At 42.6% G+C, this 102,717-nt stretch overlaps 4 protein-coding genes across 7 annotated transcripts; all 4 read left to right on the forward strand.

Moving 5' to 3' along the window:
- Positions 1 to 4,676: 4,676 nt before the first annotated feature.
- On the forward strand, positions 4,677 to 41,340 carry rbm20 (RNA binding motif protein 20). 2 transcript variants are annotated; one of them, XM_078080481.1, is made up of 14 exons: positions 4,677 to 5,170; positions 26,168 to 27,188; positions 27,524 to 27,588; positions 27,896 to 28,005; positions 30,266 to 30,366; positions 34,965 to 35,111; positions 35,614 to 35,745; positions 35,826 to 35,899; positions 36,086 to 36,809; positions 36,895 to 36,963; positions 37,100 to 37,685; positions 37,936 to 37,995; positions 38,970 to 39,091; positions 40,390 to 41,340. In XM_078080481.1, exons 1-14 carry the CDS (start codon positions 5,049 to 5,051, stop codon positions 40,453 to 40,455), a joined length of 3,399 nt encoding a protein of 1,132 aa, XP_077936607.1. In that variant the 5' UTR covers positions 4,677 to 5,048; the 3' UTR covers positions 40,456 to 41,340. The 2 variants fall into 2 exon arrangements, with proteins under 2 accessions (XP_077936607.1, XP_077936608.1); XM_078080482.1 differs by lacking the exon at positions 4,677 to 5,170 and adding an exon at positions 22,017 to 22,264.
- Positions 41,341 to 41,795: 455 nt separating this feature from the next.
- Positions 41,796 to 49,338, forward strand: pdcd4b (programmed cell death 4b). Its single transcript, XM_040187417.2, has 12 exons — positions 41,796 to 41,997; positions 42,412 to 42,517; positions 42,828 to 43,142; positions 44,467 to 44,561; positions 44,787 to 44,900; positions 44,989 to 45,210; positions 46,401 to 46,498; positions 46,934 to 47,048; positions 47,182 to 47,289; positions 47,470 to 47,580; positions 48,442 to 48,581; positions 48,663 to 49,338. Exons 2-12 carry the CDS (start codon positions 42,475 to 42,477, stop codon positions 48,721 to 48,723), a joined length of 1,422 nt encoding a protein of 473 aa, XP_040043351.1. The 5' UTR covers positions 41,796 to 41,997; positions 42,412 to 42,474; the 3' UTR covers positions 48,724 to 49,338.
- A 2,741-nt stretch (positions 49,339 to 52,079) lies between these two features.
- On the forward strand, positions 52,080 to 66,278 carry shoc2 (SHOC2 leucine rich repeat scaffold protein). 3 transcript variants are annotated; one of them, XM_040187413.2, is made up of 9 exons: positions 52,080 to 52,200; positions 56,453 to 57,507; positions 58,658 to 58,795; positions 58,887 to 59,017; positions 59,500 to 59,688; positions 60,284 to 60,406; positions 60,986 to 61,123; positions 61,412 to 61,529; positions 62,681 to 66,278. In XM_040187413.2, the coding sequence occupies exons 2-9, from the start codon at positions 56,805 to 56,807 to the stop codon at positions 62,887 to 62,889; spliced, it is 1,749 nt and encodes a 582-aa protein (XP_040043347.1). In that variant the 5' UTR covers positions 52,080 to 52,200; positions 56,453 to 56,804; the 3' UTR covers positions 62,890 to 66,278. The 3 variants fall into 3 exon arrangements, with proteins under 3 accessions (XP_040043347.1, XP_040043348.1, XP_040043350.1); XM_040187414.2 differs by lacking the exon at positions 52,080 to 52,200 and adding an exon at positions 52,266 to 52,695 and having other exon boundaries at positions 62,681 to 64,822; XM_040187416.2 differs by lacking the exon at positions 52,080 to 52,200 and adding an exon at positions 52,554 to 52,781 and having other exon boundaries at positions 62,681 to 64,822.
- Positions 66,279 to 70,341: 4,063 nt separating this feature from the next.
- Positions 70,342 to 73,300, forward strand: adra2a (adrenoceptor alpha 2A). Its single transcript, XM_040187418.2, has 2 exons — positions 70,342 to 71,218; positions 71,383 to 73,300. The coding sequence occupies exon 2, from the start codon at positions 71,586 to 71,588 to the stop codon at positions 72,843 to 72,845; it is 1,260 nt and encodes a 419-aa protein (XP_040043352.2). The 5' UTR covers positions 70,342 to 71,218; positions 71,383 to 71,585; the 3' UTR covers positions 72,846 to 73,300.
- The last annotated feature ends 29,417 nt before the right edge of the window (positions 73,301 to 102,717 follow it).

Consider the following 102,717-nt stretch of genomic DNA (forward strand, 5'->3'; position numbering starts at 1 on the left):
TCCTTTTTTATTTGTTATCTTCATATAATTTATTCAACACCACAACGCAATTAGTAGGAGTTCAATAAGCTGAAATGGAGATGATCGTTTCATGCATTTATACCCAGTAGTGAGCTAGTATATTATGGTCGCTAGTCATGTTGACTTAGCATTGAAATTAAAGAACGATATCTGGGTTTCTGTCTTTTCAGAGTGATGTTTCCTCAGCTGACTACGAGAGGCGGACATTAACCCCTGCAGGAGGCCCCGGCTCAGACTGTGTGGAACCAACGTTTACCAGCCGATGTGGCCCCTGATCTCACAACGTGACCCGAGCGTCTGGTCTCAAGTGCGATGTGATCGTGATAGATTAGCGCTGGTTCGGTAGCTTGTTATGTGATCTACAAGGGTTTTCAGCCTGCCTAGTTCAACCCGTGTTGCTTTAAAGTGATTTTCAACCAACAGAAACGCAATGTTTGCTCTTCAAGACACAGTAATTCCTTCATATTGTTTTACAACAATACATTACACACAAACAGCGACCACATGCCACATTGTTGTGGTGTTTTTGCACTTGAATTGAAGGAGTAGTCCGAGGTTCATGATCGACGTGAGACTTTTGACAGACTAGGAATACATTGAAAAATTTAGCAAACTCAAATAGTTTCTTAATGAGTACATTGGACTAATATTAAAGATATTTATATTATAGATAAATATATATTTTTTAGTGTCAATTATGAATTTGTTTTGTTACTCGTTGTGTGTATTTTGAAAACTAAATTTCTACCTTTCTTTGCCTCCAAGATTTATAGCTGTATTTTACTCAGTCAATCGTATTAACGATTGGTACCATAGTCCAGCTGCTCCAGTTTGATAATCTTTTGCAATTTTGGTTGCGCTATTATTTTAAGGATTAAAAGTTGTCAGAAAGTTATTTTCTCTGAATTAGCGAGGTGGTTGACTCGCTGTATATAGAAATGCTCACAGTCAGATTCCACTTTGATGGTTTCATTTATTAAATCCCTTGTAACTAAAACTGTAACCGGAAACCGCCAAATACAAATCAAGTAATAGTACTTTGTTACGATCCTATAATCTTTTATTCCTGACAGAAACGTCAATTTAGTAAGATAAATGCACACGCTTATGCCTTGAAAGGATAATTATGGCAATCGAAGTTGTAAATTCCCAGTTTGATTCCTATAAACGTCGGACGTTTAGTTAGTTTGTGTACCAGAATCTGTTTTACAAGTCTGACCCCTCAGCTTTATCCAAGTTCAAGTCTGTAAACCGTGAGCATGTTAACAAACTCTTTCATAACGTCAGCTGTTAGAAGCCTCTCAGGTCTGCTACTGAATCCATCCACACGCATCGGTGTCGGGTTCGTTCAGGTCTGTAAAAACATTAACTGTTCATAAACGTTCTTCTAATTTTGGCTGTTTGAAACTGGCTTTCTTCCTGCTCCGTAGGGCCAGAGAGGCGATTGGACGAACGCTGCGGCACGCCGTTGCGCCACCGTGTAAATTTAGTTCCACAATAAAAAAAATAAAAAAATGCAACTGTTGTCAAAGGAATTTACAGGCTGTTGTCAGTGATTGCTGGTGCCTCATTCCTTTTTTAAGCTGGTTTTATGAGGTCATATGTTCTCCGCATCCTTGGCCAAATGCTGTTAGCTGGTCATAACTTCTCTCCAGTTCTTACACTGCCAATAACCAGCAGAGCACAAAGAGGAGAAGCTTTGACTGTTAGTCTTGCTGGCTGCACGTTCTGCAATTTGAGTGTTCTGCGTGTTATTGTTGAATTAAGAATTTAGATGTACTTTATTGTCCTGCAATGGGAAATTAGTGTAAAAAAACGCTTTCTCAGCTCCCTGCAAAGTACAAACATGTGCCTTTTAAAAACACTGCGCACTGCAGTGGCCGTTCACGACCAGCGTCGCTGCTTTCAGCTTTCTCAAGAAGCCCCCGCACAAACAACGTCACCCTCAACGCTGCGCTTCCTCGGGTCTGGAGCGGCACACCTGGAGCAATGAGCTCTTGTTCAGCGGTTACATGAGCTCCAAGGGGAGAGTTTACCGTTAACCCGTCTGAAAGCTGTATACTTCTTCAGATGATTGCATTGCAGTGCTCCTTTTACCTGATAACGGGAACTACAGTCGATGGAATTCCAATAAGCTCCAGATGTGCGGCGGTCAGACAGATACTCCTCGCTCCTCCTTTAGATAAGAGTTTTCTTAAAGAGCTTAAACCCAAACTCAGATAAACACTAAAGCATGTTCGAGGTGATAGCTTGTGCGCTTGTAAAAGAGGCCTGCTGAAATAGACACCTTCTCCTCGTGCAACGGCCATAAGCACATTGACCTTCAGTGTGTGTGTGTGTGTGTGTGTGTGTGTGCGCGTGAACGCGTGTCCCACGTGTTGGTGAATGGATTTGTGAGCTTTGGTTTGTCACATACGAGCATCGCCCGCTCACTTCTCAACACGCAGGTGTCCCTCTACCGGGCCTGAAGGTTTGAGTATTCCAATGGCTCTAATTAACAGAACAAAGCCCGCGTAGCGGCTTCACACATGTCGGCTTAAACCCGCTGCAAAACCAACGCTCCCCCCCTTTCACGGGAATGCGGCGCTCCGCAGCGGCATACTCAGCTGCAGCGGGCCAATGGTGTGAAAGTTCATGGTTGTCTTTGTTACGCTGAATTATTGTCTCAAATTATAATGGAGATGCTATTTTTTTTTTTTTTTGCAATTTTCATCCGCCAGCCCGATGGACAAACCATCGTTCCCTTCATCCCCCGTAAAACGACAGACTCCGTGAACACCGTCCTGATTTACTGGTAATGGCTGCGGCCCTGGAACGATAAAAGTTAAAACCAACCAAACCAGCTCAACTCTTCTACCAATACTTGCTCCCATCCATGAACAACTGAGACAAATCAAAGCACTGAATGCTGAACAAACGAGGAGCGTAAAGGAAAAGCCTTTGTGCGCCTGTAGCTCGTCTCCGTGAGGCGCGGCAAGACGTGACACGGGCCTCCGCACGTTGTCCCCGGTCGGTTCTCTGCGAGGCCTCTCGCTGCCACTCTCGATCATCGAAAAGTACTTTTCATCACTCTGCTTTTCAATCACAGCCGGCTTTGCTGAAATGACGGATCACTTCTCGGCAGGTTCTCAGTTCGCCCAAATGCGCTAATGTCAGCTGGTGATTTATGGGAAATGGTGGTTTGGTGGTTGATTGACTACAAAGAAAACACAATGGTTCAGAGCTGGACGGCGCTCAGAGGGACACACTCGCCCACACACACAAATGTTCTTTCACATTCGTGTCACTGTGATCATTTTTAAATGTTGGGTTAGTGCAACAATATCTTAAACAAAATGTGGGCGTTCATTTTCGAGACGGTTTCATTCCCTCAGTTGCTGCGGCAACAGCGTAGCGTTCAAAGATGATGGTGGAGAAACATCCTTCCAGGACCTTTGTGGAGGAGCTTCCTGACTTGAGGATAGTGAGACTCACTGCGCTCAGTCTCAACGTGATTCTCTGCTGGATTCAAACGCACACCATTATAGAAGCCTCTTCATGCTACAGTGGTATCTGCTTTCTCACAGAGCCAAAAATAAGTGGGGGGACGAGATTGTTGTGTCGAATGGTCACGTGGACGTATGCACGTGCTTGCAAACGCACAATGCGCCGCGAGAGTATCCCAGTGGTGGAAATGTTTGGACTTTAGTCATTGTGGGGATGGAGAGAAAACATCCTCTCTTGCTTTATTAGTGCCGTCTGTTTTACCACCTTTTATAGTTTCTACAGCTGGTGACCGACTGGTTGTTGGGTTGTCTTTACGTCACGTCCCCTTTTACCAAATAGATCCATTCATTGATTTTTAATCAACTTTATTAAGGTTAAAGCGAAATAACCAAACAGTCTTGTGAACAGCTTGATTCAGTATATATCCTTGCTATATATATATATTTTCAATTATCAAATGATCTGATGACCTTAAGTTTTCTAATCATGCTGTTTCTTCTCAGGGTCACAGCTCCACTTTCTGTAAATAACATCCCCGACTGAGGGACTGATCCTTTGTGTCTAGTCATAACATTGACTCCCTCTGCCAAATAATAACTCCCAATCTAACCAAACTAATTAAAAGTCCATCTGACCACACCAAGCCATATCACGTCTCTTCCCTTTGACGTCTAGAATATCCTCCAAGAACCGCTGACTGGCTCTCCCTCAGCACCGTCCTTCCCCGACGGTAATTTATTGCCCGACCGCTTGGCTCACAGATGTGAAACCTCAGACAGCCGGACCGCTACAAAATGCGAGTAATCCGACATGGTGTCCCGGAGCCCGGCTGCGATGATTCAGCAACTAAATTGATCCCGACACCTACTGAGTGACCGACTTGCATTCCCCAGAGCCCCAGTGCATCCCTCCATTGGGCGGCCTGCGCGAGGGCGCGTGTGTCACTGGTTGTGTGTCTGTGTGCGGCGGTGGAGGTGATAATCAGTTGTGGCAGGAGGGACTCTCTTGTCCCTGTTGTTGTGTCCCGAGCCGGGACTCCCAGTTGGTCTCTTTATACACACCCACCCCCCTTCAGTCCTCCCCTGAGCCCACCTCTCCTGTTGTTCCGTCCCAAACTTCACTCCGCCAGCCACCTGTTTGCCTTTTTGCAGTGGCCCCGGTCTGTTTTCCTCCATCTCACACTGGAGAGAAGAGGGGCAGCGAGGGAACGTCTCGGAGGAGCAACGTTGGGGGACGACGGGGGGGAAAGAGAGGGCTGGCGAGGGGGGAGGCTAAAGGGGGCGCTTTGCTGCCTCCGCTGTCATCGGCCAGGAGCAGCTCAGCCCCCGCTGACCTGCGTTTCCTTCCTGCTGGCCTTTCTGTCATCCGTCCGTCAAGTAGGGGAGAGAAAATCAGAGTGGGCCAGAGAGCGTCGACTCATCACGATTGCCGTCTTGGGACCGTGGTAGTTATTTTCGAGGGGGGGCTGGGGTGGGGGGGGGGGTGTTTGGGGAAGTTAGGGGTGTTGAGGCTGCAGGTGTTGCCAGGGAGTTTGTTTCGCCATGCAGCAAGCGTGGGATCGGACAAGCAGCACGGAGAGCGTCAAGGGAGCCCACGCGAAAATGTTGGGGAAAGGACAAAGTGGCGGATACGCCCCCGAAACAACAGGGGAACTCCTGCAGAGGTAAGAGAAAGTCAATGTGTGCCACAAAGATGTACATATACAGATACACATACGGCAACATGCCCGAGGGTCACATGGCTGTGTGAAAAAGGGATTTGTTCCGCTGGGATTCGGGCGAGGGCGTTCATAATTACACCGTAACTTTTAAATTAGCCGTAGTGGTGGGAAGTATTTCTGGAAGAGGAATTGTGCTGGAACGTCCGGAAGCCTGAAATGTCCCGCAGCGCGTCAGCTCTGAATAATATATCAATAAAAGTATTATCTGCATTAAGTCTCAAAACTGAGTATCAGTATTTCCTATAAAGGAGTATTTCATTGAATTTAAAAATAAATAAATACAGACCGAGTTATCTTCTATAAAGTTACAAGGCTCTTACGGCAGCAGTTTGTATAATACACAAATTTTCGTAGAACAATTATGTGTGCACTTTTTGCGCATTTTAACATCAAAATTTTAATTGGCTTTCAATTCTTAGTAAAACAACTCACTATTTGACAGTTTAAGCTCTATCACTCTATCAAACCATATCAAATTAAATATGAATAGCAGATATAAGTTAATTTCAAGCAATATGAATACAAAACTGTTACAATCACAACTTTTTTACTGTTGACACATTAGGATTTAAAAAGGGTTGCTAGTTACTTGTTGCTATGTTAACAATCTTAAGGTTGGCATCAGGTTTTTTTATGTGGTGAGTTCTCCTGTAAATAAGTCAATTCAGAATTAAAGACTCTAAAACAAAAATCCGTCCGGGGACGTAATTTAAATCAGGGCTGAAAACGAGTCAAAGCTTCGCAGTCCGTCTCCTCTGCTGCGTAGTGATTCAAGTTAAGTGTTCACACTTTGTAGCCTTAAGTGAGAACCAAATGGGCCTTTCCTGTCCTCATAAATTAGCATCAATATCTAAATTAGAGTTATTTGCCTCAAAGATTGAATATCAGATTTCACACCGTTCAGAAGCAACACTGTCTTACATTTGAAATTCAATCATTTTCTCTTCATGTGTTTTATCTTGTAGGCCGGATACTCCTTCATCTAATGTTTCTTTGACACGAGGAGTGATTATAAATAGTAGTAACTACAGAGTTTGAAAAGTGTGTGTGTGGTTTTGTGGCAACATTTAATGTATTTACTTGGTAGCAACAATGTAAAAGGGTTCAGAAGTCCGTACATAGATTTTCAATCTGCTGCTTATTTTAGATCATCCACTAATTACAGATGGACTCATGCACCTGATATCAAGCAGACTTCTTTAACATTTTATGTCAGCCAATGACTTTTCTTCTGTGAAATATTTTGTACTGGTTCAATTGGTAATTTATTTTATTTAGGTAACTGCTCAGAGCCATGTAAACCTTGTTTATATGCTTTTGCTAATATATTTGCAGATAAAAAAAGCCCAAAAAACAATAAATCCCAAATGCAGCTCGATGCACCTGAGCATGAAATGAAATGATCCAAATACACGAAATCTATGTTGTTTTTGATCAACTTCTGCTCATCACAAGTGTCTTTTATAGCCCAATATTTTAGGCCAATGCAACAGTAAGAATGATTCCTGACTGAACTCACTAAACAAGCCTTATTTTTATATTATATTTTTTAGTATTTTGTAGACTGCTTAATGAGAATTTCCCTACAGTCGACAGTCAGCACAAGTTGCTGCTCGTAGAGAAACTAGATAAAAAAATATCCATCGAAATAAACAACCCAACAAATATGACCATGAAAGTGTAATGAAATATGTGCAGGGGAGTAGTTGCCATCAAACAAAAACAACTACTATAACAGGTTGTTCTCTTTTTTTTCTCCAACGCTTTCACTCCTACAGTTTTCTTTTGTCTCCTTTTGCGTAAATAATGATGACCTGGTTGTTTGTGCCGTTTGAGGCAGAGTGTCGATGTAATTGGGCGCCGTCTCAGCACCTGTCAGGGCCTCTGCACCGATAATGTTACACCTCTGAAGTATTTCAGTAGTTGTGCTCTTAAATTATATCAAAACATGTCTGTAGTTGTTCCTTCCTTCACGGTGTCTGTTGCAGTCATTTCGTATATCATTTGTGTACAATTAATCCGTTGTGCAAATCAGCATATTGGGGAAACAATTTGTTTCATCGGGGCTGCTAATATATTATTATTATTATAATATTTCCCCAAAGTCAGTACAATAAATAGTACAGATAGATAGTACAGATAACATGAGGTCAGGATGAGAAATATAAAAAGTATTACTTTTAAGCACATCTCAGAAAGTCCTTAGCATGTTGAATGGCTTTTCAGCTAAAAAGCCATATAAACATCCATACACGGCGTGTTGTCCGTATACACTGTTTTCTGTGTCTGCTGGGAACATGAAACACTTCTACGCTGGAAAAATGAACAGTGAAAGTCACGTGGATGAAACTAAAAGAATAATTGACGACCCTGGCAAGAAAGATCTTGAAACTAGAAGCAAATAATTATGAATAATAATAAATGATATGGCTTTATTTGTAGTTTTCACTTAGGGGATGAATACTTCGCTAAATAAGAATAACAATACTTGCGTAAACTGTACTTAAACATACTTGTAGTCATGAGGATGAGTTGAGCATGGTTAACCTTTATTGCCTCATAATTCTCACTTTTTCTCTACTTCACTTTCCTCATCTCACGGCTTTCTCCCACCTGCTGACTCTATATCACCGCGGCGGCGCGTAACAGGAGGGAAAGTTGAGCTTGTACCACAGTGCCTGCAGATCTTCAGCCGCACACTAATGTGTGGAAATGCCGCAGCAAAGGTCCATCTCACTTAGTTGTGTCATTTATTCAGCTTTATTGGAAAAAGGGATTATGCCATTCAACTTAGGTCACTTGTGCCAATTACAACTAATTTGTTACGATGGAGTGATGTTCATATATCAAAAAGAGCATTTCCTTTAGAGATTCTTAATCAACCCACTGGATTTATTTATTGATCAAATGTATTACATTGAACAATATTTGTTTGTTGAATATGAACTTTATAAGTCACTCCTGAAGCAGGATTTATTTATTTATTTAGTTATTTAGTTTGTTTAGGTTTTTATAACTAATTTATGATTAAACCATTTGCATATCTAGCTCTGTCTCTGTCACTGGGTACGCGTTTAAATATTTCTAAATATTAGGACAAATTTCCATAGCTAACTTAACCTGATTGGGGAAGTGAGAGTCAACGTTCTCTCACACCGAAGGTCATTACCAAGAGCCAATCTTCCTCACATGACTCTGCCCAAATGCCTGTCTGGGCTCACAAGTGGCCCTTGTTCAGTGGGCTCTGTGACATAGTGGGTCTCCTCGGAAATAACTGGAATTTGTATGAACAAGACTGAGCTAAATTATTATAACCAGTACTTTATTTTGAAGGACGCATACGTTTAGTTTTATCACGCACCTCAACAGACCGATTAGCAATACTGGCAAAGTGGTTGTGCATTGAGGAAAGCAACGAACAATTTGAGAACGTTTTTGAGATATAAAACCCTCACGCAGGCTGGACGAGACCTCCTCAAACATTTAGCCTCCAGGCGACGATGATTTCTTTCTCCCTTTGCTCACAGGATTAATATTCATGGTGTTGACGCCTGTAGTCTCACTCCCATCAGGCGACCCCACCACCACCGTAAGCATGTGTTCATTGCTGTGTTGACGCACGGCAGCAACTGGGGCCAATCTTGATGTTAAACGGCTGACACTTGCACGGCACCAGGGCCCCTGTTGGCATCTTCTTTCACGGTGACGCAAAGTCAAGTGTAGGTGCGTCCTGTAATCATGTAGTAAATCAGCATGAGATTGTTACGTATAGAACACCCATGACGTCAGCCTAAATCCCATCGTTGAACCTGGTTAAATTACGGTAATCTTGTGCTGTTGGAGAGAAACGGGGGCTGGACCGGAATGATGCACTTTGCTGCCATTATTTAAACGGCGCTGGAATACGTGCGTCGCTTAAGTACAATTTTGAGGGAATTGTACTTGGATATTTCCATTTTATGGACTACTAGTTTGACTGCTTTGGAGCTTCAAATTCTTAATGCAAAATATGAATGTAAAAATAAACTATAATATGAAGTAACATGTAGCCTAATAATTAAGTAGTATCCACCATAAAACATCATTTAAAATAATCCATTTTGTACAACTAGTGTACTTTTGCTTCTGGTACTTGAAGTACGCCTTTAAACAAATACCTTTGTAACTTTGTAAAGTTTTAAATGCAAAGGACAAAGAGAAGTTTGCCGTGTCGCCACAGTGGAAGTAATTATTCGGCAACCTTTATGTAATATCTTATTCTTAAATTTCTCCAAATACCCAACAGAACTGTAGAGTTAGTCTCATCCTGCAGTATTATCATGTCCTGGTGGGGAAGGGTTTGCAGGCGTTGAGTTTGCAGACTTAGCACAGCTAACTTAACTGAGTTAAAGAGGCTTAAATGTCTCGTTCACTGTAGCAACATTAAAAGCAAGCAAAGAGCAAAGAGTGTTGTCAAATATTTCCATTTGGATATATTTACCAATGAGATTTGCGCATACCTTGAAGAGGCTTGAGTGGGATGAACCAGTTAATCCTGAGGTCACCGCATATTTAGGGGTTTTGTTCTGGCGGCGCCATGATCAAAGCTGTACTGTGACTTAGTGGCAAGAAGGTCAGTTTGTTTAATATTAATAAGGCTTTGATATATTGTTTGTAATGTCTACCACCAAATAAAAGATTAGCAGCTTTCTAAAGAGAGACCGTCACCGTATTCCAATTGTCACAGTTTTCTCTCTAAAAGCCAATAACTTAAATATCTGTCCAATAGTAGCTTTTACTTGACGCATTGTTAATGTTCCGTGGTAAATAAACCGTAAACACATTTCATTTCGTTGACCGTAGCTGGAGACAATCAATCAAGTCCTGAGGGATCAGCGCTTCGTCACTACCCTCCAAGTCCTTAATGCTTAAATATATGAGCTGGCAGAGTTTAAAGGTCTCCGTGTAAACACATCTAAATTTAAATGGTTGTTCGCACGAAACTAATGAAGTGCACTCTAACATGGGAAATATGAAGTGCAGGCTGCGACTGCAGAGTGTTTTTCTGTTTGAATAAAAATACATTTTACACTTGTAAAATTACATAATGCCGGCACGTGTACAGCAGGAGTAAGTAAACCGTGTCATGAGAGGAAAAGTACCCTCACTGTGGTCCTTCACCCATCCATTCTCACGGACATTCCCATGATCCCATGTTGTTGTGCATTAATCGTTGCTCGTCCACACACTGACTCTCACAGCAGCAAAGAACAAGGTCTTAGAAATGGCCGTTGATAATCTTGCATGCATCCAAACCATCGGGCTTCTGTGTTCCTCGCGCCGCATGCAAGAGGTGGTGCATTGTTTGATTAATAGGAACCGGAGGTCAATCACTCCAAGAGCGGGTGGATGACCAGTGTGGTCCAAAGGACCATTGTATCTTCAATACGAGTCTCTGTTAAAAGAGGACCGATAACCGGAAGCTGCTTACAACATATTTTCTTACTAAATTACACCAAACTATGTTACGTTCCGTCTTTTTTTCAACCCACGATCTCGTAAATAATCCCCAATCAATAATCATCTGATCAAAGCTACAAAGCATTCCTCACCAGGGAACCTCCTTGTTTGCTTCTTTTATGTTGCGGTTATTCGCACGAGGAACATTTTTTGAATATATAAATCTTACATCATATGAGATTGAGCTGGACATATCTGTTGGTGAAAGGATAGAGTGGGTTGATTATGTGAAAGGAGAAAAACATTCCCTCTCGACACGCTGCACTTGTGTTTCTCCCCGCGGTGTTGATCAGGTAGACCGAGAACGTGGGCACTCGAATGCAGAATGATTCATTCCTGCGCCGGGTTGTGTGAGTCATCACAAATGAGTCAGAAACCGATTCAAGCACCTGTCAATACGGCCACGCGTCACTATTTCTGTCCGACGGGGCTCACATAAGCAGGAGGCCTCTGATTCAGGTTGTCAATCAGATGCTTTTGCTATTTGTTCAAAAGATGGCAAAGGGCGAGAAGAGGGAGGATTACAAACTGATGCTACTTTTAATTTGCATCACGGAGCTGCTTCACAGTCAATATTTCCCCTTTTTAAGAAAATAGTTTAGTTGCTTGTATTTTACAAAATGTGGACCTTGCTGAGCTGAGGAAACAGTGTTTCAGTGAGAACCCTATTAAGAACATTAGAGCAGCTCAATATTTGAGCTGGAAGTCTCGCATTGCGCAGCAAATCATTTTTCTGAGCAGCAGAGATGTTTTCGGTTTACAAAGACGTGCTCAACAGCGCCGACGGGCAACAGTTGCCTGTCGTTGTGGTCGCAAACTAAGTCCACGCGCGGCATGTGGGTATGTGCGGAACAATGTCCCACCTTCGACCCACTCGAACCCTCATACCTGCATAGATGTGAAAGTACAACGTATGCTTTAGCCTTGCAAAACATTTACAAGTTAAAACCCTGTAGGGCAGGAGGGCTCCTCGGTCATGCGAAGCCACTGAATAAACTAGATGTTAGATGTTTCCAGGGTGTCCTCATCCTCAGCGCTCTTGTTATGTAGCGGGTATATTGTGCTGCAGCACGGTAAAAGCCTTGAATGCGTCGGAGGTACTCGTCCTCTCAGTCAGAGAGTTGGGCTCTCTAAGTGACGCGTGCACCCCCCCCCCGCCCAGTCCCCTGCAGCCCCCTGCAGCCCCCTGCAGCCCCCCCCGGCCTTAAGTCGAATGCAGCCGCTCTGCTCTGTTCGGCTGCCACCGACAGCTGAGGCCCGGGGAGATTGTAGCACGTGTGCTCACCCCAAAGGCATTTAGCTCTTGTCCACGCGGTGACAAGCCCAGAACACAGGACGTAGAATTCACACTTCCTCAGTCCCACACAGGTGCACCACGCAGACACACACACGCACACAGACTTTCACCGTGCATTATACATATTTTCTTTTCTCAGTCTAAAGCTAGACAAACGCGTTATTCGCTCTGCACAAGTTAGTGAAGGAAATAACTGAAAACACAGACTGGTTAAACACAGTAGCACATGTGATCTTTGTAAATGGTGTGTGTTCATTTAAATATAAAGAGGGAAAGTGAAGTTCTATCTCCACTGTGGGAACTGAAACACACTTTTAGCTGTCCGCTCGTGCACCAATCGCCCAAAACGCATTCGCGTGCCATGACTGAACAGAACTTTAGAACTGTGAGATTCCATTTTAACTCTAAGATGGTGTTCATATTGTCCCAATCTGGTCAGTGTTAAATCAACACTCAACCAAGGGTTAACAATTTATCTCGGAATAAGGGTTAGATACACAGAAAGTAGAGTTAAACACTAAGAAGTGTGACACTGTACAGTCACATTTCAAACCCATCAAAGAGTTAATTCAACTCTACCAAGTGTCACGAATAAATCTCAGTGTTAAATACCCTCTATGTAGAGTCCTTGACACTGGATAATGACTCCAGCTCTTTCGTACAATTGACTCTGTAACAGTTGAGTCAACTTTTTGCAGTGTGATTTCAACTCTGCACTTCCACACTTTTGCCTAACAGCAGAAAATTAACTCAAATGTTGCTGTGTACCACTGTCAGGTGGGCGCCATCCCATCAGCAGGCCTCGCTCTGTGTAGCCCTTAATAGCAGCGATGCTCGGCTCAGCCTCTCGGCCCTGCTAGAGAGGCAATAACCGGCCAGCCGAAGGAAGGCGTTGGTGTTAATTACCCGTCTATAATTATTCACAATCGCCAGGTAGATGATCACTTGTTGAGATGTAATTCATCATTCATCCACACGCCAGTAGAGAGGGATGTTTATGTGTTTGTTAGGCCACAGAGCTTTAAATTATCTTTACTAAGCTGTGTGGTCTCGGCTTTATCAAATGATTCATATGGTGTGAAACAAGTGTTAAGATGTTTGATGTGGTAACAGCGTGATGTGCCGTGTGTTAACAACTTTAGGCCAAATCCAGTGGGAAGGTGTTGCCCAATCCCTCCCATCGAATCACGTGTATCTTTGTTAATTACGATGGTACACACCAAACAGTACGACAAGGGCAAATTATTTTTGGGTTGAGGTAAGCAAGTCATCTGTCAATTCCTTGAAGGGAGTATGTGGCCCAACGGGGGAAGGTGATAAAACATTGCTATTTAAGAATGGCAGTCTGATCTGGCCACCGGGGCAACCGTTTCATCCCCAGGACGCAGGCAACGGCTTGAAAAGCCAATTGGTAAAGGTCGCCAATCCGTGTTTTCTTTGTAGCAATCTTGAATACACGTCCTCGCAAACATAAAACCAGTTAACTTTAGAAGTGGCGTTAGTTGGAAGCACGTGCGGTCCTGAACCGGGTTGGTAAATTTAACATCAGCGCCCACGTTGCCCGGTGCAGCGTGCAGATGGTCTGGCAGCGTCCCGCAGTGCGTTCATGCCCCTAATCACACACAGGAATATGAAGCACTGCACACGTAGAGGTGGTCTTTGATTTCTACAAGTAGGTATGAAAGTGTGTCATCAAAATGTTACGTTGCCTTCAGGACCATTTAGTCCCCCGCGTGTGCGAAGCTCTTAAACATGACCAAACTGGCTGGTTTGTTAAGAGGGCAGTAAAGTAACATGTGCCAGTGCTAAAACGAGCTTTTATGTGTGTCGCTTGTCTGTCAGATCTATAGGGTTTTGGGGTCAGCAGGGTTCCAAAAGGAGCTAGATGGTATTTTCCATAAATATCAGCCCCCGTAGTTTTACTCAATCGAAGTATTTTACTTTGTGTTTTCACAGACTCTCGTAAACGTGTAGCCGACGAAAGCTTATCAGCGCTGTTCACACGTCAATACGTTTCTGACCATGTGTGGCAATGAGTGGCAGCTTGGAGAAGCCCGGTGATTTGTGGGGGTGTTAAAATACAGTTGGACATGCAATCGGCTCGGCTCATGTTGCTTTTTGACCCGTTCCTATTTGTTTTCCGGCCTGTGAGGGGAAAGGGAACGTGGGGCTGAGTTAGCCAGACGGTTGAGACTGCTTTCTTTCTGGCACATTCAGACATTCTGTCGCTAGGGCACCAGGTGGGAAGTGTATAAATTATCACACATGCCATATACCCAACACAGCCGCTCTTTGCAGACCCGGGGAGTGCCGGCTCATCTGTAATTTATGCATGCTCGATAAATTACAGATGTTGGATTTTTTTTTTTTTACCAACAAAGTTGTTTTTTTTCGGTTTCAGTCAGAAAGACATTTTGTAAAACAGTGATGTTTGAAGGAGTGATTAGATACGTATGAGGTGAGGACTGAGCATTGACAGCACTATTTTAACACCCCAATCTTTAGGACAAGGACAATGATAACAATCATACAAATAAGGGAAATATTTGAACTCATTAACTTAAGTTAATATTATGTCTTTCGCAATCAAGGTCCTTAATGATTACTGTTTAACCAGAAGTCATCATGTACGCTAAATGAGGTACCTTTCCATGTAGTCAGTCACTTGCTGTTATGAGAGGAAAGTATGTTATGTTTTCTGGATCCGGGCGAACTTTTGGAAGAAGGAGGACTGCAGCTATACAGTTACACATTAACCTAACAACTCTTTCCTGAAGCTATTTCACACTTTAACCACAGATTTTACACCAGGGGGATCCCACAGGACTTGGGAACAGAGTTACATTCAGGGATTAGATTTAAACGGGCCGATCAGGATAGCAACATGAAGAGTGGCTGACATGAGGGCACATTGCCACCAGTGAGAAGCACTCAATCTGTCACCAAACCCACTTTGTATTATCTTCCATGTAATCAAAAACCATGGCGTCATGCCAAGCTCTCTGTGCTGTGATAGTAAATAGAGCCATTAATGAACGTATTCACCAAGCGAAAAAAACAGTTTCCCCAATGCGTCACCTCTAACAGAAGTGAGCAGCTTTGCAGATGTTGTAGCACTGGCTGCCTTTAAATCAAAGAAAGTTTCCTGGTAATTGAGGAATATACAGGAAAGGAAAATTAGAGAATGTGTGTGTGCACATTGGAACAGCATGCTTATAACATGCATTAACACACGGTTGGTCAGAAATCAGGAAAGCGCATGGCCGTCCTTGAAGTAAAAACATGTATCTATCTTCACTCTGCCGTCCTCCATCGCTTGCAGGAGTGTGATCTGCGTCTGATAAAGCCTGACCTCCTCTCAAATTCTGTTGCCATTGAGTGTCTATAAGTGTGGAGTAGGAGTTTACAAGAGAGTCTAACAAAAACAGAATACATCCAAGGGACACTTGCTAACATAGTACATTTAAATTACCAGATGATTACCAAACACATATTTCAATACAGGTGCATCGTCAGTAATAAACCTTTTTTCTTTACGCTAAATAAGAATAAATAATACATTTTAATTATAGTAAGGACGTTACCTTTTTTGAGAAGTCCATGCTAGCATCTACTGATCAGGTTTTATCCGATTTATAATTCTGTAACTCTTTCCAAATTGTTGCAAGTTTTTGACTGCGTGTGTTAAGGATGCTTTTGTGCAAAATACAGATGTTTTGGAAAAAGACGCAGACTTCCTGAATACCAAATAAGTCCATGTTTAGTGACGTAGTGCGCATGGGCCAACAAGGGGAGGGGGCCGAGGATAACGGCGTCCTCAGGGGGGTGAAGAGCTGAAGGAGATTATTCCCTATTGCAAAGACAACTTTCCGTTCTTAAGCTCCATTAACTCTTGGTGCCGGCTCCGAGGTAGAAACAATGTCTATTCCTGGCCTCCGCAATCAGCCTCCACCATGCTGCTATCAAGAGACGTCTATGTGTGTGTGTGTGTGTGTGTGTGTGTGTGTGTGTGTGTGTGTGTGTGTGTGTGTGTGTGTGTGTGTGTGTGTGTGTCTGTGTGTGTCATCTGTGGAGAAAGAAGAGAAGGAAGTGGGGAGGCAGAGGGTGCAACATGCATGACAGAAGGAATACAATCATGATTTCATGCCCTGGCAGTTTGAGGAACAGATTAGGAATCAGGCAGAGATGGGCAAACACACATCAAAATGTATTTTCATACAAAATACAATACATGCATTTTGTGTTTAAAATATAGGAATTACTCTTTTCTGGATTTTCCGTTTTCTCACAATTTGAGGAATGTACACAAAGCTCTGGTGAACAACAACAAGGAAGAACAGTCACAAAATGACAATGCATTTAAGCAAAGCTTTTATATGACAGCAATTTGATTGATTATGTATACATTTATATAAATCATTTTATGAATGGGACTTAACAGCCCATACACTTTGGCAATTAACAAGAAGATATTTAGCACATGTGAATAGCACCACACATTAGATCTATGTATACTATAATAAAGCAAGTAATAGAAGTACTGCCCATCTCTGGAATCAGGCTTGCCGATGGGCCACCTACAATGCAGTGTGACGAAGGAAATAGAAGGTTTGTCTGCACAAGTCAAAATGTTGAAGACTCATTCATCTCCCACACGATCAAAAGCGACTCCGGGAGGCAGGAGGGGACAGGTGGCGGCTACAGATTTCCCCTTTGAGAAATCTGTTAATAAATAATTGCCCATAATTGCATTGCTGGTGGTCAGAGTGAGTCAGAGTGTACACTGCAGACAGAATACATATAATCCTACTCATGGTATTTGGGTGGTGGTCTGGGACAGCTCAGCTCAGCAGCAGCTTCCTGCCCCCCTGCAGATAGTGAGTCAGTGTGTTGTGAATGCGTTCAATACATCACTTTCTGAAGAAGAAGTCAAAACCACGTGATTGTGCTCGGCCCTCTCGCTGGCAGCTCTGGTTTCCACAGTCTCCGGTGCCGTGTGCAAAAAATTTTGACTGTTTTTGTTTAGTTTTAAAGCTACATCCTGATCTTTCTGGCCATAAAGTCATGAAACACAACATTTTTAATTGTTTCGGTTTGGCTCCACAGAGAAATCCCTCGTTGGTTTCCACTGCACGGCACAGCCAACCCGATCTGTGCACCAGCTTACACTGGTCCTCTGCTGGACCACTTTCTCCTCTTCTTTGTTCTTTCTGTCATTTTGGGGGGGATCTGCTGAGCAGCTGTCGGAAAGTTTTCTTTTTTTGGGGTCACTTGCACTAATGACTATTTGAGTAGCGACTTCCAGAAGGTTGACACATGTTGAGCCATATGGCAACAGCTTCCTCCCTGTCGCTGTCAGACCGTCATCGTGTGTGTGTGTTTGTGAGGGAGGAAATGTCTTGTTTAAATCTTGGATTGTGGTGTTGATTCATCATTTTAACGTTATTCTAACGTTATTGCATGAAACTTTAATTTAGCGTTTCAATACATTTGAGACAAGCCTGATTAATACATATTTAGAAGTACTTGCACGAGAAATATCCGGCAGATACTCAAATTTCAGCATTAGTTATCTAATATTTATTCTAATATTACCTCTCTGCTCATTCCATATTGAACATTGAGTTGCCTAAATGTGCCATATATTGAACATGATGATATGAGACAAATATTACCATAAATATTAGCGCACACGGCTGTCTACTATTTAATTTGGAGTGTAAGACCCATAACCGCTGCCAAGTCCTACACGATGGCTCATGGACATGGACTTAATATGATTTCATGATAATTATTATAATTTCCCACGTAAGGGGATAAATTTGAAACACCAGCTTGTAAACCATAGTTTAAGCCTTCATAAAGCACTTGTATTTGTTATATATTACATTAATTACACAGAAAAGCCTTCATTAAGTCCTGTTGCAGGAGTGTTTGATTGATATTTTTTGGTTTCCTGAACACCCGTCTGCAGCGGCACAGCGTTTAGAAAATGTGTTTACTTTCAATAATAATACTAAAAAAGGAAAGTAACCTCATGTGTGATAACGGTTGTAGCCTAATTAATGCCGGAGAGTTTTTTATGTTAACCATGGGAGGTGAGAAGGTAGTGGTACGGCCCCTCTCGGTGGGTGGGGCTCCACAACTAGGAAGGAGAGAAGGTTTGAAGGAGGGGGTGTAGGAATCATCGCTACGTCACCTTGTACACCAAAATAGCTCCGATGTTGCCGACCCCTGTCGGGGAAAACTCCGGTGCGGCGCCCTTACTGTACGCTGCAGATGCTCACCAATGGAGACGATTTGCTGCTTTCCCAAAATTGAACCGTCCATTTTATGGTCTTTATACTTGGACCTGTAGTATTTCACATGGAGGAATTATAGGCTTGTATTGTGTCACTGAACAGCTCAGCGGCAACGAGTTAAAAAGAAATGTACAGTCTGCACCCAGGCAGCAGCTATAAATAACTACTTCAGCGCAGGAGGAAAAATGGCTGGTCAGACTCGGTTGTCCAAGCCAATACGATCCCTCCCCCACTCCTCGTGTTACTTCACCTCTGGGTGATGCTTCCTGTGCTGATATCACTACCTGGGAAACATGTCAGTCTCTCGACCAATTTAAAGAACAACTTTTTACCTGATTTGGTTCACCTTTTTCCTGCAATCCTCCCTCTCCTCGGGGACTGTTCTTTTGTCAACTGGGGCAGGAGCTGTGTAGCTGCTGTAAGTGTTTTTTTTCCTCTCACCGCGCGCGGTCGCCATCCTTATTTTTGCTGGCGCCAACGTTGGCGAGTCAGGTGGTTCAATGAGGCAACTCTGTCCAAAGTCCAGGTCACCTGGCCCCCGGCTCTCAGCCTGCAGTTTGAAGCTCAATTTCAGCTGATCCCAGGTAACTCGAGGGATCTTAGCGCTTGTCGGCACTCTCACTTTTAAAACTAACCACAGGACACCTTGGTGTGTCAGTAAAGTGGTGCAGGCGTCGGAAAATCTGCCAGAAAAACATTGGTGTTGGGATGTGAGAAAAATATAACTTTTGTGCTTTACCCTTTTTTAAGACTTCTTGAGCATGTAGAAAATGCCCCAAACAGGTGTTATAGTAAAGTCCTCACGTAGGCAGCATGTCAGCGGAGCTGAAGACTAATTGCAGATTTTCTGCTAAGGGACCTATTTTTCAGAATGCTTTTAATGTTTTCACAGTTGGGTGTCAGCTGTCAAGTCAGAAGGGCCCTTTTAACATGTATGTTTCTGTGTGACTCCAATGTCCCCGGTTACGCCGCCGTAATGGTTGAAACAAGATCGCCTACAGCTACCATGTGTGTGTGAGGGAGAAAATGGAGAAAACTTTGCTCTCAGGGTCTAGTTTCATGTCTCTGGGCCTAACGTGTTTGTGTGTGACTAAGTCAGTGACTTACAGTCAGGCGTGCAAACTTTATAGTTCATTCGACAACAACAGGCCAAGCCCATCTCAAACTTAAGTCCACCTTTTGAAACTACTTAAAACCCCCTTTGTAAATAAATCAGAACCGTGTTACAAGCATCGCCGAACACGGTGTGACTGCTGATGCCCTGCTGTGTGGACCGTTGCGGTGGTCATCGGCGGTCAAACCCCGTGTCTCTGTCGCCATGCTAGGGCGCCATAAATCAGAAACCACCCCGGTTGGCAACTGTGCCAAATGCGGAGCAAAGCAAGCTGACCCCGCTTTCTCAACCGTACCTCGCCCCATGAAAGCATCTCTCCCGGGATGATGGAGGGTATGTGTCTGATTTGTTGAAAAGTTAAATTAAGGCGGAGGAATGCCAGTAACTGTTTTCGCCATATGGGGAAGCCTAAGGGGTTGCATGGTCTCCGCGTGATTTGTGTCTTCAGTCTGTAATTGTATGTATAACTTTCTCTCTCGGCTGTGAATTTGTCGTCATCAATAAGTCCATATGTAAGATGTAGCAAATGATAGAAAAAATTACTCTTTAGCTCTTTCATTCAAAGGCGAGTTACCAAAGATGACATTATGAGTCACAATGTGCCAATCACAGCCTGCAAATGTGAGCACCGTGACTCCAATTCTATGAGGCAGGAACGGCCGATTAAAATGAATACAGAGCCCTCCTCACATGGAGATACGTTCCCTTCAGACCTGAGACCGAGTTCCGCGATGTGTGGCGCCATCCAGTGGACCGTGGAAGAAAAGTGTGTTGTAAAGACACCTGCGTTTCTCCTCTTCCCTCAATTCATAAACTCTGTCCTACCCTACCACACAGTGGCCGGAAAGAGCAGAATGCTAAACGCTAACAAATATTAGAAGAAAAATGAGAGGATATATATATATATAAGAAAATGCATACGACAAAAAAAGAGTGATCATTATGTAACATGTTCAATGAACTATTAAATACGCTTAATGGATCGAATGGATCTATTGAATCTCCAACAATCAATCTTACTGTTCTGAAATATATATGTAGGTATGAGTATTTATGTATATATGGAATAATCATATACTGGACATACAAGTTCACGTATGGTGCTGGCTCAGGATAAAGGACGTTCTTTATTTGCTGTCTGGGTGTGATGCAACAGATGGAGGGACTGTAAAACCAGGCTGACACCTCAGTTGGAGCTGAAGGCGTCTGGGATTATTTTCTGTAGCTAAAAACCTACAGACGGAGGCAGAACATAAAAAACATTTAAACATGAGATTACATTGTTGGTGCACGTGTATTTTTTTGTAAGATTTTACGTTTTATGGGATACTTGTCTGCGTACTTTTTAGTTTTTGCTACAAGAGACCACAACAATTTTGAGTAATTCTTATTAAATGTGATGTGCGAAAGGTAGTGTGTTATAAAATGACAATATAGTCAAACGGTAATAAAAGGACCTGAGATATATGCTATTTAATTAAAAAAGAATGAATTATTAATTGAGGTGTGATCAAACATAAAAGGTAAATCCAAAATGTAAAAGGCAAACAAATTAAAATATATATACGCAAAAACCCTACATTATTATATTTCTGTAATTGTATTATATGAAGCTGCAGATATATATATATATATATATATATATTAATTTTCTACACAAAAAAGGAGGACATCTTTTCAATGTAGATGTAATTCCTTTGTTCATGTAGTGGCACAAACGGTTCAGAATAGCAACTAATCTGGTTGCCAACTTCCTAAAGAAAAAGATTAAACCATGGAGGACTTCTTTAAGACAAGCCAAAACGACTTACTTAAATAAAAATAAATATATTTTTTTGGTTAACTGTTCAAAAGAAAAATAACGTCTGCATACAGTGAAGTGGAGGGCAGGTTGTTGATACTTTAAAATTTGACCTGTAATTTTAAAAGCACAGGAAATGCTGAACTGCACATGTTAACTTGGGAAGTGGAAGCTGACATAACACACCTCTCATTTGATGTTTTTCAAGTCAATACATTTCACATAAACGTATTATTGTATTCATTTGATCCTCTGAAGAGTAATACCAGTATATCTTGATACATCTATTTATATGGGACGCCTCTACTTTTCCCTTTTGCAATAGTTGGTCATCTATTTGTTCACTTTCACAGAGCTGTGAAATACACGGTTTAAGTATTGTTTTCTAGTTTGCTGTGACTGAGATGAGATTGACATACATACCATTTGATTACCAGCCACCCTCAAAGAAAAGAAAATCTAATAGAATCCTTCTAAGCTCACAAACTAAACAACTATTTGCCGGTGGTACGGAAATACAATTAATTCAGCTTTAAAAGGAGGCATTTTACTCAATATACCAGCAGAAAAATGTGATATGGTAGTAGATTAATAGTAACTCGTGTTAGTGTTTCCTTCTTACTCAAACCAGACTCACGGCTCTACATTAATTTCTACGTGCCTGTTGGTCCCCCCCGGCCCCCTTCACACACACACACACACACACACACACACACACACACACACACACACACACACACACACACACACATGCTGACCACTTGTGACTTTTCATCACATGCGTCTCCTGCTGCCTGCCCAGCGGTCAGTAGCACAGCGTGGCTCACGTGAGGGGTGAAGATGTCACGTTAGTGGGCAGAGGCCGACGCGTCAGGAGGTCAGGCCGCAGACCAGCAGTGCACAGTCCAGTGCCGGAGGTGTAGCCTGGTCCTCTCCGCTGCCTCCCGTCTTGGTTGGTGTGTTTCTGCGATAGGTGCAGGTGTGCTCTGCAGTGGGAGCCTGTAGTCGTGGAGGGCACGAGGCGGTAAGTCTTGTCAGCTGCACTGATTTAAGGCCGTCTGTGGAGCTGCGGTTTGTTTGGACATTGTGGAATAGTTTTTGATGGAGGTTTAAGTGGACCGCGGAGGTCCAGCAGGAATCCTTCTAATTAGTTACTGGGATTGGGCCCGTGTGGCGTTATGTTATGACTACGGAGCTGCCTCGTATCTTGAAAGTGTGTGTTTTCTTTTATTTGCCGGGACAAGGTGGCTTAGAATTCAACTTTCAAAACAGGATAGGATTTGTTCCTCAAAGTTGTTTCTAAAATATGCATATTTGATGCAGTTTGCTGTGTCATCATAAGTTATATGTAGGTAAACATTGGTCAAAATGTGCACTGAATGACGTTGACCTGTCAGATCGGTTGAAATATTTTGAGGATTTCTGGTTTTAAATGTATGAGTTATGTTCTATCCATGCAGATGTCAGCTGTCTATAAATAATAAGATCAGTTATTCTTTTGCAAACTCAAAAATGTAGTACGTATGTAGTACCAGTAAATTGTGCCATGTTCCCATTTAATTGTTACCTCTTTTCAAATTTCAAATATAGCACCATTTTACCCTTGATATTTTATTATATGCTTAAACAAAAAAATAATTTCTAGGTTTAGGCTTAGAAAATTGATAATTGGACATTTACTGGACATTTTATTTAGGAGGCTATGAATTATCACTTTAATTCAGTGTAAAATGTATACTTTCCCAAGTTCATGTAGTGGGTACTTTGTCAAAGTAAAAAAAAAAGAATACAATTTCACTCAGATCAAATGGGGAAAAAAAGATTGATATATCTATAGATAAGTTGACTTAATTTTACCGATAGTGTTGATTCCTTTAAGCAAGGGAAAAGAGACAAATTCTGCTATTATAAAATGTATATTGTACATTCCCTACAACGATACAAAGATTGCATAGTTTTTTTAACGTTGTTCGAAACCTTTCTTGCTTTTAAAGTGTGAAAGAAAACAGAAATGTGTTCATGTGCTGGACTATTTAAACAGCCACATGCGACTATTCTTAAGACTGAGCTAATAAGCTCTGCTATGAAATGCTTTGACTGTGAGAGGCTTTTTTCAGCTGTCAGGGGTTCAGTTCCAAAAAGAAACAGTAACACATGCAGAGCAGACAAGCGTTTTATCTAAAAAATGCAAAACATAGAAGGTTAAAAAAAATCACAGACAAGATAAAGATTGTTAGGAAATATCGGCCACAGAAAGAGCAAATTATTGATTTATTCGGATGTAAATTAAGGTACACATTCGAGGTACTCCACACAGCTCACCTGTCTGCTAGTCTTTGATTACAAATATTCCAATAGTGTATTATAACTAAGCATTTTTTAAATTTTATTATAAATGAAAACAAATAACTGATGGTATAGATATTTCGCAGCAGTCGTAGTGGACATGTGTCCAGGCGCCTCGGCTGTGTCTGCTATTGCAAAATAAGATCTTTAAATCCCAGCGACAGTGGAGTTTTTAATTTTATTTTTCCGTCTGGCCATTCACCTTGAGGTCTATTCCTCATCACGAGATTGGTTAAAAGCGTCTATCGACCACATTGTGCCCAAGAGTCCATATTAGTCTATTAAGGACGCTGTGTGTCGGGAGGTCAGAGAGCAGCTCGAGTATTTATAGCTCCTAGTCGTCCGCTGGAATGGCGTAAGTGTATCTCTCCATCAGCATGCTTGCTCACTTAAGAGTGTGTACAATCGGCACTGAAACTAAGAGCTGTCAATCGTCCAACAGTCAGTTATCGTACTTACACGTGTAGTTCTTTAGGCGCTGGTATGGGATTTTAATGATGTTGTTAATACATAAAGCTCAGGGGAAAAAAGTCTATTTTTTTCCTAAAAGAAATACTAATGCAATTGTATGTAAAATAAAAAGAAAAAAATACATTTATGGTCAAAAAATGTGAAAGGAGAAATTGAAATAACATTTTAATATATTTTTCAGCATTCAGGAACACGTTTACTGGCCTAAACTGCCTTTAATAAAGTCTTCATAGAGATTGTACTATGTCCTCGATTATGTGTGAAATTGGTAACAACTTTAACAAATTAAAGGACATTAGCTTAATTTATTTAATATACAGAGTTGCTTTAAAAAATGAAGATTTCCTCATATTCTTTTGTTTTGTCCAGTTCTGAGTTTCATTTACTTTTCATATTGAATGTCCGGGTTTTGACCATACGTTGACAGCTGGGTAGTTCATAGCTCGGTATAACCTGGAGTATAAATTATGGTTGTTATATGATGACTTTATGAAGTGGCAATGTCATCGCAAAAGCACATCACCACTGCATCAGCCAGCAGGAAGACCGACCTGGAGGCGATAATCCTCTGCAAGATTCAGTGGCACACATTCGTATTTAAAAATCCTTCTTCTTCCTCCCCCTGTATTAATCCTTCTCTACAACCTTTTAAGAATAATCTGTGGTAACGTGATCACAAATAACCGTAATAACCAGATAACACAATAAATAATAAATAACCTCTGGCCAAATATTTCACACTACTGTAACACTGTTCTAGTAACAATCTTCCCAGTATTGTTTATATAGTTGGTTAAGTTAAGTTCATGTAGTTTAGTATTTCATCTCTTGTCCATCTATATATCTATTGCAGTGCATCAGTGTCTCTTTGTAGCAAGAAATCTTGTTCTGGAGAAATTTAGGATTCTCCACGTCTAATCTCATTGCTGCAGTACCTTTTAACAGAGTTGGTGGGAGCACAATTAACATAACTAGATGGGCCGCGCTTAACATAGATGATGTGAGTTGAGTAAACTAAGTTAAGAAAAAGGAGATGTGAAAAAAGGAGATGTGGTTCTATTAACAGTTTGGGTTGCAAGAACCTGGTGTACAGAAGGAAAATGGGCGCTTTAGCAGCTAACCTATTGATATCTGAACCGTGCTTCATACAGCTGTTCCTCTTCTACCCCAAACCACTAAATTGGTATTATGTTGCAACACCCGGTGTATCTTAGATGTGCTGCGACCGCTCTGTGCAAAGTGAAATCCATCTTTTTGTATATACGTTGGTTAGAAGTCTTTGAAACAATATATGAACTTTATTTGTTATAGTGTTTAAAATTGCACACTGAAACTAAGTAAGAGCTGTTGCAGAGATTGCAACTTAAAAGTTATTTCCCGCCAGCAGATTCATTGCTTTATTTAAAATGTAAATGTAGTTGGTCTAAAGAAGCTGCTGTCTACTTACCTCGACGGTCTCGTTTTTGCCTCTTTTAGTTCAGTGACCTTGTTGGGATTTTACTCATCAGTGGTTGAGAAGCCTGAGATCATCTCTTGGTTCATTCTCCTTATTTGCAGCTGTGGGCAACACAATTTTGTGAATATGGGAAGCTGAAACTAAAAGTTACTGCCCAAATTGTGTGATGAAATGACTATCCATTGCTCTTCAATGCTGCATTACACACCTAGTAATGGGAAATCTAAAATCACCCGCCACTTATTCTCTTTGTTAACAGAATTTAGTGTAGTTTGTCTAAAATATCTAATAGACAGTGCCTTCTGAAATCAACCACCTATACCTCCATATCTTGTACAACCAGTTATGTTAGAGAACAATTTTGATCTAAGTGAGTCTTGAAATGTTGTGCGTTGCCGTCTCCAAAATCCCTCAGTCCTTTGTCTCCTGCTGGAATTGTCCGACATTGTTCTGCCCCAGTTTAAAGTGCTTTAAACAATTTATAATGAGTAGTGGAAATAAGCTACAGGAACATATTGACACTTTGGGAGCATGCATGTGAACAAGGCCGCAAATATTAGCATTTGCTCTCTCAGCTATTCCATGAGATCTAACAAGAGTGGATTTGTCCTTTGGGATACGTGAAGTTGACTTTCTTTCCCCCCATATTATCAGTGCGGTGCCTTTGGACGGCGCCGATAAGAAGTACCTCCAGGGAGGCGCGGGCAGCGTGCAGGCGGGACCTCAGCAGCAGAACCAGCAGCTCCTGTTGACCCCAGCCAGCCTCCAGCTGGCTCAACTCCAGGCCCAGCTCACCCTCCATCGTCTGAAAGCGGCTCAGGGTGGCAACTCAGCCGCTGCTGCCACTCTTCTTAATCAGGTTCTCTCCAATGTCGCCATGTCCCAACCCCTGTTCAATCAACTACGGACCACTATGGTTGGAAACCCTCAGGGCGCCTTCCCCACAGGGGTACTTGGTTTTTCCTCTTCAAATTCCGCCCTAGGTGCCCTGGTTGGAGGCGGATTCAACCAAAACCCAGGCAATGTGAGATTGAACCACCCCGGCGGAGGGGGGACGGCGGGCCAACATGGTTCTGAGTATGGTAAAACCTCTGCGTCAACTTACCCTTCTGATACTGACAGGCGTCTTCAGTACAACGTAGTTGGTGGCACATCTGGAGCGTCGGCCCCAGCTGGTGATGGACAGTACGCGGCGATCAACACTCAGGCCAAAAACATGAACAATGTCGGTTTTCAGAGAGATTTCTATGGGCGTGACGTGCCGGGACAACTAGCTGCGTTCAGCGCCAACGAGCAGAACCTGAATGTTTATAACGCCGCTGGGCATAAGGAGCAATGGAAAAGCCCTGCTAACTTGAGTCACACCGGAGGGGCCGATAGGGTTCCTAATGCTGTGTGGACATCGGCTGGGCAGCCAATTCGATCCAGAACGGAGCTGTATAACCCAGAAGAGCCGACCCCTGACCCCAAGTTCAATCCCAGTGGGGTTTCCTCTTTTGCTTCAATAGGCTCGCAGGGGTTCGGGTGCTACCAGCCCCTGCATGGAACTGAGGATACCGTATCTTCATGCACCAGGACACTACAGTCCTACCAAGTTAACGATTACCATGCTGTCACACCCTCTCAACTGCCCCATCAGTGCAGCATCTGTGACAAAAAGGTCTACAACCTCAAGGTGAGTGGACTGACGAACAGACAATGTTTTGTCCACGTTTGTCTGAAAGTTTAACAAAAAGTAATTTAATGTTCTTGAGATTTTCCATGCCCTCGCTTTGGATCAGAAAAATGCAATTTTAGCCTGAACATGGCATATATATTCTGGCTGATTTGATTTAAGGACAGCCACTAACAAACCAATCAGAGTCGTTGTTTCTTTAACTGCTCTCAGCCGTGAGCTTATACAAGGGGCATGTATGACCTGCCATGGGAGGGCCAGCCGTGCGCTTCCAGTGATTCCAAGCTGTCTGACGCTATGTTTGGATGGTGTGTGTGTGTATGTGTGTGTTTTAGGACTGGGACCAGCATGTGAAGGGAAAACTACACCTGCAGAACTGTGCCTTGTACACAAACGAAAGGTGAGTTATTTGCAGAAGGAGTTGAAAGTAGGTTGTGATTGCAAAATGTTCTTTACCAAGTTGTTTACAAGTGAAATATTTGCATTTATAGTTAAATGGTTGCGTAATTTCTCCATTGACTTATCAGCTGTGTTAAGAGTAGGTTTGTTCTAGTTTTAGCAGTATGCCGATCAGTTCAGATAAATATCTCTCCTGATTGTTTGAAGTTTTTAAATTTCTATTTCCATGAATATGAGCTCTGTCACAAGATATGAGCGAGCAAGGCAGGGGAGAGGCGGCTAATATCAGCCTTCTCTGATCGTTGCAGCTCGGCGGTGGTATCGGCTGGAGCTGCTCACTACTCCGTCGGTAGGTCTTCTGACGGAGGTCTGAACCCGGTGGGGATGAACTCCATGGTCTACTCTGCTGCAACTCAAGGTCAGGTACCCCGTGTGTCCCCACGAGGGCCTCCGTGGTTAGCCATGTTACAGTGATGTTTATCTGATGGAGCATGTCAAACGGAGTGATAGACGGAGGTCAGGCAGTATTTTTAGAATCACGTGAGGACACGAGGCATCATGTTTTCATAACTTGACACAGTGTATTTTAATACGTTGGAGTGTGCCGAATGAACATTCAAAATATGGTGGACCACAACACAGAGCTAATATTCAAAATTAGTTGTTTGTGCATCTCTTGACTGCAAATTCAAAAAGAGGTGACACTTGTTCAATGCTTTTCTATACAGAAACTGATTAAGCACCAGTTTTCTACCAAATTGACAGTATCTGCACAACATATGTCTACGTCCCCACAACCCTGATCGCTTCTGTATAACTTGTGAGTTGCCGCAGGAAGCCTTAAAGAGCCTTTACACCTAAACCTTTGAGCAGCCATAAGTTGTGGATATAGTGTCTTCATTCAGAGACTCGTTGCCATGTTTTGGTACATAAGTTACCTTTTGTGGGTTCTTCTTTCAGTTCAGTGTCTACAAATGTTGGAGAACAATAGCTGTACACTCTAAAAAATTTCACTGTAAATAAACGGTAACTTACTGGCAACACGGACGCCAGGAATGTACCGTTATTTTATGGTATAATACCGTAAATGGTTTTTACACTATGTTACCGTAAAATGGATTACAGTAAATTGGCGTGAACTTTACAGTCAATTAACGGTAAAATACTGGCAGCGGGTGCTAGTAATTTGCTGTTTTTTATGATACACTGCCGTAGAATACAGTATGTTACCGTATAATGGATTACTGTAAGTTACCATAAACTTGAACCAATTTTACTGTGAATTAACTGCAATTTACCGGCAGTCAACGCTAGTAACTTACTGTTTTATTTACAGTGCCCTACCGTAATATACGGTATGTTGCCGTATTTGGATTACAGTTTGTTACCATAGGATTACTGTTTTTGTGTTATAAATACCAGAATGTTACCGTTTACTTATAACTGTTTACTTTTGCATTTAATTCCCCACAAATTAAAGAAAGACAACCGAACTCATTTTGGTCATAGTGGTTCGAGTTAATTTGATGCCTTTAAGACAAAAATGTTGGACATTTGTAACCAAAACCAAAACATAAAAAATGCTGCATGTATACAATAATAAAAAAATGAATCATAAAATGATTAGGAACAAGGTAAATTAAAGCCTTGTTTATGCTTCTGCGTTTTCAGAGCGACGCAAGGAAACGCAGAGCGCCTTGCGTGTCCCTTGCGTGCCTTTTTACACCCCCTTGCGTGCGTCAACCCATTTTTCTTGGCTTGCGTCAGCGCACAAGGTTGCGATTGGTCTGCTAACTACATCCTTTACGGAGTCTCACATTTCCGTTTTCATAGCACAATACCGCCATTGTTAAAACGAAGAATGTTTACGAGAGAGTGAATCAGATTGAAGAGCTTTTGTCGGAAGAAATGCGCAAATATGACCGCTCATACAAGCCGTCATTGGCGGACTATAAGGACGCGCGGATGGCCTCTGATTCACGGAGGGAGATCTCTACAAACGTCGGTTTGCCGGTCGAGGGGAACAAAGTTGTGGAGGAAAATGCGGGACAAATGTGTCCGCGATGAAAAGCAGCAGTGACGATGCACGGGGCAATAAAGTCTATGATAAATAAATAAACAAACCAACGATTTTCACACACAAAGACGTGACTCTCTAGGTCGTCTTCGACAAAAACACGTTACTCCACCTATTCTGGCGGTGAATTTCTCTGCAACACACGAAAGCCTTTCAGAACCATGATTTGAAACGAGTGCGTTGACACAACAGTCAGCTTTAACAGCTTATTAAAGCAGCTTTAATTAAAAAAAAAAAGCTTTCAGCTTTTGACAGCTTTAACTGTTTATTCATGACTTTGGCCGTTAATGAACAAGCAAGGGATGGAAATTTAACTGTATGTTACAGTTATTATGACGTAAGATACCGTTTCGAAATGCACCGTAAATTTACAGCAATTTGTTACAGTGTAAATAAGAAAGACAATTTCTATATTTTGTCACTGCTGGGGAGAAAGAAACAGAGTAAATATGAAAGTATTGTGACGGTAGAAAAATGAAAAAATACCTTTTTTTTAAGTAAACATTTCCATTCACGATGCACGGAAACAAATACCTTTGTCCCACACTTGGTCCACTATATGCAGAGATTGTTAAATTCAGATTTCAAATTGTTTTCACAGATGTATCCACAGGAGTTAATGCATCATACTTGCCGGTTGCAGCCATGAAGACTTATCCCACGGCAGACACAGGATTCGTCTCACCCCAGCAGGAGACAAAGGTCAGACAAATGCTTTAGTTTGCCTGTGGCATATAAATCAAATTTTGTGACGGCGGTGAAGAATGCTGGGGAAAAGGACCAACTGTCATCATTAAATAATGTTGGATGCAGAGTAAGATGATATGTTATTATATTTTATGTCTAATTACGTTTGCATACTTCTCATATACTGCATGTACTTGTGTTTCTTTAAAAGGAAAGTTGCACTCAGCAGCGGGGAAACGTTGACTAAGTGTCACTAAATATTGTCATTAAATGAGAGGCTAAAATGTTGGAAAGTGTTGAAACTCTAAAGGAAAAAGTTGAAACTTTTCTGATATCATTATTTTACCCCTAATTATAATTCAGTCTCATGATTGTCTCATCATACAATTAAAGCGATAGAATTGTTGACATTTTAAAATTCGTAAATATTATTCATAATTTGTTAGATGTGTTGCTTTATCGTAGCTGTTATTGCTACTTACATTAAGGGATTCATAGTTTCCATTGGAGGCAGGCGGATGCGTATGTCACATGTGTAAGTGTGTTCTACTGTAAAACCGTCAAAACAGAACCTTTTTCATGTGATCTGAAGCAGCTTCCCACATAAAGTCTTACAGTGCAGGATTTTAATAGGCCACATGGAGTGATGTTTGCATGCCATGAGGTGGTTAAAATAAAATAAAATGAAGAACTTTGTATCTATTTTGCATAGACAAAAATGTATTTAACCATTATAAGACTATTCGTTTTTAGGAATATCTATTTTCGTGTTGAGCCAAACAGCCTGTCAACTTACTCAAATTTCAAAATTTTGCTTGCTAAGGAGTGATCAAAGATATTATATTTAGGAAGGTGTCCGGGTACCAATTAATGAAGAAATGCTTATGCTGATTCCAATCACTTTACCTTCAGCTATTTGTCACTGACGGCTGCCGCGCAGTTGGTCGGCCTGTTCAAAAGTGTTGCCTCCTGACTGGGGTTGAAAAACAGCAGCTGTTGATAGGCGTCCATCACGAAGGCCGGTCTCCAGAAAATCCCAGTGCAGCAGATGATGAGTGGGGTGAAAATTAGACCCAGCTAACATGTGGAAAGCCATCTCTAATGCCCAGCATGCAGCTTTCAACAGTCCGCGTGCATTACTTGACAGATCTGCACGCAGATACATTCTGCACACACTGTCCATTGTGTATTTAGTTACAGGTCTTGAAGCATCCTGTACCATACCAATTTACAGAAAATAATCAGATCCTGTTCCAAAAAATACAACCAGTTAAACAACCATTAAACCAGTTTCTACACTAAAAAAAACAGGTAGGATTGTTTTGTTTGCATTACTAACATTTCATAATATTTCATGATTGATATAACATAAAAGAAAGAAAATATATAAAGGTTTATCTCGAGCCAGAGATTTCTCCTGGAGATTAAACCCGACTGACCTCAAAATGTGGGTGAGTTTTGGTTTGGTTTGTCCATTTAACAGGACCCACTCCTTAGGTACAACTACAAAAAGAAAAAACGTGTAGAATATATGAAATATAGGAGCCAATTTAGCAGGAGCCTGAATTGGTCGGTTAACGACACAGAGTTTTATTGTAGCTGTGGAAAAATATTTATAGGCTGTGCGACATGAGTTAATGTGAGGTGCTATAAACACACACCTGTCAAAGCAGAACAGGTGGTGTTTTACTGGTTAAAGTCCTGCGTTGAACAGAGACCACTCACACAAATGCACAAGCACCACCGCATGCAATAAAACATTTAGAATTTATCTTCAACGTACCAAGTGTTATTTATGTCTGGTTGTATATGAAAGCTAAAAGAAACAATAACGAGACCAACATGTACAGAGATGCATTCGCATCTGCATACAAGCGTATCTTTTGCATCCTTGTGCACACAGTTGTTTTCCTCAACCCAGCTTGAAGTCACACAGTAGCTTTATGTGACAGGACGACTCAGACAGAGATAAACACAGGATTACAGCTGGCTGCTGTGAGGAGCACCGACCTTACGACCCGTGATCACGCCACGGTGTAACGTTTCAGGCTGGTGAGAGACGGGTTAAGCGATCTGAGGGATCGTTGTGTGAGCGCGCTGCGATGGAACGTGGGGAGAATCTGTGAGGCCAGACCGACTATCCCCATGGTGGATCCTCACACATGGATCCTGCTTTGTACAGATAAACTGACAAGTCCCGTGGAGAGATTCCAGCTAATGACGGTCAGCGTGCTGTCAGTGGAAACAGGAAAGCGCTCACTGTGAAATGGTTGTTAGGCCATTTGGCCCTGTAGCTCAGCGGGTGATCGTGGTGAGAGAGTCTCAGGCACAGAACACATGGCTGAACGCACTCTGCCGTTATCTCTCTTGACCGGGGTCTAGGGGTCTATTGTCTGATTGGTGGATTTAAGGAAAAGTACATTTAAGGTAGGAAATTGTGTATTTTTTGTGGGATTTTTTCCAACCATAGTCAATTCTATCAAAACATTTTTTAGAGCAAACCAGGTTACTCAAACTATCCCTCCGTTTTGTATGGGCGATTTATAGCATAATTGTACAAATTGTATTTTTGTTTGATCCATAAGAGACCAGAATGACGCGCGCGCGTGTGTGTGTGTGTGTGTGTGTGTGGCAGTGTGGCATTCTCATGGCATCTTTTGGCCTCTGGTTCGCGGTTGACACAAACCGCTAGCGCTCAAAGGCCGAGTCAACTTCAACTGTGACAGCAATGCTGTGTTCAAACTGTCTGAGCTTCCAGGCACATACAACATTTTACAGGTCAGAAACAAGTGAGTGTCGTGAGCAAGACTCTTGTTCCTTCTTATCTCTCAAGACCATAAACAGCCTATTTCTGGATCTGTTTATTGACCACGACCTGCGCTGACCTTTGTGTGTCCTGGTGATGGCACAGAGATGTTAGTAGAAATGCTGCCGGCCTGAAAAGAATCAGTTGTGGCACAGAAATCAATGGTTCCGGCTCATACAGACCTTCCTTTTGTTGAGGGCGGTACGGTTGATTATGTGTTCTTTCAAAGGAAGGTCAGTTTATTAACCACTAATATCAGATGTTTTATTTAGATACAATATCATTTCAATGTTATGGTATGAATGTTATGAATACTGATTTAGTTTCTTCCGATTATATTACAGGCTGCGTATTAAATATCATACTTTCCACACTTCACGCTGTTAGATCCAGTGTTAAGTGTTTGTTAGCATTTTCCCTGAACAAATTCCTTGTTAAAGCAGAAACCCCAGCCGCTAGTCTGAGGTATTTGGACACCACTCACATGTAACTCTGTCAGCTCTATCTGCTAGAGGAGCAGGAGGAGGAGGAGGAGGAGGAAGAGGAGGAGGAGGAGGAAGAGGGCCATTGGAAAACTCGCAGGCAGCACAGTGGTGGCAGAAATAAGACTCCAAGACACGAGGCTCTGAATTTACATCCGCTTTCCATAATGATGTTGGGAGAACACGAGTTGTCCAACAGTAGTTTAGTCGTAGTCAGAGTCTGGGAATATAATGAATAAAGATAGATTAAGTCAGTTGTTTGTATTTTCCTTCGCAGTTATAAATGTAGAAAGTAAATTCTTCTGCGGAACTAATAAGAAAAGTGAAACAATATAATGTGATGAAAGTCTTCTTCTTTACATGCTCCTCACATCCTGATTCCCAAAACAAATCAATAAATAAATATGATAATGATAAAGCAACAGATTGTCCATAAGTATGATAATGCAATATCTAAAACTGAAGCAGATTAAATGACTTTCACCATCTCTGTACTATCTCTATCTCACTACTGTCTGTGAGGCCTTTTGAGCGTCTCGGGGAAGACATACGGTAGAATTTATTGATCATCACCCACTTTCCTTTGGATTACAAACGCAAAGCAAGTCGCTCTATCGATCAGCCCGGAGGGATTTGTGTCAACTGTGTGAAGTGTCTCAGGCCGGTCAGCTGACAAGTCTCTAAATCCAAACAAGTAAACTTTCATTATCACCCCTGCACTACTGCCAAGGATCTATTAATAGACGGAATGAGGTGGGTCTTCTTAAGGAGGGAAAGTGACATGACGTCCGGTGTGATAGTGTTACACTAATGTTAGACAGACCCGTTTCCTACGGTTTTGATTGGCTTTGATGTGTTGGTTGCGTTGATGCTTTTGGCCCACTGTTCGAAGACGAAATGTTGATTAAATTTCTGTTTTATTTCAGTATTGACATAATCACTGGAAGCAATAGGGACAGTGCTGTTATAGGACAGTGATCGCCGCTGTGTCAAAAGGGACAAAATAACCAAACTCTGTTAATGTCGTAGTTACAGACGTATCTTTTATAAGTACCCATGAAGAAATAGAAAGGCAGGCTGCTAGCTTACACGTTGCAGCTGGATTCCTTGACCATACAAAACAAGACTCCTGTGCACTCAGGATCTCAGAGGTCATTTTAGGATTTGCAGGTTTGTTCACAAGTTAACAAAACCACCACGACTATCCCAGTATATACTGTTCATAGTGTTGATGCCATGTAAGCAGGATGTTAATATCGATAAACTGTATTTTTAACATCGGCCTGCTTGATATTCATGGGTGTGATTGTTTTTATTGTTTGCAGCCATTTCCACCCAGAAAGGCCACAGCTGGACGAGTCGTTCACATCTGTAACCTCCCTGAGGGCAGCTGCACGGAGAATGATGTCATCAACCTGGGACTACCCTTTGGCAAAGTCACCAACTACATCCTCATGCGCTCGACTCACCAGGTACAAGAATAATAGTAATTAACAATCACTTACTATTTACGTACTGTAAATGGATGAATATTTGTGTGTTTGCACAGAAAGTTGTTGATCCTGTGAATATTTTGTCTTGAAGGAAATGTGTCAAAATACAGATCAAATTGTCTGTGTATATCAAAAGCTGTTTTTCTGCTACATCTGTCATGTAATACGATGTACCTTGTCATAACTACCAGTACAGTGGCAGTACAACTCTCTCCGGTTTCAGTTATCAGGACTGAATCACACAGTTAATATCACGCATCTCAAATTGATGATCATTTGTACTTAAATCATGGTATTGGTTTCATGGACTAAAGCAGCTGCTATGGTGGTTTATTATGGTAACGAAGCGCAATGACTTAAGATGATGATTTTCAAAGATTATCTTTAATCCAGACATGTGAAATGTGAAACATGACATGACAAACCACATAAATGTCAGAAGAGGATTATTGTTCACAGCAATATTCTGTTCTCCCGCCAGGCATTTCTGGAAATGGCATATGTTGAAGCCGCTCAGGCCATGGTTCAATACTACCAACTTACTCCCGCTATGATTAACGATCAGAAACTTCTCATACGAATGTCTAAGAGGTACAAGGAGCTGCAACTCAAGGTACGGCTGAATAACAAAGCAAACAGCAGGTTTTAGGCGGCGTCGGCTAATTACTTAACAGGGATCTATTTGCTGCATAGAAACCAGGTAAAGATCTTCAGTCCATCATCCAGGATATCACCTCTCAGCGGGATCGGGATGAGATGCAAGAACCGTAAGGAAACTTTTAATTCTGCTTCCTCAGACTCCTTTTTTTACTTGAGAAAGGCAAAATGGAAATCCATTGAAAAAGTTTTGTAGATTACTCAAGCCAAGGGGATATTTCCGATCTCTAAAATGACATTACAAAGCGCAGATTTAGAGCATTTCCCCGTGCAATCTGACCCTCATCTCTCTCCAGCTACATACCAGAGAGGGCGCGCTCCCGCAGCCCAATCAGCCGCTCGCTGAGTCCTCATTCCCACAGCCCCAGTTTTACATCGTGCAGCTCCGCCCACAGCCCCCAGGGAGCACCATGCAGGGGTCCGGAGAGAAACAGCAATGGCCTGGGCCCCCGTCGGGGCTCTTGGGATTGGTCATCACACTTAAGAAGGGGCGAGGACGAAAGGGAGAGAGATGACCCATGGAGGAATGGGGGGACTGTGGATGACAGTCGGCAAAATGGACGTTCGGCTGACCGTCGGAAGGCTTACCAGAAGCCCTCGGATCACATCAGCTCCAGATCTGCAGATGAGCGAGATGGTGGAGGAGGAGGAGGAGGAGGAGGTGGAAGTGAAGGGATGAGGGGCAATAGAGACTGGCCCCCACGAGGCAGCCCTCATGGCAAGTCCTTCAGCTCCTACAGGAACATGGAGGAAGAGTTCTACGCAAAGGAACAAATGTACAAGTCAGACAAGCCACCCAGACCTCCATACCAGCGGCATGACACCAAGCCAAAGAGGAGGGATGGTGGCGACTACCACAGCAGGTCGAGGCATTCTGAGTTTGGGACAACTGAGGAGCCCCTTCGCAGAACACTAGAAGACAAGAGACAGGGTTCACCAGGAAGAGAAAGGAGCAAGAAGACAAGCAGGAGGTACATCACTCCGGACAAACATGAGAAAGAAAACACCACTGAAAATACTGTGAGTAGCTTTCATTGTGTCAGCTGTTGCTGTATACTTTTCAGGGCATATCCTTTTTTAGCTATTAACGCATTTATTTTTCCAGGATCGCAAGTCAAAAGAAAAATCTGTTACGCCAAAAGAGTCGACTGGATGTGCTAAAGAAAGAGACGCTGTGAGTCGGCATTATGCTACTAAATACACATTCAAAATCCTCACAGCAGAACTGTTAACATCTTTGTTAAAGCTCCAGCCAACTTCGACCGCAGAACCGAGTATTCATGAATTTTATTCTCAATCCATTTTCTAAGGTGAAGGAGGGAGGACGTGGAGATGACACCGATGAAGAGTGTTGGTTTCCCAAGAACATGGAGGAACTGGTCACTGTGGATGAAGTGGGAGGAGAAGATGATTCCATCATTGAGCCAGACCTTCCAGACCTGGAAGAGTGTGCATCCTGCTCCAAAGAGTCTGCAGAGGAAGAAGCAGTGGGGGAGCAGATGCCACCAACTAGCTCCTCCTCCTGTGAGGTGCAGGAGACAACTAATGAAAAGTCTGATCAGGAAAAGTTCTGCGAGGATGCTGGAGAGCCGGCAGAAACATCTATAAATGAGGAACCAATGAGTGCTTTAACTGCAGCCAGTAATGAAGAGCCGGCACCGGGTCCAGTGACTTCTGAACCGCCAAGCACCAACCTTATTAACTTCCCCAGTGAGGAGTTCAAGGCTGCCCTGGAGCACGCATGTTTAGAAGATAAAGCAACCAAAAGTGAGCCGTCAGATGAGCCAATGGAAAACCACATTTCCGTATCCGAGGATAACAAAACCTTGGAAATGAGACCGGTCTCGGAAACCATCAATAACGGGGTTCTACACCAGGATGGCCATCATCAAAAAGGTAGTTTTTAAAATGACGTTCAACTATTTGCAGCAGAAATATGAGAGATTTAGTTACGCAGTTAGGAAGCAAGGATTGAATCTTTTTTTACTAGTTTCAGATATTCCACCCATATAAGTTAAAATATAAGTTGTTTAGTAAAACGAAATGCGTCGTGGTGCATTAGTGGTTAAAAGGTTTTCTGCATTTGGTCTTTTCTCTCCTGTCATGCCTTAAAAAAATGCCAATTTAACCTACATGCCCTTTGCAGAGATTGAGGCCCCCCCGCCATCCCGTGAGCAGGACAAAGCTGAACACAGCATCCCTTTGGGTAGGCACATGTTCAATTATCATTTTGAACCTGAATATATGAAAACTGAATACACATTTATATGAGATCTTCAATTTTTTTTTATTCTGACAGCAAGTTATCCGTCCTGTAAAAAAGATTTGGCGAAATAATGATCAAACTGAATTGTTTTTCTTTGGCTGAACCAAACCCAGTACAAGGGTCTATATTTGGTTGTGGTCACAGAGATGAGTTGTGCGCGTGTAGTTTTAGTCCTAAAGATATAGTGTTGTCATGTACACCATTAATAAGTGCACTGACCACCCGTTGCATTAGCGCTCTAATTGACTGGAATTGCCTGGCCACTTGCTGACCTATTTCTGTGAGCAGGTTTTGAAATGCACTCCTGAGCGATGAGTATTTATATTCTCATTAGGGTCAGAATGACGCGGCTAAGCACATGGCTAATGGTGCACCTGCAGCATAGAGACTTACTGTACATACAGTAAGACCTGGTGCAGGATAACAACAATAGTTTGTGTGTGTATGTGTTTGTGAGAAAAGTGTCCTTTGATAGCTTGGTTGAAACAAATTCAGCACTGATTGTTGTTGTTGTTGCCGCCATTTAAAAAAAAAAATTTTTATGGTCACAGTCAGATATGTGTTGTTGGAGTTTACTTTGATAGTCATCAAAATACAAAAACAAAGGTAACTGGGTAATAATCTTATCATCATACACTGTTAAAAGTTAACAAAAATATCTACATTCCAAATTAAGAGCAAATCTGGTAATTGGATTGCAGAAGTACGACGTGTATGTAGCTTGAATAAATGAGAATGACAAAAGTTGTTCAGCGAATAAAATAAGCAGGTTATTTTCACTTTCAAAACTTGGAAGCAATGAAGACATTTGATTTATATAATTAAAACCAAGTGCAGCAACTGTATTGCCTCAAGTGCTGTCGTGGTAAACACCTTTTGCAAGAATGCTCATGGTTGTGTTTTCGGTCCGATAGGAGTGGAGTTCATTGTGCGAAAGACCGGATTCTTCTGTAAACTCTGCGGACTTTTCTACAACAGTGAGGAGACTGCAAAGACCACTCACTGCCGCAGCACTGTACACTACAGGAACCTACAGGTACACACGGACCGCTGACACTGGTCCTTCAGGAGATGATGATGAGAAGGAATAACATGATAATCTGGATTTTAATCCCACGTTGGATTTGTTCTTTCGTCCCTGAATTGTATGAGGATGCTAAATATGTTTGTTCAGACAAGCTGTATATATGATACATCATGTTTGCATGTGATGTTAGACCTTTTACACTAAGAAATGAAATATATTTGTTGAAAAGGGTATCCCAGAAAACTCCCCTGTACTGTAAGCACTGCTGATGTGCTCCACAGTCAAGATCACCACCTGTTGTGGAGTTATGGCTATAAATCCAACACATGCAATTCCCATTAAGTTTCTCCGACTTTCATTTTATGTACGTCATATTTTTGGGATAAATGTATCTTTAAATCTCACATAAAATCTTCTCTTTTCTAAATGAAAATTAATATAGTGTATATTAACTGCTTGTTATGTCAGTCTTAAATGACTGTCCAAATTCAGCCAGATCAAATGTCACAAAATTGAAGATCATAAGACTTTAAATGAAATGTCTTTGTGCTTCAAACTATTTGTCGGAAAAAGTCATTTAAAGACTATTATAGCTAATAATGCAGTCAGATTATCAGACAAACAAGCAAAAACAGAAGAACAAATACTGCATATGCATTTGAATGTAAACTTGCAACTGTATTATGTTTCTTGATACTGGCCACTCAGCAATGAGCCTTCTTGCATTTCTCTCGCCCCCGACTGCACAGCTGAGGCAAACCGCAGGAGCAGCTATAACTTTTGATGGATTTACATTCCAAGAGGAACAAAAAAAGTTGTAAATGTGCTTTCGGTCAAAGGTCTTTGTGTTTGTGTTCTCGTAGTTAATTATTGAAGATATATTTATGTCCCTACTTTGACCACAGATTTTCGTTTTTCTTTAAATTTATAGTTCTACTCAAACAATCATTTGCATAATCTAATTAATTATTGTATGCATTATTAATGATTTAGTTTAAATCGGAGGCAGCATAAGATGTGCTGCTTCTCACCAAAATAATTCATTTGCAGTACCAAAAGAAGAAAAAAAGAATATGGCCTCTGAATGATTAACTAGCTTTAATGGTGTGTTTACATACTGCCGCTGGGGACAATTTGCCAGCTGGTTATTTTATATTTGTATATGTTGTTTGTAATTTCTTACAACGATGCAGACATTATCAAGATGTAGCTTTCTTGTCGCGACCTTTCTTGATTTTATATATACTGTGTATATGTGTGTGCGTATATATATTAAACTGTTTTCAATGTCTTCCGCTCGTCCACAGAAATACCTGTCCCAGCTGGCGGAGGAGAGTCTGTCGGGGATTATGGCTGAAACAGCTGCACACTAACATCTGCTTGACTTCTCACGCCTTGTGCAGCGAGGAGCAGAGGACAGATTTGTGTATGTGCTGTTGGTAACAGCTTATGGACAACTGCAGCATCGATAATGTGACACATGCAAGCTAGAGTAGGAGGACAATTGCACTTGTTTTGATATTTTGGGGGAAGGGATGTCTGGGGGTCTTTATTGGCACTGACAACCACAAATATCTCAATTTTGTAAATACCTTGGGCTACAATATTCAATTTCCATTTGGGGGTTTACCAATTTTCTTACAGATTATTTTATTGGATTGTGTGTGATGAAATGTGTTATTTCCTGGAATGCAAATCATTTTTAAATGACGTCTAATTACTGAGATGACACATTGTTACAGTATTGGTTTATGTTGCAAAATGACTTAAAATTTGTGCCAAGGAATGTTTTGACAGTTAAAAATATGATTCTCAGGTTTGTTGTATGCAACGAGTGTGTTTAATGGATGTACACACTATTACATATTTATTTAAATGTGGTGATCTAAAGGCTGTTGCTGTTTTTCTGTCATCTTTTCATCATATCATTTGGATTGATAATAATTGAACTCTGCAAGATATATGTATTTCTTGAAGTTTCATGTTCAATTAAAATCATACAGCAATCCCAGTCATATTTGCCAACAAATATAATGCCTTAAATATGGAAGACCTTAAACTGGACCATTTGTTTAATTTATCAGCTAAGCATGCAATTTTTCATCTGCCAATGATTCGTTCGTAGGGATTATTAAGACAAATTCTGTTTTTGTATACTGTGAATACTGATCCTTATACATCAATGATATTGTTTTCTTTGACAAGCTTATCATATGATTTTTGATGCAAAAAAACGTAAATAAACATTCTAAACTGTACTACGGTATTTTACTTTCTATTAAGTACAACACTTTGTATGCTATATCATGTATGACAGCAATGCAGACATGACACTTGCAGGGTACAGTACGTTTACTATTGTGTGGTGTAAGTGGGAGGGTTGTGAAAGAGCTCCACCAAGTGTTGAAGCTTAAAGAGCACATCTTTGGGTTAAAACTAAATAACATGTTACTTATTGTGATATTCTTCTTTGTTTGGAAATGTATTACTGGTCCGGTCCAAAATTATTGTACTTTTATTGAAAATGGCAGTGTCACGAATTAAGTCAGCTTACTCATAAAGTAGGTTTACAAAGCATATCATTCTAAGCGAACCGATACGGTTGGTTATGTAACAAATATAATAATTGTCAATAATGATGTGACAACAGGAATCAGTGATTTTATTATATATCAGAAAATAGAAATAGAGCTGCAACGCCAAAGACAGGCAACAAATGTAAACAACAGAATCTACTCGGAACATGCGAGAAGAAAAGTCCGTGTTGCTTTTTCATTGGTTCTTTGTTTAAAAACACCGACGCATCTCCAGCCAATCAGAAGACGAAACCCAAACCTGCGCGCTCGCGTTGCCGGGTAGATTTAACAAAAACAACAGGATTGGATTCAGAGTTCGAAGCTTGGACGCGACGGACGGTGAGTGGGTTTTATTTGGATCATTCAATACACACGGCCGGAAAGTTACGAATGCACCTACACGTCGGTGTCGTTTAGGACTGAAACGGTCCCGTCGGTGTAACTAAAAGATGGCAGTTGAGATATGAACATTTTCTCTTATCGTCGCTGACCGCTGACCGCGATATGCGACATCGGTCAATAGACTGTGGGCCGCGGGTTTAACGCCAGATATCGCGCCGTTTAAGTTAAACGTCTGTGAGTTTGTCGCTGTGACGCAGCTCTTCACTTTGACACTTAACGTCAGCCATTGTTTATCAACACAGTGACTTTGAATGGAGGGGAAGTGGGGGAGAGAGGAGGGGGGGGGGGGGGTCTGTGTCTCCGCAGCCTTATCGACCCTCGTCTGATCACATCTGTTTGCTCCTCGTGCAGGTCTCATTCGCGCATCACTCAGCTGCAGACATCTCCGTTCTCTCTCTCTCTCTCTCCTAAAACATGGCGACTGACTGCGCAGCCTGGCTGAACGCGATCCCCGCCGGTGAGTTCGTGTCGGCGGCTCAGCGGCTCGGCGGCCGCGTCCCGCGCGAGGACGTGGCGGAGTTTCTCGCCTCCTCGCACCGCTTGCAGGTTTTGTGACGTCGAGCACGTCGCTGGTATCCCGCTGCCACACTGCGCTCCTCCATTTGTTTTGGTGTTTGCTGGCCCTTTGCAGCGGAGAGGATGCGTGTCGTTCTAGTGTGATCTGTTCTGCACACGAAAGCCACTCACTCACTCACACTTTCTCTTCTTTTTTCTTTCTTTTTTTTGTTGAAATCTTTCCCACCAAATGTTGTCCTGACATCCAACAGAGGCAGAGGATCTGAGTGACTCCTTGGTATCCGAAGAGGAAGACAACACGGGATCGGTGGTCAACAAAAACCTCAAAAATGAGCTCAATGGCAACTGGTTGTCCTCCGCCAGCAGCAGCATCCATGAGGCGCGTCTCAAGGCGAAGGCCAAGCGGAGGCTGAGGAAGAACTCGTCCAGGGACTCGGGCAGGGGGGACTCGTTCAGCGATAACGGGGACGTGGTCAGGGGAACCTCGGTGGCCCCCGCCAGCCCCAAGAGCAAGCTGCTGGACAGAAAGTCCCGGCTGGGCAAGGGAAGGGGTCTACCAAAGAAGGGTAGGAAGCGTCCGTATTTCACTATAATTCAATCATGTCATCACATTGGAATATTAAACCGGGGCAAGCAGAGCGTTTTGTGGCACGACGTCCGTTTGTTTTTCTTTTTAACATTTATTTTTTTGGGGGGGGGGTTACACAACAGAACCGACGCACCCCTGGAGCTCTGTCGTTTGAGCTGTGAGCGCTTACTGCAGTAAAAGTCCTGTGGCAGTATTTGTCACACAAATACAGCGGCTGTGTGACGCGTTTCAGATGCTGGAAGTGGAAGACTTTGGCACAAGCGATGTGTGCTGTGCTAAATATAGCGCCGTGCGCTTTGCCACCTCTCGGTTTGGACTAATCAAGGTTTTAGAAGCATGTCACACAAGCGGCTCGGTATTGGGCTTCTCAAACTGTCTTCAATCCCAGCAGGTGTTTGTTGGTGTGACGGAGATGAACCCACTCCAGATAGAAGGATTATATCACAGCATATTTGGTACTTTGGTTTGAAAACTGTAGCGTGGGTATGTGGGCACACATACATAATAATAATAATGGAGCCTTAAGCAATGTTATAATAAACCGTATTATAAACGAGTATTACTTGTTTTGACCACAAAATAAGACCATTATGAGAAATTTGCTGCGTGTGATGAGGAGGTGTGAAGGAGAGTACAGCTGCTATACAAAAATGTTATTATATATTCTATAGTTCCGACTAAAACACAAATTAACTGCTTACTCGCTCAGTTGACCGCAACGGTTGACCGTTTGTCACAAGCGTCTCACTTTCCCCTATTTCCTTCTTGACGATGGAGTTGTACCTACGCTTGAAAACGAAGAAGAGAGACTTAACCCTACAAGGCCTGTAATTAAAGCAGGCTTTTAATAAGCAGATTCTGAGGATTTATCTAAAAACTAGCACCATACAGTGGGATTTAATCCGACAAATGATAGATTGTTTTCTGTTGCAGTGTGTGTAAATCAGCTGACAGGAGGTTAGCAGAGACTCAAGCTGTTGCCTTCAGTGCTGAAAGATCAGCTTTGCCTTTCTCTTCAGTTATTTAGGGACATGACATCCCACTTTGTGACGAAGGTATTTGACGGAGTTTTTTAGGGATATCGTGTTGAGAGAACTTGACGCTCCAAACTGCAACCTAACCTTCTTTCCACGAAGGAATAGGGAACTATTAGATGAAAGGCTATTTTCTTTGTTTGCAATACAACAAACCAGACCTGTGTGTGCGCCAATAAATCTTTTCAAAACCACACTGATCACGGAGTTGATACCATATTATTAAGTTTTTAAAAGTCTCATATTGTCACTGACCTCCGATCACAGGTGGGGCCGGAGGAAAAGGAGTGTGGGGCCGATCTGGGGAAGTTTATGAACAGGAGGCGGTAGATCAGAAAGACCCCAACTATGACGAAGCTCAGGTACTGACCTTGGTGTTTGGTGCGTTTGGAAAACCTCATAATGTGCAATACATGTGACTGTGTTTTGTAGGCGCCGCTTGTGTTTTTGCTGTACCGACTTACTTCACATTATGTTTTGTTTTACTATACGGTAGACCAAATAGCAAATGTGGAATCAATATTTTCATCATTTATTGAAGCTCATCTCTCACACACTCAACCTGGAATGTGATTGTGTTTTGACAGGAAAACTGTGTGTATGAGACTGTGGTTCCTCCGCTGGATGAGAGGGACTTTGAGAACACAGTCAGCCCCATACTGCAGGAGTACTTTGAACACGGAGACACAAACGAAGTAGCGGTAAGTGTGCAGGAAACAACCCGCCCGAAAGACCGGAACACACCCACCAAGCACGCGCGCTGGTTAACGTCTCTCTCCCTACGTCCAGGAGCTGCTCGCAGAACTGAACCTGGGCCCCATGCGGAGCGAGGTGCCCTCGCTGGCCGTGTCCCTGGCGCTGGAGGCCAAAGCCAGCCACCGGGAGCTGACCTCCAGGCTGCTGGCGGATCTGTGTGGGCCGGTGCTGTCCCGCGGCGACATGGAAATCTCCTTCGACAAACTGCTGCTGGAGCTGCCCGATCTGGTCCTGGACACACCGGGAGCCCCGCAGGTGAGTCTCCGCAGCGTCTGCAGAGAAGTCTGCTTCACTTTGCAACTTATTTTATGTATGGGTGCTAACTGAGAAACAGGAGCCGCAGTGAATCCACATCATATATCCGTGGTCCTGATTTGGGCTTTCAAGATATTCCAAGTACCACCACCACGCTACCGGGACATTTCGACAGACTGATGTGTGACCCCATTACAGTAAACACCAGCCGTGTCTGTATTTGAGCTGCCGGCCTTTCATGCAGCATAAACATGAGGTCTCTGTCCATTGTCTGTCAGTGCTCACAAAATGCAACCTCAGCAAAGAACAAAGGGGTCTTTGTCCCCCCCCCCCTCCCGCCTGTCGCTGTCTCACTGGGGCTCACCATACACGTCTGTCCCGCTCTCCCGGTTCTCTGTGGGTTTAAAGGGCTGTCAGGACTGTGCCCGGCCCCCACCTCTTTCCCTTCACCCATTTTCACTTTCCCATACACACACACACACACACACACACTCCTCTCTCCTCGCGTGTGTGGGAGTGGATCAAATGAGAGCTGCATCTGAACAGGAACAATGATCAGTGATAAGCGCAGGCTTTGTCGAGGCCAGCGGAGCAAAGCTCTTAGTGTCCACAGATCCCGAGGCCACACTACTGTAAACCTCTGAGGCCACTGGCGGTCATCTGCCAGTGTTTCTGTGATACCACTTCTTTAGTAATCGTGACTTAATGTATAATAGAATAGTTTGTCTGACTTAAAAATATAGTTGGGCTTTCTCAAAGGAGTGGATTAAACCTGTTTGATTTTATTCATTCCAATTATTTACTGCGGACCAGAGAAAGGTTTCTTTTTTTATTTGGAAACAAAATCAATTTGTTTGTTTTTTTGGCTGTATTTCAGCGTTAGTTGTTAATGAACTTAATAAACTTAATAAGCTTGACTGTTGGCTGCAGTCTACATCTGTCATCTCTTGCATTAAACAAGGTGATCTGCTTCATTTAAGGACTCAACTGATCCTTTTTGTCAAAATGCAACACAGCAATATAAAATAAAATTGATTACAGCCCATCTGTAACACAACAAACACCTGAGCAGCAAAGCCAAACTAGCAGGACATGCATGTAGAGCACTCTTTGAATTTGCATCATCAGGCGTGTAACATAACAGCAGCAACAGAAGCTGCTTTTGTTTACACTTTGTTTTCCTTCTCCAGTTGGTGGGCCAATTCATTGCACAAGCCGTGAGCGACCAAATACTGTCCAAGAGCTACATCGAGGCCTACAAAGGCAGAGTGGACTGTGAATACACAAGGTACTTTACCGTTTTCCTGTATCTTTATCATCTCCTCAGACATTATAGCAAATCCCTAAAGAGAAGTGTACTCTGTCAATAATATCATACAGATTGGGTGTACATACTGTGTGATGGTTCTATTGTTACATTGAGCTTAGATAGTGGTCACAAAAGTGCAGGAGAATCTGGACCTTTCTTTGAGGTGTTCTTTGATTCATGTAAGAGAATAGTAAGAGTAAGTTGAAATGTATTAAAAAGGTAAAGGAAGCAGATCACATAGGAATTAGGTCCCGACCAAAGGATTTGGTAGTACTTGTAACAGAGCGATAGAAAAGTTAAACACATAATGTGTGTGCGCGAGGGGAGACACAGTGTGGTCACTTGCAGGTAAGAGAGAGGTGAAGAAACGCAATGTTTTCAGTGTCACAGCTCAGCCTGTTGTTCTTCCTGCAGAGTGTCACTGGACCGGGCGGCGGTGCTGCTGAGGATGAGCATGGAAGGCCTGCGCATAGACAACCAGTGGGGTGCAGGCGGAGGACAGAGACCCGTCACACAGCTCGTCAAAGAGGTAGGATACAGAAAGTACACTGGGGAAGGTCTACACCTTGTTCTTTATTAATGATTCATAGAACACACCCTGAAGTCCAAGAAAAATTGCAAATAGGTCAATAACTATCATTTCCTATTCTCTGTGTTGCCAGATGAACCTGCTGCTGAAGGAGTACATCCTGTCTGGAGACAGCAAGGAGGCTGAGAGGTGCCTGAGAGATCTGGAAGTTCCTCATTTCCACCATGAGTTTGTCTATGAGGTAAACAGCCCAAACTCAGATTTCCTTGAAAGCATCACCAAACCGGTGTTCTAGAGGCTAAACATGAGAAAAACAAAGTGAAGCGTGACATCATCCTATATGTGGATGGAAACTGAAGCACTCAAGTGCTTCTTTTGTTGTTACTAAAAGCACAGTTGTGGATTTTTCGCTTCCCCTCAGGCGATAGTGATGGTGTTGGAGTCCAAGGGAGAGAAAACTTTGGAAATGGTTCTGCAGCTACTCAAGTCCCTTTCTGTGTCCACGGTCATCACTCTGGACCAAATGAGAAGGGTAAGGCAAGAATCAAGCATTACACCATTATTTCACCAAGCATCATTTGTGGAGCCAGCCTTAAACGATGCTGTTTAATGGGCGGCAAGGGCGTGAGTTTGGTATCTACAGCGGTAAGGGCACATCTCACATATTAAGCAGGGGGACTTGGGAGTCGCTCCCCCTGAAAGATTCTAAACGTCAAACACTTAATTTCCTGCATTCTGGCAAATTGCTCTGCAGCCAATGATGGGGACAAGTCGTTATTATGTAAAGTAAAACACTAAATTTAGGCGTGAGATAAAATCGAAATATAACAATACGGAAAGGAAAAATAAAGCAGTAAGGGTTTCAGGCATTTTGTATTGCTTTCAAATATGTATTCTTCTGTGGATTAAGTTTTTTTATTTATTTTTGATCCTTGCTAAGTCAAATAGCATTTATTTCCCTTCCTTCCTCTGTTGTGTAATTACCTCTTTAAATGGGCCTTTGGTACCCATTCACCACAACGGTGGGATAAATACATTTAAACTCATTTCTAAACCTAAGTCATTTAAAAGCTTGTGCCTTTCATAAAACATTTCTGCTATTTTTTTATATTAGGAGAATAAAGTAATATTTTCAGAATAAAAGGGGGGGCTGGACTTTCTAGAATACTTATGGTCAGCTATTGAGCAGAGGATGACATTATCATCGTCACTCGTAGAAATATAACAACCACCGATAAGCCTCATTTTCAAGCAGAGGATTCTGCTGCTCAGTCTCTCTGTGTACAAAATAGGGAGACAATTATGTCCTCTCAGGGTAGGACATCTCCATGTGATCTTTCTGTAAACACATGCCCTTCATAGAAAATGTATTTTGTTTCTTTGTCTGTTACAGGGCTATGAAAGAGTCTATATGGACATTGCTGAAATCAACATTGATGTTCCTCGTGCATATTTCCTCCTGGAGCAATTTGTTGATAGGAGCTTCAGTATGGGAGTCATTGATGTAAAGTTGAGAGATCTCTGTCCCTGTCGGTAAGTGCACCGCACTGGATTTGTCACTTACACTCTCGTTTCCCTAAATGTTTTTTAAAACTATGTTCTCTCTGTTGTCAGAGGCCGGAAGAGATTTATCAGCGAGGGAGACGGGGGTGTCGTCAAAGCTGAAAGTTACTGAGCAGCCCTTTTTATGTGCCAGATTTCCTGGAAAAAAAGGATAAAGCTACTTTTCTACTTGTATATTTTTCAAAAAGGTCGGGTAATTTTTTTTCCTTCGAACAGTCAAAAGAATGTGCATTTCTAAAACTGAGGTAGGGTAAAAAAAAAATGAAATAAGTGGATCACTTTCTTCAAGATATTTCAAATAAACACGAACATAAGCTAACCCTTAAAGTGCCACACTTCGCAGTGTTAGTCATTCCATGTGGTTTTGTACAGTACTTCCTTGATTTCACTGCCACTCCTTTTTCTGTTTTTGTCAAAAGACTGGCTTGTGTCAAAAGCTTTATAATGGGGTAGAAAGAAAAAATAAAGACACAGGAGCATGTTGGTTAAATGCAATAAATCCTCCCAAAGTAGCTGCTGTTTCTATGCTGTGCTGGCTTTTTCTTTTTTACCCTTTAAATTACAAAGATATTATTATTGAAGGTATCAAGACACGAGTAAAGAACAAAAACAAACACCATTTGAGGAACCTCACAAAATTGTGTTTATTTTTATATCCAGGAAATACTGGTGTGTGAAATGTACCACGTATTGCTCCTTGTTTGTTCCTTAAATGATTGTCAAACAATCCAAGACTGGTTTTGTGAATGTCACACTAACACACAACACAAACTACTGCTTTCTTTGATACAAAACATGAATCTTAGATTCACTCAAAAAAGAAGCTGTTGAATTTTGTATGCAAAACGCCAAATTACAGATACAATGATACAAATAGAACAAGTACGCAGGTCTTAGTAGCCAACCACACTGAAAAATATGCCGAGTGATAGATCTAATCCTTTGACGTGAGACAAGTGGTCGAGCAACGTTGACTGCTCCCTTCTTATCCGTCCCGTCTTCATATTGCACTTGACTGTCCATGCAAACTCTATTAGCGCGTGTACACGCCTCGTCTTTGCCATCCATTGAAAGGAATTTTCTGCCAATTAGACTATTGCAGCGGTTTTGCGGATTCCTTCATGGCCAGGTCCTGCATCTTGACCGCCTCCTGAGCCTCCATCTGCATCTTCTCCAGTTTCTCTAGAGTGACTGATTTGAGTGGGAGCAGCTTTGGCTTACACAGAACCATGGTAGGTACATCTTCCATGGAAAGTTGCCCTGTGGATGTCACCAGAAAAACAAATAAAACCGTTCTTATCAACTAATCTTGGCTTAAATGCAAACTTTGTGACACTTATTGTTGCTATATTTCACATAAGCCTCTTGCATATTCTTGGTGAGAAATGTATCTACTAATTTAAATACAATACTGTGAGACCAGCACTATAAAATAAGTGTTTACAAAATGATGTAGTTTCTAGTGCAACCCCCATGAATTTTCAAAAATGGGACAAAAGTTAAATCAGGTTACATTTGAGTCTTTCATTTGTTAAACCTCGACAGTTGCTTGCTAATGTTTTTAATGTCTATTACACTGATGGTCCATTCTTAACAATCACTCTCACTAAATGGAAATTTCACACATCTGTTGCTCTGCCCTTGAACAACTTGTACCCATTAGAAACCATTTCAACCAGAACACCAGAAAGGTACTGACCTTTTTATATTACACAACTGTATACATACAGAAACCGGCTCTGTGTTGAGCTGTAAAGAGTGAACCCATAGCACAGAGCACCCACTCACTAGAAATGTGCAAAAGCTTGCAAAGCTAAACAGTTCACATGTTGTGTTGAGCACCACAAACACTCTTTTGTTTGTATTAACTGCTGTGATACAAACCTTGCTTAGGCAGAACTTCTCTGAATATAGACTTGACCTCTGGCATTGTGTCCTCTGAGTGCTTGCTGAAAGGTACAGTAAACACATTATTTTAATCCATTAAACATTTTTATCTGGCATAGCCTTGCACTTGAAGATGACAACAAGAAGATATGCCAACTATTTAAAAATGCTACAATGTGAGCTAATCTAACCAGCTGCTAATGCTGTAGTGTATTGAGGGATCGCAGGCAGGCAAGATTGGGTTTTACCGCAAGTTTAGTTTAGACCAAAGCATCTTCATCTTTATAAATCTCATACACGGAGAACACAAAACAGCCTGTCGCGAAAGGAAACATGATATAATGTAGCACCCACACTGTCTCGTGGTGTATTTGTGAAATGTAGCGGTTGTATTATGTTAAATGTTCACTTATTTAAAGGAGGTTAAAGCGAAAGATAGCGTTCAGGTTGACAATACGTTAGTTGATGAATACCCGAATAACATTATTTCACCATTAAGCTATGCTATGTGATTGACTAGGACGTGGGCCTAAATGTCCTCGTATATTTTACAATAATAGCTAAATTGTCTGTTAACGTTAGCTCAACACAAAACTAGCCAACGCTAGCTAGGTTTAGCAGGTAGCAACACGTATCGTTTAACGTTACTCAGTTTAAGAAGCGGAGGATACGTCTCTTTTGTCAAATAACCAGTGAATTACACGGACCATACACTGCTACGTGTTTCCGTGTACGTGTGTGAACACGTTAAAGGGGTTTCTATAAAAGAAAATACGGAATCGTTTTCAATCACTTGAAATAATCCCACCTTTAGCACTTGGAGGAGATTTAAACGGTTGTCAAGTAAACTCAATCACGTGATCTTTTCCTTCGCGTAATCTTCTTCTTTGTTGGGATTTTACGGCAGTACGTTACCATTATATCGCATTACTGCCCCCCTCTGGATCTATTACTAGCGCATCGTCATAGTAGGTCCTTTTTTCTTCGCGTTTTTTCGTTCCCTGCCTGTAAATCCGTTTAAATAACATTTTTGCTCACTGTGTTTATGTGTAATGTGTTTCAAGTGATTGTAGTTAGTGTGCAATTAATGTATGTATGCACTGTAACTAAAGTTTAGGCTACTTTATTCTTACATTCCACTGCATTTCAGAGGAACGTTTTGTACTGTTCACTGATATAACAATTGGACAGTTATATTTACGAATTGCTCTTCATTATATCATTTAAAAAATACCGAGGATCATGTCAAACCCAAAGTCCCACATTTAAAATAACACATATTCGCATATGTATCTATCTTTGTCGTTTTAAATGAGGAGATTGTAAATATAAGAATTTTAACTGAATAGGTTACATTTCTTGGGAATGATCATAGCAAACACACTTTATTATCCAAAGAAAAGCGTTATTTTCAGGATGTTTCGTAACAGTTTGAGCGTTGAGCTTTTACACAACACTAACACTGCAACAAAACAATTAATTGCACCGTATAAGATATATTGAATAAACGAAGCCAATGTTTTATCCACGACTTTTTGATTGTATTTCAAAGTCTCGTGATAACATTGGTTCGGGGTGCGAATGACGCAGTTCGGCGGCGGCGGCGGAGGGCGGAGGAGGAGGAGGAGGGAGGAGGGAGCGGAGCAGTAGTGTAGGACAAGAGGAGGAAGCAGAAAGGATGGCGGAGTCACACCTCTGAAAGGTAAAACAGCGATATTATTACCACATTGGCAGTGGACGCGTTGCCCCCGTAGCCCCCGTAGCCCCGCTGTCTAGAGACCACACCGCCGCAGCTCTCTTGTCACTGCGCGGGTAAACGTTTCAGTGTCATTTCGGGGTGGAGAGAACGAACGCACTCTTTTGTTCCGCTTCGGAATGGCCGCTGTTTTTTTTTTTTCAGTGTTTTCTTTTCTTTTTTTCTCTCCTCGGCGCATATTCAACACGGGGACGGTCTGTGTGCCGTGTTGCAGTTAGTTTGCACATCGTGTGCCGCAAGTGGCCGCTAAGCTCGGAAATCAAATGCATTCCAACGACCAGTTTCCCTTTCTGGCGTCCGCTGCCCGACGGCGTTCCGCTGGCTGCAGCAGAGATTTCCTCCTCTCGGTCCACCTCACGGCTGATGGGTCGGTCCGTGTACGACAGCCGCTCTGCCCGCGGCCTACACACCGCCAGCTCCGCTGAGAGCTAACCGCTGGATGTGCGTGAATATATCAGGGGGGAACTCTGGAGAGCACTAGCACCGTGTCCTACGAGTAGCAATTCACGTTTGTTGCATCATGTCACGTGAGCCTTTAACGTTTTTCCCCTCGTTTGAGTCGTTATCTTGCTGGTTGAAATGCTGTTAGCTGGTGGGCTAGCTTGCTCGCTAGCTGACGTTAGCAAGTTAGCCGTCTGGCACCACTGACGTTTGCTTGGCTGTTGACGTTTTATCTAAGCTGCTTTTATTTCCTTCCCGGTTGTTAGTCGTTTCGGTAGCCAGTGCGCCTTTCGGTTGGTTCTTCGAGATGTGTATTAAAACATTACGTTAGCTAACTTGCATATGTTCTCCCAGTTCCCTTTTCTAAGCTGGTTTAGCTAACATTAGACATCTCCAGCCTACGTGAGTTGGCTAACGATAATTAACGCTAGTTAACGTTGACTGTCGCCCATTGTTTAACTCTTTACGTTGGTTAGCATTATTACTGTTCGCGTCTAGGTAGCGTATATTTTGTCACAGTAACGTTAGTGATAGTTCATTCAAACAGCGGTGCGAACCCATATGTGCTTTCCTTAGGTAACAATGTTGTCTGCATTTAGCAGTTTCATACGGCTACTTGATTTTCCCGAACTGACATCGTTTTTGTTTCGAAAGACTTTGTCATCGGCCCTCTTCGCCTTTCAAACCGGCCGCTAGATGCGTCCTGTGGGTCGTAACGTTAGCGGATAGATGCCACCTCACCCCTGGTTTGCTCCCCACCCCAAATATCCCACAGACGACCACTTTCACTGACATGCCAGGTCATCCTTTGTATTTCCTTGCACTTAGTGTCGTGCTGTCAGTCAGAAACACAGAAGCGGTATTTCTTACATGTCGTCATGTTATACCAGTTCTACAGTAACTTGATGGGCCACAGTGATGCATTTCTTATTGACTCGTGGAGGCATTGTAATGGACAAACACAAGCAGGAGAACGGCCACTTCCACTCGGGCCTGTAGGCACTGGCATCGTCTGGGGGCCAAGATCTCCCCAAAGGAAACTACCTTCGTTTTTATGTGGGCTGCAAGTGCCATGAAGGGTGTCGTTGCACTTTATGGTGGTGTTATTGGTGAGGATGGCTGTGCATTAGCGTTTCTCTGGAGCTGTACAAGTTCAATCTTGTATTCGTTTCTTAGTATTGTTCTTTAATATAACTCTGAATATGTGGAATAAGTTTGGTCCTGGTGCTTGTCTTTTTTACATTTGTTTTTTTGGTGTTTCAGGTTTTGGGGAAACATCTGCATATATTTAAAATCTGCAACTTAGAGTATACCTGCTTTTAGTTTGGCAAATATTTCGTTCTCTATTATCTGACAATCAATATCCAAGAGCTTCTGCCCGAGACTTTTACCTAGACTTATTATATTAATACAATGGTCATAGATGTCAATAAAGAATTGCTCAATTTATCCTTTTTTCCCCTCTTGTTTGGTATTTTCTAAGGTTCAGGCAGAAAGTAGCAGACATATTTTCTATCTCCGCAATGAGTGTTTCCAAATAAAGGTCATATGCAGCTTGCTATAAACCATGTGATGTACCAGGACAGGGACTTGGAAAGTACAACTGTAAAAGGAAGTTGCTGGCAGTTTGGTTTAGATAGCTGCAGGAGTCGGGGTGGCCTGCTTGTTCTCATAATCATTTCGAACACGGGAATGCCCATTGCAGTCAGGGTTTCATTTTAACTTTCTTATTTATGACGGCATCAAAGAACCTTCTTATTTACAGAAGAGTCCGGCATTCGGTGATGTTAGTGGTGCTGCTATTGACCCCCACATTTATTTTTCCTAAAAGGTCGCATGACCTGTTGTGGGAACTCCAAGCTTTGAAGGCCATTTCTAAAGATTACTCCCAGCAGTCCTAACCTTTTCACTTAACTGTGATCCCGAGCCAAACCGGTCTCTTTTTGCCACAGCTTAGCTTGTACTGGTGCCGGAGAGCTTTAAACAGAGACACGCAATAGAGACTTACCAGAGAACATGCACTTCTAGCTACAATTGTCATTTACAGATACAAAATGTTTTTAAGGCAGAAATATCTAACGTGTGTCATGTAGCAGGCTTTCACAGGGATGACTAACTATCTAAATGCATTAAAAGGTGGGGCTGTAGGCTAAGCGTAATGTCAACACCCGCTGGGCCGTGTTTGTTTAGGAGGGTAAGTTGGCGTCAGGTACATTCAACAGATTTGCTTGGACTTGCACATTGTGGTACTTTCATGAACAAGGACAGATATTATCTTCATGTCTCCTTCTTTGTTTGTTTGTTTGTTTGTTTTTCTTTACGGTCCGAGTTGAAGTTGGTTCTAATCCTTATTTACTCAAATATATATTTATAATATTTCAGAGGAAAGGAAGAATGTCAGTCAGATTTGTTGTGTCATAAAAGTTTTGAATACGCTCTTTTTAAAATGATTTGAACTAAAAACAGCGGTGTGGTTCACTTGCTAAATCAATCAATTGTACAAAAACAAAGAACTTGCCAATAGTGTGTCTCTGCATGCATCACTTAAGTATTTGAAGCTGCTTATGGCTGCTGTTTAAATCCCACTTTTATTTATTTTTTGGGTGTGTAGAGTTTTTGAATGTGGCCTGCCAGAGTAAACAAATATCCGATTGGAAATGAATTTGGCTTTATCTTTCCAAAACAATTCCATCAAAAAGGGCCCGGAGCAATTCTGTTTCAGCATAAGAGGTTAAGTTTTGTGCTTTTAGGGTTGTAAAGAAATGCTGGTGTCACAGTAAAAAAAACCTGATAGTTCACATATCCTGGGCATGTGAGTGTTTGTTTAAAGTACAGATACACATCTACACTAGGTCAAATGTTAATTATCCTAGTTACAATGTTGTTATGCTAGTTTCTCTGCTAGCCTGTAAAGATCAATGTAACTAATCCTAATAAAATAAACAATAATCATGATAGTGTGAACTCGAGATTTCCTGTGAGCTTTATCAGTTCATTCCTTTTCAACCGTAGTTATTGTGATGCTGATGATGGATTATCAGATGATGGCAAGAAGTCACTTTATACACCAATAATTGAGTCAAATCAAAAATAATAAGACAAAGGTGGATTTATTTAAGATAGTGTGCAATACATTTTAGCAAAATAATTAAACCTTTGCACTGTAGCGAATCATTTAGTACGTGAGGCATAAAATTGTCACTCCACTCTATGTCTGTGCAGCGACGCACGCTTACATAGTGTTGTCTTTCATTTCAGTTAATCTGATTTTTTTTCTTGTTTGATAAATAACATCCTATTTTCTGGTTGCTTAGAGTACGACTGGAGAAAAATGTTTTTTGTTTTTTAAATATACAGGACTTATTTATATGAGGGTATCGAATGCACTAAAGGTGGTTTATTTGCATTTTCCCCTTTTATTCTCAAACAGTAGAAGCATTCTTTCTATGACCAGACCCTGTTTTGTTATTTGTGATTACACAAGGACAAAAAAATCCAGAAGAAAATGTGTTTAGTTTCCTTTGGAAGCGATTAGTTAATTTCTGTCTGGAAATTGACATTTAATAATTAAGGCTGAGCCTAAGGACCATTCTATCCACATTCTGAAACGATAGGAACATTGACAAATATGTGGACTTGATAGGTTTCCAATCAGACCTCTCAAGTGTCTTTAATTCATATTGCCGCAAATGCTGTTAAATGTGAAAATGAAATTCAAAATGCAAACAACTTTTTTTTTTTTCTCCCCCCCCCACAGCAAATCTTCGAAGGATTCTGAAATCCATCCAAGACCGTTGAAGCCTGAAATAACTTGCATCTGAAGTTCCTGTGATTGTATGCTGTTCAAACACTGAAGCATGTGGCCCATGGGTGCCCCAGTCCAGCTACTTCAAAGGACTTGTTCTCTCATGGCGTTGTAACAGAATATCTAGTATCTTTAAACCTGGGGTCACAAGTCCTTTATTTCAAGGATAACCATCAATGTGTGGGCCTGTACAGGGATGTTTCCTTTAAAGGCCTTCCTGCCTGACTGTCTCCTTTTCCTGAAGAAGTAACCTGACAATAGAGACTCCCATGTGCAACTCTGCAGGAGACTCGATAGCGTCGACATGAGTAGTACTTTAGGCAAAGAAAAAGATTTGAAAGAAAAGGACCCCAAAGGTGGTCCAGCGGGGAAAGAAAGGGAAAAGGAGGCCAGGGCTCTAGCCGGCTTAGTCAAGGATGTGGGCAAAGAAACGAAGACCAAAGGGAAAGACCCCAAAGAAGGAAAGAAGGACACCAGCGGCTCCACGCCGGGCGTTGCCTTCTCCGTCGACAACACGATAAAGCGGCCCAACCCGGCCGCCGGTACGCGCAAGAAGTCCAGCAATGCCGAGGTGATCAAAGAGCTCAACAAGTGCCGGGAGGAAAACTCCATGAGACTGGACCTATCGAAGCGGTCCATTCACATCCTGCCCACCTCCATCAAGGAGCTGACGCAGCTGGCCGAACTCTACCTGTACAGCAACAAGCTGCAGAGCCTGCCGGCGGAGGTGGGGTGCCTGTCGGGGCTGGTCACTTTAGCCCTGAGCGAGAACTCCCTGACCAGCTTGCCCGACTCGCTGGACTCTCTTAAGAAGCTGCGAATGCTCGACCTGCGGCACAACAAGCTGAGGGAGATCCCGGCCGTGGTCTACCGGCTGACGTCGCTCACCACGCTGTACCTGCGCTTCAACCGCATCACCGCGGTGGAGCGGGACATCCGAAACCTGTCCAAGCTCACTATGCTCAGCATCCGGGAGAACAAGATCAAGCAGCTGCCTGCAGAGATAGGTGAGCAGGAGCCTAACGTGCATGAGTACGTTTTAATGCTACTTAGCATTGCACTACGTTTCAGAGGGAGGTGTCGTATTGTTCACTTTGTGAGTATGTGAAATGTTGTGCAGTATTTGACATTAAATGAAATCACCGTCTTACACCGGTCGTATTCTACTACACCGTAGTATAAAAAAATGAATCGAGTCAACAGCGTTAAAATGCATGTTACTACATCAATAATATTATTATATATAATTATGTTACAATCAAAGAGCCCATTTGGATGCATATTAAGTGGCCTACTTTTATAATTTAGGTAAGGTCACATTTTTGTGATTATGCAAGTCAAGTAATATTTTGAATGCAAGAGTTTTATCTGTAATGAGATTTTGGTAATTTGTGTTTTTATTTCAGTAAAAAAGTAGTTCTTCAACAGGTATTAATCTACGACAGTGGCTCAGTCGGTCTCTCTGCCGGCACTTTCATTATCAGTGGGAAGTTATTTGAAACCCATTGTTGTCTTCCTCCTCCCCGCTCTCATTTGTCTTTTAAAAATAATCCGCCGGCTTAATTTTTTTGGAAATCGGTAGCAGTTCGCTGGACGGTTTCTTATTTCTGTTAAACAATATTATTTTAATTTACAGACCCCTTTATGCTACTGATTACATTATGACCATAATTGCATAATAATGCAAGTGCACTCTTTCAAAAAACTATTTAATTCTTCAGAATATTTAGACGTTAGAATCGGAATGTGAAAGACTATATCCCAAATAAATAAAACGAGTAAGCGCAAGGGACGCTGAGCGGGGCGAGGTTGCCCCGTGGGCATCAACCGCCGGCAGGGCGACGCGCTCCGTGGCTTCTGGGGGAGACGGGGCTCGTTCACATTGATTGGCTCTCCGCTCTCCTTCGGCTAAAAGCCTAAATGTTCCCAAACCAGAGCTGAAGATATCTGTCCGTTTGGACTTGTTTATCCGAACTGTCTCGGCCGTTGATGTTACGAAAAAGAACACTTCATACCACGGCGGGTTCGCCCCGCTGCCACGTGAAGAGGCAATGAGATGAGTGAACGCGTTTCCTCGGTGCAGCAGAGGGTGCGTCAGTGAAAGTGCTTTCATCTTGGATTACATCATGTATGAATTCTGTGTCCGTTTGTCTGCAGGGGAGCTATGCAACCTCATAACTCTGGATGTGGCCCATAATCAGCTGGAGCACCTGCCGAAGGAGATTGGGAATTGCACACAGATAACCAACCTCGACTTGCAGCACAATGAGCTCTTGGACCTGCCGGAGACTATAGGTAATTTGTTTGTATTTTATGACAAAAGCGGAGTTACTGTCTTTTGGTAAAAAATCTAACTGTGGATATGTTTGTTCTTTTGTCGTTGTAGGAAACTTGGCAAGCATAAATCGCTTAGGTCTTCGATACAATAGATTGTCGGCCATCCCTCGATCGTTAGCCAAATGTCGAGAGCTCGAGGAGCTGAACCTGGAAAACAACAACATTTCGGTGTTGCCAGAGGTTAGTGGAAACGATTAAAATATAGCTCTTTAAAAATACAAGTGCTCTTTGATGACAAATTATGTTATTAATTAACCGTTGCTCTAGAAAGTCTGGTTAATTGGTTTAATTAAAATTTCTATATAGCGCCATGTAACAGAAGTCATTTAAGGCTACCTTTCCTTTAGAACAGGTCTATACTGTATTTCAATACATAGCTGTATCTTCTGTGTATTCTTTTGTACACCACGGCATGTCATTTCTTTGTCTACATGATACAAGCCTGCCTGACTGATTTGATTGGATATTCTTTTAAAAAATGCGTACATTTTTGTAAATCTCTTTATAAATTTGCTTTTAATACTTTAATTTACGCAATAATTTGCTCTTGCATGGTAGCGTGTGTGTGTGAATGGCTGAATGATGACCTGCAGTGCTTTTTAGTGGTCGAAGGACTAGAAAAACTCTCCACTAGTACAAGTCCGTTTGCTGTGCTTCACCAGGGTCTACTGTCAAGTTTGGTGAACCTGACAAGTCTGACATTGGCGAGGAACTGCTTCCAATCGTACCCGGTGGGGGGACCGTCCCAGTTCTCCACCATCTATTCCCTCAACATGGAGCACAACCGCATCAACAAGATCCCCTTTGGCATCTTTTCCAGGGCCAAAGTGTTAAGCAAGCTCAACATGAAGGTATATATGTGTGTGTGTGTGTGTGTGTGTGTATATCTAAAAAACGTGCCGTGTGTGTCTGTATATCTATATATTTGTATTCAACGTGTTTGTGTGCTGACTTTTAGATCTTTTTGTTGTACTTAAGCTATACTTTATCAGGAATGACAGGTATAGTTTCAAATCTTCCTCAGAGTGGAATTTTAATTAACCTAATTTGTGTGTATCATTTTAAAGTGTCATTGTCAAAGTTGGGGGGAGATTGAAAGTCCCATTGGGAAGAAATTCAGAAAGAAGCTGAATTTCTTCCCAATGAGCGCTAGTTGCATCTCATTGTACGTGTTACACGCCAGTTGTGCCAATTAAATTCAACACCGTAGAGCGGCTCTTTTTTATCTCTGCTGTTGGTGTGAAGTCAGGCGGCCTGTTGAGGTTTGTTTTGGCCTCATACTATACGATACTGGGTGTAGTCTGGATCTCCACTGGGACCTTTTCATTGCAGTGGCAGGTAACAGAGCGGTCAGTGGCTGCTGAGCCTCGTGGACAGCACTGTCCTCGTCTTCACTCTGAATCGTCCCCCGCTTGGCTCATACCGGTCTGCCATTGTCTTCTTCAGGACAACCAGTTAACGTCTCTGCCTTTGGACTTTGGCACATGGACCAGCATGGTTGAGCTTAACCTGGCAACCAATCAGCTGACAAAGATCCCAGAGGATGTGTGTGGTTTAGTCTCTCTGGAGGTGAGTCCTTTATTCACACGCACAGTAGGAACATCTCAGTACAGAAATTGTATTTATTTTTTTTATGTGTCATTAAGATTAGAGATGTATATTTAGCAACTCTAACTCGTGTTTTACTTTGATTTTAAAAACGGACAACTACTGCAAAGACTTATCAAACCTGCAATAAATAATTCGATTTTGCTGAAAGTACAGCTCTATGAATATGGCTAAAGAGTATAAAACCCCTTTGTGGGTCAAAGATGTTTTAATAATTGTTAAATATGAATGTTTGTAGAGCAACCCAGTTATCTTTGTTGCTGTGACATGTTAGACCGTCTCTCTGGCGGTTGTAACCCCGGCTGCTCCATGTCCCATGTCGAAGTGTCCCTGAGCAAGACACCCAACCCCTAACTGCTCCCCGGGCGCCTTTACGGCAGCCCACTGCTCCCATTACTCCCACTGCTCCCACTGTGTGGGAGGGTTAAATGCAGAGAACAGTTTCCTGTATGTGTAAAATAATACTTGGCAATAAAAATGGTGTTGTCGTCTTTTTTTCATTTTACCCCAGTTTCTGAACAGCTATCGTTGTCTTCACAGGTGTTAATACTGTCCAATAATCTTCTCAAGAAGTTACCACACGGTATTGGAAATTTGAGAAAGCTGCGGGAGCTCGACTTGGAGGAGAACAAGTTAGAGTGTCTACCTAATGAAATTGCTTATCTGAAAGATGTCCAGGTACGTTTTCCATAAAGGCCGTTCCCTCTGTCTGACTCACACGTTACAGAATGCCTAATCTGTTGTAAGGGGATAAAACCTCTATTACAACCGTTTCTTCTTATAAGGAATTTGAAGGTATTTGGTTGTGGCTCGTCTTCATTTCATGGCTGATGAGGCCTGTAAGAAATAAAACATTATTATTAGTGATGGATAAAACTGGGTAGTGAATCATTATTTGTAATTTTATTCTCATTCAACAAACTTCTGAAGTACTTTTATAAACTGGGTCCTTACTCCTTTTATCAGAAATTGGTGTTGACAAATAATCAGCTGACCACGTTACCCAGAGGCATCGGCCACCTCACCAACCTGACTCATCTGGGTTTGGGGGAGAACCTGCTGCAGCACCTCCCAGAGGAGATCGGTAAGTACGTCCTTCAAATCCCGCATCCCGTGGATCAGTGACGTACCAGTTTATCGCCCCTTACTGCTCGCCGCCGGGGCGGAGCTGGTCCTGGGACGCTTCGTAGTGGGACAACTCTCTGAGAAGAGTGGAAAAGGAAATTCTTGCTGCCGGGTTTGATTTAAAAACACAATCTTGAATTTGGGTGCAGGATTCTGTCAACAATCTGTTTTTATTTTTGTCATCAATATTTGAAGAGTTCTTTAAATGACAATTTTACATATTCGTTGTAGCTTTCGAAATTCAAAATGTAACATTGTTTCCCTTGTAAAAGCCCAACTTAACAGATGGGATTTAAGAGCTTAACTATGCGCCCAGCTGTGACCCCCCCCCCCCCCCCCCCCTCTGAGCGATTGGTGCAGCAGGGCTTCACTCGTCAGGGTCACAGTTAGTTCAGAGATTAAAGAAGAACAAGCTGTAGGTGGATGTATTTTTAGAGATTTCAGACTGGACCCAGAAGTCCAGCTTTTGTGAAACTTTACTGTAAAACTTTCTGCACAGCTGCAGATAAAGATTAGGCTGCACTTATATTGTGAGTATTACACTCTCTGTGTAGTTTGATTCCAGTGGTGGTTGTGTAGTAATGATGTCATAGGTCGGGTAAGCTTATTAGAAAATATCCCACTTAAATGATGACCACAATGTGTGGTTCCTATCAAGAATCTTCATAGAACTCCGTTCTGCTTAGTTGTATCTTTGCCTTCCTGATAGATGTGGCTGTGTAAACCACTCCTACAATTCCCCCTTTCACATTTCAAACTCGCGTCCGTAGCAACTGATGGCAAAGCACAAGAAGCTTACTGACAGATTAATTTGCACCATTTCAACAAGCTGGATAACCCAAAGTCACTTTGCTGCCCGAGGAGCTTTAACCTCTGCATAGCTTTTTAAAAATGATGTGATATCTATCAAGGTAAATTTTTTACGTATTTAAAATGACATTTTCCACATGGTTACAGTGCGGCATACCCGGTACCTGATGTTCCACTGACACACATTCTGACGTGTGAAAAATGTTTTATTGTTTTTTATGGGTATGATGTTTAATAAATATGACCATTCACCTTGGGGGGGCCTCCTGGTCTAACTGCCGCCTGTCCGTCTGCCCTCAGGTACTCTGGAGAACCTGGAGGAACTGTACCTCAACGACAATCCCAACCTGCACAGCCTACCGTTCGAGCTGGCCCTCTGCAGCAAGCTGTCCATCATGAGCATCGAGAACTGTCCCCTCAGCCACCTGCCGCCGCAGATAGTCGCGGGGGGCCCCTCCTTCATCATCCAGTTCCTGAAGATGCAGGGGCCGTACCGCGCCATGGTCTGAGCAGGGAGCGGCTCGGCCCCGGCCCTCCGCTCGCTCTAAACCCTCTCGCCTGCCCGACCCCCATTAGGTGCATCGTGACCTGTAAAGAACACGGACTCGCCACACATCAGTGGCGGGGGCGGATACGAGGAGGGAAATGTTTCTTTCATCATCCTTAAATAGAAAAGGGGCAAATTATTGGGGATTTGACTTCTGAGTCACCCCAGAGATCTGGGTCATTTTAGGACTCCCTGCCCCCCCCCTTTCGTTCTGAATCATACAAGAGGAAAATATTTCCATCTCTTTGCCAAAACTGAAGATATATAACGTTATATATATTGAGTAACTGTGAGCTAAGTGGCAAGTCTTTTAACCATATAAACTGTACTCCCATTGCCAATATATTTACAGTAATTACAAGCATCTATAATGTGAGCAAGGATACAATTGTATGCAAAAAAACAATTTTTGGGACTTCACATTTACTGCTGCTGCCGGGATTTTAACTTTGTCATCTTGATGTATTTTCTTTTGATATTCACTTCCTTTAACATCACCTTTGCTCAAGATAACTTATGTTAACTGCTTGTTGACCACAGTGAACAAAGGTCTAATGACGGCTTGTTTATACTTTCTTTTCTTAACATTTTTTATGTTTAAATACTGTGCCTATATTTAGAGTGATCCAGTGGTTCATTTCTAAACACAATTGTCTATGAGAATGCAAAGATATAAATTATTTCAAAACTTTTTTTTTGATTATTGCTGCGGTTGAGTTTTTTTTTTTCTTTTATTTGTAGCGTTCCTTTTGCTGTTGCATTAATCTGTTAAAACAAGCGATATCAGTTGTAAAATAAGGTAATTGGTGAACTGAGATCTTTTTTTTTTTTTAACAAAAGGCAGCAGTATTTGTTAAACATTGCGCTAGTAATGTACACATATGAAATATGCCAATCACACATGCTTACAAAACAAGTTGGGCTTGTCTCTGAAATGGTAGGTGCAGCCCCCCCCCCCCCCCCCCCCCTCTATATTGCTTCTGTGTAAAAAAAGAAAAAAGGTATTGAAAAAAAAGTCAAACCTACGCAGGTGATGGGATACACAATGAGATGTTTTTATATATGTATACAAATCCTGGTGGTTGCCTTGAGTGCAATTTTAGTTCTGTTTACTCGTTTGATATTATCTTCAGTGTTGGGCTGCATAGCTGTCATTCTATTGATCATTGGCCAACATATCAAGCATATAGACATTATCTGGGTCTCTTGAGCAGGTGAGTGTTTTAGAGCTTCGATTAAGGTTTGATATTAAATCATCGACAGGTAACACTTCCGTATTTGGTTTTAATATTTTTTGTTTTGACAGGTTTTCCTAAGAATCACATGATGGAAAATGTTCACTTTATTTAGATCAATACTTTTATATGTATACATGTATGTATATATTATTTTCTCTTTCCATTTGTCCCACACTGTCCCAGCAATGCTGCTGCTCTTATGCACTTTTAAAACAGATACATTGGCATCCTCTATATTGAATAAATACACCGCACCCTCTTATTGGTTATTTTCAAATGGGACATTTTGTTTCATAAAGTATTTTATCAGTTAAACCAATCGTTAACGTGTCCAATTTGAATCAAATATAAATGTGAAGTTTAGCGGGCTCAGATTTGTGACTTTGGGGAAGTTGTATCCTGTCGATCTTAATTAAAAGGAATTTGCTCTCTTATTTGTAAAAAGGTTTTTGTGGCGGAGATGTTTTTTTTTTTTAAGTTCCCATATCCTGCTTTCTTACTTGCAAGTGAAATGGCTTTTTGCAGTTCAGATCAGCACTGTTCATTTTAAAACAAATTGTATGAAGTGTTTTCTTTTTTCTAAATGATGAAATGTGTATTCATTTAGTATTATTTCAAGTGACTGTACATTAAAAATCCCAACGAAATGTAATCAAACAACTTTTTGAATTTTTTTTTTTTTTATGTGTTGCATTCCACCTCTATATTCAATCACGATCCTCTTGTTTGGCAACTGTTTTCGCAGCAGCAGCTTGGTGTGTTTTATTGGGCTGTGGTTTGGCCTGGAGGGAGGGGGAGGGGGGGACCATGTACGCTGCTTCTTTTCGTGGACTGAAACCCGCTGTACGAGGACGGGCAGGAGGCCGGAGAAACCAACACCGATACGGACTTCAGTCCAAAAATCCCCACCTGGTGGTTTTCTCACCGATCAAGTTGTTTGGACACAACGATGAGACAACACAACGAGGTGCACATGTGAGCGTAACGCAGTTACAGTACAAGACTGTTGGCAAAAGACATTAAAAAAAAGTGTAAAAAGGGCTTTCTGTGTTCATGCTCACCAACAAACACATCGGAGGCATTGCATTCCTGGGTTTCCTATAAAAGCTTTGGAAGGTTGTTTTTTTTCTGTGTATTTACTTTAAGCTGTAAACAATTGTGTGAAAAATGCCTTCAACGAGTACTCAAAGGCGAGACGTGCATTAGGTATGCAGCGAGAGCGCTGCGGCCCATTTTTACATTAGTCTGTTTTTAGTTGTTTTTTCATGTGCCATTTTGCAAGATGCCAATGTACAGAGACGCAGAGGATGACGGGAGGTGGGACAAAAAACGGACCTGCGCTTATCGACCAGCGAGCATTTATCACATCCTGGAATGTAGTTAACATGCGGCGTGGAGGAGACGGAGGTCGCCTTCTGACGGGGTCAAAGGAGTGACTGTTGGATCAAAAATGATGACGACAATTTGCATACTGGTGCATCCAAAATAATTGGAATATAATTGGTGTTTATTTTTATATTGTCTGGTTTTAGGCAGTGGAGAGCATCGCGGACTCAACGTCATTTCGCTCCTTTGGCTTTTTAATCTGTGTCATTCAACGTGTCTCTTTCTTGCCTTGTTATTTGCTACAGGAAACAAGCATGTTGGACACAGTACACGTAATTTACCCGGGTCCAAATTGGGCCTTTTTTTTTGCATAGAGGACTTGGATTTAGTGGCTATTTGGTGTATCTGCAAATGCTCCCTTTTTGTATATTGCAAAGAGTATCGAAGCATTGTGTGGCAATGCTTATCCTACTTAATCGACATTGACAAGCAGCCTTAATGATGTTTTTGTATGTGTTTGTTTGGCTATTCCTTGTGTCTATGGCCACTGACTGTACTTGATGACAAGCAACTGGTCGTTACAATGTAAATTTGGGTCTAGTTTTCTTCTTTTGTCTTTTTCCTTTTACTCTGTACAGTGACCTGACGTTACGGTAGACTCAGTATTACAAAATCTGTAATGTGATGAGTTTTACATGAAGACAGTGCAATGGAAGATAATGCCATTTTGCTACGCATTAGCTTGCGTCTCACTTGTCTTTGGCATTAAAGGGCAATTCCACCAAAATTGACTTGCTTTTTTTATTCTGTAAAGGTGGAGCTTTGTCAATAGAAAAATCCCAACTATTTGTTTTCATGTTTTTCACAAGTAATTTCAGGTTTAGGAAATTATATAGCAAAATCAGAGGAAGTAAAATGATGTAACATCAACTTTAACAGTCTTGATATTGATGGACTTTCTACATCTACGCAGTGAAACGTTTGGACCCAACTTCTCACTGAATTGAAGGAGTTGAGTCCAAACGTTTGACTAGATGTAGATTCTGCCCGTTGTTTTCAGCTACAACTACAAACATTTTTGTGGGTCCAGCAACACGTGTCGTTCATCTTCAGAGCACATAGAACTACAGAAATGTCCACTTTTGGTGGAAAAGCTCTTTTAATGTGTAGCGTCCAGCTTTCTCCCACCTGAATCCCCCCCCCCGCACTCCACCTGTATGGGTTCATTTGGCTTGACTGCCTCAAACCTGTACGACAGACAATCACTTCTCTGCTTCTCCGTCTTCAATGTCAGTAAAGGGATCCGCGTACACGGGTTGAGCAGCGTTTGGGTCGAGTTGTCTCTTGACTGGCGGAGCAGATGGAGACGTGACCGCCTCTGTGTGAGTCTCCATCACCGACCACGGGGACGGAGGTCCAGTCTGAGGGGTTTCTACCCGTGTGCCGAGCTGCCAGCGGGAACACGGATTTGTAATGACGATTCTACCACAGTTGGTTTTTACTACGCCGCCTTCTGTCTTATGTTGGTTGTATACCTCTACTAAGTATCATTTGGCAATTAGAAAGAGGAAAATAATGTTGTGCTTGGTTGAATATGACAAACTCGACGCCACCCCATAAGACAATAATCGTTGGTTTCTAATTATGAAAATTAGAAACCAACGAGCTCCAACTAACTAGTACTCTGCAACTGAGTGACAATGACCATGTTTGGTGATGTTCTGTCTGTACATCTTAACTGTAATAAATCGATACATATTTACAAATGTATGTGTTACACTTCTCAAATTATGCGTTGTAGTATTAAAACAAGGTACATATTAATTATTTTGAGATTTGTAAGTTAACTGGGATTTCTTTTAAACTTTAAAACATATTTTATCGTCTATGAATTAGTCTTTGGTATTTATCTTTTCAGAAAGTATTTGGGAATTTGGGAAGATTTTTGTCCACATTCTCACAGAACCTTTTCAACGTTGGAGGTGCCTGCTGTCCCCAAATTTGCATCCCTGAAAAAACAAAATCAACAAAAACACCAATTCGACTATACTTGTATGTATATATATTTGTATGTAGCTCTTCTTGCACACAAATAAGACTTGTTTGCATTTAGATTATTTTCATGTCAAAACCCCACAAAGGTGTAGTGTTTTTTTAGTTACAAACTTTTCACAGATCAAATAAAGCCGTGCCCTTGTCCCAATCAGTGCTCCTGTTCCCACCGATGAGCCATGTTTCCATTGTTACGCATGTGAAGGTGTGATCTTAAATGTGATCTTAAGAGTCTACTGAGCTGCTACACCTACAGATTAGAAAAACCTTTATTCCCGTGTTTCCACCGCTTCTGTTCCAGGACAACACCGCCCCCTGCCGGTCGATCCAAGTCCTCACATCATCGCAGCCGCTCGTAGTTACCGTCTCTCATGGCTTCATCCCCCTAAAAATAAAAAAAAGGTCTCTTGCAGGAGACGACAGGTGTCACTGTACACTTGCGCTTGGTCCGCACCCTCATGCATCAACAAGTGTCCCGACAAACAGTTGTTTACCCCAAAACAGTCCGTGAGAGGTCCGTCCGGCGGCTGCAGCCGGCGATGTTATTTTACCAGTACGATCTGATATGATCGCTGAATTCCCAGAAACATATCGCCATTCACCATCAGGTAATCCAGTAAGCAGGTATGTCTTCTTCCTTTTTCCAAAAGAAGGATTTTTTTCCAGTTACAAATGTGAGAGGCGAGATGAAGGAGGGAGGAGAGGGAGGAGAGGGAGGCTTGTGCTGTGAGGGATGCTGCTCAGCTTCGTGCCGAACAGGAAGCTCACTCTTGTATGACAGACGGAGGTAATAATGGGCACGTTTTTCATATGTTAGAAAAGTTTCAGGAATGATACATTATATTTAAATATGTACATATATGCAATTACTTTTTTTCGACATAAATCCCCCAAAAGTCGTAGTAAGTCAATTGAAAGTAGCTGTAGAAATGCATGCAACACCATGTCAGTTTTAAAAGAGAGAAAGTAGAAAAGAATCAGAAAACACGATCAAATCTTGCCATGATGAATATCTGCTATGCTGGTATGCACAACACTAAAAATGAATTATTAAAAAAACAAACATAAGATGAATAGTAAATGGACTGTACTTGCAAAGCGCCTTTCTAGTCTGCCGACCACCCAAAGCGCTTTAACACTACATGACATCATTCACACACTGATGACAGGAGCTTCCATACACAGAGTCACCTGCCCATCAGTAACTAACATCCACACGCTGTAGCTACAGGTACAATGTTGGGTTAAGTGTCTTGCCCAAGGACACGTCGACAGGCAGGTTGGCCAGGCCTGGGATCGAACCGCCAACCCTCCAAGTGGAGGACGACCGTGCTCCCCACTGGAGAGTGTTACTAAAATAAAATAGCAGATGTCAAACCCAAAAATATATCATAGTTTGCCAACAAAATGTCTTAATCTTAAAAATAAGATCATGCTTTGAAGTTCAAAATGTGCATGTACTAATTATTCAAGATCTATGAAGAATGCAGTATGCAAACAAAAAGTATGTCCAAAATTTGTATTGGTTCTCTCCGGGTCCCATCTGCAGCTTAGTCTAACCGATTACTCTAATTTGCCCTCAGGTGTAAATGTCCTCTGTTGTCTGTCCATTCACCCCCCCGGTCACCTGATGACACCGGAGAATTTTTCCTTAGGGTGAGTTTAACCTGTTCCTCGCTCTGCTGACACCCGGCCAGCGAGCCTGAGTAGCTTCCCGCTCGTGCGTTCCCAGGCTGCCGTTCTGCCCTCGTGTTCTACAGCTGCTCCTCAGTTGACCTCCCTGACCTTGAGTCTGCGTGGCCGAGTTCCAGAGCGGTCCCGTCTCCAAGGCAGTAGGGCCGTCGGCCTGTGGTCTGAAGCTCCGCCCCCCTGTCTCCAGTCAGGCCTTCGGTCTGTGGTCCTCTGCCCTGTCCATTTAAAGCCCCCCCATGTTTTAAGTTCTCTGGGCAATTGATCTTGAGTGGCAGGATTGGTCCCAAATGTGGATAAAGACGAGGAGGCAACACAAAGGATAAAATGTCAAATTGCCTTTTGAAATCTTGAAAATGAATAACGTTGGACAGAGACAGGACGGAAATGTGTGTAAGAGTACGGCACTAAATTGATGCAACATAACAAAAACGAGTGCACTTGACCCAGAGGATGAAACACTGGGCCGTGTACACCATGTCCAGCACGGACTGATGTCAAAGAGTCCACCGTCCCCCACAGACACTCAGGAATGTCTTCCTCCAAGCAGCCCTCCCAGAGTGATTTTAAATTTACCGCAAACAGTGCTAATTGTGTCACTGCATGCGAGTCAGGGCTTTTTTAAATGTTAAATAGTTATTAAGCAACAAAACCAACCAATAAAAAACATATAGTAAACATATGATTAAAGTATATTTACTGGAACTGTATGTTCCAGTCCACTTTCATCACATACAGCACCTTATAATTTGAAGAAAGTATACATAGAGCTTGTTTTTCATCAAAAACATATTTAACAGCTTAGTATCTAGTTGTGCTTTTTTTTAAACTCACCCCTCAGTTAAGTAGGATGAATGTTATCCTGCAGCTGACTGTGTCACAGCTCCAATCTGTAAACGCAAAGTACTTAATCAGACGTTTTCTTTCAGCATCTAATATCGGTCTGAGGATCAGTCTGATGTTTGCTCCCGACGTCCGTTTCCCTCCTGGGTGGAGTGTAAAAAAAGGAGGATAAATTAATAAAGTTTAGGAAAAGAAATGAATGGCCCCTCTTGATATCCACGTGGTGTGGCTCTGCCTGCTGCTTAGCAACGGAGCACAGCACCTGCACTGCAAAAAATATCTGTCAAAGCAGGTCCTCTTCTTTACTCTTTTATTATTGTCTATTTCTTGAGCCTTTGGATTCGTGTTTTATTGTTTTTAGCTAAGCTTCAAAAATACCATATGATACCAATTTAAGGAACAAATCAAGTAGATACTGACAAAAACCAAACACGGACTCCAGCACGTTTTTCAACACCCTTTTCATGGAAAATGAAATTAAAGGTGACGGTATGCAGTTAATTATCACATGATAACTATAACTCTGTTGTGCATTTTTATTTATTGTCTTTCACCCCCTAAACGCCCCACGATCCCGTACTCAGTTCTCTCTGTATCATTTATCCAAGTAACACAACTACAGAAACCCTGTAACGCCGAACGCTAAAAAAAAACACATTATTTTCTCCCTGGTGACGGTCCGTATTTTATTATTTCTTCCCCCGCAGTTCCTCCGCACGCGTCCCGCCTCGTGCCTTTGGAACCCACATGTCGCTCCGTGTTGACGGTCCGGGAGCGCACAGCGGCCCGCAGTGAGCGGGACACTTTTTGCAGCGTGCGGGCTATAAAGGGAGGGAGTGGCGCACCGGTTGACACTGAGAGGAGGCGATCGGCGCGCAGGAGGCAGCGCCCGGGATAACGTGATTAGCGCTCAATTAGGTCCGCGACGGAGCGCCGCTGGATGCAGCACCGCCAGCGAAGTGTCGGGAGAGAGAGATAGAGAGAGAGAGAGAGAGGGGGGAGAGGGAGGGGGAGGCACGGAGGGGACGCGTCACGCCCGATCCGTCCCATGGATCCTACCCGCTTCCCATTGATCGCTTCTAAGAAGTTACCCGCGGACACCTTTTTTTTCATGCCCGCGCGTCTCCGCTCTCCGGCTCTCAGGTAACGTGATGCACTTTACTTGCTATTTAATTGAAAGCTATTCAACAGCTGGCTGAGCTGAGCTTATCCTAGTTGTACTAACGTGAAGTACGTCGTCATTGATTGAAAAGTGTAAATAGCGTTGAAGCTATCTGATTTCTCCTCTGGTTGCCTCTTATTTTCAGATCAATTGACAGCACTATAAATGATAAGAGCTTCATGAGGAGGCCGTACATGATGAAAGGCAAAAATCCGGGAAAGCCCCAGAGGAGTGATTCAGTTCCTTCCCTTCACGGCCCTGCTGTGAGTTACTAGCACTTTCCTCCCTGGTGATGATATTCGTTAACCTGAGGGCAACTCGCACAGGACGCGGCTCCAATCTCCTCCGATGGGGTTTGACAACGAGACCAACCAGACTCTTCCAGACGTGGCCCCTTACAGCCTGCGGATCTCCCTGCCGCTCACTGTGCTGGTGGGAGTCATGATCTCGCTGACGGTGTTTGGCAACGTGCTGGTGGTCATAGCGGTGTTTACAAGCCGGTCCCTGAGAGCTCCCCAGAACTTATTCTTGGTGTCTTTGGCGTCGGCGGACATTTTGGTTGCGACCCTCGTGATGCCTTTTTCCTTGGCCAATGAGCTCATGGGATACTGGTACTTTGGGGAGGTGTGGTGTGAGATCTACCTGGCACTGGATGTTCTTTTCTGCACCGCCTCCATCGCTCACCTCTGCGCCATCAGCTTAGACCGCTACTGGTCCATCACGCAGGCCATCGAGTACAACCTGAAGAGGACGCCGCGACGCATCAAGTGCATCATCTTCATTGTGTGGGTCCTTGCGGCGGTTATCTCCTTCCCGCCTCTCATCACCATGGAGAAAGAAAACAGCGAGGAGGAGCCCGTGTGTAAAATCAATAACGACAAGTGGTACGTCATCTCCTCCTGCATCGGCTCCTTCTTCCTCCCCTGCGTCATCATGGTGCTGGTCTACGTGCGGATCTACCAGATCGCCAAGAAGAGGACTCGGGCGCCACCGGGGGACAGGAAGCGGAAAGAGGTGCCGAAGACGGCCACCGCGGCTGCAGCAAACCAGAAGGAAAACGGCGCCGGCGACGCCGAGGAGCGCCTGTGCCACGAGAAGCTGAATGGCGAGCAGGGCATGGAGCTGAAGGAGGGAGTGAGAGGAGGAGGCGCAGACGAGGAGAAGGACGAGGTCAACGGGGTGGACCTGGAGGAGTCATCCTCCTCTGACCACAAAGTGAACAATCCCTGCTCAATCAAAAAGAAAGCGGCAAAGGGGAAAACCAAACCGAGCCAAATCAAACCGGGGGACGACAGCGTCCAGAAGAGGCCGTCGAGCACCAAGGGCAGCCGCTGGAAGGGTCGCCAGAACCGGGAGAAACGCTTCACCTTCGTCCTGGCCGTGGTCATTGGCGTGTTTGTGATCTGCTGGTTTCCCTTTTTCTTCACGTACATGCTGATGACGCTGTGCGAGTCCTGCCCGGTGCCCGACACCCTGTTCAAGTTCTTCTTCTGGTTCGGCTATTGCAACAGCGCGCTGAACCCCATCATTTACACCATCTTCAACAATGACTTCAGGAGGTCCTTCAAGAAGATTCTGTGCAAGAGGGACACGCGAAGATATGTGTGATGGACTCCATCTTCATGTACATACTTTATTTTTACTATGTTGTATGAGCGCTGCGCTCGGGTCGCTGGCTTCTACGCACATGGTGTAACTGCTTGAGAAAAAAGGTTTCCACGGGATGAGCTTTGCGTGCTGCATCTTTAGAAACATTGCAAAAAAACGTCACAGGCGACGACAGAACACAACACACAGTGAAACTGCGTTTTCATTTCAAATGTTATTATTTTTATAAATAAAACAAACATAGTTAAGTCATGCTAGGTGTTGTACTTTAAGACAATATGTTGTGCAAATTGACCTGTTTGAATATTTGTCTATTTTCTTGTTGTTATGGATACAGTATTGGCCTTTTGTATAATGTTACGATAATAATGGCGACAAAAATGACGATGATGATGATGATGATGAACGGTGGGAAGAAGGCTCTCTAAAGAATAAAACCGATTTTCTGAACTGGTCTCAAGGCTCCACAGCAATTTAAAGCGTCTAGCGAATGGTGAATGATGTATTGTTTGACTGCAGCGTCACACAGACACACACACACACACACACACACACACACACACACACACACTTGTAATGTAACATTCTCCAAAGTCCTGACTTTTTGGGACACAACATTGACTTAGTAATTTCCAACACACTTACCAAGTAACTAACACCTAAACCACGTCTTCACCCGCATATTCTGCACATACAAGGAAGGCGAGAAGCCACAATGTGATTCCTTGAACAGATTTACGATCCGTATAATTTGGGTAAAACCTCCCAAACGATCAATTTGCATTCGAACGTGATCTCATGTTAAGCGGGTCCCCAAATCACAAAGCCATTTTAACTATGATCCACGTGAAGGTTTGAAAAGGTCCGGAACCACAAGTCCTCATGTGCATTGGTCGTTTGAATGTGACCTTTGCAAGAGATTAACAAGGAGCTCAGTTCTGAACGTAATGGGCCCGAAATGGAACACGCACAAATATCTTTTGGTTCTCGGATGAATGGAGCAGTTCTTCATTCTGAGATGTTTCATTTCTTTAAATCAGACGCGGCTTTGCCTAAAGAGGCCGTTTCTAACATCACTTGTGTATGATGAATGCAGTTGCCATGCAAGGCATGTGGAGCGGAGAAGTAACGGTTCATTTGCTGCTTTGTGTTACCGCGGTAAGCGTTGTTAAGAAGACGTGGGGCTGATTGAACTGCTCTCTCACTCCCTCTCTCTGCTCAAGTCTCGGGGAATGGGTGAATAAAACAGAGGAGCGCATCATCTGTGCGGCGAATAGAGAATAAAGCTTCCTCCTGCAGATGGAGTGTAAGTAAATGCCTCCCTTTGACAGTCAGGAAGGCAGGTGAACAGCGCTTTCCTCACGAAGCTAAATGGTTCTCCCGGGAGTCTCTCACCCGGCATATCGCTCACGTCACCCAACGCAGCCGTGTGCGTGCTCGCATTCGGCTGGTTTCCCGGCATGCTGACGGCATGTGTGAGTGTTTGAGTCTGTGAGAAAGAGGGAGCGTGTGAGAATGTGCATGTGTGTTTGCATTGCATATAAACAGATGAAGGGGGGGGGTCCCTCTGGACAGATGTGCCGATGCTCCACGTTCAATGTTGTGGAAGATTTGAGGGGAAAAAAAGATCCTGGATAACTTACTCCACACGTTAGGAGCTCACAGAACTGTTATGACTGTCCTGCGTTATGACTTTATCTTGTGTGCAAAGCTGGTATCTTCTGGCAACAACTTCATTATCTCGTGCTCTCAACACAACTTAAATGTATTCATTTATTTATCACCACAGTTGAGTGTTCGCTATCAGCTCATTTTGATCGAAGGTCCCTGGGCAGGTTGTTACACATTAGTGGCATCACAATATTGATGCAATGTGTCAATAAGTAATAAATGTACTATTATTTTGCAATATGAGGAGCTCTGTGAGGTTCTACACAAGCATCTACAGGTTGTTTGCAACTGCAAAAATGATGGCATATTAAACTAATTGTACTTTTATAATTATCTGATGGCACGAGTTTAAAAAAATCACCTTATTAGAAGTTTAAAAGGATCCGTGCAAGTGAGCATGAATAGAAAAATGAGTTTAAGACTTTTTCACATGTACACTTTTTGGTGCAAAAAAATTAGATTTAAATTTAGATTTGATGTTTGGGAAAACAACTACATTGAGACCGTCGACTCTGGAGCGCCTTGTTAGTCGTAAGAATGTGATCCAGCCCGAGTAGCAGGTGTAGTTTGCAAGTTAGAGCCAAACTATTCCAGCAGCCAGCTGTGCTTTTCTTTATAGTGTGCAGCAGAGGATGCAAATTATATATTATAATTATAGTTTGTGCAGCAGTAGCAGCAGCTAGCTGGAGAATGAAGCCAGCTCAAACCTGGACAGGCCTTTAAGTGCATTCTGCATCCTCCTGGTATAATTTTGCCCCCAATATTACCGGAGTGACCCGAGTGAAAACCAACTCCACTGTAGCTCCATGCTAAATTACCTTTAACGTGTTTCAATCACAGGTTTGCACTTATCCAAAACACAAGCTTTTCTTTCTGTACTTCCTTTCTTACTCCTTTCCCAGTCACATCTGGCCAATGAGTGGATTGATAATCTCACAGGATTTTTAGTAAAACATCTGCTTTGATTTCAGAAAGAGCAGAATCAAATGAAAATATAGATTAAATGGATAGAATGGCTTTTTTTTTATAACATTGAGGCAGATGCCACAAAATGTATTTTTTCCACATATATTTTCCCAAACCGGCGTTGTTGCAGAAGTGATGGCAATAACAGATGAAGAGGAGGAGGAGAAGAGTCTGGACAGATGAAGCAGCCGGGCTGCTGCCATGGTCCACCTGCCAGGTTATACATGTGGCGACTGTCAATAGAGCCACCCGGTAACTACCCTTCAGGTGGCTTAAACCTACTCCTCATGTGGTTTAGAGTGGTGTATCATGTCAACGCATTGAGCTTAGCATACGTCCACTCTAAAGCCGGTGTGGTGGAAAGACGGGTGAGATCATTTCCTGTTATCAAGACGTTGGCTTTGAGTGCTGCTGTTCTGTCCAAATCCAGCTGGGACTCAGGTGAATGTAACACGTCAGTTTGTACGTTGGCGATAATTGTGTTTGCGTAAATCCTGTTGGGGTGATGAGACTGCTACAGGGCTAATTTGGCTCCCAGTTTGATCCTGACTGCGACATGAGAGCAAAGATAAAACGCCAAGAATAAATTGTGGAGGCCAGCTACTTGATTCTGCAGACCGTTGAAGCCAAACTTTGAATGGCTTTTGAATGCATTTCTGCACAGAAGATTCACAGAAGACTGTAGATTCTGTTCCTCATCGCTTACATTTGAATCATCTGGGCGTGTGAGTATTACTTCAAGGCAGACTTGAGAGCGTGGAACTAAACATTGAAGATGAGAACCAGCACAGGGGGCTCATGGTGGAATGTGTGTTTCTTCGTTCCCTTCTTTGCTCTGTTTGTACCTCACACATCTTCACGCAGTAGTGATATCATTAAGTAGATGTGCTCCTTGACAGGCTGAAGAATTCAGCTGTTGAAGTCAGCGGTTCTTCTCCTCACACGCACGCACGCACGCACGCACGCACACACACACACGCACACACGCCTCTGGGAATATAAGGGGCATGGATCATCAGGTTAGAGTGCACATCCGTCTCCGGAAGGCTAATTATGGTGGCTCACTGCAGCAACCATTCAAAGAGACAGGGACAAAATGTCAGCAGCCACAAAACAGGATAAACAATCATTTTTAGTTTGGGGGGGGTGTAGTGGGTGGATGAAGTATGAAGTTGCATGTGACTTGGTTGCCTCGCATTTGAGATGACTGTTTGCGTCTGTGTGTGTGTGTGTGTGTGTGTAGATGTGGGAGGATGGGCTTTTTGCAGGTGTGCTGTAGGTGGCCGGTGCGAAGAGGTCATGGTGATGCTGAGCGTTGACTGAGGCCCCCACATGCTACAACCTGTCTGCCTATTTGGGGCGGCTACAGCCTACATAATAATACCGAGTAATACCGATGACTCACACTTGTTTTTCCATCATTTAATTTGCTTGTCTTCCGTGCATTAATTCCACAGCGACTGTGTCATCTAAATTGCACTTTACATTGTCAAAGAAGATAATATTTAGTGGGATCCTGTTCTCTAACAGGTCAGCTCATTTTCGGATGTCATCTCCTCACCCTTTAAAAGGTTTTCAGAGGCCTGCTTTAACACGGAGACTCATTAACCACGCGGCTGATTAGCTGTCAGGCCTGTGGGTCTGATTGGAGACACAACGCTGGGCAGTGGATATTTCCCTGGGAAATAATATGTCTAGATAAATCTATTTTCCAAGAGCTCATTATAATCAAGAGCAATCAGCTCCCATAACTTCCCAGAGAGCTCACGGCATACGCGACGGGATTATTAGAAATGCAAAGTAAATTGCTGAAGGATTAAGACACAGACAGCGAGTCGGACGTTCCACTGCCGGAGAGCCAGTGCATTCACACACACACACACACACACACACACACACACACACACACACACACACACACACACACACACACACACACACACACACTGTACTTGATTGAACATGTTTGCTCTCCATATTTATCCAAAATATTAAACCAGAATGAAATAATAAAATTACATTTTAATTGGTAGATTTATCCTTGGAAGTCCGTTTTCTGTATCGTGCAACACTCGCTCCATTTAACAGAAAGAGTGTCTGACAGAGGTGGAAGATTAAAAAAACAACGACACACAATTACAGCTCCCGGCGCACCGCCGCTGTGTAATTATCGCAGATAACAACGACAAGGAGGTGAGCTTTCCATTATTCGAGGCTCTCTGGGGAGCAGCAACCTTGTCTCCCCAACGAGTGACGACAGCAGAGAAGAATGTCTGTTAGGTGACACGGGAACAGCAGAGTCGGCGGCAGAGGCGCAGAGGGCGGCTGAAGTGGGCCGCTGTAGTGCGTGTAATGACCGTGTGGTGCGCGCTGGCGGACGGGCCGGTGGGCGTTTGGAGGAGATCATGCCGGAGCGCTCCGGCGCTTCATCGCCGCGGCCCTTAAATGACGGTGACTAAGGCGCTCAGCGAGGCTGTTGTGTTCGCCGTGAAGCCGGCCGGCCCGACGCTTTGTTTTACGTTTATCTCGGATCGTTTCACACACGCAGCTGTGAGGTCTTTGTATCCTGCGCCGGTTGAGCTGCATTGGTGTGTGTGTGTGTGTGTGTGTGCGTGTGTGTGTGTACATTGGATTGGATAGAAACGTTTATTAATCCCCAGTGAGGGAACTCAACTCGCACACACACAACAGACTATATGGATTTTACATTCACAGTACACAACTGACACAAACATACAGCACAACAAACAGATGCGTTGTTGTGTTTACAACTGTACAAGGATGCTTGTTTATTTGTGTGGGCCGATGCGTGACAGACTTGATAATGTGATTGTTAGGCGGAAACTAGTATTCCTATTCACATGATCACTGCCAGACAGATTTATTGTTTTCAAATGATGCGAGAAGATCACGGCACAACAGTGGCACCCTGAGCAGAAGGTCAGAGGTCACAACTGCCCTTTGTCCACCGTAATAGCTTGTTTTGAGCCTCTGCTGCCTGGTGTTTATTTTAATAAACGTGGAATGGTAATGGGACAGAACTAAAGAGCCGGCCCCTTTAAATGTGACCGACGTCTCGTGAAGCTTGACTGTGGACTGTGGTGTTTTCTAGCTAACAGATGCTTCGTGCTTAAGTTATCTTGGTAAATCTTGCTGAATAAATCATGCCTTTTTACAACTTTTTTTTTGGTGATCACAAAAATGGCCTTAAACAACAAAAATAGCATTTATTTGCGTAGGACAAATCAATGGGCTGACGGACAGGATGGGTCGTGGTATTTCCTTGCAGCCAGACTTTCAAAGCTGGTTAAAAGCTTGCCAATCTGAAAGGGTAGCATCAAAATAATACCGCTTTTTGGATTTGGTAAACTACAGTCACTTTGCTACACGTCACTGCCAATTATTTTTCCATTTCATTGTGTTTTTTTGCAGTTATGTTCCTAATTTTGCTGTTATTGCAGTTATGTTCCTATTTTCCCGACAGAGATGTATTCGGTACTTTGCACAGTACTTTCTTATGCAAAGGAGATGTGTTCAAAATAAAAAAGGGTGGTAATTCAGTCTTTGTATGTTCTCTATAATATTAAATATCCCTGAATAAATGAACATTACAATCCATCTTAAAGAGAAGTTAGATTTATAAAAGTAGAACCATCTGATGCAATTTCATCAAAAGTGGCCAAACACAACATTCATCAGATTGGGATTCAAATGTTACTAAACCGAGATTGGTGCATGTATGTAGTGACATCACCCCACCTCAAATCTTGGAGGAAATGCTGAGAAACCCCCATAAAAAGGAAATCTCCAATGTCAAATAACCAACTGAACGTTTTGATTTTATGTAAGAGAACATCACTTAAGGTAATACATTTTTTCAGAGCCTTTCATAAGCGGCCACGAAAGACCTCCCAAACCTACCGTGTAAGCAAGAAGCACAGAAAAACAGGTTATTATTGGAACAAAAGCATGTGTTTTTATCTTTTATTGTAAGTCTTCAGTTTGTGGTGAGCTACTGCGGTTGTACATTTTAAACCATAGATGTGCCGGCTCCGCTTCCCCCGGCTTCACAGAATATAGTTTCATTACCAGAGTCACAGCACATTTCTCTGCACAACAATATTGCTGTCAAGTCGAATCATACATCTGTGTTGCATAGCTCTCAAAGATTACACGCCTTTTACCCGCAGACCCATGTTCAGGATGAGGAGAGTATGACCGACACTCCCATTAGACCAACAAAGCAGGGTGGTGAGACGGGCGCTGCTGCACTGAGCTAACTGTGACTCACTGAGGTGACCAAAACACCAGGACGCACAGATGTTAATATGACTTTTATTATTATTAGGATGATGACTGGGATTATTAAGGATACATGATTGGCATTTACGTGAGATGGACAAATGAAAATTGGGCACATTGGTTGGCCGAAACAAAGTTCTCAATGAGCGACAAAAAGAACAGCAATTTCCTTTGCAACTATTGAGATAACCACAACAAACAGTTCAGAGTCCGTTCTGCTGCCATTGTGTTTCTACTAAATCTGTACTTATCTTTGTAGGAAAATCCCACCAAAAGGAGATGCAGTAATCCAATTACAAAACAAAGCAACGATATTAGGTCAATAAAGTATGTTGTTTGTTTTAGCTTATCAAGTACAGATTGAGATTCAAGATTTACCTTAATTTGTGTGACAATCCAGTTTTTACGCAGCAAATTTCAAGAATGTAATCGAGTACATTATTGTGGAAGCAATTCAACAAGTAATTGCATTGCACAAGCGCAGTGAAGGGCAGTTTCATCAGCGTCTGGTGGTGAATAGGAATAATTTAGAAGTATGATTATGTTTACAGTTCAAACCTGGTAAAGGAACGACCCACACTGGAAGTCTGCAAATCACATAAAAGAAATGCATTATAGGTATTTATCAGTATCACGGAAAATTGTCATGGTTTTTTCCAGTGGGCTTCAATCCAAACGGTGTAGACGAGATCTAAAATGTGGGTGTTTTTGATGTCATGAGGAGGCGGGTGGATGAAAATAATGAGAAAACAGACAGTGTCAGGCAAAGTCCAGGGTTGATTAGATATTGTCAAAAGAAACAGCTAATCGAGGTGAGAGCCAAAGGGGCACGAGCAAAGAGTGGGCAGAAGAAACGGAGAAATCCAGAGAGTGTGAACACAAAGTCCATCCCGTCTGTGTGCTAAAGCCTCGGACTCTATTTGCACGACAAGTCATTGAGACCTGCTACCTGCTGTGTGTATTGCGCCCTTTGCCCAAACTGCACTGTGACCGTCGCCTCCCGATGTAGCGGCCCCCTTTTTTGTCAATGCTGATGTGATTTAGCCTCTGCCCGTCAATGACAATAATCCTATTTCACTGAGACAAAAGGCTCATCTTTCACATCATTGCCAGTGGTAAATCAGTCTGAGGCCCAGGCAGGGAAAACGGACATGATAGCCCATATTTATGGCAGAATTAGGTTACGTGGCTGGCAAACACAAATAGAAGAAAAACAGCGGTATTTTCTCTGGAACGGCCAAATCATCATGTGCACGTTAAGGAGCGGCACGGCTGGGAGAATATGGGTTGGAAAACCCGGGGAGATTGTTCACGATTGAAAGTCATCACAAAAACATCTGCACAGTGTCAGAATAAAGCACAAGCTAAACTGTGCTTTCTCACCCACTCTTCTTTCATTCGTTTCCCTCAAAGCGAAAACAGCACCCATGTTGTGTTTTACACCGAGTCTCCTTTTCTCCCGGCGAGCGCTCAAATTGATTCTAATGCTCCCCTGGGAATATGCGTTTAAATATTGAGCCGAAGGATAATGGCTCGACAGAAACCTGGTGGAAGACAAATATTCCTTTGTTGGATCAAAGGATTCGGGGCGGCTATGCAGCTGGACTTTGCCGCCGTGTCGGCATTGTTCCTGCAAATGAAGTGATAACACCGGCTTATCGCTGCCCATTAGAGTGCATTATGTGTAAATAAAAAGGGGCTTTTACTTAGGACAGAGAACGCAAGGCATTGTTCCAAAGAAACAATATATTAACTATTAAGAAGGGCTTGTTCGGATGGAGACGGCTGTTTAGCCTTCGAGGCGTTTTACACGGCAGAATCTGAGGAGCTTTTTCCTCTCCGTTCAGGTTGTTCTCCACCACAACAATTTGACAATTTTGTCAATGACTTCAGAGCGTCTCTTTCCCAAAAGGTCAGCCTCAAAATGGGTCACCAAGCCAGTGTGCGGGGAGCCACATCTGTTTCTCTTGTTTTCAAAGGGCACCAATACATCAATACAACAAGGTGGCTCGGTGTGTCCGGTGTTTGTTCAACCATCCCATTATGCGCGTGACTTCTATGTGACTTCACATTTTGAACTAGGAGTAAGAGAAAGAAAAGATTCTACATTCCAGATCTGACCAGATCTATTTCCCCTTAACCTTTTCCTCCATTGGCCCCTTCTCCTCCCGCGTGTACATCATTTAGGGCATCTCCAAAATACCAGACACATAGACGCACAGATTTAATGGTTAAACTTGGGATGTAATTTGTGCAATCCTTTCATACTATGATGAATCCAGGCTTTTGTCGGGGTAGGTGGAGGTGGGCTGACTGAGATGAGACTGAAAGCGAGGGCTATGCATGGCCGACAGAGAGGTAGACAGCCCTGCCTGTGAATACTGATGGGATGATCATTTGTGTTTCGTTGGTGTATGAAGGAGCCAGCCAGTGTTGGGAAAAAAAGGCAGCGCGAGTCTCGTCGGGGGGGGGGAAACATCTGGCGTGGTCTCTCACTCTGTCCTGGTCACGTTTTCCTGGTCTTTGTTTGTTTCTGAGGGAATCGCTCAAGCCGTTGGGATTTAACGGCTGGAAATAAAGACATCAATCTCCCATAACATGCAGGAGGAATAGACACGCATCAGAGGAGGGCTGTCGACACTCTTACGTGATAAGATGCACGCTCGCTCTCACTACGTCTGCCTGGGGAAACAGATCGCAGCCCGTGTTCCCGTTTCATGAATTATGTCTCAATCTTGGCGAAAAGTCTTCTTGAAAAGTCGGTCATCGTTATTCATCATGAGCGTTCTGACAGTTAGAAAAACATGTATTTCTCACGACTTGACGCCTTGATATCAAGCTGTCGCTGAGCATATTTCTAACAATATCTCTGCTGTCAACATGGATCTGCTTTGCAGGTGGCAAGTGGCTGTGTAAAAGTCTTAGACACTTAGCACCCTGCTGAGATTTGATGATGGCTGGCTTCTTCAGGCTGTCTGTGTGTCCGTGTGTGTATACTGTTGTTTCTTGCCTCCTGCCCTGTCCACATGGAGTCTGTCCAAGGATCCACAGTAGTCAGTTCTCACAGGACTTCAACCATCTCGGGGGAATTAAACAATAAACAGCGGAGCTTATTCTGGAACTGCCCGCCCTCGCTCATCCTCTGCTCTCGTCCTCCCGTCCCCTCCTCTCCTCCCTACACATCCTCCCTTTTCCTTTCAACTAACACTTTTTTCCCTCATCTTTCAAAATCTATCTTAAGTAATTCTCACATCTCCTTTCAGCTTCAAGTCACAGCTGCCCCCCCCCCCCCCCCCCACTGTCTGGTTCCCCAAACCCCAAAATTACATTACATTACATTACATCGCAGCGGGGGGGGATTGTGCTTAGTGGCCTTCCGTGGAAGTGCAAAAGTTCATGCGAACGGCCCGGAGGACGAGGCTGGATCCAGTTCTCTTCATACACGTGATTCCCGCAGGTAAACACTGTTACCTCTCTCAGCAAGGTTGCCATATTTTGCACTTTTAGCGCTGTTAGCTATTCGAGCAATGTGGTGAGCTGGTGAGATACACTACAAATGTTGCCGTCGTGTATAAAGCTTTGTAAATCTTTCCTCTTAATTTCTCCATTTCCTATCTGTATATTTCCTAAATTTTCCTTTTCTTTCTCATTGCCTTTAATATCCTAACCTCGCCGTTTCCTCTCTTCTCTCTCGTACGTCTTTTCCCTTCGTCGCCTTTGCTCTTCTTCAATAGCTCTTCTCTCATATTGTCTAATTTCCTCCTCTCCTCTCCCCTCTTTTCTTTCATTTCCTCCAACTTTCCTTTCCTTTCCCTGTCATTACATATTATTTCCACCCTCCCTCCTCCTCTTGCATCTGGCGACCTCTCTTCCCCAGCGACCGGTTGGCTAAGTGGGAACTTGTTTCGGAAATATGAAAACAACGAGCCACACACAAGGCAAAAGGACACGACTGCTGCCTGGAGATGAGACACAAACGGTCAGGGACTTTTGGAGTTATTTTACGCCACACCAACACTCCACGTATGCCTGCAGGCACGTAATAGCTGCTACGTTGTGGTGGAAAGGAATTATAGTATTACCAGAGGGGGATTCAATTGCAGGGACTTTGTGCGTAATTTCAGGAGCCTCCTAACGGTGCTGCACCCGTACTTCCATTACAGCGTTATTCTGCAGGGGGATGATGAACACATCAGTCTGATGTGACGCAGGAGAGACGCGATACAAAGAGGCACGGTCACACAGAGAGAACTTGATACTGCAAGGCTTCACCCAGCGAGATATTCCGTGGTAGAAAAATAATGGCAGATATGTGGACCCGGGCATTAGGGGTTTAAAAGGACAGCGCCAAAGAGGGGAAAAAACAGCAATTTCCCGACTCAACGTGACAAGAAAAACTCTATTAGTGGTAAACAGAAAGCAGACAAACGTGGATGGGGGTGTGTGCAAGTATCTTCTCTCGACGAGGCCCACAGCAATATTTAATTGGAGAAGTACGTTGTTTACTCAGAGGAGAGTCTGTCCATCATAACTACTAATTGAGTGAGGGAAAGACAGCAGCGGAGTCCCATCACTGACAGAGACAGTAAGCTTGTGAGTGTGTGTGTGTGCGCAGGATGGAACGCATGTGTTGTTATGATCATGAGTGAAAAAGGATGTTTGCATTGATAAACAGAAGTGGGTTCCTCTCAGTAAGATGGTCTGAGTGTGTTCATGTGTGAGCATGTGTGGTCCACTCATCCCTTGTGACTTCAAGTTTTTAGGGTTATTTCTGGGCCACAATATGCTGAATTTTCCGCTTTAATAGATTTTTTTTTATTTTACATGAGTAAAATAAAAAAAATCTTAAATTCAAGTCAAATCTTAAATTCAAGAAAGTATGCAGCAAATACCTTCAATTCTATCGCATTCTCATGAATGAAGAAAGCGCTAAACAACTCTGACTGGCTGCATCAATACATGAATATTTTAATATACCAAAGTATTCCAAACTCTGCAATGACAAAGCAATCATTACTTGCGACATCAAATCCAATTGGAATAGACTACTCACTCATTGCACTCAGAGACAAAAGGACCGAGGGAATCTCCTCATTCGACGTTCCCTGATTGTGTGTCAGCTGCCCAACTAGCACACCTGCGCCTGTGCACCTGCACTCCACAAGCAGTCACGTGACCTCCACTTCAAACTGCTTTACACTTTCCGCCCTGCTGTCTGAAACAGACTGAGAAAACTTGCTGTATTTCCCCGCTGCTTTCAGGAGGATATTTGTATTGGTGACATTTATATTTACTCAAGTACCTACGACCTGCTTGGAGGTACTTCTACTACATTACACTTGTAACTTACTGAGTTTCAGATTGGTTTTGGTTACGTGGTCACAAAATCATCTTGTTAACATAACCTTTGCATAACATCATCTATAAAGTTGATATAGAGTTACGGAGCAACATTTTCATTTATTCATCTTTGTGTTTCTCTCCACCTCAGTCTAATATTCACTCTCTTTTAGCTCTGGTTTTGGCCTTCAACAACTTCTTATTTGTTGAGAACAAAGTATAACATGTTGGTGCTGAATTATAACATCACCTTTTCTCAATGTCAGACATTTAACGGTCTGTGTTGTCTAAAAGGACGGAAGCTTTTTATCCCCTCAGGCTGGACGTTGTTTCTCTGCCTTTTGAAAGTAGGAAATGCTATTGTCTGTTTTAGAATGTGAGTTACACTAAACATCTTATGATTGGGGACAAATTGTGTTTTCATGTTTACAAAAAAATCGTGGTTTAGCCCATCAAATGGGAAAATGTTGTCTCCGTCTGTATTACAGTGTTCCACAATTGTTAACGCACATTTCACAAAACAATAACGGCTCTCTCAAAACTGCCAACACACAAAATGCTAAACCTGACCATCCCTTTGCAAGATGACTCTTTGTCATCCAATCTCGTAACTGTTCGCAAATTGGAACTCGTGTTTTCATTGGCTACACACAGATATATATATATATATATATATAAGCATTTGCTCCACACCATCAGGCATCTACAGCACAGGGAAGTGCACAATTGAAAACACAACCCTCATAGCATTAACACCCCCCCCGCACCCCCTCGCTCTCTTACGTTTTTCCATCTCATCTCGTTTGCACAAATGGTTTCATCATATGACGCTTTGGCCTGCGCAGTATCCGAATGACACTTTACGCATTGTGTTCCATTCGTCCCTCCCAATGGGGGACGTTTTTCTGGTTAGCGCATGTTTCAGTCCCCCCCCCTCCCTCGTCAAGCTCCCCACAGCACACCGAGGTGATACAAACAACATTCCTTGTTGTGTAAAAAGCACACATGGAAATGAATTTGACCTTTACGCAGATTGTTGTTTCCTTTTAATGGGATTAGCTGCTTTGCCAATGAATCGGAGAGCTGCGCAGAGAAGCAGTGTGACTTTTCACATGTTGCGATTGTGGAAGAAATAACAAGGTGTTCTTCACTCGCATCGCCTGAATCCAGCTCTGGCCTCATCTGTAAAAGTGTCGCTGGATTTCATGGGCACACATTTCTAAAGAGGTGTGCTCAGGGTTTAATAATCTTTTCATGTGTTTTTCTTTAATAACATTTTTTTTTCTGCTTTTTTTTGTGTTAATATCATACAGCTCAAGGCAGACGGCAAAACAATGCTGTCGCATTAAGTGTTCATGGTCGAAGCCGTTTCCCGCTGTGAATGTCACACAATTTCACACAGCGTTGTTGTTCTCAAACAATTAGGTGCGACCTGTAAACAAAAAAGGGATTAACACAATTAATTACCATGCTGATTGTGTGGGTATTGCATCGTAGCAATTTGTAGTGTGTGTTTTCGCATGAACACTGTTAATGCAGAGCAGCTGAGAGCTGCCCAGTAGAGCCAGTCTCTCACACTGTTACATCTGGGCAGCTGCAGATACCGTGAGCGTCAGTGATGGACTTCTTCCACGTCCCCCAGAGTGTCATCTGAACGGCAAATACTTCATCAAACTTTCATTGTTGTTATAAATACATGTTTGGTGGCATAAAATATCGATGAGACCACAATGAGATTCTCCCAGTGAACTTGTAATGGTGTTTAGTGGCAATTCAGGGACCTTAAGTAACAGAAAGGTCAGAGTCAGCCCTTTGAAATGAAAGCTCCTTTTGTGATTTATTGTTTCACAGAGCTGGCAAGCCTGTTTAAGGTCACGGGTTTGATTCCCAGATTAGGAAAAAGCTGTTAATCCTAAAGCGTTACATAGACACTTAAGTTCCTCCCCAAGCAGAGATGTTATCAGACACAGTGTGTTATGGAGCCACAAATATGTTGTTATAACTATTTTGTTACATTCATTTGCCCAAACCTCCTGATTCTCCCGTCAGAAGCAGCATGTCGACACGCCGGCCGCTGTCACGGTAAGATTTCAGCCATACATCACATAACAGCTGTTTTACCTGGTTGAGAGAAAATATCTAGGAGAGATGACAGGTTTTCCCCTGATAGACAACACAAGAGTGGAGCTAATGCTCCTCAGCATCGTCTGTGCTGTGTGCGTCTTACAGCTGAGAGTAAGGCCTCGCAAAACCACCGAGGGGACATTTTAAGAGTATTGAGGACTGCCATTTGTCAGCTGCAGTGTTTCATTACCACTGTCTGCTTTATCTGCCCTCAGCATCCCTCATGTACATTACACTCATTAGAACCAAACCTGCCAGCGGGCACATAATCAGAGGAATGGGGATGAATATTCAAAGGACGGGAGAGGAAAAGCCTTTTATTGACACATCAAGAGTCTTCTGGAAACGACTGCTCAGTAATGCTTCGACAATCAGCTTTGCAAGAGTTTTGTTGTGTTTGAACAATGGTCTTCAAATAGGAATGATTTAGAATTTTTATAAATGCACTTATAACTGGGCTTTCATATAAGGTTGTGTAGCCTTACTGCTTCTTTCATCAGAGTTAAACAGAGTTGAAAGGTTCCTGTATTTGCCTCTGTGTTTATTGACAAGTGATTTCCTGTTTGGCATTACATTGTTTTATTCACTCTCCTGTCTTACCCTGCAAAGCTTACTGAGATATGATGGCGCCTCGGGGTTCTCCTGACGAGGGCTGTTGTCATGTCCTCGCCTCCTCCCTTCCTATCGCTGGCAGACTCGGCCCTGGGAATTTCTGGGCGGCAGTCTCTTCCTTTGCCCATTGATTTTCTGCAGCAGCTTGTGGGCTAATTGCCCTTATCAAAATCATGACCTGTTTAATAATAGCCGCCTTTAATCGCGAGCACCCTCGCCAGCAGCTACTGACATTTAGTACAATTAATTAATGCAAAGACAACTGAGGGTTGGTACCTGCTTCGCTTGGCTGAGAAGGCAGCTGTCGTTATGTAACAGGCGAGGCCTCAGAAAGGAAGGAAGAGGGAAGGCAGTTGATGTTTGGGGCTTTGCTGAAGCATTAGATGTTAAAAACAAACAGGTTAGGTTGGAATTAGGTTTTAATTCCATTGCAACATTGTTTCTGTGAGGAACAGCAGCATTTAGTAGACACTTTGAACAAAAAGCTGCGTTGTATTATCAAATCAAACAAACCTAAAAGCAGAACTAAACATTTGCACAATGAAATTTGGCGTTTGTGCTACATGAGTGGACGTCCGTCGGTGTGGTCAGGGGCCAAAGCATAAAGATAAACTAAGGCAACAAAACAGAACCAAACAGAGGCTTCTAGTTGCAACCTGACCAGCTTCTCTAAGAATCACATGCAGAGTGAGCACAGACAAATCAATTACACAACAAACTCAAACCACGGGGGTCTTCACCATCCAACGGCTCAGACCGCATGCCGTTGGCACTGCGTTTTCTGTGTCGAGTTTGTAGGTTTCACACTATGATGAATTCCACTTGGATCATCAGCTGCAGAGAAGAAGCTTTAGCCTCATTTTCCACGTCGACGATATCAGCGATCAAGAAAGTGAGTCAGCTGAAAACGGTTTCTTTTCAACCAGCTCGCAGTTAGTGTTGGTAATCTTACAAGCTACAACTGATAGAATCTGCCAGCAAGTTAAAATCTCAGCTAACTAAAGTGATGGCTGCAAACTGACAATGATGCTGTTGATTAGTTCTGTGTGAACCAATGCGGACCCCCACATGGGGTCAGAAAGCTAAACAGGCACAGCGGCATACTAATTTCAACATAGGCAATATTGCAGGTGACTAATGACAAATAATCTATGGATCAATTCATAGGAAAATATTCCTTTGACAAAACGGTGTGAGGGAAATTAAGGAAAAAAGGTTGGAGGAGCGGAGGCAGACATTCAAGCGATTCGTATTTGTTACATGAGAGAGCAGATATAAAGTAATGGTGCACTGGGGAAATTAATATGAATGTATCTTGATATTAAAAATATCAAATATGCTCAGCAAAGGAGGAGAAAACTTTGACGATATCAGTGAAAACCCAATTTTAACTGCACAGTTGTTGAACAGGTGTAATTAGTGATTAATGCATCGCTGCTTTTGTGTTTGTTTCACCGTGTTCTGGATGTGTTTGCTCCCGCCGCTCCCCATCTGCCATAAACAAACATGTTTTCCCCGCAGGTGTAAGTGGCCGCGCAGGTTATTAGTATTTGCGGTACCTGTCTTCCATTACTCCTTTGATTCAGTTCTGCTGGGATCCCGCTGCTCATCGCTTTCTGAGTTTTTTGCCAGTTGCCAGCCTCATTGCTTCGTCTGCTGCCCATAATGCTCGCTTGCTGTGGCGCTGTCGGCTTCCTCCCTCGGCCCAGGGTTTTATTGGTCTTTTATTCGAATCCCAACATGCTGTGAAGAGGCTTTTCCCCTCCCCAGGCCATCTTTATCAAGTCACAGATTTATTTTTAATCGACCTGCCTGTATGCTCTAATGTTTCCAAATGTCTGTCGGTGAAAACAAATCTGGAATTCACATCTGCCACTCATCTCCGGACAGGCGTTAGGACCCACACAGACGTCCCGTCGGCCTTTTATTCTGCAGTGCCAGTGCTGTTTGAGTTTCATTGCATAGTGAAAAATGAAATCATGTTGCACCTCGTATCTCTCTGAGCTGTTGTTGTCTTGCACTGCTAACCAAGGCGGAAGCAGCCCGCCCCACACCTATTCCACAGGGGGGGGCAACCCTTCCTGTAAAACTCATCAATTCAGAGGTCGACAAAGGATTCCTTGTCGTGGCTGAAAGGAAGGCGACATAAGGAATCTAAAGAAGAATCTAAAATACTCTGATATCTGCCTTGTTGCAGGACACAATCCTTTGAAGTCAGACAAACCAGATCATGGCATTTAGTGTTTAGGAGGTGAAAGAGATGAACTTTTATAAACCCCGGGACAACCTATAAGGAAAAGACAAGAATTAAACTGCAAAACCATGCCAGCTGTGAAAGTAATTACATGACATGACTTTAAAGAATCAATAGTTCAATGGTAGCAATGCAGAAGATATCTATCAACGAACCCACTAATGTATTACGAACAGGAACAGCAGCTCACACATACAGTTTATCGAGACGTAAACAGGCTTTTATCCTCAGGACCAAATCAGACTGAACACAATTTGCTACAAGTCTGTTTTGGGGCTAAATAACTACCACGACCGGGTGACTTAATTAAGCCTAAAAGCACCGGTGGCCGGGGAATTAACACCCGACAGATATGATAATTATCGCCTGGCTCTGCGCTTCCCTTCACTGTATTCTATAAGCTGATCTTTAACTTCACTGTTCCTGTCAGTGGCCTCTGTCTCTACTACCTGCTCGCCAACCTCATGCTAATGTTGCTTTGTGTCGGCTACATGTGAAAATAAACAGCTCTATGTTAACACTGCCGTAAAAGCTGCACATTGAAACTATAATGTCAATGTTATGTTCACGGCTTGTCGTCCCCAAGTGGTAAACAACATCCGTTAATGTCGCTCTGATATGCTAGCCGGAGGTGTGAAACTGAGCAACGCTCCCGCTGGGTTCGATTGTAGAAATTTACTCATTCGGTGTTGATATTCTTTTGTTCTTAGTATTATGAGAAGAAAATGTCAAAACACCAGGAGCATTAGGAAATGAGGTCCTAAGAGATACCAGGCCACGTCATCAGAGGAAATATTGACTTGACAATAGCACTAGAATAAGGATCACCACCTGGAAATCATAAACACACGCAATCGTTAACGTCTTCTTCAGTCTGTTAGAGGCGACAAACACAACACAAAAAACTGTTTATACCTGCGAAAGAAATGTCCTACGGGTTTTGATTCACTGACATTTCTGGCATAAAACTCACAAATAAGGATGACAAATGCAACTGGGGGTGTTTATTTTGTTTATTCATTTGTATTATTAAGGGTGTACAGCCAGAAGGAGGCTGTTAAATACATTTTTTCTTTGATGTCAATGGATTGTAGCCAATTAACTTTCTCTGAAATTGTGTTTTAGGAGTTTTTGGAAACTAAGAGACAACTTAAAGCTGTTTTTTTACTTTTATTTGTCAGATAACCAGACCACCACAATGTCAAGATAGAACTGTGTTGTTTCTACCGGAGGACTAAGGGGAGAATTGTTTGCCAAAAAGATTGCTGAATCAACTCAATGTACTAATTGCTTTGTTTCTGTCGGAGTCTCTTGTGCTGGGAGATGTATCAGTGCAGCTTCAACAACCAAAAGTAATGTGTTTCTTGAATGTATTTGGACCCTTCCTACCTGATGTAGTTGACAACCTCAGAAACGGATACAGCGTCATGTAATTCAGCATAATTATTCATCTTAATCTTAATTATAATTATAAGGGATACCTTTCCACAGAAGGATTCAATGGTTTCTCAGTTCAGTGAATCTACCTTTCTGTAACTCCTCCAGAGGACCATGTACGGATCTACTGAAAAGAATTACATCGAATGCTACAGGTACGGTAATTCATTAAATAAATGTGCGAGAAGTTCGAAAAAGTTTTGCCTGTATAATCAAATCTGCAGCGTTCAGCAAAGTAGCTCTATGGACTAAGTGCGGTATATATGAAACTTAAAATCCATCAGTGCGCCTTGCTGCTTCTCTCTTTAAATAATACATACAAATGTAAATGACTGCGGTTAAAAATGAATTGAATTCCGTCGTGGAAGAATCATGACACTTTTAGTGTTTAAACTTATGTTTGGTCATAACAGAGTCTACTTGACTCCACAGAAACCTAATGAAACTTCACCAGATGTTGATCGTCGATGGAGACTTAACCTTTTACAAAATGCTCAATAGGTTAATAGTTTTTTCCCCAAACTCCAATCACTCTCAGAGCCCTGGAGTGGAGCAACGTATGTGTTTCGGAGACGACACAGAGAAGCGAATGGTTGTTTTTGCTGCAAGAAACGAGGCCCCTGAATAAGTCAGTGTAGATGCTGCAATTGCACAGAAAGAAAAACACAGAAGGAAAACTTGTTTTGTCTCTTTGCCCTCATTGCCTCTTCATGTGTGTTGGCGGTGCAGGAGGTGGGATCACAGGGACTGTGAGAATGAATGGAGGAATTTGTTGGTCTGATATCACATTACCGAATGAGTATAGATTGGTGCCAGAAACTAAGAGTAAACACAATTTTAATTACACTTTTGATGTGGACTCGCAGGAAAAAAGTAATATCCTGAGATTTAGTCATTTAATGTCTTATTGTCATACACTGGTGTACATTAAAAAGCATCATTGTTACGGCAGCATCATCAGCCATACATGGTGTTCATTTTCAATGATTTTCTAATAAATAAATGTGCCATAAATGAATTCACACATTGCGTTATGCTGCTCTGAGGTACAGAAAGCGGTCAAAATCAATATTTTCCTGCACTCTGAATCACCATATGGAGAATGAAGTTCAACGGTTCCCAGTAGGGATCTGTGTGTTTATTCATTGAGAAGGCGTTAAGTAATTCGTTGTTGCGCCGCTCACCAAGTGTATAACGGAGAAATGAAGGAATTCTCTCCCTCCTGAGGACGGGTGGTGGGCAGCCGGGCTTTCTGCCAGAAAACCTTTTCAGACATCACACAACGTGGATTTACACATATAAATATATTATACTACATAGATGTGTGTGCGTTTGGATGTAAAATAAATGTTGTTTACTAACTCCTCTTTATTTTTGCATTATGATGAAGATAAGGACAGTTGTTTAATGCTCCTTTCATGCTGCAATTTAGCCATTCTGAGCAATTTTTCTGGATCTTCGGTTGATATAAAACATAGTTATAAGTCTTTCATTCTTGTTTGAATTGTGGGGGATGCTTTTGTTTCCCTCGGTGACTCCCCCCACGTATTACACTTCAAAACCCGTTGTTTCAGCTTGTGCAATTTGAATTTGTAGTCAAGCTGAAGGGGATCGCCTACTAAATAACAATGTGTAAATCAACCAGAAGATGTGGATGTGTTGCGATAGTCATGTTTCACTTTCACAGCATTGTTGCAATTTTCATTTCCTGTGGCTCATGTTACAAACAATATTTTCTGGCGTCACAAAAAACGTTTTTTCAATAGACAACCATTGTAAAAGAGCTTTAAACCTGCGGGTGGGACAACTCCAGTTATAAAAAGGGTCACTGCACGTCTAACCTAAACTAGACATCTATTTGGCTGTATGGACTCCAAAAGGCATAAAGTATAGTCCATGAATATTAGATGTGAGTTTACAGGTAATTACAACTCCTCTTTGGCATTGTGGAGGTTGATTTGTGGCTGTTGGAGGATCACACCTGCCGTCTACGGGTTACGCTCTCTGTCTTATGGATTCTTCGCAGTTCATTTTGTTTGTTCCGCCTCCGGTGTTTTGGCGATAATGCAATGAACAGCGTGTAGGTAATAAAACCTCTGTGCGTGCCTGAGGCTCACGCGCACTCTGTGGAGGCTCATACGCACGCTGTCTTTGAAACCTTTGCAGTTCTTGGCCCCCGGCTTTTAAATATAGTAGTAGTACATATCTATTGATATCCACTTCGTGCTTTAAGTTCTTCCTCACATGTGCTCCAATATCTAATCAGCATGTAAGGTCAAAACGGCAGCTCAGGAAACCTCCGTAAAGCGGCGGACGTGATTGATGTGCTTTCACGGTTCGGCGTTTAAAGAGGTAAAGGGGTTAAGTGGCTATAAATATGGCTTATTAGGGGGATTCCATGAATCTCATACTCACATGAACCACATCCAATGATGCACATGTGTGTTCATGTCAAACTCAACTCCAACATCGTTAACCTTTGACAGCCAGATTGAGCTCTGCTGAAAGAGGGAAGCTCACAGCCTTGAGCTGATCCGTCTCGTCCACCGTACTTAAATTCTGCCGGATACTGCAGACAAAGCCTTTCCCCAGAGCGTCTCCCATATCTGCTGTGCAGCTTTCCTTTCAAACGCAGCTCATGCGAGCGAACAGTTTCTCTCTCTCTCTCTCTCTCTCTCTCTCTGTCTCTTTTACTCCCGTAAATTTGATTTATTGGGATAAAGAACGGCGTTAACGCTGAATGAGAGTTAGTCTGGAAGAGTATGAAAAGGTAACCAGGGTCTCTTACTGCGAGGCTTTGACTCTCCGTGCAGTTCAGGGAGTTGGTTTCCATGACAATGATGCACTTTTGAAAGATAACCAACAATGAGCTGGAAAATGTACTTTCAGATAGTGAAGCTGCAATAATGCTTTATATTATCAACAGATCAAGTGACTATGTCGCTTACAATGTCTAAATTATAGTGATGTACACAAAAAAAGGATTATTCAACAATGAGCCTGTACTTCTCCTCCGCTCTGCAGAACACTATAGCTCATATTTTTCTTTTTAATGCCTTTTAATGCCGGAATTTACTCACTTTCATTATTTCCCATCACCCTTTTTCCAGCGGTAGTGGGAGCTTGTTTTCAGCAAAAAAAGCTCTGGTCACCCACCGGATGCAACTTCTCTCATTCTGCACCAAAGCGTCAACTGCTGGTGAGCAAAGTGCTGCGTATATACGCGTTAAGTGTGTGTGTAGTGTGTGTGTGTGTGTGTGTGGGGGGGGGAGTAATAGTCACCATCTTTGCCCATCTTTAAACCTTAGCCTTCAGTTTGATGTCAACCACACATCTGTAGAGTGTCAACACAGAATCGTATACTCGCCCGCGGTACTTCCAGCTACAGCAGCTGTCTCCAGGATGACACACACACACACACACACACACACACACACACACACACTTTCTAGGTGAGAACAACACCACTGCAATATTCGCCGTGGAAAAGAAGTGAACCAGGAAACCGGTTTCTCTGTAGTGTTCCTGAGGAAGTGGTGTACTTTTCATTAAGGACGGAGAAATAGGAAATACAGAGAAAATGTATCACAGTTTTTCAGGCTCTGTACCTGGATAAGGATGTGGAGACCAAGACAGTGAAAAGGAATTGAGAGAGAGAATGGAAGTGTGAAAGAATAAAGAGAGAGAAAGAGGGAAGAGAAGCAGGGAGAAAAGCATCTTCACTGTTGCCGTCAGGTGTAATTTCTGTTTCTGCTACTCTGACTTAAGTGTCAAAAGATTGAGAGGACAGCAGGCGTGATGGATTGTTTGCACCGGAGTGTGTGTGAAAATGCATTGTAGGAGAAGAAAGCAGCATGTGGGGAAAGGAGAAAGGCACTCTGGCGGAGTGGACTGCTTGTAAGTGGATAAAAACAAAAGGAGAGAGAAACAACAGAGAGTCAGACGGAGGAAAAGTGGAAGCAAAGGCTGCGGGATAATAGTCACCACATTAGGTGGCCATCATCCACCTCGGCTGACCACACAAGTCTCCACGCGGGAGGCGTCATTAAACCCTCCCTTCAGGTGTCTGGGTGAGTGATTTTAACCAGAGTAAACAGAAGGAGATTAATGGTGCAAAATAGCACACAGGGCCACAGAGCTGTTGGCATAACTGTGACCGTGTCAATGAAAAGGTTATTAATGTTTGGGAAGGGCAGACAATGTCTCTGTTGCTCTGTGGCAGAGTGTTTTCCTGATGTAATGTGCTCTGGGTAAAAATGTGTTTGTTTGTGTAGCCATGTCATTTATTAGAGTACAGCCAAGAGGCTGAAAAGAACATTGTAAATGCAGGTAAATGATCTACAAAACATTACATGCAGACGACTCACTGACACGCATATTTCAACGGGACTTTTGTTTCATTTCATAAAAGAGGAGGAAAAATGTGTTAGCTATAGTAGAATTATTCAGAAATATTTGACATTTTTCCAACCCACAATCCTCCAGATTTGACAGCAGTGGTCCAGCTCGGGCAGATGTGTCCAAATCAATAGCAAATCTGGGATGTCGGTGGCCAGCGCATCACACGGGCCGGTGTTATTTACTAGCTCTGGGCTGCTTCCTAAAGCTTCCCTACCTCCTTCCTTTCACCTCGTTCTCCTCCCGTTCCAGGATAGTATTTCAGACTGCTCGGCACAGTACACCTTTTTCTCACTCTCCAACCTAACGCTACACGAAGAAGTCCTAATCCCACGGCCAATTCTGTCCTGACCTGTTACAACAGCAAGTCCACACTGCTCAACTTGCAAGTCGTACGGGTAAATTAATCACCGGAAGCCGATCTGTAAACCGCCGACAGTGTGCCTCACAGGAGCACCGTGAATGCAGCCGTGTGCAAAGACGCCATATTAAATTCCATCGGCAGTAAAGTCAGATCTCAGACAGCAGAGACATCAAACCTCCAGCGTTTTGAATCTGCTGGTTCTGTCGTCGAGCATACGGAAACAAATTTGTCATTTATCTTGATAACTGTAAATTAGGCAGCTGCGGAGTGCATTTACTCAAATACTGCAATCAATACGTCTTGAGGTACATGTAATGGATTTTAGACGTTTGTATTGCTACGCTTGTAAAAATGATCAGGTGCATCGGTTATATAAGTAAATAAATAAAAAACATAGATTGAAGATTATTACTCATCACACCTTTCATCAAACACTTAAAAATCACAACCAAACACTAAAATAATTTATTTTAATAAAAAAAAAGTGAAATAATTGTGTCAATATATAAAGTAAGAGACTTGTTGAGTTTATTGGAGACCAGATTATTATTGCTGCTTGACGATGGCTTAGATTAAGTGCTACGACAAAGATACAATGAATAATCAGATGAACCTTTCATGGTCAACAAACTAGAGAAAATAAAGGTCCTTGTTGGCTCAGCAGCTGTGTACTGAACATCCTAATGTTGTCTGAGGAGGACGCCGTGGTCCCGCCTCCTCTGTGTTTACCTACAGCTGTTAAACCAGGGAACGCCGGCGGCGTGGCAAAGGGGGGGAGCGGAGTGGGGGGGGGGGGGGGGGTATTATTCTGCCTGTGCCAAATGAGGCATAACGGGGCTAATTCTATTTGAGCCTGACTACTTGAGTCAACCCTGCGGCCCAATTAGCTGCTTGAAATGAGAGATGGGTAAAGGAGAGAGATGTCGCCTCCAGATGGAAGAAAGACTGAGAATATCCATTTACATTCTATTCTCAAATAATAAGCCATGTTTAGTGAAGGTCTTCAATGGCCGTAGCTCAGTCGGTGGAGGGTTTGCTTAGGGGGAGGGCCGCTAGCTCAACGGCTGTGTTACCTCATGGGCACTGCCATCATACCTTTACTAGAGCAGAGAACCGCTTAAAGCGCTTTCCATAGATAGAATTTAAATGGAGGAAAAAGTTATTATGGCTATAGTCATCTGCACCACAGCAAGCAATCAGAAACCTATTTAATAATCATTCATAGAGGACACCGTGATGGCTGAGGGTTTATGACCATGAACCTTTATTGCAGCTTTCGCCCTCATTTCCTGTCTTCGGTCCACTGTCTATAATACAGAGACGAGAAATAACACTTACTATAGAAGAGAAGGTTTGGATGTGAACAATCTCCCTTTAGAGATCAGATCTGTGGAAACTTTTAAGAAGCTGCCATAGACCCACCTGTAAAAATGTAAAAGTAACTAGACCTATGACATTTATTTTTTCAAGTTATTCACTAACAATTCTTTATTGTAAAGCTGCTGCTGAAAGGTGCGGTAAAACTCACTTATTCAGCAGCTGACACTGAAACATTAGATTAGTCACAGTGTCCTTGAATGCATCAACAGGAAGAGATGAAAACTGTTGTCTGGAAGAAAACCAACCAATATGTCTACAACCGACTCTTGAAAATGGTCAGCAATAACGCTGAGTTGTTTTGATTTGTTAAACAGGCGAAACCACAGCGGTGGTATAAAAAAGGTGGGAGAGCAGTGGAGAAATGATGAAAGAGTAATGAGGGGGAGCATTTGCATTACAATGTGGCCTGACGCAGAGAAAATAAAACATTTTGACAGAATTAGTTTTGAAGAGGGACAATCTAATCTCAACAAGGTTTGTCACAAAAGCCATAATTGTAATTGTTAACAAAAGACTCAATGTAATTGCGGATAGAAACACAATTGTCAATTAGAGAAATGCGAGGGTCAAAGCCACGGTGCCCCAGAAACCGGATAGAAACAGGCGACAAACATGTTGGTTCACGCAAATACAGTTGTTTATTGTAGATGTGCCATTTTGCGGCTCACTGTCCACAGATCGCATGCCCGTCTAGAAAAACATCTCGGAGTGTCAGAGGCAGAACATTTTATTCACCGTCATTCTCCCACAACAGTGTCAGGCACAGCCTCTGTTGTTCGACCTCAGCATTTATGTTTGGGAATTGAGCAGTGCAGGTCAGTCAGGAAAACAGTTTTTCTGTAAAAGCAAGTGGTTTACCACATGAATGATAATCAAGTTACCGTTGGTTGCTAAGTTACTGTCGTCTGGAATCAGAGGTCGTGTAGGGACAGAAGAGGGATTTTTGATCCTCTGGGGCTTTGTCTGTTCAGTGCTTTAGATAATGACGGCCAGGCTTTAAACGCTTTTTAAACAATTTTTTTTCCATACAAATAACCCCTTGATGTATTTATCTGATGGATTATTGCACATTTAAAAAATACCCCACTTTCCAGTAATTAATAGCTGACATCAACACACACACACACACGCACACACACACATCGATGATAGAATTTGCGCTCTTTCGAAAAATCAAACATGCCCAAGCGAAATTTCAAACAGGCGAGAGAGGTTCAAATAGATTCCATTCAGGTTCACGTGGCGGCCTGAAGACTCAGAGAACCTCTAGTGGCCGTCATCATTTAACTATTCGGTGATATTTACATTTCTCACCCTGGCTTGTTCTCAATAAGACACACTTCACTGTGAAAAAAACAAACGAACTTCCAAGCACTGAAGAGAACAACAATATCTGCTGCATCTTCAATCAAGCACGCTTCTTTCTTTGGATAACGTGCATGTGTTGAAGGAAAGACCTTCTCATTGGGGTAAGATTGATGGGTCGCACTTTGTTGGTCCATTGACTGTTAATAATAATCATGGTCTGGATTTGAGGGAGGGCGGCACGGTGGCGTGGTGGTTAGCACTGTTGCCTCACAGCAAGAAGGTCCTGGGTTCGATTCCGCCCAGTGGCCTTTCTGTGTGGAGTCTGCATGTTCTCCCCGTGTCTGCGTGGGTTCTCTCCGGGTTCTCCGGCTTCCTCCCACAGTCCAAAGACATGCTCTGGGGATCAGGTTAATTAATCAATTTAATTAATTGGGGACTTTAACTTGCCCGTAGATATGTGAGTGTGAATGGTTGTGTGTCTCTGTGTGTGGCCCTGCGATTGGCTGGCGACCAATCCAGGGTGAACCCTGTCTATTGCCCGAAGTTGGCTGGGATGGACTCCAGCCCCCCCGCGACCCTGTGTGCAGGATAAGCGGTTTGACAATGGATGGATGGATTTGAGGGCTATTTAGAAAACGAAGTGGCACAGCATTAAAAACATGAAGCTGGATTATTATCGCCACAGGTTCACTTGGTGAGATGAATGAGTTTGAAGGCTTGTTGGACAAAACTCTTCAGAACGCTTTATTGAAAATGTGTGTACAAGAGTTGTTTTTTTCTGAGCTTTGTCCTTGTTTTCTCCACATGATCAAATGAAGAGTAAGAACCCTTTTCACCATGACCAGCCTTGAAGCAAAGAGGCTCTGTCGTTCTCATCACCGCCATCAACACCAACAGTGTCACTTGTAAGCAGAATCATCCGAGAGAAAAAAACACATGATACGTTTGAGAATTCAGCAATTTACTGTTTTCTGTCACTTCCTATTTTTCAACCCCGCTTGAATGAATGAATGAATTTCAGTTGTGGAGATGAGTATGAAATCTGTGCCACTTTTCTCCTCATTTAGTCACAATCATCCATTATTACCAGTTTGCCACCCTTGACGATTGGTGGAAACATTTGCACGATAGGAAATGTGACCTTGATTCCTTGAAAAAAAAGAAAATCAAGCTGCAACCTCAGACGACACATGACAGACAGCTTAAAACACAGTAGAGCCATTGAATTGTGTCACCTCCATGAAATAATCTGATTGTTTTCTTATGTGAGTGTGTTCTTGTTTTTGTGCCTGAAATCCCCACTACACTGATAAAATGCTTTAAAAAAGCAGTTTGGAAGTTTGAAGCTTTAACTATATTAACTTCTTGGGCAGGTAATGTCGTGTTCAAAAATGAAGAAACACCAGACGGACAGAGGGCATCGCAGATCAAAAGGTTAAAATCAAATGTATTTAATAAAAGAGATGGTGTTGTGGTAAAAAGAACATCTCAGCTGAGGAGCCGCTGGTCTCAGCAACCAACAGGCCTCAGGTCAGTCCTTTGACCCCCCATAGTGCCCGTCTGTTGTCTCCACCAGCGAACTCCAGAACAATGGTTCCTACAGGTATTTATAACAATGCTTAAAGGTGTGAAAGTTAGTGTCCACACCTCTGGGAGTGGTCTTCTGGTGAGTTCAATGTAACTCGGATTTCAAATGATCCTTAGTCAATATCAGTTGTTGTTCAAGTATTACATGCATGCATTCCAGTTAATTACATTACATCAAATACAATCATAACTGTACATTGGTATTATTCTATTACAGTTGCAGAATTACAGTGGTTTTACAATATTGTCATTACTTTATTGATTACAGTTTCAGAATCATGGCTGTATTCTGGTGTACACTATATGCATTTTTATTCATTTTATGAACCGGGTCGTATATTTGTTTCTAATGTCCTACAGTAACCAGCCTGTGGTAATGACATCTACATGGAAACTTCTTTTATGAAATGCAGAGCTTGTATTACTCTCAGCTTGCATTACCATGAGTGGTTGGTGAATAGTCATTGCCTTGCTCTGTCGCCCCTCTCGGTTGAAAGACCATTTTTCTGCTAATCTAATCTACAAATTAGATTTTTTATTTAGGGCATTACGAATGCACAGGCACTAAACAATAAGGGTGATGGTGTTTATTTTGTGTTGAAAACCACAATAAATAATGAATAAGATATTGTGTCTGTACCAATAGTGAACATATCTATTTCTTGTGTAACATAGAGCTCCTTTGTTGTTCAAAAAGTACTAAAAAATGCATTGTACTCGTTTGAGACTGAGAAAAAACACATTAAAAAAACAGAGCAAAACATGAACTGGGATGAGCCATCTGTGATCCAGAGGAATAACGTCACACCCGGCAGAGACCAGGGCCTCGCTCCTCGTGGCTGAAAGTCTCTGATTTTCAACCTTCATACCTTTTTGTCAGTGATGACATCAAATGTTCTGATAAACGTCTGATTGGTGAAAAAAATGAAAATGATTATCAATGCATCAGAATCTTATTTGAAGAACTTAACTTACACAGTACGTGTCATCTTTTTTGAAGCAGCAAACAGTACCTTCATCTCTGCTTATATAAATACATGTATTCTACCTTTCTTGACACCTTTGCCCGTGACTTCTATTTAACTTTACAGGATGTAAAACAGCACCTGACCTCAGAGAAGTTTACTCAATACCTAATACCTAAAGTCAATAATCACTCACTGACACTACTCCTGCTGATCTGTATTCACACATTCACATCTTCTTTTTTTATCTAATCTCTTCCGTCAGTCTAACTTTGTTTAAGGTATTTTTAAATGTCAACCACAAGTCAAACTGAAGGCCCGCCGCGGCTAAGTCCGCCCCGCGGTACAATTACATCAGTAAACATCATATGTCTATCATAACCGGTCATTCGGACTCTCACGGCTGATACTTAACGTCCCAGAAGCCACTGCAGGAGCTACTCGCGACGGCGGCGCTCGCAGACGGCTGCTGCCCGCGAGCAGACAACCTCTCTCCGCTGGTGTTGCACCGTGTATCGATACTAAAGAGGTACAAGGTACCTTTGCATATAACTTCATTATAATAGCGTGTGAGTGCGTTCACTATCAGAGTCATAATTGTGGTATCGTGACAACTCTACTTTGTTCCATGTGTCCATCAAGGCAACTTAAATGTTACAAAAAAAACATATACAATGTCATTTCTTTGTGTCATTTCCTTGTATTATCCAAAATAATGTTAAGCGTATGGGTATTTTTCTACGTGGGCCACTGACTGGTCGACACATGCGCTGCATTGAGTGGGCAGTGCGCCGTGTGTTGAGTGGGCCGGTCTGACAGTAAATCACGGGCCACTTTTCTCCCCCAGTCCGCCTCTCATTAATGTTAACACAAACTGAAAAGCTTTCCGTCACAAACATGTGACATCAAGTGCAGCTGTCAAATACTTGAACAAAGTCAAGCATCATGCAGCTGCCATATTTTTCAATCTAAAACTGTGTATTTTGCCAGAAGAAGACTAGTTTCCACCTAAAGGAAACTCGCTTAAATTAAGAATTCTCTTCTTTATGGGATCTCCGACTGCCACTCACCACCACCGTCACCATCACATCACAAGAAACCCCCTGACAGCTAATAAAACTCGAGACCCTGACGGCGCCGAGAGGAAAGGACTACAAACTCTGA

Source organism: Gasterosteus aculeatus, chromosome 9 (assembly GCF_964276395.1).
Source record: "Gasterosteus aculeatus chromosome 9, fGasAcu3.hap1.1, whole genome shotgun sequence".
Classification (NCBI taxonomy): Eukaryota; Metazoa; Chordata; class Actinopteri; order Perciformes; family Gasterosteidae; genus Gasterosteus; species Gasterosteus aculeatus.

Bases quoted from the DNA above. Each gene is read 5' to 3' on its own strand.
- pdcd4b (XM_040187417.2), top strand. From the start codon at position 42,475: ATGGCGACTGACTGCGCAGCCTGGCTGAACGCGATCCCCGCCG. The intron at 42,518-42,827 runs GTGAGTTCGTGT...GACATCCAACAG, and splicing joins GCTGAACGCGATCCCCGCCG to AGGCAGAGGATCTGAGTGAC. The intron at 44,562-44,786 runs GTACTGACCTTG...GTGTTTTGACAG, and splicing joins CCAACTATGACGAAGCTCAG to GAAAACTGTGTGTATGAGAC.
- rbm20 (XM_078080481.1), top strand. From the start codon at position 5,049: ATGCAGCAAGCGTGGGATCGGACAAGCAGCACGGAGAGCGTCAAGGGA. The intron at 5,171-26,167 runs GTAAGAGAAAGT...CCATATTATCAG, and splicing joins ACAGGGGAACTCCTGCAGAG to TGCGGTGCCTTTGGACGGCG. The intron at 35,900-36,085 runs GTAAGGAAACTT...ATCTCTCTCCAG, and splicing joins CGGGATGAGATGCAAGAACC to CTACATACCAGAGAGGGCGC.
- adra2a (XM_040187418.2), top strand. From the start codon at position 71,586: ATGGGGTTTGACAACGAGACCAACCAGACTCTTCCAGACGTGGCCCCT.
- shoc2 (XM_040187413.2), top strand. From the start codon at position 56,805: ATGAGTAGTACTTTAGGCAAAGAAAAAGATTTGAAAGAAAAGGACCCC. The intron at 59,018-59,499 runs GTTAGTGGAAAC...GTGCTTCACCAG, and splicing joins ACATTTCGGTGTTGCCAGAG to GGTCTACTGTCAAGTTTGGT. The intron at 61,530-62,680 runs GTAAGTACGTCC...GTCTGCCCTCAG, and splicing joins GCACCTCCCAGAGGAGATCG to GTACTCTGGAGAACCTGGAG.